General features: G+C 51.3%; 5 protein-coding genes across 10 annotated transcripts; 2 read left to right on the plus strand and 3 right to left on the minus strand.

Annotated features, from left to right (window-relative positions):
- Window positions 1-11,086: 11,086 nt before the first annotated feature.
- On the minus strand, window positions 11,087-42,884 carry LOC140913651 (uncharacterized). 2 transcript variants are annotated; one of them, XM_073350400.1, is made up of 6 exons: window positions 42,751-42,884; window positions 29,504-30,032; window positions 24,752-26,063; window positions 22,822-22,948; window positions 19,870-19,983; window positions 11,087-15,369 (listed from the first exon to the last, which is right to left on the minus strand). In XM_073350400.1, exons 3-6 carry the CDS (start codon window positions 25,808-25,810, stop codon window positions 13,967-13,969), a joined length of 2,703 nt encoding a protein of 900 aa, XP_073206501.1. In that variant the 5' UTR covers window positions 25,811-26,063; window positions 29,504-30,032; window positions 42,751-42,884; the 3' UTR covers window positions 11,087-13,966. The 2 variants fall into 2 exon arrangements, with proteins under 2 accessions (XP_073206501.1, XP_073206502.1); XM_073350401.1 differs by lacking the exon at window positions 42,751-42,884 and adding an exon at window positions 31,227-31,334.
- Window positions 42,885-42,983: 99 nt separating this feature from the next.
- On the plus strand, window positions 42,984-72,296 carry LOC140913643 (uncharacterized). The gene is made up of 5 exons (XM_073350383.1): window positions 42,984-43,099; window positions 47,611-48,922; window positions 51,719-51,845; window positions 68,005-68,118; window positions 69,300-72,296. Exons 2-5 carry the CDS (start codon window positions 47,864-47,866, stop codon window positions 71,678-71,680), a joined length of 3,681 nt encoding a protein of 1,226 aa, XP_073206484.1. The 5' UTR covers window positions 42,984-43,099; window positions 47,611-47,863; the 3' UTR covers window positions 71,681-72,296.
- A 16,054-nt stretch (window positions 72,297-88,350) lies between these two features.
- Window positions 88,351-99,928, plus strand: NUDT8 (nudix hydrolase 8). 3 transcript variants are annotated; one of them, XM_073346658.1, is made up of 5 exons: window positions 88,351-88,452; window positions 93,092-93,360; window positions 94,552-94,684; window positions 95,600-95,677; window positions 99,393-99,928. In XM_073346658.1, the coding sequence occupies exons 1-5, from the start codon at window positions 88,369-88,371 to the stop codon at window positions 99,612-99,614; spliced, it is 786 nt and encodes a 261-aa protein (XP_073202759.1). In that variant the 5' UTR covers window positions 88,351-88,368; the 3' UTR covers window positions 99,615-99,928. The 3 variants fall into 3 exon arrangements, with proteins under 3 accessions (XP_073202759.1, XP_073202760.1, XP_073202761.1); XM_073346659.1 differs by having other exon boundaries at window positions 99,435-99,928; XM_073346660.1 differs by lacking the exon at window positions 88,351-88,452 and adding an exon at window positions 92,831-93,004.
- Window positions 99,929-100,756: 828 nt separating this feature from the next.
- Window positions 100,757-105,427, minus strand: NDUFV1 (NADH:ubiquinone oxidoreductase core subunit V1). 3 transcript variants are annotated; one of them, XM_073346663.1, is made up of 10 exons: window positions 105,230-105,427; window positions 104,769-104,851; window positions 104,048-104,218; window positions 103,455-103,638; window positions 103,011-103,200; window positions 102,592-102,804; window positions 102,034-102,200; window positions 101,863-101,944; window positions 101,372-101,517; window positions 100,757-101,133 (listed from the first exon to the last, which is right to left on the minus strand). In XM_073346663.1, exons 1-10 carry the CDS (start codon window positions 105,290-105,292, stop codon window positions 101,050-101,052), a joined length of 1,383 nt encoding a protein of 460 aa, XP_073202764.1. In that variant the 5' UTR covers window positions 105,293-105,427; the 3' UTR covers window positions 100,757-101,049. The 3 variants fall into 3 exon arrangements, with proteins under 3 accessions (XP_073202764.1, XP_073202763.1, XP_073202762.1); XM_073346662.1 differs by lacking the exon at window positions 101,372-101,517 and having other exon boundaries at window positions 105,230-105,426; XM_073346661.1 differs by lacking the exon at window positions 105,230-105,427 and having other exon boundaries at window positions 104,769-105,109.
- Window positions 105,428-122,447: 17,020 nt separating this feature from the next.
- On the minus strand, window positions 122,448-125,035 carry GSTP1 (glutathione S-transferase pi 1). Its single transcript, XM_073346665.1, has 7 exons — window positions 124,930-125,035; window positions 124,795-124,833; window positions 124,193-124,299; window positions 123,648-123,735; window positions 123,356-123,459; window positions 122,877-122,984; window positions 122,448-122,694 (listed from the first exon to the last, which is right to left on the minus strand). Coding segments are annotated over exons 1-7 (636 nt in total). The 5' UTR covers window positions 124,931-125,035; the 3' UTR covers window positions 122,448-122,505.
- Window positions 125,036-140,368: the final 15,333 nt, after the last annotated feature.

The following is a 140,368-nucleotide window of genomic DNA, read 5'->3' on the forward strand; positions in this document are numbered from 1 at the left end:
AATCCAGAGTCCAGCGAGAGACTGCTGAATTGGAATTCATTTGCAAATTGGATACAATTAACTTAGGCTTGAATAGAGACTGGGAGTAGCTAAGTCATTATGCAAGGTAACCTATTTCCCCTTGTTTTTTCCTACCCCCCCCCCGCCCCCGACGTTCTTGTTAAACCCTGGATTTGTGCTGGAAATGGCCCACCTTGATTATCATACATATTGTAAGGAGAGTGATCACTTTAGATAAGCTATTACCAACAGGAGAGTGGGTTTGTGGGGGTGGATAGGAGGGGGGAGAAAACCTGGATTTGTGCTGGAAATGGCCCACTTTGATTATCATACACATTGTAAAGAGGGTGATCACTTTACATAAGCTATTACCAGCAGGAGAGTGGGGTGGGGGGAGAGAAAACCTTTTGTAGTGATAATCACCCATTTTTTCATGGTTTGTGTGTATAAAAACATCTTCTGTATTTTCCACAGTATGCATCTGATGAAGTGAGCTGTAGCTCACGAAAGCTTATGCTCAAATAAATTGGTTAGTCTCTAAGGTGCCACAGGTACTCCTTTTCTTTATACTTTTCTAACATGTCTCTAAAGGTCGAATCTGGGTCATTTAGCCTGTGAGCTCCTTAACCCTTTCTGGCCATGTGTCCACACGGGGGAGAGACCTCACAAATGCAATGAGTGTGAGAGACGTTTCAGTCTCAGCTCTGACTTCAGAGACTTCACATGAGAGGGAACCCCTACAAATGCAGTGAGCGTAGGGAAAGCTACAATCTCCACACACACCTTATTGAGTACCCAGGAATCGACAAGGAAGAGAGATTCCACAAGTGCCCCGAATGTGAGGAAAGCAGCAGCAGCTCATACATTCTCAGATATGAGAGAATCCACATGAGAGAGAGAGAGAGAGAGACCCTATAACGGTCCAGGGTTTGGGGAAAGCTTCCACAAGAACAGGTTTCAGAGTAGCAGCCGTGTTGGTCTGTATTCGCAAAAAGAAAAGGAGTACTTGCGGCACCTTAGAGACTAACCAATTTATTTGAGCATAAGCTTTCGTGAGCTACAGCTCACTTCATCGGATGCATGACTTCCACAAGAAGTCACACCTTACTGAACACCAGAGAATCCACACAAGAGAGACCCTGCAAATCTCCTGAGTATGGCAAATGCCTCAGTCATTTCTCAGTTTGTATTAGGCATCAGAAAATCCACCCAAGACAGAAATCCCATAAGTGACCTGACTAGAGATGAGCCAAGTGAACAGCACCATGGCTGATTTGCACCAAACTCACAGGCAGGGCCGTCCCTTGGGTATGGCGAAGCAGGGTGACAGCCTCGCACTTTGGGGGGCCCCCCACGGGTGGGGAGGTGAGGCGGGAGGTGTGTGGGTGAGTGGGGTGAGGAGGCGAACAGGAGGTGAGCGGCAGGCAGGCAGGTGGGGGGGAGCGAGGAGGAGCCCCCCTACCAGAACCTCCCCCTCCCCCCAGTGCCTCCTGCCCAACGGCGGGCCCCACTGATCAGCGCCTCCCCCTTCCTCCCAGCGTCTGCCGCCTGCCGCGGATCAGCTGTCAGGAGGCGCTGGGAGCAAGGGCCTAGCGTGCTTAGGGGATGGGGCAGAACTGGGCAGGAAAGAGGAGGGGCAGAGGTGGGGCTTTGGGGGAAGAGGTGGAGTGGGGGTGAGGCCTGGGGGGAGCCGGTGGGAGCACCCCCCCGGCAGATAGGCGCCAAGTTTCTAAAGTCCCTAATGTCTGCTCACAGGGTTTGGCAAGGCTGGAGAGGCCACGTAACAAGGGCATGTAGTAGTTATGTGAGCAGAGAACAAAATCACCATCCTGGACTAGAATCGTGTAGAGCCTCTGTGTGAGCCATGGCAAATGGGGAGCCTTGAAGTGTTCCTGGGGGAGCCAGCCACGAGTGTTGGGGGAAATTGTTTAATAGATATGCCCCTGTTTTTAACCTCCTAAGAGGCTACCAAACTAGGTTGAAAAATCATCTGGGTTTTATCTATGGGCCTGCGTCTTACATTGCTGCTGCTGCAGCTGCTGAAAGCCTCTCCACTCCTGCCACTGTGCCCCGGCTCTCAGACGTCTGAAGATTGTCATATGTGGCTCGAAGGGTCAGTAAGTTTGGTCACCCCTGCTATAGTCCCTCCCCATATCTATATTCAGGTGGGACATGGAAGCAGAATTGATCCCTGGCTCCATCTCCCATTGGAAAGGGACTGGGGTTCAGTGCCTGATATCGCAATTTCCACAGCAATCATTTGGGTCTGATGCTTTGACACTTCCTGGGGGCACTCTGGGTTGTGAGGCAGCTTGCTCCACCCGCCCTTAGCGTGAGGAAGCTTTGTCTGTGCCTGCCAGGGGCCAGCTCCCCAACTCTATCAGCCCCAGGTAACACAAGCACTCCCTTCTTGGCTTCACAGGCCCCACTATCACTCTGCAGATTAGCAATAGGCAGACAGACCCGCAATGTCCTCCGAGAGTCCCCCGAGTCCACTGGAAATGCACAGTGTTCACTGATCTGTTGCTTCCAAAGAAGCAGTATACTTCATCTTACCAGTTTCACCTCAGGTCACTGCTCTGCTTAAATCACAGCACTCAGATTTGTTTAGAGTGAAATCAAGCATGAGTTTATTTAACAAAGCACAGAGATCCAACTAGTAGCAAGTAAAAGTGTTGGGACCAAATGGGTACATATAAAATAAAACCATAACTCACAATCTAGAGCCTAGATTTAATTAAAAAGATATTCTCATGTCTAATAAAGTTATTGCTCACCCAAAATCCCTGCAGTGCTTTCCAGCCAGGCTGGCTGTGACCCTCCTTTTGTGAGACAATCACACTGTCGGTTTGCCCCCTAGGTGAGTGTTTCAGTGTCTTTTTGCACTCTAGGGTATACCAGACCAACTCTTTGTCTTTATTCAAGAACAGGACACCCCTCTGCAGTTTGTTTCTTCCTGTAGATTTCTTCCCCTGTAGATTTTGCAGTCACTCAATTCACACTTGGCTCAGTATGCAACTAGGCCTACAATACATAAATGGCCAGACAGGGAGATAAGTGTCAGTTCACCTCCTGCCTGAAAGGAACATCTCTGAAGTATGTCACCTCCTGGTGACCTATCTTATCTCTAAGACCTTAAGACCATAATTCTCAGTATAGATACATAACTCCTTAAATATTATCCATATATACATTTTGCAATGATTATGAAAACCAGTGGGCTACTGGCTCTCGTTAGAAACCTCAACATGCCACCTTTTGGTGAACTATTATGCATATATCCAACCAAGAAGATCCCTGATAAAACCCTGTGCACTCTTTTTCTTTGCCAGCTGGCACCAATGCATCCCCGGGTCACAGATCCTGTCTTTCCCATTCCCCTCTCTGAGGTTTACTTTCGCCCGGCACAGGGAAAGAATGAATCGTGTCCAGATTCTCTCTCGCTGTCCCAGCACCAGGTTGGGCAGTGAGTGAGAACAAGGAGAAGAATCCTCATCAGAAAGGCACTGAGCAAGTGGAACTGCATGGGATGATATTGGGAAGAGCCAAGGGGAACATTTCCCACAGTCCTAAGCAGGGAGAAGCCCATGAGAGTCAACACAGGGTAGAGAGGCACGCAGGGAAACCAGCCAGGAAAGAGAGGGAATAAATCCACTCACAGGAGCAGAGTGGTCAAGAAAATGAAAGGAACGACTCAGAGAATCCCCACTGGAGGGAGACCCAACACATGCAGTGACTGTGGGAAAAGCTACACCATGCACACCTTATTGAACACCAGTGAATCCACATGGAAGAGAAAGACCCCCACCAGTTCCCCCAGTGTGGGAAAAGCATCAGCAGCAGCTCATGCATTCTCAGACATGAAAGAATCCACACAGGAGAGAGACCCTATAACTGCCCAGAGTGTGGGTAAAGCTTCAGTATGAGCTGGAGCCTTACTTCTCATCAGAGAAGCTACATGAGAGAGATGCTCTACATGTGCCCTGAATGTGGGAAGAGCATCCACCAGAGGGCACCCCTTACTGAACACCAGAGAATCCACACGGGAGAGCGATCCTGCCAATGCCTGACCGTGGGAATATCTTTGGCTGCACACTGGAGAAAGACCCTACAAATATTCTGAGTGTGGGAAAAGCTCTCGTCCCCTAATGCCCCTACTCTACTTGTGCTACATTGATGACATCTTCATCATCTGGATCCATGGAAAAGAAGCCCTTGAGGAATTCCACTATGATTTCAACAATTTCCATCCCACCATCAACCTCAGCCTGGACCAGTCCACACAAGAGATCCACTTCCTGGACACTATGGTGCTAATAAGCAATGGTCATATAAACACCACCCTATACCGGAAACCTATTGACTGCTATTCCTACCTTCATGTGCCAGCTTTCATCCAGACCACACCACACGATCCATTGTCTACAGCCAAACTCTAAGATACAACCACATTTGCTCCAATCCCTCAGACAGAGACAAACACCTACAAGATCTCTATCAAGCATTCTTACAACTACAATACCCACCTGCAGAAGTGAAGAAACAGATTGACAGAGCCAGAAGAGTACCCAGAAGTCACCTACTACAGGACAGGCCTAACAAAGAAAATAACAGAACGCCACTAGCCGTCACCTTCAGCCCCCAACTAAAACCTTTCCAGCGCATCATCAAGGATCTACAACCTATCCTGAAGAACGACCCATCACTCTCACAGATCTTGGGAGACAGGCCAGTCCTTGCTTACAGACAGCCCCCCAACCTGAAGCAAATACTCACCAGCAACCACACACCACACAACAAAAACACTAACCCAGGAACCTATCCTTGCAACAAAGCCCATTGCCAACTGTGTCCACATATCTATTCAGGGGACACTATCATAGGGCCTAATCACATCAGTCACACTATCAGAGGCTCGTTCACCTGCACATCCACCAATGTGATATATGCCATCATGTGCCAGCAATGCCCCTCTGCCATGTACATTGGTCAAACTGGACAGTCTCTACGTAAAAGAATAAATGGACACAAATCAGATGTTAAGAATTATAACATTCAAAAACCAGTTGGAGAACACTTCAATCTCTTTGGTCACTCGATTACAGACCTAAAAGTTACAATTCTTCAACAAAAAAAACTTCAGAAACAGACTCCAGCGAGAGACTGCTGAATTGGAATTAATTTGCAAACTGGATACAATTAACTTAGACTTGAATAGAGACTGGGAGTGGATGGGTCATTACACAAAGTAAAACTATTTCCGCATGTTTATTCCCCACACACACACACACACACTGTTCCTCAGACATTCTTGTCAACTGCGGGAAATGGCCCATCTTGATTATCACTACAAAAGGTCCCCCCGTCCCCCCTTCCCCCCCCCAGCCCCGCTCTCCTGCTGGTAATAGCTCACCTTAAGTGATCACTCTGGTTACAGTGTGTATGGTAACACCCATTGTTTCATGTTCTCTATGTATATAAATCTCCCCACTGTATTTTCCACTGAATGCATCTGATGAAGTGAGCTGTAGTGCACGAAAGCTTATGCTCAAATAAATTTGATAGTCTCTAAGGTGCCACAAGTCCTCCTTTTCTTTTTGGAAAAGCTTCAGTCAGTTCTCAGCCTGCATTGGCCATCAGAAAATCCATGCATGACAGAGACCCTATAAGTGACGTTGACTAGGGAAGGGCCAAGTGAATAACATCTTGGCCTATTATTCCCATCATGCTCAGGGGGTTGGGCATGGCTGCAGTGGCCATGTAACAAGGATGTGCAACTGTTGTTATGTAAGCAGAGATTGAAATCACCATCCTGGAATGTGTCCCAAACTGTGAGCCATGGGCTTCTTTGGGGAGCCAGTTCTTGGGAGAGCCAGCCACAAACGTTTGGGGGAAATTTTTTGATAGGCCCTTTTTTATTAATTATTATTATTATTATGACATTATTATACAAGGCTTAAAAATTACCTGCATCTTATCTTTGGATCTGCGACTTTTGCTGCTGCAAGGGCTGAGTGGGAACCTCTCTGTGGCCTCTGCTCCTGCAGGGGGCTTTCAGCAGAGAGATTCCATGTGGATAGAAGCATTCAGCAGGAAGTCTCTTGCCTAAAAACCCCCTGCTGGAGCAAAGGGCAAAGAGAGGGTTCCAGCACTGTCATCATTAGCAGAAGCACAAGTACAAGCAGACAGGAGAAAGGGGCTGAGAGAAGAGAATCATGCATCTTTTCTTATCTAGCCCTGGTGCGAGTACTGCTGGAATAGCGTGTCCAGTTCTGGTGTCCACAGTTCAAGAAGGATGTGGATAAATTGGAGAGGTTTCAGAGAAGAGCCACAAGAACGCTTAAGGGATTAGAAAACCTGCCTTAGGGGTTGTATACACTTGAAATGCAACAGCTGCACAACTGAAGCACAGCAGCTGCAGCACCGTAGCACTTCAGTGTCAATATTATCTACGCCAACTGAAGGGGTTCTCCCATGGATGTAGGTAATCTACTTCTCTGAAAGGCAGTATCTAGCTTGACAGAAAAACTCCACCATCAACCTAGCACTGTCTACATAGGGACTTAGGTCAGCTCAACTATGCCGCTCAGAATGAGTGTTTTTCACACCCCTGAAAAACATAGTTATGTTGACCTAATTTTCTACTGTTGACCAGGCCTTAGAGTGATAAGCTAATGTGACAAAGTTTCCTGCTCTACCTTGGTGGGTCTTGTGCTTATTGGCAGATTGGCTCGCCTTGGAGCTTCATGGCAGCCCTCAGCTTGGCCGTTTTTCTGAATTCACAGTCCAGGTCAACTCCTCCTGTGTCTGACCAGGAGTTGGGAGGATTTGGGGGGAACCTGGGCCCGCCCTCTACTCCGGGTTCCAGCCCAGGGCCCTGTCGAATGCAGCTGTCTAGAGTGCCTCCTGGAACAGCTGTGTGACAGCAACAACTCCCTGGGCTACTTCCCCATGGCCTCCTCCCAACACCTTCTTTAGCCTCACCATAGGACCTTTCTCCTGATGTCTGATAATGCTTGTACACCTCAGTCTGCATTCTCACTCTCAGCTCCTAGTGCCTCTTGCTCCCAGCTCCTCACACGCACACCACAAACTGAATGAGCTCCTTTTTAAAACCCAGGTGCCCTGATTAGCCTGCCTTAATTGATTCTAGCAGCTTCTTGATCGGCTGCAGGTGTTCTAATCAGCCTGCCTTAATTGTCTCCAGAAGGTTCCTGATTGTTCTGAAACCTTCCGTTATTTTACCCAGGGAAAAGGGACCTACTTAGCCTGGGGCTACTATATCTGCCTTCTGTTACTCTCCTATAGCCATCTGGCCCGACCCTGTCACACTAAATAGATTGAGCTCCTTGAGTCTAACAAAGAGGAGGTAAAGGGGTGACTTGGTTACAGTCTGTGGCAATGTGCGTGCACCCTGTCCCCCTGTGGGGTGGATTGTGGATGTGGTGGCACTGTGGTTACAGTCTGCCAGACTAGGGTCCTGAGACTCAAGGCAGTGCAGCTCAAGGGTCAGAGTCAAAGTGGCTGCCCTTGGGTTCAAGGCTATGCAGCCTAGTAAATGGAGTCAATATAGTGGCCCTCAAGCGCAGGGCTGTGCGGCCTAGTGGCTGGATCCGGGGACCACCATCCAATGGGGGTGGCAGCTAGCATAGAGAGTCCCGGGGTAGTGGGCCCACCTGACTCCACTGGGGTCCCAGCCCAGGACCCTGTCGGCAGTGAGTGCATTCACCACCCATTCAGTGTGGCTCCTACTGCAACATGCTGACCTTACACAGGTAGGAGATACCACTCACTCCACCTCCCTGGGCCACTTCCTGCCATGCTTCTTGAAGCTGTGATCCATGTGACATCGGGGTCTCCGGGCTCCTTGGCGCAGGTAACTCCCTGGGACACTGACTCCAGCTGGCTAGTTGTTAGGCAACAGGTCTCTGTTCTGGGTCTCAGGATCTTCAGCTCCTGCAGGCAAGAGCTGTAGCGGCTCCTGGGCTGGAGCCTCCACCAAACATCCTTCCTCCTTGGCAGCCAGCCCAGAGTGAGCTGGGCTGCTCTCCTGTATACTAGCACAGCAGTTGGAGCATGCCCAGCATGGTCTGGGGGGTGGGACTTCCTCCCCCCATAGTGTGGGATTAACCCTTTCTTGCCTAGTGTGGGTTATGCATACCCTGTCACACAGTCTATAAGTATCTACATGGAGAACAAATATTTAATAATGAGCTCTTCAATATAGCAGAGAAAGGTATAACAATGGCTGGAAGTTGAAGGTAGACAAATTCAGACTGGAAATAAGGTGTAATTTTTAAAGTGAACATAATTAACCAATTTACCAAGGGTTGTTCATGGTGGATTCCCCATCGCTGACAATTTTTTAAATCAAGATTGGATGTTTTCTATGAGATATTCTCTCGGAAATATTTTGGGGAAGTTCCATGGCCTGTGTTACACAGGAGGTCAGACTAGATTATCATAATGATCCCTTCTGGCCTTGGAATCTGTGACTTTACAAAGGAATGATTTTTACCAAGTGCTAAGGCTACACACAACAAACATTCGACTGAAGATGATAATGAACAGAACAGGAAGGAGAGTTGTGATTTTTTTCCCCTTCAGAAATAAGAAGAATTAAAGTGGAAGGTGGGTGGGTAGGGTGAGTCTAAAGAAGCAACTGCCTTTCAAAGAGCCTTAGAAGATTCTTACATTGTGGGCATGTGTCATAAATATAAAGGAAAGGGTAAACACCTTTAAAATCCCTCCCGGCCAGAGGAAAAACCCTTTCTCCTGTAAATGGTTAAGAAGCTAGGATAACCTTGCTGGCACCTGACCAAAATGACCAATGAGGAGACAAGATATTTTCAAAAGCTGGGGAGAGGGAGAAACAAAGCATCTCTCTCTGTCTGTGTGATGCTTTTGCCAGGGACAGAACAGGAATGGAGTCTTAGAACTTAATAAGTAATCTAGCTAGATATGCGTTAGATTGTGATTCCTTTAAATGGCTGAGAAAATAAGCTGTGCTGAATGGAATGTAGATTCCTATTTTTGTGTCTCTTTGTAACTTAAGGTTTTGCCTAGAGGGATTCTCTATGTTTTGAATCTAATTACCCTGTAAGGTATTTTTTAGATTTTATTGAAGTGATTCTTTTTACTTTCTCTTCTATTAAAATTCTCCTTTTAAGAATCTGATTGCTTTTTCATTGTTCTTAAGATCCAAGGGTTTGGGTCTGTGTTCACCTGTACAAATTGGTGAGGATTTTTATCAAGCCTTCCCCAGAAAAGGGGGTATAAGGGTTGGGAGGATTTTGGGGGGAAAGACGTTTCCAAACGGACTCTTTCCCAGTAATATATTGGTTAGACGTTTGGTGGTGGCAGCAATAAAGTCCAAGGGCAAAAGGTAAAATAGTTTGTACCTTGGGGAAGTTTTAACCTAAGCTGGTAAAAGTAAACTTAGGAGGTTTTCACGCAGGTCCCCACATCTGTACCCTAGAGTTCAGAGTGGGGAAGGAACCTTGACAGTATGTGAATTGCAGAATACAAACAAGCACACACCATTGGCGAGACCCTTGTACTCCCAGCAGCAATAGATGTGTCGAATTAAGATTGGGGAACAAGCAGCCATGGCACTGAAAACCATTCCTATTTCAAGTGATATTATCTGTCAATGCATTGATGGCTTTGCAGAAAATGTCAGGACCAGTCAATAGAGCAAGTTAAGAAGAATAAATATTTTGCACTGCCGCTTGATGAATCCACATCCACAGACAACATGGCTCAGCTTCTGTCATATATGAGATTTGTCACAGCAAGTACAATAGCTGAATAACTTTTGTTTTGCAAAGAAATCCCAACCTGAACAACCAATGAGGAAATAGTCAAGATCCTTGATAAATTCATAGTGGATAGACTCATAGACTTTAATGTCAGAAGGGACCATCATGATCATCTAGCCTGACCTCCTGCACTTTGCAGGCCACAGAACCTCACCCACCCACTTCTGTAATAGACCCCTAACCTCTGGCTGAGTTACTGAAGGCCTCAAATCATGATTTAAAGACTTCAAGTTACAGAGAATCCATCATTTACACTAGTTTAAACCTGCAAGTGACCTGTGCCCCATGCTGCAGAGGAAGGAAAAAAAAAACCCAACCCAGAGCCTCCGCCAATCTGACCGGGGGAAAATCCCTTCCTGACCCCAAATATGATGATCAGTTAGACCCTGAGCATGTGGGCAAGATCCAGCAGCCTGACACCTGGGAAAGAATTCTCTGTAAGTAACTCAGAGCCCTCCCACTCTAACGTCCTATCACTGGCCATTGGAGATATTTTCTACTAGCAGTCGCACATCAGCTACATGCCATTGTAGGCAGTTTCATCATACCATGCCCTCCATAAACTGATCAGGCTCAGTTGTGAAGCCAGTTAGGGTTTTTTGCCCCCACTGCTCCCCTTGGAAGGCTGTTCCAGAACTTCACTCCTCAGCTGGTTAGAAATCTTCACCTAATTTCAAGCCTAAACTTGTTGATGGCCCGTTTATATCCATTTGCTCTTGTGTCCACACTGGTGCTTAACTTAAATAACTCCTCTCCCTCCCTGGCATTTATACCTCTGATGTATTTATAGAGAGCAATCATATCTCCCTAGTATGCTGTGTGGAGATGGGTTCTGACCCCTCTTTGCTTCTGTTTCACAGTGGAGTTGTCACATGGGAAAGTGTTACAATGCATCTTCACATCTTGCAGGTATGTGTGTAATATGGATTTCTTGACTATGATCACTTACCTGGTGGACGTATTTGGCAAATTGAATGCGCAGAACCGAACACTTCAAGGGAGGAATACAAATATACTCAATATGAAAGAGCAAGTCAGGAGACTCAGGAAGAAGCCACACTGAAAAGGAAATTACTGAAATAGTTCCGTTGTTTCCAGTCCAGCTTTTTAAAGAGTGAAAGTGATCAAAATGCTACTAAAGACCAAATATCAACTCATTTCTATGGATTGTATTTCCATTTTGATTAATATATTCCTGGAGTTGAACATGAATCTCCAGATACCAAATGGATTCTAAACTGGTTCTTGGGAACAGCTGACTCCATTCCAACTTTAAGCATCTCAGCTCAAGAAAATCTCTTAAATTGTCAAGTGATCACATGCTACCAAACCAGGATTTCAGTTAAAGGAGAGTATGAAGAACTCAATAATAAAGCTGTGAACGTGTTGCTTGCATTTGCTTTATTTCTGTGAGCCTGAGTTTTCGTGAAAACTAAACATAGAAATCGTTGAAACTTGGAAAATGACTTGGCCCTGGTGCGACTGCTGCTGAAATGCTGCGTCCAGTTCTGGTGCCCACAATTCAAGAAGGATGTTGATAAATTGATAAACCAATAAGCAGAGAATCCCCCAGAGTGGGAAAGACCCCATCAACATCCTGGCTGTGGGGTGAGCATTAGTTGGAACTCAGGCTCCATCAGCCTTCAGAGCTTCCCCAAGGAGGGAAAGACTTCATCAATGTCCTGGCTGTTAGGTAAGCATCTGTGCAGGCTCTGATTTAGGCTCCATCCTCTCTTGAAGTGGAGATATGTGGATTGTCATAGAGGTTAAGACCAGAAGAGACCATTAGATCCTCCAGTCTGACCTCCCGTATGTCACAGGCCATAGAATTCCACTTAGTTACCCCTATATTGAGCCCCTGTGTTTGGCTAATGCCTCTTCCAGAAAGGCACCCAGTCTGGATTTAAAGACATGAAAATTCCATGCAGAATCCATCTTTTCCCTTGGGAGTTTATCCCACTGGCTAATCCTTCTCACTGTTAAAGTGGTGATTTATTTCAAATTCAAATGTATCTGGCTTCCTCTTCCAGTCATTGCTTCTTTTTTGTTCTGCCATTCTCCACCAGATTAAACAGCCCTTTACTACCCAGTATGTTCTCCTGTGAAGGTATACTGTAATCAAGTTAACAGATTGAGCTCTTTAATTTTCTCATTGTAAGGCAGTTTCTCCAGCTCTCAAATAATTTTTTGTGGTTCTTCTCTGCACCATTTCCAATTTTGTTAATAGCTTCATAGATTCCAAGGCCAGAAGGGGACCATTGTGATCATATAATCTGAGCTCCTATATAACACTGGCCATAAAACACCCAGAATAATTCTTTTTGAACTAGAACATATCTTTTAAAAAAAGAAATCCAGTCCCCACAGCTCAGGGACTGGCCTACATCTGGGTTCTTTCCATGCCAGCAGGGCACCAGGGCCCTGTGCAAGGGTGGATGGGGGAGAGGGACTCTGGAGCAGGATGGGGAACTACTTGGGAGGTTCTCAGGATAGTACAAAGGGGAGACAGCAATTGAGACCACAGAGCAACAGGAGATCCTGCCAAGTCTGCTGCAGGGAGCCTTAGGGAGAAGACTGGTTTCCTAGAGGGCTACAGAGAGATCAGCACCTGGGGAAGGGCAGGTGCTAGCAGGGACCAGGGGAGCTAGGGAGAGCTCCTGATGGGCTGCCAGGACTTATAGGCTCGAGGCCCTGGGAAGAGGGCAAAGGAGCTGGAGCCATGCAGGAGCAGAAGGAACTGAGGCTGTGGGGAAGTGGCCCTGGGACTAGAGACAATGGGTTGGAAGGACAAGTCAGCAGGAAGCTGCTGTTTGCAGGGTCCCTGGGCTGGGGCCCGGAGCAGTGGGTGGGCCTAGGCCCCCCTCCCCCACTAGCTGCAGAGGGAGCGCCCCGGCTGTGGACTGCCAAGCCACTGGGAGGAGTGGCTGAACTCTTGTTGGAGGAGTTCCCCGGAATGGGGGAACCGGATGGTGACACAGCCGGAGAGCTGTGCCACGAAGTAGAGCTTAACGGGTCATAAGGGGCCTGCAGGTGGAGACGAGGGCAGGAGACCCACCACCACCCAAGGGCGCACCCACTGGGACTGAGCTAATTCCCAAAACGCCCAGCAGGAGGCTCCAGTGTGGTGAGTGACGCCATGACAGTCCCTTTTGCCACCTCTGTAACATTGTCCCCACTCATCCTGGAGGCCTCTACAATTGTGCTCTGGGGGACTCGGGGAGGGGACATCCACTCACTGCACTACAGAGCTACTTTCCGTCGGAAAACCAAACATCTGATAGCAGACCATTTTTGGCAAGAACCTGAACATATTTCTGTGGTTGCATGTTAAGTGCCAGCCATTCACACCACCAGCTCCGGGTCCAGCGGAGCTTCTCGGTGGTGCCCGAAGTGCCTTCGTGCTGCCTGTCCTCTCCGAGCTGTGAGTGCATCCCATGCCAGGCCAGCTTCTCCGTCGCTGCTTAAGTGTGAGCCTATGGCATTGGCATTACTTCCCTCCTGCACATTGATGGGGTTTCACACCTGATCTGAGAACCCCCAGCTTAATGCATGTTCCTATGAGCCATCCCCAACCCTACTGCTCAGTGACAGGGCTCCCCACAGTCTCTGCCCCCCATGAATCATTCCTCTCCATACCATGCAGTGACATGAGAAGGCTCCACTGAAGTCTGGGCTCTTGTGTACCTGGAGCACGTTTCAAGGAGGCTCTCCCCTTCCCCGTGGCCAGTGCAGGTTTGGGGGTGGATCTCCCCTTCCCCGTGGCCAGCATCTCTCTTGAGGCCTCTCTCTTCTCCCCCTCTGTTGAAGCATCTTTTGTTGCTGCTTCGTTCTTCGCCGCCCTCAGTGCATCTTCCAAGGCAGCTCTCTCCTCATCCACAGCTGGTGCCTCTTTTGTTGTAGCTTTTTGGGGTATTGTCTGGTGTGGCTCTGTTCTCCCCCGTGCCCAGCCCATTTTGAGGGGCAGGTCTCCTCTCATTGGCCCGAGGTTTGGGGGTCAACCTTTCCTTCCCTGTGGCCAACATGATTTTTTGTCGCTGCTTTCTCCATACCTATGCCCGGTGTGTGACTGGAGGTAGCTGTGTCCTTCCTTGTGGCTGATGTCTCTTTTGAGGCCTCTCTCTCCTTCTCCCTTGCCAAAACATCTTTCAGAGACTGCACATCTTTCCATGCTGTTTTTCCTGCCCTGTGCCCAGCCCATGCCTGGGAGTGTCTCTCTCCTCCCTGGTGCCAGGGCCATTTTGGGGAGTGGCTCTCTCATCCCCCATTCTCAGCCCATGTCTGGGAGGATCTCTGTCCTCGGCTGGCCAGTCTCTGGGGGCGGCTCTTTCCACCCCACGGTCTGGTCTGTGTCTAGGAGCATCTCTCTTCTCCCCTGTGCCAGGCCTGTTTTGGGGGACAGCTGTGTCCCTGGCCAGCACGGTGCAGGGGCCCGCGTGGGTGCGTCGGTGTTTGACCAGGTGTGAGGCCTGGCTGAAGCACTTGCCGCACTCGGAGCAGGCGTAGGGGCGCTCACCAGTGTGGACGCGCCGGTGCTGCACCAGGGTGGAGCGATCGCTGAAGCGCTTGGTGCAGACGCTGCACTCGTAGGGCCGCTCGCCGGTGTGGGTGCGCTGGTGGAGGATGAGGTTGGAGCTGTGGTGGAAGCTCTTGCCGCACACAGAGCAAACATAGGGTTTCTGGCCCAGATGGATCTTGCTGTGGGTCCGGAGGCTGGAGCTCTGCGAGAAGGCCCGGCCGCACTCCCCGCACTGGTAGGGCCGCTCCCCGGTGTGCGTGCGGTGGTGTACGATCAGGTTGGACTGCAGCCGGAAGCTCTTCTCACACACTGGGCAGTGGAAAGGCTTTTCTCCCGTGTGGACACGCCGGTGCCGCTGCAGGTCTGAGCTCTGCCTGAAGCCCCGGCCACACTCAGGGCACTGGTTGCACCTCTCAGACTGGGGCAGGCTCTTACTAGTGGGGGAGCCTCCCATGAACAGGGTCCTGCGGCAGGAATTAATGGGCAATGACAGAGGGGGCTGCTGTGCCTGCCTGAGAGTGGGGTGTGGCTGTGTCCTGTGCAGGGCAGGAAGCAGCTGTTCAATGCACAGAGGAGACAGTGGCTGTTCCTTGTGCATAGGAGGGGATGGATGTTCCCTGCCAGGAGTGGAGGGCAGCTGTTCCCTGCTCAGGGGAGGGACAGGCTGTTCCCTGCCAAGAGTGGAGGGCTGCTGTTCCCTGCGCACGGGAGGGACAGGCTGTTCCCGGCGCAGGGGTGGGGGTGGCTGTTTCCTGCGTACAGGACGGAAAGGCTTTTGCATGCGCACAGAAGGAAGCGGCTGTTGCATGGACATGGGACAGGTGGGGAGCTGCTGTTTCCCACCCTCAGAGGGGGCTTCTGGCTCTTCTCCTTCCAGAGAGGGTTTCTTTCTCTTCCGGCCTGGGCTCTGGGGCGCTTTCCTCTTGGGCCATCTTGGTGAAGCCTTGGGTGTTGGAGCTGCTTTGACAGGTGCCTCCACCTCCCCGTGGTGCGGCACAGCCAGCTCCTCAGCATCCAGCCCCCTCCCGGTGTCTGCGGGGACCAAGGGAGAAGTGGTGCGTGAGCCGGACCCCAGGTGCAGGGGGAAGCCAGCAGAGGGATCTAAACTAACACTGGCTGGAACGTGGAATTCAAAGTTCACAAAAATATTTGAGTTTTTGGAAAAAAGTTTGTCCTGAATTGGCACAAAAAACAAAAACTGGAAATTTCCCCCACAACTTGGACCCCGCAATACTTCCTTTGGGACACTGAGCTGCAGGAATGTTTGTGTGTGTGAAATGAAATGTGCTCCCTGGGATTCCCGACTGCCCGTCCAGGCAGGTGCCGTGGAGTCAGGAAGTGCCTAAAGAAAAGGAGGACTTGTGGCACCTTAGAGACTAACCAATTTATTTGAGCATAAGCTTTCGTGAGCTACAGCTCACTTCATCGGATGCACAGTATCCCTCCCACCACAGGATGCATCCGATGAAGTGAGCTGTAGCTCACGAAAGCTCATGCTCAGATAAATTGGTTAGTCTCTAAGGTGCCACAAGTCCTCCTTTTCTTTTTGCGAATACAGACTAACACGGCTGTTACTCTGAAACCTGTCAGGAAGTGCCTAGGAGCCCCCGCTCCGGGGCAGCCACCAGGCCAGCTGCTGATGGCCCTGGGAGCTTGGGAGCCGGGTATCCCAGTGTTTCCAGATTCCTGGCGCCTCTGTAGTTCAGAAACCCCAGGCCAGGGGCAGCCCTCCTGGGGAGCTGCTGAAGCGCTGGGGAGGGGCTAGCTGGCAAGACACCAGGCAGGTTTCTGTCAGTCCCCAGCCTGCTTTCAGCCCAAATTCTGTCAGAACTGAGATGTCTCTATGGAACATTTCAAATTCGGCAAATCGTCACTTTGTTATGGAAAAAATCTCCAGCCAGCTCCAAAGTAACCCCGTTATCTAAACCAGGGCAAACTGCCACCTGGAGGTGCCTACTTTGGCTTACCCTTAACCTATTTCCACTTGCATGGAACTGAACCAAAACAAACTTGGTTAAAACCAGAACAACGATGTCCACACGGCCCAGTGCAGCTGTTTAACAGACACAGGTTATATTATAGTATACACAAATGCAAGAAGCCTGGGAAACGAGCAGGGAGAACTGAAAGTCCTGGCACAGTCAAGCAATTATGATGTGATTGGAATAACAGAGACTTGGTGGGATAACTCACATGACTGGAGTACTATCATGGGTGGATAGAAACTGTTCAGGAAGGACAGGCAGGGCAGAAAAGGTGGGGGAGTTGCACTGTATGTAAGAGAGCAGCATGACTGCTCAGAGCTCCGGTATGAAGCTGTGCCGGGGGGTGCTCACTGCTCAACCCCTGGCTCTGCCACAGGCCCTGCCCCCACTCCACCCCTTCCCACCCCCTCCTCTGAGCCTGCCATGCCCTCGCTCCTCCCCCCTTCCCCTCCAGAGCCTCCTGCACACCATGAAACAGCTGATTGGGTGGTGCGGGGAGGGAGGGAGAGGCGCTGATTAGTGGGGCTGCCGGTGGGTGGGAGGTGCTGGAGCTGATGGGGGGCTGCTGACTTATTACTGTGGCTCTTTGGCAATGTACATTGGTAAATTCTAGCTCCTTCTCGGGCTCAGGTTGGCCACCCCTGGTCTGGAGGAACCAGCTGGGGCAGAGCTCTTCTTGACCTGCTGCTCGCAAACCAGAAGAATTAGTAGGGGAAGCAAAAATGGATGGTAACCTGGGAGGCAGTGACCATGAGATGGTCGAGTTCAGGATCCTCACACAAGGAAGAAAGGAGAGCAACAGAATACGGACCCTGGACTTCAGAAAAGCAGACTTTGACTCCCTCAGGGAACTGATGGGCAGGATCCCCTGGGAGAATAACATGAAGGAGAAAGGAGTCTAGGAGAGCTGACTGTATTTTAAAGAATCCTTATTGAGGTTGGAGGAACAAACCATCCTGATGTGTAGAAAGAATAGCAAATACTGCAGGCAACCAGCTTGGCTTAACAGTGAAATCCTTGCTGAACTTAAACACAAAAAAGAAGCTTACAAGAAGTGGAAGACTGGACAAATGACCAGGGAGGAGTATAAAAATATTGCTCAGGCATGCAGGAGAGAAATCAGGAAGGCCAAATCACAACTGGAGTTGCAGCTAGCAAGGGATGTTAAGAGTAACAAGAAGGATTTCTTCAGCTATGTTAGCAACAAGAAGGTGATCAAGGAAAGTGTGGGCCCCTTACTGAATGGGGGAGGCAACCTAGTGACAGAGGACATGGAAAAAGCTAATGTACTCAATGCTTTTTTTTTTCACCTCTGCCTTCACAAACAAAGTCAGCTCCCAGACTACTGCACTGGGCAGCACAGTATGGGGAGGAGATGATCAGCCCTCTGTGGAGAAAGAAGTGGTTCAAGACTATTTAGAAAAGCTGGATGAGCACAAGTCCATGGGGCCAGATGCGCTGTATCTGAGAGTGCTAACGGAGTTGGCGGATGTGATTGCAGAGCCATTGGCTATTATCTTTGAAAACTCATGGCAATCGGGGGAAGTCCCGGATGACTGGAAAAAGGCTAATGTAGTGCCCATCTTTAAAAAAGGGAAGAAGAAGGATCCGGGGAACTACAGGCCAGTTAGCCTCACCTCGGTCCCTGGAAAAATCGTGGAGCAGGTCCTCAAGGAATCAATTTTGAAGCACTTAGAGGAGAGGAAAGTGATCAGGAACAGTCAGCATGGATTCACCAAGGACAAGTCATGCCCTGACTAACCTAATTGCCTTCTTTGCTGAGATAACTGGCTCTGTGGATGAGGGGAAAGCAGCGGATGTGTTAATCCTTGACTTTAGCAAAGTTTTTTGATATGGTCTCCTGCAGTATTCTAGCCAGCAAGTTAAAGAAGTATAGGCTGGGTGAATGGACTATAAGGTTGATAGAAATCTGGCTAGATCATGGGGCTCAACGGGTAGTGACCAATGGCTCCATGTCTAGTTGGCAGCCAGTATCAAGCGGAGTGCCCCAAGGGTCGGTCCTGGGGCCGGTTTTGTTCAATATCTTCATAAATGATCTGGAGGATGGTGTGGATTGCACCCTCAGCAAGTTTGCAGATGACACTAAACTGGGAGGAGTGGTGGATACGCTGGAGGGTAGGGATAGGATACAAACGGCCCTAGACAAATTAGAGGATTGGGCCAAAAGAAATCTGATGAGTTTTAACAAGGATAAGTGCAGAGTCCTGCACTTAGGATGGAAGAATCCCATGCGTTGCTACAAACTAGGGACCGAATAGTTAGGCAGCAGTTCTGCAGAAAAGGAGCTAGGGGTTACAGTGGACAAGAAGCTGGATATGAGTCAACAGTGTGCCCTTGTTGCCAAGAAGGCTAAGAGCATTTTGGACTGTATATGTAGGGGCATTGCCAGCAGATCGAGGGATGTGATCATTCCCCTCTATTCAGCATTGGTGAGGAGTACTGTGTCCAGTTTTGGGCCCCACACTACAAGAAGGGTGTGGAAAAATTGGAAAGAGTCCAGTGGAGGGTAACAAAAATGATTAGGGGACTGGAACACATGACTTATGAGGAGAGGCTGAGGGAACTGGGATTGTTTAATCTGAAGAAGAGAAGAATGAGGGGGGATTTGATAGCTGCTTTCAACTACCTGAAAGGGGGTTCCAAAGAGGATGGATCTAGACTGTTCTCAGTGGTGGCAGATGACAGAACGAGGAGCAATGTCTCAAGTTGCAGTGGGGGAGGTCTAGGTTGGATATTCGGAAAAACTTTTTCACTAGGAGGGTGGTGAAGCACTGGAATGGGTTACCTAGGGAGGTGGTGGAATCTTTATCCTTTGAGGTTTTTAAGGGCAGGCTTGACAAAGCCCTCTCTGGGATGATTTAGTTGGGGATTGGTCCTGCTTTGAGCAGGGGGTTAGACTAGATGACCTCCTGAGGTCTCTTCCAATCCTAAGATTCTAAATGTCTATCTGTCTCTGGTATTGACAGGCCCCAGCACCATAGTATGTAGGCACCTCACAATCCTTAATGTGTTTATCCACATGCATTCCTGGGAGGCAGAGCAAGGCTGTTATCCCCAGTGTACAGATGGGAACTGACACACACAGGGACTAAATGACTTGCCCAATGTCACAGGGGGAGTCTGTGTCAGAGGTCAAACAGAAGTTAGGTCTTCAGCATCCAAGGCCAGCAATTAAGCACCAGGCCACACTTCCCGATCATGCAGCTATCTGCACTGCTGAATCTCTGTGCACAGCCAAGCCTGGTGGATGTCAGAGTAACAGTAGCGTGGAAGTGGTGACGGTGAGTGTCTCACACCTGGATTCACCGTGGTGAGGAGTGGAAAGGAAAGGCAGAGCATGTCTTGATTCTGCCTTCCTCCAAGGCTCAGTGGATCTGGCTGTGGGGCAGGGCTGCAGGAGCTCCTGGCTCTGTGGCTAAGCTCTGCCTTTTCTGGCTCAGCAGACATAGTCAGGAGGCACTGCCATGGGAACTTGTGGCTGGGATCCCAGGATTTTGCTTTCTGAGCTGGCTGATTCATCCCTCACCTGTTGGGACGTCCCTCTGGGTCTCCTGCTTCTCAGGGGCTGGGGGATCTGGGATGCATGGCTCCTCCCCTCGCTCCAACTGAGAGATCAGGGTGGGTTTGCGAACCGGACAACCTGCCAATGGGGAAAAGAAAAGAAGCAATGAGGGCGCAATCAGCGAGCCCCAGGGCTTGGTACAAAAGTCCCTCTCTGCTGGGGAGGGGACGATGTGGAAGTGGGACAACCAGTGGGAGGAGGGGCAGGCACAACCCAACGGTGACAACTCTGAACCCCCAGAGCCAGACCAGAGCGCTCTCCGCTGGAGCAGGAACCCCAAGCTCACACACGCAGAAAATACAGACCATGCATGCGGATGTACTCGGACAGGGACTAGGCCCTTTTAGGAACTCTGGGGTGGAGTCACAGGTTCGAACCCCAGCTCAGGCAGGCAGGGAGTACAGGCAGCGAGTGTGTGTGGGCATGCGTGTACTCAGATAGAGAACCCCAGGACGGCATCACAGGTTCAAAGGCCAGCAAGGCCCATTCTATCCAGACAGTTTGGCCTCCTGCACTGAGCCGGTTGGGTAAAATTCTACAAAAAAATGTTTCCTTTGGACAATGCCATTTCAACTAAAGGAAATTTTTCACACAAGCAAATAATTTTCAAAATGAACATTCTTTGGAAAATATAAAAATGCAAATACTGCAAAATAAATGTCGTTTTGAATATTTTCTAAATTACATTGTTTACATTATGAGCAGTGCATCACAGAACATAGTTCAAAGTGTCTCCGGTTTGTGCTGCGGTTTCTTATTTATTTGTTATTTGTGTTATGGTGGAGACCCAGTCGTGGAGCAGGACCCTATTGCGCCAGGCGCTGTACAAACACACAACAAATAAACAGTGTGTACCCGAAAGAGCTCATAGTCTAGTACATGACAAGAGACAACAGATCTATACAGACAGACGGAGGAATACAAGGAAACAATGTGGTAACATTATCTAAATAGACAAAACATAGGGTGGGGGAAGGGGTAGAACAGAGAGAACGTCATGATAGCTCCAAGATTTACATCATGTTAATTCCACAGGTATCAAACTGTTTCCCTGCAACATAAATAGACATTTTGATCTAGAAAATAAGTCAAGATGTTTTAATCTGTACTAAGCAGTCACAGCCCTTAGTGCAGTGGTCCCCAACCTTCCTGTGGGAATAGCACGTTCCTATTCCCAAAAGACTGTGGTGGGCGCCAAACACCCCACTGCCGAAATGCCTCCGAGAAGCGGCAGCGGAAAGAATCCTCGCCTCCGAAATGCCGCCGAGAAGTAGCAACACTTCTCGGCAGCATTTCAGCGGGTGGTTCTCCTGAGGCCGCGCTCGGCGGCGGCATTTCGGCGGCGCACACAACTGCCCCAGGGGGCACCATTGTGCCCACAGGCAGAGCATTGGAGACCCCTGCCTTAGTCTATTAAATAAATAAATATTTTGACTATTATGTCATGAGATTACAAATCATGACATGAGAGGGCACGTCCTAATGTGCACCGTATGTCATGAAATAATGTACAAATAATATAAAAATGAAAATAAAACACATTTTAAAACAATAATTTTTAGAATTTCTGTTTCATGGGAAATTACAAGAATATTTGGTTTTGTTCTGATTCAGGGTGAAAACAAATTTTTAAATGTCAAAACGAAACAGAAATTTGGAGTTTTGACCAGACTTGCTCCTGCATAACCCAGGCCACCCAGCGATTCTTGCTTCTAGCCCATCACAGAGGTGCTCATGAAATTACTTTTAAAAAAAATTTTGATTAAAAGGGGGGGGGGTGTCTTTTTTTTTTTTTAACCTTTTCAGGCTTTTGATGAATACACACACATTGGGGGTTTTCAGCAGTGGACACACAACATATTTGATGGAAAGTTTTTGTGAAAATGTCAGTTTTGTTGAAAAATCCAATTTCCATAGAAAATAATTTTGATGGGAAAGTTTGGAGCAGACCTATGCTTTATGTACTGTGTTTCTCAGTCTCCTTGAAAACAAGGGGTGCAAAGGTTAGCCTGGGATTCTCACGTCACCTCCCACCAGGACCCCAAGAGACCAGGGAATAGCCTGCAACTAGAGATGTGTGAAAAATTTTCCAACACAACAGTTTCAGTGAAAATCATGAAGCTGCAAGATTGGCTGGCTTCCTGAGAGATGTTTATAAATTCAATTTTGGTTCTTCTGACACAGAATTTTTCAAATATTTCAGTTCCATGGGAAATTTCTAATTTCTGACTTTGTTGTCTGAATTTTAGAAAAGCGAACTGTCTCACAAGCCAAAAATTCTGGTTCCTCACTGTGCTACCAGGAGCCCGCCAGACCTGGGCATAGCAGAGAACTCACCAAGGGAACTGCTCAAAGACTAGCCATCCAAACTTTATTTTCAACTAAAACTGGGACATTGAACAAAAAAAATGAGTGGAAATTTTCTGCTTTGCTCAACATTTTTTGTTTTTTTCACTGAAAATTTATACAAAACCCAAAACAAAAATTAGTTTCCACTGAAACTTTCCATGGGAAAAAAATCTCCATTTTCTGTCCAGCTCTACCCACAGCCAGAGCTAGTCAACATTTTTTTGTTTGACAAAATTTTTGGATGAAAAACAGACTTTATTTCCATGTAAAAAAGATCTACTTTTCAACAAAAGAGTTTCCAGTTTTTGTTTTTTCCTCTCTCATTTTTCCTTTATTCCCCCAGTACCAAAACAGTAAAAATCATGTGAGAGAGAAAGGAAAAAATGGGGGAAAAAAAAACAGAGACAGACAATTTGGTTCTTGTTGGAAAACTTGAAATATTTGTGAAAAAAATATTTTTAGTTTCTTTCAAAACAATTTTTCGGTGGAAAAGATTTACGATTTTCCAGTCAGCTCTGCCCAGAGCTTCCACATGAGGCGAGAAGTTTGGATAATCACCCAACTAACCCAGTGAGCTAATGCTCCGGTAAGTCTCCTGCATGACAGTCCCATACAGCTGCCTCTGCTCCTCATCCAACAGCAACCACTCTGCCTCAGCCAGAGTCACAGCCACATCCTTGAACTGCACTGGCATCTGCAACCACAAAAACATCCACCTCAGCACTGACCACTCCCGGCATAACTCCCTGCTGCTAGCTAGCTGTGCCAGGGACAACTCCTCCCCCGCACTACGCTCGTGCCAGTCCTCCCCTGCCCCGCTCAGGGCCAGCTGCTCTGGGGCCTATCCCTGGAATTAGGAGATCATGCACGAAAGCAGGGTAGGGTGCGACGTAGTGGGGATTTCCCCTTGTTAGGTTGTATGTGAGCCTTTGTGAGTCTTATTGCATGAATGCGGTGTGTGCCTCAGTTTCCCTGTGTATTGCACCAATGTCTAGGTGGTGGGAATAAGGGTGTGTGACTTTTGCGGGGGCTGCTCCAGCTGGAAGCGAGTCAGTCTCAGCTGGCTTGGGGCGCAGGGGAGAGGACCAGAGCCCTGGCTCTGGGCTCTCCTCCCCACAAGATAGACTTGGCTGAAAGTCACTGATTTCTGTACTAACAAGTTCTGCCCTATGCTGTGTTCCTGTCAACTAAAAAACCTTCTGTTTTACTGGCTGGCTGAGAGTCACGTCTGACTGCGGAGTTGGGGTGCAGGACCCTCTGGCTTCCCCAGGAGCCCCGCCCGGGCGGACTCGCTGCGGGAAGAGTACAGTGTGGAAGGGGATGCTGAATGCTCTGAGGTCAGACCCAGAAGGTCAAAGCTGTGTAAGCTTCTTGCCCTGGAGACAATATGCTCAGAGAGAGGAGGATCCCCCAGAGTCCTGGCTCACTTCATAGGGAGTAGTTCCAGAGCATCGTCCCGGTGACTCCACGACACAGGGCCAATGTCAAAGGAAACAAGATGCACAGAAATGGGGTGTGCATGGTGGGGATTAGTGTGGGGAGTGGTGTTCACAGCCACATCAAACAATAACCACATTGTACCCTGGACAGTATCTCTGGTGAGGAGGTGGCCTGCCTGTCAGCGTGCAGTGCTCCAATTTGGAGAGCACGTTCCCTGCAAAAAAAATACTCTCACACAGCGAATCTGGGGACCAGGCTGGCACGACAGCATGAGGCCCTCCTCCATTCTGGGAAGCACGTTCCCTTCAAAATGGCCACCCTCACAGAGTGACTCTCAGACTCTCACGGAGACTCAACACTGGGCCTTTTCAGCTCAAACCAAACCTGTTCAGATCCAAAGCTGGGCTGCGTACTTGGGAACTCAAGGAACTGCGGGAGAGAGTGCTGAGATGTCACTGCTTTAAGGGAGACTTTAAATGAGAGCAGACCGTCTCCCACTCTCCCCAGTGGTATATTTTCCGGCCTCTCGGAACGTCTTAGCACAGGTGACGCCACGTGTGGCAGATTCACTCCCTCAAAATCCCCTGATTAGCAGCACTGGCCGCCTCGCTAGCCGAGATCTCTCCCATTGTCCCTTCTGTCATAAATATACAGGAGGGATTTTATAGCACTGTATACAGAAAGGTGGTTACCCTTCCCTTTATATTTATGACACCTTCTAAGTTATTGGGGCCACATGAGCCCACAAGTGCTCCGATGCCCACGAGTGGCCGCTAACTTGGGGCATGACAGTTTTTAGTTACCCAGCTGGGAGACGGGTGGGGCCAGCTTTCCAGGGGGATGTGCTAAAGATAACACAACTTTAGCTGCGCAGCATCTGACCCATCAGGCCCCAGTTGACTCATGTTGGGAACCCAAACTCTAAAGCACCCACATGCTATGGAGACTCTTGAGCAAGGCTTTACGGAGACAAATACAGGAACCCTGGCTCCCCTATGGCTTCCACAGTCTGTCTCCCCTTCCCACCCTGGTCCCTCACTGAGATGATCACTCTCACCTGTAGCCCCTGCCACTTGACCTCTGGCTGCCCCACCTGGAACCCCTCTGCCAGGGCCACTGCCTGGGCACCGGTCTCAGGGCCACATTCCCAGATCCAGCTCTGCATTTCCTCCGGCAGGATGGTCAGGAACTGCTCCAGGATCAGCATCTCCAGGATCTGCTCCTTGGTGCGGCTCTGCGGCTCCAGCCAGCGATGGCAGAGCTCCCGGAGGTGGCTGTAAACCTCCTGGGGCCCCTTGGCCTCCTGGTAACAGAATTCCCTGAAGCGCCTGCGCTGTGTCTCTGGGCTGATGCCATAGCGACGCAGGATGGTCACCTTCACCTTCCCATAGTCACTTGTCTCTGTGATGTCTAGGCTACCAAAGGCCAGCTGGGCTTTCCCGGTGAGGTACGGCTCCAGTCGGGTTGTCCACTCCCCTCTCGGCCACTGGCAGGCATCAGCCACCTGCTCAAAGGTGGCCAGATAGGCCTCGATATCGTCCTCTGGCGCCAGCTGTGGCAGCTGCAGGGTTCCCCATGTAGGTGCTGGAGTTGGATTAACCTCGGCAGGGGTCTGCGGGGCTGACAGCTGCTCCTCTCGGCACGGTGCCGTCTCCTCCTTCGGCTCGGTCCCAGCCTGCTCCAGACCCCTGGGTGACTCTCTGCCCTCCTGGGAGGTGGGGTTTTCACACCCACGTGCACAAGTCGGTGCTGGCACAACTCTGGGAGGGGGCGGCAGTTCTGGCTCTCCGTGCCTGAGGATGCAGGCCGGAGCCGGCCCCACCTCCGGAAGGATGCGCAGGGCCTGCAGCACCTCCTGCCAGACGTCCTCCCAGTGCTGCAGCATCTCCTTCTGCGACGCATACCGGGCCTGTTGCGGTGCCACCCATCTCAGCAGCTCCCCAATGGTGCCGGACTGCACCACAATAGGCAGCCCGCCCGCCCGCTCCAATCCCGCATCTGGTTCGGGCCCAGCTGAGGCCTGCTGCTCCGTCAGCCCAGCGGGGCACACCGACTGCTCCACCTGGATCTGAAACTGCAGGTCCAGGGCCCCCTCTGCCCCCTGCCCTGCAGCCATGGCTGCTCCCTGGGGTGTCCTTATCCCAGCAGGGGATGAGCCCAGACCCCAGGCCTTTCTGGCTCATTCATGCCCCTGGCAGAAAGCATCCAGCCTCCGGCTTCCTACCCCAGTGTCCCGCTTTTGACACCAGGTGATCCGGATGGGGGAACAGGTGCGAGGGCCCAGAAGCACAAACTGTCTTGCGAAACCAGAGCGACCTCCTGGAGCCGGCAATGCTGCTATCTGGAAAGAGGGGCTTCTCCCGCAGCTCCTGAGAGGGCAAGGGAAACACAGACAGTGAGGGGGCAATTCCATGGTACCGAGGGATTTGAGCGCTTAGCTCACCCTGCTAACTCCTGGTAAAAATGACAATGGCTGAGTCGTCCCTGGGATTGTGCCTCGTGTTTGCTAACACTCCTGTCCTCCTAGTGTGGAGGCAGCCTTCCCTGCCAGAAAAGCTGTGTGTTCTTACAGCCAGCTAGTGACCACCTCTCCTTGTTAGAGAATCATCCCAGAGGGGGGATAGGGCAATGAGGGGCACAAGCCAGGGACCTGGGAAAGCCGAGTTCAGTTCCCTGCTCTGTCAGACTCTGTGTGTGGCCCTAGGACAGTCACATGCAGAGCTTCCAGAGAAAAAATCATAACAGAAAGACCCCTGCTCACCTCTCCCACTCCTACCCACAGCTTCCTGCCCCCACCCAGCACAGACAGGTCCCTTTCCAACCCTCCTTGTCCATCCCTCCACATGTACCTCCAGGGCCCTGCCCCCCCCCCCCCCCCGCACAGCCAGCCCCCTCCTTGCCCCATGTAGGGTGATATGGGGTTGCAGCTGCGTTATTAGGGTTTGTCTACATAGGGAAATTGGCTGGAAATAACTATGGGTTAGTTGGGCTGAATCTGCCGCCCACCCAGCATGGGGCCCACGCTGGCTCTGACAAATGTCCAGCTTGCCTGACCCCAGAGGAGGCGAATGGGATGCTGGGTGGGTCGGTTCCCCCCTCAGCTCACACACTTTGTAATCCTTCACCTCCTCTTACACAAACACCCCAACTCCTTCTGTTAGCATCACTCTCCACATGCCCATGGCCCCCACGTGCATCCTCCCCCTGCACTTGGCCCCAACCCTCCCCACCGGCAAGTGCTGGGGTTTTGTTCAGCCTCGCTGGCAAGCCCCTGCTGTCTGTGTGCAGTGAGAAAGCTGCAGGCTGATCAAACCCGCTGTTGTTCTCTCCAGTTCCGCCTTTGGGCTGGGCTTCCCTACAGCGTCTAACTCCTCCCTACTTGTGCCCTGCATTTTAACCCCACATTAGCCTGCTCCGTTTCCGCTGTGCTTAGAGCTTCCACAGCGTTTGGACAGAGAACTCCTCCTCCCTCCTGCCAGTTGGACAGAAGCCTCCCGGATCACGGGGGAAAGGTTTTATGGGCAGGATTTCCCAATGATTACGTTTGCAGATGACACAAAGCTGGACGGGGGGGAGGGGGGGGGTTACCAACACTTTGGAAGATAGAGCTAAAATTCAAAGGGATCTTGATAAATTGGAGAACTGGGCTACAGCCAAAAAAAAAAAAAAAAATGAAATTCAACATAGACAAGTGTGAGGTGCTGCACTTAGGGAAGAAAACCAAATGCACCGATACAGAATGGGGGGAAACTGTCCTGGCAGCAGCACTGCTGAGAAGGATCTGGGAGTGGTGGTGGATCACAACCACAGCATGAGCCAGCACTGCGATGCTGTTGCAAAAAAAGCAAATGCAAGTGTAGGTTGCATTAACAGAGGCAGAATCTGCAAGTCACGGGAGGTGATAGTACCCGTCTCCTCGGCACTGGTTAGGCCTCAGCTGGAGTAGTGTGTCCAATTATGGTCACCAATGTATAGAAAGGATGTAGAGAGAAACTAGAAAGGACCCAGAAGTGAACAACAAAGATGACCAAAGGGATGGAATGCAAGTCAGAAGAGCAAAGGCTGAAGAAACTGGGTATGTTTAGTTTGGAAAAGAGGAGATTAAAGGGGGATGTGATAGCGGTCTTCAAATACTTGAAAAAAGATGGAGAAAAAAGGCAAGAGGCAATGGGTTCAAACTACAGCTCAGAAGATTTATGTCTATATTGGCAATTGAGCGACAAAACTTTTGTCGTTCAGGGGTGTGAACAAAACAAAAGTTTTGCCATGGCAAGTGTCATTGTGAACAGTGTGTTGTCGACAGGAATGCTCTGTTCATTGGGGGTGCAAGTATTTTGTCGGCAAGAGTGCCGAAAAAACCGCGACGACACTGCCCATCTTTTAGCGACACGTCTGTGTCAACACGGCCATGTCGCTAAAAGCTGTGTAGTATGGTCAAAACCTAAGAGTAAATCTCTGAAAAAACTTCCTAACGGTAAGAACAGGAGGACAATGGAACAGACCTGCCTAGGGCGGTCAAGGAAGCTCCTTCACTGGAGGTTTTCAAAAGGAGGCTGGAGCCATCTGTCTTGGATGGGTTAGTGTGACGCATGGCTAGAAAGGGTTAAACATCCTGGAAAATAAATAACCCTCAAAAGACATGTGGGGAGATAATGTTTGTGTTTTTGTGTATTTATATATGTATGAGTAGGGTCCACAATGTAATCAACAGTCCCTGTCTATGCTGTATTCTGATATAATTTAAATTAGTTGTAATGTATTGTGAATGGTGGAGGAACAAGCAAATGGCCTTATGTTAATTCGTATAGCTAAGTACTGGTGATGGACCTCCTTCAAAGTCATCCTAATTACCTTTTGTTCCCTGTGGAACTCCAACTTGTCAAAAGACATGAAATTGTATAAAAGATCCTTGGGTCCTGATTCTGTCATCTCAGATCTGCTTAGGCTTCCTCAGGGGAAGTTTGAGTCGCAAGACTGAGGTCCCAGTTATGCTGGTAAGCCCTGAATATGGGATTTGGACATTGGACTATAAACTATGAACTATTTCTGAAAGAACTCTTTGCAGCTACAAAACTCACCATCTCTGGTATGAATCTGAACCTCAATGAATCGATCTCATGTCTGTATGTATATTGATCTTTTAACCATACTCTCTCTCTTTCGTTTTTTAATAAAGTTTAGTTTAGTTCATAAGAATTGGCTGTAGTGTGTATTTGGGTAAGATCTGAAATATTCAATAACCTGGGAGGTAATGTGTCCGATCCTTTGGGATTGGCAGAACCTTTTCTTTTATATGATGAAATAAGATTTACAGAAATTTTCATATTTGACGTGGGTACCTGGATGAGGGCCTGAGGCTGGATCTCTTTCAGGGAACTGTGTTGTTTGGACTTCTGAATAACCAGTAAGGTAATAAAGAAGCTGTTTTATGCTGGCTTGGTGAATCTAAGTATTAGAATATCCACCAGCTTTATGGGGATTGTCTGCCCTATTCTTTGCAGTTCACCCTAATTGAGTGACCACAGCTAGGACCCCAGTCACAGTTAGACACAACAAATCCTGCATCTTGCAGGGGGTTAGACTAGATCAGTGGTTCTCAACCTTTTGCAGACTACTGTACCCCTTTCAGGAGTCTGATTTGTTTTGCGTGTCCCCAAGTTTCACCTCACTTAAAAACTACTTGCTTACAAAATCAGACATAAAAATACAAAAGTGTCACAGCACACTAGCACTGACAAATTTGCTTGTTTTCTCATTTTTGCCATATAATTATACAATTAATCAATTGGAATATAAATATTGTTCTTACTTTTCAGTGTGATACTTGAGTCCGTTTTTCACTTGTGAGCCTTGTTTGAAGCCGGAGCCACAGGCAGTGGGGCTGAAGTCCAAGCCCTACCACATAGAGCTGAAGTATGTAGCTTAGCTTCACAGGGGTACCTGTCTATAACTGCCTTTAACCTGTCCCATGACCACTGATCTAGATGAGTTGATGTACCCCCTGAAAGACCTCTGCATACCGCCAGGGGTGCGCATGCCCCTGGTTGAGACCCACAGGACTAGATGGCCCCTGTGGTCCCTTCTAGCCCTGTGGTTCTATGACCCAGAGAGGCAGAACTGTCAGCTGAGCGATGCTCAGTGATGCACTGTGTGGTTTGCAGACCGAATGGCTGACAGACATTCCCATTAGAGTTCTTGTTGCCAAAAGCTGTTAGCTTTCACCTCCAGGATGGCTTCCATTGATCATGAGGCACTTCACCTGTGAGTTATGTACATGCAACTGCTTTTCCCTTGTCACTGCACAGATAGCAGCTCTGTGCTAGGAGAGAGAGAGCACCCTGTGAATGAAATGAGAAAGCAGCTCAGATTAACGTACTGCTCAGCACCAGGATATATCCCACCAGAAACCCACTCCAGTACACAGCTAGCGCAGTAATATTAGGGTGCAGTTACATGGGTCTGGCATGGGTAGTGCTTAGTAGCGGGGGTTTCCATGCCCAGGCTAGCTCTGCAGTGAAGAAAGACCCTTAGTGTGGTGCTGGGATTCCAGGCTGTGACACTGACCTGGGGAGAGGATGGCTGAGAGCAGAGGGACCTTTAACCACCAGACAAAGGCAGAGCACGATCCACTGGCTGGGAGTAGAAGGGAGATAAATTCAGACTGGAAATAAGGGGCCCGTGTTTATCAGGGAGGGGAATGAACCATTGGGAGAGCTCCCCTCAGGATGGGATGGATTCTCCATCCCTGGGAGTCTGTCAATGGAGATGAGGCGTCTCTCTCTCAAAGCTCTGCTCTAGCTCAGCCAGGAGTTACTGGGCCGGGGGGCAGGAATAGCTGCGGGAGATGATGGGTTAACTAGCTGGGTTCTGCAGGAGGCTGGGCTGGATGGCGATAAAATGAGATCCCAGTGGGTAGGGAAAGGGCTCTGAGTGCTCCATTGGAGAGAGATGTCTGTGTACATGGAAATTTGCCAATTTCCACCCAACACAGCTCCCTGCCCCCGCTCAGCACAGACAGGCCCTGCCCTGACCCTCCCTGGCCCATCTCTCTGGACCCATAATCCCAGCTCCCTCCCCCACTCAGCACTGGATGAGGTGCCAGAAGAAGGTGCCCGAGGATACACAGCTTTGTCCCTGAGATCTGTGGAGCTATCAGTCTTCTTGTGGCTGCACACCACCCATGGCTTCCTCCGCCAGCCCTGTACAGAGCTTCTAGCAATGGGGAGCCTGGCCTTCCCACAGTGATCGCCACTGCAAAGCCTGTGCCAGGCTGAGCCACCACAGCTGAGCTCTCTCCCTGCTTGGGGACGGGGAGTTACCGTATCCCAGACCCTGACACAGCCCCTTTAGCGAGCCAGGTCCCTGTGGGTGCTCTTCCCAAGACACTCCCTCCTGACAGACCCATACAGGCAGACAGACATGGGTTCAAGGCCCAGCTCTGCCAGGGATTCCCTGCATGACCTTGGGCAAGTGACTGAATCTCTGGGGGCCTCAGTTTCCCCATCTATAAAGTGGAGATAATGCTCTCTTACCTCACAGGGCTGTGTCAGGATAAAATCCATTAACCACTGAAGTATTGCCAAACCCTGTTGCTCAGGAGCCAGGTCCCCAAAATCTTGAGATTATCTTAAATATCTTATCATTTCTATATATATAAAAAAACAATTTTAGAGCCTGTTTACTCTCCTGCTGGTGTGGGAGCCATTAGGTGTCATGTTTATCAGCTTTTCTCCTCAGCCACAGGGGCTGGAATCTTACAGACCAGGGCCCCATTGCACTAGGGCTCGCACACGATGGGACAAGGGACTGATAAATACCTACAGCAGAGGTGGGCAAACTATGGCCTGGGGGCCACATCCAGCCCACAGGACTGTCCTGCCCGGCCCCTGAGCTCCTGGCCTGGGAGACTGTCCCCCTCCCCCGCAGCCACGCTGCCGCATGGCGCAATGCTCTGGTCGGTGGGGCTGCAGAGCCCAGCCTGACCCGGTGCTCTGTGCTGTGCGGCACGGTTCCTGTCCTGGTACAGCTGCGCTGCCAGCCACCGGTGCTCCAGACAGTGCGGTAAGGGGGCAGGGAGTGGAGGGGGGTGGATAGAGGGCAGGGGAGTTTGGGGGGGTGATCAGGGGCATGGATAGGGGTCAGGGCAGTCAGAAGGCAGGGAAGAGGGGTTGAATGGGGGCAGGTGTCCTGGGGGGGCAGTCAGGAAGGAGAGGAGGGGTTGGATGGGGTGGTGGGGGGCAGTTAGGGGCGAGGGGTCCGGGGGCGGTCAGGGAGAAGGGGTGGTTGGATGGGGCAGGGATCCCAGGGGGGCAGTGAGGAAGGAGAGGGGGGGTTGGATGGGGCGGTGGGGGGCAGTTAGGGGCGGGGTTCCGAGGGTGGTCAGGGGACCGAGAGCAGGTGGGGTGGATGGGGCAGGAGTCCCAGGGGGACGGTCAGGGGGCGAGAAGCGGGGAGGTCGGATGGGGGCGGGGCCGGGCCATGCCTGGCTGTTTGGGGAGGCACAGCCTCCCCTAACCAGCCCTCCATACAATTTCAGAAACCTGATGCAGCCCTTAGGCCAAAAAGTTTGCCCACCCCTGACCTAGAGAGAGACCTCTAGGGATGGTCATACAGGAAATGTACAGGCATAACAAATTATTGCTCTCCATTATTAAACTCTCCATGTAGATACTCTTCTAGCAAACTAAGAGGGCTTGTTTCCCAGTTCAGTTTACAACCAGATTAGCTGTATGCGAATGTCCCTGTGTAGCGTTTGTTGGTTTTTCTCAGTGGAATGGGATGGAGTTTCCTTTCTGATTAAATAAATAGACATCACCTCCAAAAGCAACTTGTTTTAATGTCTCCCATTGATCTGATCCACCTCTGGGGTTGGAGGCAGCAGGGGGCTGATGATACAGGAATCTCTCACCGAGCACAGAGTTTTTACTAGGTCAGAAGAGGAGATGTAGATCTGAATTACTGACGCTGGCGTGGAATGAACTCAGAGGAAACAATTTCACGTGCTGCCTCTTGTGAGACTGGAAAATATTTAGACTGCGGCAGAGCTGGTGAATTTTCATCCTTCATCAAAGTGCGGGAGGGGTTTTGAAAGGAAACAGCTTTTCATCAAAATGGACATTTTTGCAAATACGTTTTAATTTTTTTGTCAAATTCCTTGATTTCACTGGAAAAAACTCCAAATCCCAAAACCCAACAAATGTTGTTTTCAGTAATCGAAGCCCAACAGAGTTTCAGCCTTAAAAACAAAACCATTTTGGTTTCAGAAAAGTAAAGAACTTTCAGTTTTTCAAGGGAAACCAAAATGTTATGACAAAAATGGAAAATATTTTAAAGGAGGGAGGAATACTCTGCTTCCCCATCCACTGACTCCTCTGTGTCCTGTACTTTGTGCTAAGGGCAGGGCTATACCCAGCCTCGGGCACTGCTCAGTACAAAGACTACACAACAAAGGATGCCCTCTGTTTGGATTATGAGGGAAGAAATTGCTCTCCCACTCCCCAGGACCCCAATCCTGCTGTCAATGGGCAGAAGCATATTGAGATCTGGATGAACGTTTTTGCCAACGGCAATTTAAGGCTCCTGGAGCCTCTGTGCACCCCAGTCCCACAAAAGTGTGGCTCTAGGGCTGGGGGATGGCTCCCCACTCATGCCCCAGTCAGAGTGTTGGGGTCCCTCCTGCTTCACTTTGGTGGCGAGCTAGGGGGAGTGGAGAGGTACACCCCAGACCCAGCTCCTCCCCTGAGCACGCCACGTTCCCGCTCCTCCCTCCCGGAACTTGCTACAGCTGTTTGGTGGCAGCAAGCGCTGGGAGGGAGGGAGGAGCGGGGATGTGACCACTCAGGGGAGGAGGAGGAGAAGGTGAGGCAGGGCAGGGAGCTTGGCTGCAGAGCACCCACTAATTTTTCCCCATGGGTACTCCAGCCCTGGAGCACCCACAAAGTCGGTGCCTTTGCTCTCTAGCGGCACTGAGACCACTTAGAGATTAAAGAGTCTGCTACAGCCTTAGCTAAGAGCCATGTAGCTTTTCACTCATGTGGTAGAGGGTTATGCATTTAGCTCCAGAGGTCCCAGGTTTGATCCTGCCTGCTGCTGATGAGGGGGGGCCTGTCAGCATTACATACCCACTCAACTGGGGGGTAAGTGGGGGCTCCATCCAGAGCAGAGGGCAGGCATGTTTGAGAAGGATTGTTCCCATCTTTCAGCACAGGGCGCTGCTCTCCTGCCCATCCCCTGCCCAGCATTTCCCGGTGCTGAGATTCAGCTGACTCTGAAGCGGGGCTTGGAGCCTGTTTATACAGGTGTCCTTCACCTGACAATGAGCTACAGCTGACTTTGGGGGCAGGCCTGGGGGCATGTGCCCTCTCTGCTGGGATCCCCCAGGCTGGGTGTCACTGTTGCATTGACTCCAGCACCCACAGCTTGTGTCCATATTGGGAGTGTCTGACTAGGAGGCATCTCCACTCCCCTGCCACAGTGAATAGCCAGCACCCAACTGTCCCCAGCAGGTGAGATGTGGTGGGGGACCAGGACTCCCTGGGAAGTAGAGGCTGGAGAGCTGCTGGCTGCCCCCAATCATTGTGTTTAGGAATAAAACCATCCCGACAATTAACAGCAGCTGGGCAGAGCTGGGACTGAGCCATCCCAAACGCAGGGCCTGGCTCTGATGGGACTAGAGGGTCAGGCCCTCATAGGTGCAGGGGCTGCCCGTGACACCCCATCTTGCCCATCAGCATCCTGCAGGGACAGGATAGTGCTAGGTTCCCAGAGCTGATCCCTGGCTCTCTGGTGTCACAACTCAACAGCCATCGCTGGCTCTGGAGCTCTTCCCACATTGATGGGGTCTCTCCACCACCACAAAGGGGGGCTTTTGGGGACTGAGTGAACTGCCCCACTAGTGGGACATTGATAGGGTCTCTGCCCCGCAGGCTGGCTCTGTGCTCTGTACACTGTCCCCTGTACATGGGGTCTCGGTGCCACTAGAAGGCATAGGCACCGACTCTGTGGGTGCTCCAGGGCTGGAGCACCCATGGGGAAAAATTAGTGGGTGCTCTGCACCCACTGGCAGCCAAGCTCCCTGCCCTGCTCACCTCCTCCTCCGCCTCCTCCGCCTCCTCCCCGCTCCTCCCTCCCTCCCAGCACTTGCCACCGCCAAACAGCTGTAGCAAGCTCTGGGAGGGAGCAGGGAGGAGCGGTAGGGTGACCAGAGGGCAAGTGTGAAAAATCAGGACAGAGGGTGGGGGGTAATAGGAGCCTATATAACAAAAATCCCCCAAAATCGGGACTGTCCCTATAAAATCAGGACATCTGGTCACCCTAAGGAGCGGGAACGTGGCGCACTCAGGGGAGGAGGCAGGGCTGGGGCGGGGATTTGGGGAAGGAGTCGGATCGGGGCAGTGAGGGGGCGGAGTTGGGGCGGGGACTTTGGGGAAAGGGGTTGGAATGGGGGCGAGCGGGGCCGGGACAGGAGTGGAGTCAGGGCAGGGCTGGGGGCAGAGGGGCGTTGAGCACCCACCGGCGCCATTAGAAATCGGCGCCTATGCTAGATGGGACAGAGCACCCCACCCGGGGGGGTGAGTTACAGGGGCACGTGTAGCAGTGTATCTCCCCAGTGTGGGCAAGGGGGTCCCTGGTGGGTGGCAGCTGAGAGTTGAGCTGAGAGAAAAATGGCCCCCATGCTCCAGGGACCGACGGATTCTCTGCTCCACATGAGAGAGAGTGTGTGCCATGGGCCAATTTCTGAGGCAAACAGCCCCTAGTGTAACCAGTGTAGCAACACCTGCCTGCATCTGCAGGGTGCCTGAGAGGGAGCTGTCCTGGGTAGGACCAATGCAGATACACTAGAAAACTAACACAAAGAACCCAAGGTGTATTTTTAGTCTCCTAGTCGGTGATCACTTTGGGTTGGCGATGGTGTCTCAGTGGGAACTTCCCACTGACTGCTGTGGAGCAAGGGTCACACAGAGACCTGAATATAACCCTGTCCCATGGACAATGGAATCAGCTGTCTCTGGTGACTGAGTATTCAAAGGCTGGAAGAATTAAAGCCCGGAGGGACCATTAGATCATTAGTCTGACCCCTGTATAGCACAGACCACTAAATTCCATCCAGTTCCCACTGTATCAAGCCCAGTAACTTATGTTCAGCTAAACCATCATCCAGGAAGGCCCCCAGTCAGGATCTGAAGACATCAGGAGATGAAGAATCCACCACTTCCCTTGGGAGTTTGTTCCAGTGGGTAATGACCCTCACAGTGGCAAACATGTGCCTCATCTCTCATTTAACTTTGCCTGGCTTCAGCTCCCAGCCATTGGTTCTTGTTCTGCTTTTCTCTGCTAGATTAAAGAGCCCTTTAGCGCCCAATATCCCCCCCCCACCCAGGAAGACACTTTGACTTCCTGGTGCGGGTAGCAACAGACAGGGACACAGTAACATAGGCATTGTCAGACTAGGTCAGAGCCAAGTTCCATCCAGTCCAGTGTCCCATCTCCAACACAAGACGCTGCAGAAGAAGATATAAGAACCCAGCAGAAGCAGATGGGGGATAATCTGCTCCCCGAGCCCTTAAGCAGGAGGGGTTGCCAGGCATTTTTTGCATTAACTACTCTAGTTCTGGATGTTCCCTCTTTGAATCTTGCTAATTTCTTGCTTTCAGTGGAATCCTGGGGCAGTTAGTTCCAGAGGATAATTATGTGCTGTGTGGAAAAGTATTTACTTTGATCAGTTTTGAATTTCCCAACTTTTAGTTTCATAGTGTGTCCCCTTGCTCTTGTGTTATAGGATAGGGAGAACAGACACGCCTTTCTCCCAGATCTCCTTTCTCTAGACTAGTTAATATTTTATAGACATTGATCATGTCCCTTCTTGTTCACCCCCTAACAAAGGTTACAATTCCAGCTATGTCTCTCTCTCTCCAGGAGGAAGCTCTGTCCCTTCATAGGTTTTTAATAAACCAAGATTTATATAACTGTGCGATAAAGACCTAATAACTCAAGTTGTCTTTGTTATAATATAACATGCTTTTATTTTATGGGGCGGTTTACTGTGAACACAGCAGAATAGTCAGCAGGTGATCTATCCACATTTTTTGTTATATTGGGTGGAACAGAAATATGTGTGCTGCCAGGGTTGCCAACATGTGAATTCTGGGTGATCCCTGGCCCAGGAATTTGCAGAAGTTTTTGGGAGAGCAAGGAGTGCACTGCGACACAGGGGTTGCTGACTACAGGCAGATTTGGGTGGACAGAGGTAGCCTGTGTTCCCAGCATGTTTTGCCCACTCTGCAGCATCTAAGGCCTTGACTACACTACAAAGTTTTGTTGGCAAAAGTTATGCTGCTTTAATTAAAACGGCTGTTGCATGTCCACACTAGCTCCTTGTGTCGGCAGAGCGCATCCACACTAACAGCCCTTGCCTCGACTCAGAGAGCCGGGCACTGTGGGTAGCTATCTCACTAAGCAACTGGCCACAGGGTGCTTTGGGAAGGGTTTGCTGCTTGCAATGGCTCATGGGGCAGGTACAGAGTCACATGATGCAGGTTTCGGTCAGTCTCTTTTTCAGTGTGTGAGGAGGAGAGGTGAGTGGCGTGTCTGGGGCAGGGGAGACAGCAGGCTGACTGGCCTATCCTGAGGCAGAGGGACGGGGATAACCCCCTACATCAGCTCCCGGCTCTGCTCAGCACAGCAGTCTCTCCCAAAGCAGCCTGCTCTGCCTGCAAGTTTGTGATTCCCTCCGAGTTCTCCCTCAGCGGCATCCAGAGCAGCTCTGTGAGCTCTCCATGCTGAGGAATGTCACAGCAGTCGTGTCCCCCGCTCAGCAGCAGTCTGCCTGCCGCTGTGTGCCTGGTGCCAGGCGCGCTAATGATTTGCTCTTTGTGCCCCAAAGGGAGCAGCCCACTCAGCTGTCAGCTACTTCCCGGAGCTCTGAAAGGGGAGGGGCGCATGATGCCTGCCGGGCAGCAGAGATCAAAACAGTGAGCAGAGCGGTCACGGCAGGCATTGTGGGATACTGGCGGATTCTGGAAGCCGGTTCTGTTGACAAAACAAACAGCAGTGTCTACACTGAGGCTTTGTCACTTTAACTTGGCTGCAAAAAGTTTTTATGCTCTCGTTGAGGTGGTTTTATCTTGTCGGCAAAACAGCAGAGTTTTGCTGCCAAAAGCAGCTTTGCAGCGTGTACACCTCCCCTGTTTTGTCGGCAAAAAACAGCTTTTGCCGACAAAACTTTGCAGTGTAGAGAAGGCCTAACTAATGTTTTGTAATCTACCGGACTTTGTCGTGATTCACTCAGGCAGAAATGATCTGGGCCCCCTTCAATGGAGGACAGCAGATTTGGTCTGCATCACAGATTTGTGTCCAGGACCTCCGATAGTCTGGCTAAGGCTTCGCCTACACTACCAATTTATGCTGGTATAACTATATCGCTCAGCAGTGTGGAAACCTAACCCCCAGTGTAGAAAGCGCTTCTCCTGTTGACATAGCTAATGCCTCTCGGGGACGCGGAGAACCTACGCTGATAGGAGAAGCTCTCCCATTGGCATAGGTAGCATCCACACTAAGCGCTACAGCCGCACAGCTGCACCCGTGCAGCTGGGCCAGTAAGTGTAGAGAAGCCCTGATTGTCTGCATAATTCCTGCAGTGACAATATGGCAGCCATTACTAAGGGTTGGAAGAACATTAATCGGGAAATGAGAAGGTTCCTGGCTGACTGGACAAAGTGTAGTGTTTATCACAGAAACATTACGAGCTCTGACCCTGCAGTGTTTCTCAAAGATGGAGTCCATCTATTGAGCAGGGGACAGAGGCTCTCTCTCTCAACCATAAAACTGTCAATATTTTGGAACAGAAACCCCGTCTGGGATTTCTCTCACTGGCCCTGCTATAAACTCCACCCTTCAACCACTCTGAAGCACAACCACGAACACCACTGCACTGTAACACAGCTGTCCTTCATTCCAGGCACTGCATGTGAGTTGGGTTATCAGAGGGGATAAGTAATGCCAGTAGAAACATTTTATATCAGGGAATGAGGAGTTCAGGGAGATGCATTTCCTCCTTGCAAGGGGCGGGGGGGAGAGGAGAGCCTGGAAACAGTAGTGGGAAGGAAGCTAGGTTGGAGTGGGGAAAACAGTGGGTCAGAGGTATAGAGGAGCCCAGCTGATGTGTAGCAAGGGGCTGGCTGGCTCAGGATGCAAATTGCAGGACATGATATGTACAACTGCCTAAATGACTACTAACTCCTACCAAAACAATATATTTTACAGTTCAAAAAACTAGGAAATTCAATGACAGAAAATGACATTAACACAGAGTTATGGTTGCTTGGTGGTATATCGGACCCTTGCAGAATGCTGAATTGAGCAAAACTCAAACTTCTGAAAACCAGGAAATGCAATTTGTGCTGATGCCACGCCCCAGGTGAACACCTGCCACTAATTATTGTAGTCCAAACCTTTGTACACCTATGCAATAAAGATTTAACAACTCAAGTTGTCTGTGAAAATATATGTTTTTATTTTATGGGGAGGGTTACTGTGCACGCAGTAGAATAGTCATCAGACAGCCCTGTCCTCTTTTAGCAATGCCTCAATATACCATGTTAACAGGTATACCTTTTTACTTGGCCAAACCCACAATTGCTGAAATGTAAAAGCTCCTTTTACAGCTCATTCACAGGATTCCATCTGACGCTATTAAAGGACAAAAAGGAAAAAACAAAGTTGCCCAACTGAAAAAGGGCAGAATTAAGATTGTACGGGCAACCTTAACTTTTCATTTCCTGGTTTTCAGAAGTCTGAATTTTGCTCAACTCAGCATTCTGAAAGGGCAAACAACCAAACTAGCTTAACTCAGCCTGAATGTAGTTCTTTTGCCATTGAAATCTTGATTACACTTGTTGAAGAGATATCTTTGGTGTGTGACATTGTTCGTGTTGGTTAAAAGTGCTTTTGGAGTGCTTGTAGGATTTTACGTGGGTCAACCTGGTCTGCTGCTGACATAATCCGGATGCTGTTGGAGCATGCGGCAGCCCTTGATCATTACAGCTAATAGTGTGGCTGCTTTTTATTTTTTCCTTTTTATCCAGCCCCTTTGTAATTTTGTAGTTTTCCTGTTGTGATCTAAAGAATGTCCAGTGGCTGAACACATCTCCTTTTGTGTCTGCTTGTTCAGGGAAAGGGATTTGACATGTCACCAGGATTTTTGTTAGGCTTCGGAGGATGAGATTTTTAATTGGTAAATGTCAGTAAACGTCAATTTCTCCCAAGGCACACAAACCAATGAAAAATTATTGCCACTGGTTATAACTGAAATTTACAGATAGGCAAAATAAGAAAAATGCTGCTGGAGAACCCCTCAGAATTCAATATAAGGATATTTACTTTGTATATTTTGACCAGTCCTATTCAACATATTTATAAATGATCTGGGAAAAGGAGTAAACAGTGAGGTGGCAAAATTTGCAAATGATACAAAATTACTAAAGATAGTTAAGACCCAGGCAGACTGCAAAGAGCTACAAAAGGATCTCTCAAAACTGGATGACTGGGCAACAAAATGGCAGATGAAATTTAATGTCGATAAATGCAAAGAAATGCACACTGGAAAGCATAATCCCAACTATACATATAACATGGTGGTGTCTAAATTAGCTGGTACCACTCAAGAAAGAGATCTTGGAGTCATTGTGGATAGTTCTCTGAAAACATCCACTCAATGTGCAGCAGCAGTCAAAAAAGCAAACAGAATGTTAGGAACAATTAAGAAAGGGACAGATAATAGGAGAGAAAATATCATGTTGCCTCTATATAAATCCATTGTACACCCACATCTTGAATACTGTGTGCAGATGTGGTCGCCCCATATCAGAAAAGATATATTGGAATTGGAAAAGGTTCAGAAAAGGGCAAGAAAAATTATTAGGGGTATGGAACAGCTTCCGTATGAGGAGAGATTATTAAGACTGGGACTTTTCAGCTTGGAAAAGAGACAGTTAAATGGAAATATGACTGAGGTCTATAAAATCATGACTGGTGTAGAGAAAGGAGATAAGTGTTGTTTACTACTTCTCATAACACAAGAACTAGGGGTCACCAAATGAAATTAATAGGCAGCAGGTTTAAAACAAATAAGAGGAAGTATTTCTTCACACAATGCACAGTCAACCTGTGGAACTCCTTGCCAGAGGATGTTGTGAAGGCCAAGACTATAACAGGGTTCAAAAAAGACCTGGATAAGTTCATGGAGGATAGGTCCATCAATGGCTATTAGCCAGGATGGGCAGGAATGCTGTCCCTATCCTCTGTTTGACAGAAGCTGGGAATGAGTGACAGGGGATGGATCACTTGATAATTACCCGTTCTGTTCATTCCCTCTGGGGCACCTGGCACTGGCCACTGTCAGAAGACAGGATACTGGGCTAGATGGACCTTTGATCTGACCCAGTAGGGCCATTCTTATGTAACACAGACAATTTGTGTTTTAATGGTTATAAAACTTTAATTTTTTGCATTTCAGCATCTGTCATTAAATAAGTATTGTCTGAAACACATGCAATTTCCTGCAATTGCAAAAATGTAAATTGATAAAAATAGAAAAAAAAAGTTTAAAACCCACACATTTGTGCAATTGTGGAAACGTAAATGGACAAAAATCTAAAAAGCTTTAAAATAAACATAGATATTACCCAGTGAAGTTAGAAAAAAGAAAATTCAGTCCTGACAAGTCTAATTATTGTTTCCTCTTTGAGTTTTGTTTTTCTGCAATATTCTTAGTTTTGAATCTCAGGTACCTGCAGGAGCAGACTAACTCCTGACACCATGCTCAGTGTTCTAGCATAAGAGAAAGAGCCAAGGTAGTGCGACAGTCTGGTTTTATTCCTTCCGCCACATCTACAGTCCTCTCTCATCAAGCAACTACTGACCGTAGAGTTCTCTGCATTCCTAAGCATTACCCTATATGAGGATCCTATCATACAATTGTAATGGCCCCCTGTGCTGGGGAGAGACCCCGCTAATGTGCTGGCAGTAGGGCAGAGCCAGCCTACGGGGGCAGAAACCCTATCAATGTCTGCGTGGAGGAGGGGGCATGAGGGCAGATCACTTAGCCCCCAGTAGCTCCCCTCTGCGATGGTGGAGAGACCCCATCAATGTGAGGAGAGCTCCAGAGCCAGCGACAGCCACTGAGCCATGGTGTTGGGGAGCCAGGGATCTGAACTGGGCACCTGGTGCTGCCCTGGGTCTGCAATCAGCCATTGGGGGAGGGGCGGGGTGGCAGAGGCAGCCCCTGCACTCATGGGGCTCTGACCCCCTCCCCCAACCTAGTCTGTGCTAGTCCCTGAGGATGGGATGACTCAGTCGCAGCACAGTCCAGCTGCTATTAATTGTGGGGATGGTTTTATTCCCAACCACAGTGGCTGGGAGCAGTTGGCATCACTCCAGCCTTTAGCCCTCAGGGAGACCTGGTCGCAACTCATCTGCCAGTTTAGAGCTGGCTATTCACCCTGGGGGGTGAGTGGAGGTGCCTCCTGGTCATATACTGCCAACACAAACACAAACGCTGGAGTCAGTGCAACGGTGCACTGGGCTGCCCCCAGGCCTGCCCCAGCATCCCAGAGTGTCTGTATCTTAGCCCAGGCCTAAACAGCCCCCACATCCCACCCCAGAATCAGCTGCAACTCTGCACCATACAAGGCATTCCTGTATAAACAGCTGCCATGCCCCACCCCAGAGATGGCTGCAACTCAACAGTGGACAAAAGATCCCCGGTTAAACAGCCCCTGCAGCCCACCCTGGAGGCAGCTGCATCTCATTATGGGATGAGGGACCCTGTGCAAACATCCTTAACGCCCCACCCCAGAATCAGCTGCATCTCAATGCCCGACAAGGGATCCCTGGCTAAAGGGCCCCCAGCACCCCAGAATAAGCTGCGTCACAAAACTGGGCAAGGGATCCTTGTATAAACAGACCCCACCCTCCATCCCAGAACTAGCAACATCTCAGCTTTGGCTGAAGGACCCCCGTATAAACAGCCCCTGCACCCCACCCCAGGGGTATCTTTACCTTAGGATGGACTGAAAGAACCTGTGTAAAGAGCCACCAGAGACAGCTGCACCTCAGCTCCCGGCACACCCTCCATGCTGACCCGACCCCACCCCATAAAAGCTGAGCAAGGGACGCCTCTGGGCAGCAGGTCCTGGGAGCAAGCTGGGGGGTGAGCGAGCGGGGGAGGAGTGGCACCACCCTGCAGTTGCATGGTGGGAAAAAGTCTCCTCCCCCCAACCCCACCTCCACCCTCCGCATCCGGTCCAATAACTTCGGGCTGAGCTGGAGCGTAGCCTGGGGAAAGAGACGGACGGACAGACACCCCCAGCCCTAGGGGCGCGGTTCCCAGCGTGACTCCCCAGCCCAGGTAACCACGGGCCCCCGAGTCCCAGCCTGGGCGGGTCTCCCACCCGCTCTCAGCCTGTGGTTCTGGCTCTGCCTTTGTCTGGGAGCTGAAAGCGACCTCTGCTCCCAGCCCCCCGCGGCAGCGCTCCGGCAGGGCAGGGAGGCAGCCCGGGGGGGCCCGGCCGGGGCGGGGTGAATGCGGACGGGGCGCACAGGCAGGCAGGGAGAGGGACGGGTGGAGGCTGGGAGCAGCGCTGGCGGCCGGACGAAGCAGAGGCGTTCACAGGGGGCTCCGTGGGAGCCGGGGGGGGGGGGGATCTGGTTTGTGGCAATAAAGCCAATAGTACTTTGAGGGGGAAATGGGGGCCCAAAATAGTCCTGGTGGCACAGGGCCGGTAGGAGGGGTAGGAGAGCCCCCACCTGTGAGAAAGAGACCGGGCGCCTGTGACAGAGAGAGCGTGTGTGAGAGAGAGACAGGGAGAGAGAGTGTGTGTGTGTGTGTGTGTGAGAGGGAGAGAGCGTGTGTGTGTGCCAGGTGACAGCCAGAGAGCATATGTCCTTGTGTGATGGGCAGAATGTGTGTGTACACACGTAACAGGGAAAGAACGTGTGTGTGTGTGACTGGTAGAGAGCATGTGCGTGCATGTGACAGGGAGTTGCCTGTGTGCGTGTCAGGCAGTGTGTGGCCGTGTGATGTGCAGAGAGCATATGTGTGCTCATGGGATCAGGAGAGAGAGCACATGTGTGTGCACACCAGGCGACTTGTGTGTGTTTGTGCAATGGGCAGAAGAGCGCGTGTGCACGTGCATCGCCTGCGACAGGGAGAGAACATGTGCCAGGCAATGTGTGTGTTAGAGAGACAGCCAGCAGAGACTGTATGTGTTACATTAATTTATTGGAATATATGGACTTAAAGACTCACAGATGTCCAATAGTAAACATTTTAAAACAAAGTTCAGGGTTTTGGTAGTAATAGTATTTAGTACCCTGGCAAATACCCCATTAAACATTCTTTTAATCCTTTAATAAAGATACAAAAAAGGAAGGGACAATATAGTTAAAGGTTTGACATGTAAAGTACCAAATAAGGCTTTTATTTTAACACTGTTTTTTCTTTTTTTAAAAGAAGCAGGAGGGAGTTTCTAAAAAGGAATGTTCCCTCCCCCATCATTTGACAGATCTTTAGATGGTATTAAAGATAGTAATAACTGTCAAAAAGTTAAGAGAAATGGGCTGTAGTTATTGTTAGTGAGGCTTGATTTTTTTTTTTTTATTAAAGGCAAAAGCAAGACATGCACACATCAGGGGACAGAAAAGGACAGCAGAGATAGAATGTGCAGTTTCTGTCTTTGTCATTGTTGACTTTGACTTGCAGTTTCACTGTTGGGGAAAAAACACATGTTGCAAGTCACACTAAGACTTGGCAAACTTGTACCAGTATTGAGCTGTTTAGGGCATTGCTTTTAGCTGCCTCTTTGGTCAGAAGTTTACAGCCATATTGCAAAATATACGGCCTTGGTTGACTAAGCCAGACTCTTATTAAACAGAAGGCAAAAGAAGAGGGATAGGAAAGAGAAGAAATAAGATGGGGAGGGAAAAGAACACCTAGGGGTGGGGGGACAAAGTCTTACATCCCAGGGGAGGTGATCATCTGAGTCCCTTTTTTTGCCTGAGTCTGGTCAGAAAAATCTCTTAGGATCAGGATGACAAAGGCCCAACAGTGTCATGGAGGAGCCTGGTCATCCAGGAGACAATGCGGTCAGGCAGTCATGATAAAGCTTGATCCTTCCTGATCTTCTCTCTTGCAGTCTGCCTGCATCCCCCTTTGCCAATTTTCCTCCAAAAACCTCTCTCCTTTTTTTTAAAAGGACCTTGTTGCAGTGTATGCACACCCAATCCCCCTTTTGGGTCAGATCTTGGGTGAGGGGCACTGCAGTTACAGTGCACCAGACTGTCCTCATGCTTAAGACAGCATGGCTCTAACCTGTCAGCCAATGTGGCTGCCCTCAGGTGCAAGGCTGTACAGCCTAATGGCCAGAGTCAGGGGCCACTCGGGAGGGGAGGTTGACAGCTGGGGTAAGAGGCCCAGGCCCTCCCTGCTCCACCAGGTCCTGGCCAGGGTCCTGTCCACACTCATTGCTGACAACACCTAGTCAGCAGAGATTCTACTGCAACACGCTGACCTTCCTCAGGTGGGAGATACCATTCACTCCAGCCCCCCGGGCCACTTTCTACTGTGTCTTCTGAAACCGGGATCTGTACATCTCAGGGTCTCAGGGCTCCTGGCACGGGTCACTCCCTGGGATTCTGACTCCAGTCAGCCCACCGTCAACAACAGGTCTCTGATCTGGTCCTCAGGATCCCACAGTTTGCTGCTGAAGCAGGTTCTGGACTGGAGCCTCCACCAAGCATCCATCCCCCTCAGCAGTCAGCCTAGAATGAGCTGGGCTGCTCCCTTTTATACTAAAGTGGCAGTCAGAGCATGCCTAGAAAGGTCTGAGGGGTGGGACTTCCTTCGCCCACAGTTTGGGATTAACCCTTTCTTGCCTAGTGCAGGGTATGCACACCCTGTCACACTCCCCAAAAGGGGAGTGGTGGATGGAATAGCCCATCCCCTCATTATTTTGTCCACCAATAGGCCCAATATCTGACACACCGATTTTGGTTCATTGACTTCTGGTCCCAGGCATGCCTGTAACACAGATTTGAATTATATCAGTAGGCCTTTTGGTTTAGATTAATTCAGACTTTCTGTCCCCCTTTTGCACCTTTTCCCACCATCATATATTGTTAGAGGTTATGGTAACATGTTTGTAAAACTTTTGTTTACTTTTTCAGTTAGGCTCACAATAATTGCAAGGCCCCAATTGTTCCAACAGTGTGTGTGTTTGAGACAGGGTGATCAGATGTCCCAATTTTATAGGGACAGTGCCAATATTTGGGTCTTTGTCTTATATGGGCCCCTGTTACCCCCTGCCCTCTGTCCCAATTTTTCACAATTGCTATCTGGTCACCCTAGTGCCAGATGGGCAGAGTGTGTGTGTGTGAGAGAGAGAGAGAGAAATGGGAAGAGAGCAGGTGACTACAAAGACAATATTTTAGTCGGGAGAGGGTCTGTGAGGCGCAGGAGCATGTGTGGAGGACATGCCAGAGAGGTGAAGGCAAAGAACACGTGGGGGTGACACTAAAACAAGGTGCATATGAGAAGCGTGTTTGGGTGAGGGGTGGCCACGTGGGTGAGGGAACGTGTGTATGTCAGAAGGGATACAGTGAGAGGCGGGCTCATATGTGAGGAGGCAAAGGCTCATGAGGGGATGTGCGTGAGTACAGTAGGGAAGTGGGGGAGGGAGGCACGGATGCTGGGATCCCGTTCTCCTCACCTGCGGGTTCAGATCTGTTGAATGCTGTTAGAGCTGGTGCATACCCCTCCGCTGGGTCCTTGTACAAAAGGAGGGGTTGTTGACATTCCCACCAGCCAGTTTCCCCATGGAGATACACCCTAATAACCTAGATATAACCCCATGTCACCCAGCACTGGGCATGGAGGAGCCTGTCTGTGCTGGGTGGGGCAGGGAGCTGAGGGAATGGGAGGTGGATGGGGAGGTTAGACAGGGGCCTGTCTGTGCCAGATCAGGGCAGAGAGCAGGGGGTATGAGTGGGGGAGATAGGCACGGGTCTTTCAGTTATGACTTTTTCTCTGGAAGCTCTGCATATGTGGTATGAACCATGCAAATTCTGCCAGTATTGGGAACTTTCACTCACTCCCTTGCTCAAAGATAAGTGAGGAGGAAATATGCTCCCTGTTAACATAGTGTGTGAGCATCCCACAGGCCTTCATGTATTTATCCTCACATACGCTTGTGAACCAGGCCAGTCCAACTGTCCCCATGATACAGATGGGGAAATTGAGGCACAGAGAGACCAAGGTCTGGTCTACCCTTCAAAGCTTTACTAGCACAGCTTGGGAGGGGGATGGAGGGTGTGATACTATTACTGACAGAGCTATACCAGTAAATGCCCTAGTGTAGATGCAGTTACACTGGTAGAGTTTAGACCACACACCAAACCAGCATAAACTATATCAGTGTAAGCACTTTTATACCAACTTAACTGCATCCCCACGACAGGGTATTGGTGGTGTAGCTATGCTGATGTAATCATACCACAAACCCTACCTCATGTAGACGAAGCTAGAGTGGCTGTCCCAGGGTCCGAGTCTGACAGAGCAGGGAACTGAACTCTGCTTTCCCAGGTCCCTGGCTTGTGCCCCTCATTGCCCTATCCCCCCTCTGGGATGATTCTCTAACAAGGAGAGGTGGTCACTAGCTGGCTGTAAGAACACACAGCTTTTCTGGCAGGGAAGGCTGCCTCCACACTAGGAGGACAGGAGTGTTAGCAAACACGAGGCACAATCCCAGGGACGACTCAGCCATTGTCATTTTTACCAGGAGTTAGCAGGGTGAGCTAAGCGCTCAAATCCCTTGGCACTATGGAATTGCCCCCTCACTGTCTGTGTTTCCCTTGCCCTCTCAGGAGCTGCGGGAGAAGCCCCTCTTTCCAGACAGCAGCATTGCTGGCTCCAGGAGGTCGCTCTGATTTCGCAAGACAGTTTGTGCTTCTGGGCCCTCGCACCTGATCCCCCATCCGGATCACCTGGTGTCAAAAACGGGACACTGGGGTAGGAAGCCGGAGGCTGGATGCTTCCTGCCAGGGGCATGAATGAGCCAGAAAGGCCTGGGGTCTGGGCTCATCCCCTGCTGGGATAAGGACACCCCAGGGAGCAGCCATGGCTGCAGGGCAGGGGGCAGAGGGGGCCCTGGACCTGCAGTTTCAGATCCAGGTGGAGCAGTCGGTGTGCCCCGCTGGGCTGACGGAGCAGCAGGCCTCAGCTGAGCCCGAACCAGATGCGGGATTGGAGCGGGCGGGCGGGCTGCCTATTGTGGTGCAGTCCGGCACCATTGGGGAGCTGCTGAGATGGGTGGCACCGCAACAGGCCCGGTATGCGTCGCAGAAGGAGATGCTGCAGCACTGGGAGGACGTCTGGCAGGAGGTGCTGCAGGCCCTGCGCATCCTTCCGGAGGTGGGGCCGGCTCCGGCCTGCATCCTCAGGCACGGAGAGCCAGAACTGCCGCCCCCTCCCAGAGTTGTGCCAGCACCGACTTGTGCACGTGGGTGTGAAAACCCCACCTCCCAGGAGGGCAGAGAGTCACCCAGGGGTCTGGAGCAGGCTGGGACCGAGCCGAAGGAGGAGACGGCACCGTGCCGAGAGGAGCAGCTGTCAGCCCCGCAGACCCCTGCCGAGGTTAATCCAACTCCAGCACCTACATGGGGAACCCTGCAGCTGCCACAGCTGGCGCCAGAGGACGATATCGAGGCCTATCTGGCCACCTTTGAGCAGGTGGCTGATGCCTGCCAGTGGCCGAGAGGGGAGTGGACAACCCGACTGGAGCCGTACCTCACCGGGAAAGCCCAGCTGGCCTTTGGTAGCCTAGACATCACAGAGACAAGTGACTATGGGAAGGTGAAGGCGACCATCCTGCGTCGCTATGGCATCAGCCCAGAGACACAGCGTAGGCGCTTCAGGGAATTCTGTTACCAGGAGGCCAAGGGGCCCCAGGAGGTTTACAGCCACCTCCAGGAGCTCTGCCATCGCTGGCTGGAGCCGCAGAGCCACACCAAGGAGCAGATCCTGGAGATGCTGATCCTGGAGCAGTTCCTGACTGTCCTGCCGGAGGAAATGCAGAGCTGGATCTGGGAAAGTGGTCCCGAGACCGGCGCCCAAGCAGTGGCCCTGGCAGAGGGGTTCCAGGTGGGGCAGCCAGAGATCGAATGGCCGGGGCTACAGGTGAGAGTTTAACTCCAGTTATCTCAGTGAGGGACCAGGGTGGGAAGGGGAGATAAACCGTGGAAGCCACAGGGGAGCCAGGGTTCCTGTATTTGTCCCTGTAAAGTCTTTGTCCAACATGTTCAGGAGTGTTCATGTCCAATATGTTCATGGAGAGTGGGTGCTTCAGAATTTGGGTGCCCAACATGAGTCAACCGCCCCAGCTACAGTTGTGTTATCTTTAGCACATCGCCCCTGGAAACCAGGCCCCACCTGTCTCCCAGCTGGACAACTAAAAACTGTCATGCCCCAAGTTAGTGGCCACTCATGGACATCTGAGTGCTTGGAGACTCATGTGGCCCTGACAACTTTAGAAGCGTCAAGGGGAGAGACCTTGACTAGCGAGAGCTACCAGTGCTGCTAGTCAGGAAATTCTGAAGGAATGAATTCCCCACACATGGGGCATCTTAACACAGGTGTGTCTGAGATGCCCTGAGGGAGAGTTGGAGACGGTCTGCTCTCATTTAAAGTCTCCCTTATAATAGTGATATCTCAGGGTTCTCTCCTGCAGTATCGTGACTGGTTTGAGTTAAACCCCACCCGATGTTGATTTTCTATGCAAGTTTGTGATTCACTCTGTAAGGGCGGCTATCTTGTAGTGAAGGTGCTCTACAAAATTATGGGCCTCATGGAAACAAGCCAGCCTGCTCTTTAAATTCATTGTGTAAGGGTGGCTGTCTCCCAGAGAATGTGCCCTCCAAATTGGAGGGCCTCAAGCTAACATGCAAGTCACCTCCTCACCAGAGTTACTTTGTAGAGCACAGAAAACAACATGGTAATTTGATGTGGCTACAAACACCATCTCCCCACACTAAGATTCATAAATTCCAAGACCAGAAGGGACTATTGTGATCATCTAGTCTGACCTCCTGTCTAACAGGCCAGAGAACATCCCTGAAATAATTCCTAGAGCAGAACTTGTAGGAAAAACATCCAGTCTTGATTTAAAATTTGTCAGTGATGGAGAATCCACTCCTCACGCTTGGTAAATTATTCCAATGGTTAATTACCCTCACTATTAAACATTTGCACTGTATTTCCAATCTGAATTAGTCTAGCTTCAACTTCCAGCCATTGGATCATGTTAGACCTTTCTCTGCTAGACTGAAAAGTCCATTATTAAATATTTCTTCCTTATGTCAATACTTATAGACTGTGGTCAAGTCACCTCTTCTTTTTGTTAAGCTAAGTAGATTGAGCTCCTTGAATCTATCACTATAAGGAACGTTTTTTTTATCCTTTAATCATGTTCACGGATCTTCTCTGAATCCTCTCCAAACATCCTTCATGATCTGTGGGCACCAGAACTGAACAGAGTATTGCAGCAATGGTCGCACCAGTGCCAAATACAGAGGTAAAATAACCTCTCTACTCCTACTCGAGATTCCTGTTTATGCATCTCAGGATCACATTAGCTCTTTTCGCCACAGCGTGACACTTGGAGCTCGTGTTCAGCTGAATACCCATCACGACTCCAAAATCTTTCTCAGTCACTGCTTCTGAGGATACAGTCCCCACTCCTATAAATATGGCCTCCATTTTTTGTTCCTAGTTGTATATATTTACATTTATCTGTATTAAAATGCATATTGTTTGCCTGAACCCAGTTTACCAAGTGATCTAGATTGCTCTGTATCAGTGACCTGTCCTCTTCATCATTTACCGCTCCCCCAATTTTTGCGTCATCTGCAAATTTTATTAGTGATGATTTTTTGTTTTCTTCCAGGTCATTGGTAAAAATGTTAAATAACGTAGGGCCAGGAACCGATCCTTGTGGGCCCCACTGAAAACACAACCGCTTGATCATGATTCTCCATTTACAGTTACATTTTGAGACCTAGCAGTTAGACAGTTTTTAATTCATTTAATGTATGCCATGTAAATTTTATACCATTCTAGTTCTTTAATCAAAATGTTGTGTGGTACCAAGTCAAATGCCTTACAAAAGTCTAAGTATATTATGTCAACACTATTACCTTTGTCATCCAAACCTGAACTCTCATAAAACAAAAAACAAGATAATTTGACCGGACCTATTTTCCATAAACCCATGTTGATTGGCATGAATTACATTATCCTGTTTTAATTATTTATTATCCTATATCAGCCCCTCTATTATCTTGCCCAGGACTGATGTCAGGCTGACATGCCTATAATTATTCAGGTCATCCCATTTACCTGTTCTATAAATTGGCACATTAGCTGTCTTCCAGTCTTCTGGAACTTCCCCAATGCTTCAAGACTTATGGAATATCAACACTAACGGTCCAGTGAGCTCCTCGGCCACTTCTTTTAAAACTCGTGGATGCAAATTATCTGGGCCTGCTGATTTACAAATGTCTTACAAATAGCTTCTGTTTAACATCCTCCAGGGATACTAATGGAAAGAGTGTTATCGTATGATGAGACTAAATCATCTGTTTTTCTTTTCCCAATAAAGCACAGAAATATTGAACACTTCTGCCTTTTCTACATTATTATTGATAATTCTACCATTTCCATCTAGTAATGGACTAGTACTATTGTCAGGATTCAAACCCCACCATGCACACCCAAATTCTGTGGGTCCTGTTTCCTCGGCACTTGGCCCTGACCTGCTTTTATGCTTGATCCCCTGATTTCAGGGATTGGCGCTAAGTGGGATGCAGGAGGATGGCAGAGGTTGGGAGGGAAGGGCTAGTGTCTGGCACAAGCATTAGTGAGCAAGGGGTAGCCTTGGAGTGGCCTGTGCTAAGGTGGATGATTTTGTGGTTGCAGGAGCCAGTACAGTTTGAGGATGTGGCTGTGAGTCTGAGTGAGGCAGAGTGGTTGTTGCTGGATGAGGAGAAGCAGCAGCTCTACAGGGACATCATGTACGAGAATTACCAGAGCATCCGCTCGCTGGGTGAGTTGCATTATTATCCAAACTTCCTGCCCACTGTGGAAGCTCTGGGCAGAGCTGTCCAGAAAATCATAAATCTTTTCCACTGAATTTTATTTTTTAAAGAAACTGAAAATATTTAAAAAAAATTCTTTTTGCAAAAGTATTCCAAATTGTCCAACAAAACCCAAACTGAAAATCTAAATCTTTGCCTTTTCTTTTGCCCCCTCCTCGCTCTGCTTTTTCCCATCCTCTCCTCTCTCCTCCTGCTCCTGTTTTCCCCCATTTACTATTTTGCTACTGGGGAAAAAAGGAAAAACCGGAGAGTAACAAAAACTGGAAACTTCTTTTATTGGGAAAAAATAGTCTGTTTTTCATCCAAAGATGTTGCGGAACAAAAAATTTTGACCACCTCTGGGCTGGCTTTGAGCAGAGCTGGACAGAAAATGGCAATTTTTTTCAATAGAAAATTTCAGTGGAAACTAATATTTGTTCTAGTTTTTGTTGAAGTTTTCAGTGGAAAATTTATACTTTTCAATGTAACCCCAACACTTTTGGTTCAAAAACTGCCCCAAAAAAAAATAAAAATCAATAGAATTTAAAAAATAGCCAAAATCTGGGTTTTGGCTGAAAATTTTAAATTTGGGGGACTTTGATGTTAAAAAAAAAAAACAATTGACTAAAGCACACACTCTGCTAAAATTTTTGTTCCATCAAACCCCCAATTTTCTGTCACAGAAAGAGTCTGGATAGTTTTTGAGCAACTCTCACTCTGAAGTCTCTGCTACCCCCAAACCTGGCAGGCTGCAGGGAGCTTCATGATCAACTAGAATTTTTTTTACCTGTGAGAAATTTCTGACTTTTGTTCAAATTTCAGAAACATGAAATTAGAAATTTCCCATGGAACCAAAATGTTTGGAAAATTCTGTTTATGAAAGAACTGAAATGGAATTTTATAAACATTTCTGGCTGGAAATAGGATTTTTATTTTTAATTTTCACAAAACCTTTTCACTAAATATTTTTGTCATTGAAAACCCTCAGACATGTGTGGGGTTTTTTTTTTCCTCAACAAAAACCTGAAAGTTCTAAACACCACCACCCCCCCCTTAAAAAAAATTTTACAGTGGGGAAAGAAAAATTCATAGATTCATAGATATTTAGGCCAGAAGGGACCATTATGATCATCTAGTCTGACCTCCTGCACAATGCAGGCCACAGAATTTCACCCACCACTCCTAAAGTTAAATTAAAAAAATTAATTTCCTGAGCCAGAGACGCCGACTTTCTGATTTTCCTGGGGGTGCTTGACCCCCACTCTGCCTCAGGTCCCGCCCCCACTCCACTTTTTCCACCAAGGCCCCACCTCTTTCACCCACTCCCCCAAGTGCACCCCACTCCTTCTCCTCCTCCATCCAGGGCCTCCTGCCTCCAGCTTCTCCCAGCAAATAACCCAGCGGGTTTCAGCTACAGAGGGAGCAGCTCTTGTAGTTGCTGCTGTGCTAGTGAAATTCACCCCTCGGGAAGCATGACCGTCTTCCAGGTGCTGGTGTCAGCTCGGAGGGCCAGGGTCAGTTCTCCAGTGGGGTGGTTCAGAAGTTACTGGCTGGGACACCCACCAAAATTCCAGCTTGGCCCAGGTGCTTTGCCAGGCAAAACTGCCCCAGGCCCAGCGTGTGGGGCTTGGAGACGCAGAGAGCTTTGTGCCTGGGGGTGGGGGCCCGGCCCAGGCTGGGAACAACCAGCACTGGATCAGCCAGCCCCAGCTAGTGAGTCCAGCTGCCTTGGCCGTAGCCTGGCCCTCTGCCCCTTCAGTGCGCTGAGCTGTTTCCGGAGTGCCGCCCCAGCACTGGAGCACCCATGGAATCAGTGCCTATGTCCTGAGCAGCTCTGTGATGGGCTGGATGCAGGAATCAGGGGGTGAGACTCTCTGGCCTGGGTTATGCAGGAGCAGGTCCAGTCAAAACACTGAATTTCCATTTCACTTGACATTTCAAAATTTGTTTTCATTCTGCATTGGAACAAAACCAAATGTTCTTGAAATGAAACACAAATTCTTAAATTGTTTAGGCATTTATTTTATTTCTTTTTTTCTGTTGTATGATTTGGATTATTTTTACCTTATTTCATGACATGCAGTGCCCACTATGGCATGTCCTCTTGTGAGAGACAAAGTGGGTGAGGGAATTTCTTTTATTGGAACAACTTCTGTTGGAGAGAGAGACAAGCTTTTGAGCTTACACAGAGCTCTTCTTCAGGACTGAAGGTTACAACACCACTGCATACAACATGGCCTCTCATGTCAAGTCATATAATATGGCATATTATGCCATAACATTCAAAATATTTTAATTTTATTTTGAAAAATATTAAGGGCAGTAGCTGCTTAATACAGATTGAAACATCTTATTTTCTAGATCAAAGTGTCTCCTGTTTATGGTGTAGTGAAAACATTTAACTCCTGTGGAACTAACATGACATGAATCATAGAAGATTAGGGTTGGAAGAGCTCTCAGGAGGCCATCTAGATCAACCCCCTGCTCAAAGCAGGACCAACCCCAACTAAATCATCCCAGCCAAGGCTTTGTCAAGCTGGGCCTTAAAAACCTCTAAGGATGGAGATTCCACTACCTCCCTAGGTAACCCATTCCAGTGCTTCACCATCCTCCTAGTGAAATTGTTTTTCCTAATATCCAACCTAGACCTTCCCCACTGCAACTTGAGACCATTGCTCCTCGTTCTGTCATCTGCCACCACTGAGAACAGCCGAGCTCCATCCTCTTTGGAACCCCCTTCAGGTAGTTGAAGACTGCTATCAAATCTCCCCTCACTTTTCTCTTCTGCAGACTAAACAAGCCCAGTTCCCTCAGCCTCTCCTCGTAAGTCATGTGCCCCAGCCCCCTAATTATTTTCATTGCCCTCCACTGGACTCTCCAATTCATCCACACCCTTTCTGTAGTGGGGGGGGGCTCAAACTGGAGGCGGTACTCCAGCTGTGGCCTCACCAGTGCCAAATAGAGGGGAATAATCACTTCCCTAGATCTGCTGGCAATGCTCCTACCAATGTAGCCTTGTCACGGAGTCCCCAGACGATGCTCTGGAACTGCTCCCTACGAAGCCAGTCAGGACTCTGGGGAAGTCTCCTTTCTGTGAGCAGCCTGTCTCCAGGACACACAGCTCACACCACTTCCACCTTCCTGGGTCTGACCTTGGAGCATTCAGCATCCTCTGCCCCTCCATGCGTTTCCCACAGCGAGTCTGCCCAGGCAGGCTCCTGGGGAAGCCAGAGGGTCCTACCCCCCAACTTCGCAGTCAGACATGACTCTCAGCTAGCCAGTAAAACAGAGGTTTATTAGACGACGGGAACATGGCCTAAAACAGAGCTTGTAGGTGCAGAGAACAGGACCCCTCAGCTGGGTCCATTTTGGGGGGCAGTGAGCCAGACAACCACTTCTGCACTTCACTTCATGTCCCAGCCAGCCCCAAACTGAAACTCCCTCCAGCCCCTCCTCCTCTGGGCTTTGTCCCTTTCCAGGGCCAGGAGATCACCTGATTCCTATGTTGTCCAACCCTTTAGCTCTCACCTTGCAGGGGGGAAGGGCCAGGCCATCAGTTACCAGGAAACAGGGTGTTGGCCATTCTCTGTGTCCAGACCCCTGCACACACCTGCCCTTTAGGGCTCTGCAATGATCTTACACCCTTATCCCACCACCTAGATGCTTAAGAACTGCATAGGGGAAACTGAGGCACCCCCACAATATTCAGAGGAAACATTAAGAACAGTCCCGCTTCGTCATAAGCCTTTTATTTAAAGTGAATTTTGTAATGTGGTGTTACACCACCATGGGTTCGGCTCTGGCAGCTACAGTTTCAAGCTTATCAGAGTGAAAGTTACCTCTGCTCCTTGCTTCAGAGTTAGTCTCTAGGAACACATAAAGACCAAGGGTGGTGACCACACATACATTCAGTACAAAGTCTAGTCTATTTTACAGGTTTTATTAAAGTTACTAAAGTTATGATTACCCAAGCATATAGAAATTCTATACAGAGTTATGCACAAGTTACAAATACAGTTATACTCGCATCCTTAACAGTAGTGTTAGGGCATGGCTACACTTGCAGATGTAGAGCGCTGTGAGTTAAACCCACCTTCGGAGAGCGCAGCAGGGAAAGCACTGCAGTCTGTCCACACTGACAGGAACAAGTGCACTGGCGTGGCCACATTTGTGGCACTCGCAGCAGCATTGGGAGCGGTGCATTATGGGCAGCTATCCCACAGAGCACCTCTTCTCATTCTGGAGCTGTGGCTTGTGGGAAGGGAGCAGGGGGGCATTCTGGGTCCTGTCCCAAACCCCCGTGATGCATCGCTTTGCATCCCAGCAATCCCTGTGTTTCTGTTCACATTTGGCGCCATCTTTCAAAGTTTTTTGTACTGCATGCTTTGTCTTCCCTTTCGGTCTGCGGGAATGGAGCCCGAACTGCTGAGAAGTATGCTGACGAGTCTCGCCAGCATCTCACATTTGGCAGTCGAGTTATTCCTTATGATCCAAAATGACAGTGAGGGCTCAGACGATGATATTGACTCAAGTAACGCATATGACATGAGTTTGCTTGTGGCATTCATAGACATGCTCACCACAGTGGAACACCACTTTTGGGCTCGGGAAACAAGCACTGAGTGGTGGGATCACATAGTCATGCAAGTCTGGGATGAGAACCCAGTGGCTGCAGAACTTTTGGATGAGAAACGCCACTTTCATGGGACTGTGGGAGAAGCTCACCCTCACCCTGCAGCGCAAGGACACAAGATTGAGAGCTGTCCTGATGATGGAGAAGCGGGTGACTATTGCAATCTGTAAGCTGGCAACTCCAGACAGCTACCGATTGGTCGCTAACCAGTTTGGAGTGGGGAAGTTGACTGTTGGAATCATGTTGATGCAAGTTTGCAGGGCCATTAATCGCATCCTGCTCAGAAGAACCGTGACTCCAGGTAATGTGCATGACATTGTGGCTGGCTTTGCACAAATGGGTTTCCCTAACTGCGGAGGGGCGATAGATGGCACACATATTCCAATTCTGGCACCAGCCCACCTAGCCTCAGAGTATGTTAATTGGAAGGGCTATTTCTCTATGGTTCTCCAGGCACTTGTGGATCACCGTGGGCGTTTCATTGACATTAAGGCAGACTGGCCTGGAAAGGTGCATCTTTCGGAACACTGGCCTGTTCAGTAAGCTGCAAGCTGGGACTTTTTTCCCAGACCATAAGATCACCGTAGCGGAAGTTGAAATGCCCATTGTGATCCTTGGAGACCCCGCTTACCCTTTAATACCATGGCTCATAAAACCCTACACAGGGAGCCTTGACAGCAGCAAGGAGCGGTTCAACAACAGGCTGAGCTGGTGAAGAATGACTGTGGAGTATGCCTTTGGCTGTTTAAAGGGCCACTGGCGCTCTCTGTATGGGAAGCTGGACCTGGCTGATGACAGCATCCCCACGGTTATATCCGCATGCTGTACCCTCCATAATATTTGTGAAGGGAAGGGTGAGTGATTCACTCAGGCATGGAACTACCCGGAGGCTGAATTTGAACAGCCAGAGAGCAGGGCTATTAGAGGGGCCCAGCGCAGGGCTGCAGGGATTAGGGATGTTTTGAGGGAGCAATTTGAGGCTGAAAGCCACCAGTAATGTCTGGTGCCCTTCACGGGAGTGAAGTGCAGTGGTCCCAGTATTAGTAGGAATCTGTGTTTGCTATGCTGACTTGCAGTGCCTGTTTCTTTCCTGGGCTAAGGTATCTTTTACTTTATGCAATAATAAAGAATGTTTCCAAAGCCAAAAAATCAATTTATTCATTTATTGAAAAGAAACACAACTGCTTGGGAAACGGAAAGGGCAAGGGGGTGGGGTGGGGAATGGTACAATCACAGATTTGTGTAGGTCCTGTAATCATTCTCAGCCTTCCTGTCTGGAGTGCTGTGCGATGAGTGCTGCACTTCTGGCTGGCTATACCGCATGGTGATGGGGGTTGAGTGCAGAAGGAAAGGGTCTTAGTTTTCAGGGCTGGGTGGTCAAGCTACAGGTGTTGGAGGCAGCTGATGGTGGTAAGAACCCAGATGTTGGGGAAAGTGGGTTAGAGGTGACATGGGGGCACAAGGGAAAGGGTTTGGGACAAGGGCTGCAGGCGGGGTTGGGCACGATAGTGCTCCGCCTGCATGACTACGAGCGCCTGGATCGAGTCTGCTTGGCGTTCCATGATGCTTATCAGCTGATCCGTGCTTTGCTGCCGGAGCACCATGCTTTTGTGCCGGCGTTCCTCATTCTGCTGGCGGATCCTCCTTTCACTGTCCCACCACTCCTGCACTTTTCGATTTTCATTACTTGAATGCTGCATTACTTCATGCAACACGTCTTCCTTGCATCTACATGGTGTGAGAAAGTTCCTGCTCTACCTTGGTGGGTCTTGTGCTTATTGGCAGATTGGCTCGCCTTGGAGCTTCATGGCAGCCCTCAGCTTGACCGTTTTTCTGAGCCCACAGTCCAGGTCAACTCCTCCTGTGTCTGACCAGAAGTTGGGAGGATTGGGGGGAACCCAGGCCCGCCCTCTACTCCGGGTTCCAGTCCAGGGCCCTGTGGAATGCAGCTGTCTAGAGTGCCTCCTGGAACAGCTGTGCGACAGCTACAACTCCCTGGGCTACTTCCCCATGGCCTCCTCCCAACACCTTCTTTATCCTCCCCATAGGACCTTCCTCCTGGTGTCTGATAATGCTTATACTCCTCAGTCCTCCAACAGTCCGCGTTCTCACTCTCAGCTCCTAGTGCCCCTTGCTCCCAGCTCCTCACATGCACACCACAAACTGAAGTGAGCTCCTTTTTAAAACCCAGGTGCCCTGATTAGCCTGCCTTAATTGATTCTAGCAGCTTCTTGATTGGCTGCAGGTGTTCTAATCAGCCTGTCTTAATTGTCTCGAGAAGGTTCCTGATTGTTCTGAAACCTTCCCTGTTACCTAACCCAGGGAAAAGGGACCTACTTAGCCTAGGGCTAATATATCTGCCTTCTGTTACTCTCCTACAGCCATCTGGATCGACCCTGTCACAATGGCCTCTTTCTGATTCTTTGGAGTCTTTCAGCCAGTGATAACACGGATAGCTGAGATCTCAAGGTTGCATCTGTAAAGGCAAAATGCAACACTTAACAGAGGCAGCATTGTTCACACCAGACAGAGCAATGATTCCCCCATACTTAAGGGCAAGTACAGTCTACACAATAGCATAATTTGCCCATCCCAAAACGAGCGCACATAACCCACAGGAGCCCCAAAATGGTGAGTAAGCACAGGGTCAAGCGTGACTGATTGTTTCACGGCTGAACTGTCCTCTGGGTTTCTGTGCCTTGGGGAGAGCCAACAGTGGCAGGGGCCCCCTATACTGAACACTGTCCCCACATTTTCCACAGAGTTCATCCTGGAAGATATCTCGCTGCTGAGGGTGACTTGGGAAGCAAGGGAGGGTCTTCTACTGCAATGCAGATTCCGCCCTGGCCCATATGCAGCTTGCCTGTGTGCAGCAATGGTCCCTCCGCTCCTCACGGCACAGTGGCACGGACAAGTTAGCCTTACTGGGACAAGGAACACAGTGGCTCTCCCAAGAAACCTGTGCAAGAGCATTGCCCAGGTTCTGGCTGAGACCTTTGAAGAGATCACTGAGGCCCATTACCACGATGTGAGAGAGCACATCAACGCCCTATTCCGCATCTAGGCATGCATGCAGCCGAAACCCTCCTCTCCGCAAGAGCCTGCACCGAATAACTTCCTTCCCAAAATAAAAGCCGCTTACCGGGAACCTCCTCTGGTGTTGTCCTTCCCCAAGCACTGGCTGCCGCAACTGGCTACCTTCCTCCTGGCTTGAGAACAGCTCCTGGCTGCATGCATCTAGGGATGCTGGGGTGTCTTCCTCCGCTGGAACACCCTCGCTCCCGCTTTGCTGCTCCTCCTCCCGCCTTGTTGAACTGGGCTCTGAAGTGTCCATGGTGGTACTCAGAGAGGAGGTGAGGTCGCCCCCAAGTATCGCGTCCAGCTCTTTGTAGAAATGGCAGGTCGCAGGGGCAGCACCGGAGCGGCTGTTTGCTTCACAGGCTTTGCAGTAGGCATTCCACAGCTCCTTCACTTTAACTCTGCACTGCAGTGCGTCCCGGTCACGGCCCCTTTCCATCAGGGCCCTTGATATCTGCCCAAAGGTACCATAATTCCTGTGGCTGGAGCGCAGCTGGGACTGGACAGCTTCCTCCCCTCAAACACTGATGAGGTCCAGCACCTCACCATTGCTCCATATTGGGGACTGCCTGGCTCGTGGAGGCATAGTCACCTGGAAAGATTCGCTGAGAGCACTCCACACCTGGCTGAGCAAACAGGAAGGGGATTTTCAAAATGCCCTAAAGAATTTAAAGGGCAGGTCTGATGGTTGGTCATCTGAGGGCAGGGCAGTAGAGTTCAAAGTGATGACCAGAGTGGCCAGAACAGGCATTGTGGGACACTTCTGGAGGCTGATCAGAGCGCACTATAGGACCAGGGCGTCCACCCTGGTGCCGCGGCACTCCAGCGGGGGCGCAGCAAACATTATTCCACTCGCCGAGGCGGAGTACCACCTCAGCAGCGCTGTTGCCGCGGAGTCAGAGCGCTCTACGTGCCCCGCCAGGGTGGCTAGGTAGTGAGCTAGTGCACCCGGGGCTCCTTTATTGCGCTGTAACTCGCAAGTTTAGCCAAGCCCGCAGGGTCTGATGGGTCTCTCATGGCTTAGTCATCAGTAGAGGGATGGTTCCTGCTGGAGCCTCCCAGAGGGAGCTTAATTTTCCCGTTCGGGGCATCCCCTTTTTATAATGTGATTCTGTCTATACCTACATTCTGCACATGTCCATAAAAGTGTCAACGCTCTTTTCTCTTATTGGTCTGTGTCCCCTGGAAACTTAAGGGACCCCAATTTTCTATAGGCTGGGTATCATAGAATCATAGAATCATAGAATATCAGGGTTGGAAGGGACCCCAGAAGGTCATCTAGTCCAACCCCCTGCTCAAAGCAGGACCAATTCCCAGTTAAATCATCCCAGCCAGGGCTTTGTCAAGCCTGACCTTAAAAACCTCTAAGGAAGGAGATTCTACCACCTCCCTAGGTAACGCATTCCAGTGTTTCACCACCCTCTTAGTGAAAAAGTTTTTCCTAATATCCAATCTAAACCTCCCCCACTGCAACTTGAGACCATTACTCCTCGTTCTGTCATCTGCTACCATTGAGAACAGTCTAGAGCCATCCTCTTTGGAACCCCCTTTCAGGTAGTTGAAAGCAGCTATCAAATCCCCCCTCATTCTTCTCTTCTGCAGGCTAAACAATCCCAGCTCCCTCAGCCTCTCCTCATAACTCATGTGTTCCAGTCCCCTAATCATTTTTGTTGCCCTTCGCTGGACTCTCTCCAATTTATCCACATCCTTCTTGAAGTGTGGGGCCCAAAACTGGACACAGTACTCCAGATGAGGCCTCACCAATGTCGAATAGAGGGGAACGATCACGTCCCTCGATCTGCTCGCTATGCCCCTACTTATACATCCCAAAATGCCATTGGCCTTCTTGGCAACAAGGGCACACTGCTGACTCATATCCAGCTTCTCGTCCACTGTCACCCCTAGGTCCTTTTCCGCAGAACTGCTGCCTAGCCATTCGGTCCCTAGTCTGTAGCTGTGCATTGGGTTCTTCCGTCCTAAGTGCAGGACCCTGCACTTATCCTTATTGAACCTCATCAGATTCCTTTTGGCCCAATCTTCCAATTGGTCTAGGTCCTTCTGTATCCTATCCCTCCCCTCCAGCGTATCTACCACTCCTCCCAGTTTAGTATCATCCGCAAATTTGCTGAGAGTGCAATCCACACCATCCTCCAGATCATTTATGAAGATATTGAATAAAACCGGCCCCAGGACCGACCCTTGGGGCACTCCACTTGATACCGGCTGCCAACTAGACATGGAGCCATTGATCACTACCCGTTGAGCCCGACAATCTAGCCAGCTTTCTACCCACCTTATAGTGCATTCATCCAGCCCATACTTCCTTAACTTGCTGACAAGAATACTATGGGAGACCGTGTCAAAAGCTTTGCTAAAGTCAAGAAACAATACATCCACTGCTTTCCCTTCATCCACAGAACCAGTAATCTCATCATAAAAGGCGATTAGATTAGTCAGGCATGACCTTCCCTTGGTGAATCCATGCTGGCTGTTCCTGATCACTTTCCTCTCATGCAAGTGCTTCAGGATTGATTCTTTGAGGACCTGCTCCATGATTTTTCCAGGGACTGAGGTGAGGCTGACTGGCCTGTAGTTCCCAGGATCTTCCTTCTTCCCTTTTTTAAAGATTGGCACTACATTAGCCTTTTTCCAGTCATTCGGGACTTCCCCGGTTCGCCACGAGTTTTCAAAGATAATGGCCAGTGGCTCTGCAATCACAGCCGCCAATTCCTTCAGCACTCTCGGATGCAACTCGTCCGGCCCCATGGACTTGTGCACGTCCAGCTTTTCTAAATAGTCCCTAACCGCCTCTATCTCCACAGAGGGCTGGCCATCTCTTCCGCATTTTGTGATGCCCAGCGCAGCAGTCTGGGAGCTGACCTTGTTAGTGAAAACAGAGGCAAAAAAAGCATTGAGTACATTAGCTTTTTCCACATCCTCTGTCACTAGGTTGCCTCCCTCATTCAGTAAGGGGCCCATACATTCCTTGGCTTTCTTCTTGTTGCCAACATACCTGAAGAAACCCTTCTTGTTACTCTTGACATCTCTGGCTAGCTGCAGCTCCAGGTGCGATTTGGCCCTCCTGATAACATTCCTACATGCCCGAGCAATATTTTTATACTCTTCCCTGGTCATATGTCCAACCTTCCACTTCCTGTAAGCTTCTTTTTTATGTTTAAGATCCGCTAGGATTTCACCATTAAGCCAAGCTGGTCACCTGCCATATTTACTATTCTTTCGACTCATCGGGTAGGTTCCCTTTGTTCTCATTAGCATCGACTCACAACCTGAATCCCATGGTTAAGACACACGTCTGAGACAGATGCGCCTTTACAGTATTTTTATGATCTAATATTAACCTTCTGGGTAATTTTGCACAATGTTACCACTTGGTGCCCCTTTTCCCATAACCTTAGGGCATTAGGTTATTTCTCGGTCATTGGCTTGAGTCATCATTTCTTGTCTCCAAGACCCAAAATGTCTAAGCTAAAGTCTTGCAGGCCTCAACCTACAGGTTCTTGTGTTTCAGTTTGTCTGTCTTACTTACTTACTTACTTGGTTCCTCTAAATACTGATTGATTTTATACTTTTATAATCCTACAAATTAATTTCCAATGAATATATGTAATATAACATTGATTAAGCATAACATCACACAATAAATGGATAAACTAAAATCATTGGCTACATTTCTCCCCCCCACCCCCCGACAGGGTGAGTGTTATCTCATTATAATTGATGATTGGACAATAAGAGTCCTGTCACATATATATTACATGACAGTATCCAGCCATGATTAATACCATAGTACACATAGTAAGAATACTATAGACAATAATCCTTTTTTTCCATCCAATTTTCATCTCTCTTGATACAATGAATACCTTATGAGCTGCTACTGTCAAAAATTTCAGACAGTGCTTGGTTTGTCTTATTTATGTTATTCCTAATTTTAATTGCACATTTTTTTTCTTTAACGATTGTTTTAGTTGTAAAGTTTAATGGTTTATATGCATGAAGCACTGGAGTGCTCCGTTCAATGAGATCCCGGTGATCTGGGTTGCTAAGAATAACCGTTTCATTTTCGAAAACATTGGAGATATTGTCATGTGCCCAATAACTGTGGGTACTTGTTGCTTAACACAAAAATTTGGATGTGTTACCATACATCCAAGATGACCATAATAGAATTTCTTGTGACTAGTTACTACACAATATTATTCCTTTTTGCTATAGGCCACATATTTCGTAAAAGATTTCTATTTGGTTAGTTGCACTGCACATGATACCCGTGTGCATTGCGTTGGTACCTTTCCAGCTGGTGACACAGTGGAGTTGTTACATCAAACGCATTATACCTACAGATCCATTGATGCACCTTTTGAGAGCAGGAAGCAATCCATGGGACTTTCCATGTCTGGGCATTTTGGTGATACACCACCAGTGCAGGTATTTGCATTTGTTTCTTATAGATATCATCTTCTAGGTGGCCTACGGAATGGAAAGCCAATTGATCACATACGTCCTTATCTGGATCGAATACGACCAATGATACTGTGAACGAGGCATATGGATCATAAAATGTCACAGGTTTCATTTAAATAATGTGTCATCATTTGGATGTGGTTTCACAGATCCCAAGTTTCTATTTGAACCAAAAGATTTTTTTTTTTTAAATATATTTGGTTTGGCATTCGACTTTCTCTTCTCCATGTTTTGAATACAGTGTGGACAATACCAATTCAAAATTTGTTGATCTCTGATTAATTTGGGTACTTTTCTTAGTTCCAAGAATTAATAGGTATTATTAATAGTGTCTATTACATATTCACTATATAATGAACAAATAATTTCTTTTCCAAGTTAATGATTTTTCCCTGATCATTATTATATTTTATCAATTGATCAATCTTATTTTGAGTTTCATTAAACAATTTGGTTATTTCCTGCATATTATACACCTTAAATAATTTTTTTATTTTGCTAAACCTTTAATTCCTTTAACATGGGGTTAATTACTTTTTTAGCTTCTTTTTTTAATCACATAATTGATATGCCTTATGATTCTTTTAACATTAACCTTATTTCAAATTAGCACCTCTGAACTAATAAACCTGTGATACTGCTCAAAACTAACCTTATCAATGAGAAGTACTGAAAAGAAAGTTGCAACCTTAATATCTGTACAATAACTAAATTCACTTATTTACCCATTTAGGTAAATTTCATACAACAGGGATATGAATAAACTGAACTTGATTAATTAATACCCCTGGTATAGACGTAGCTGTGAGACCACTAACAGGGTCTTCTTGCGAACTGAACACTTCACAAGGTTCTGTGAATAATGGTCTTTTCCATTACTGTGGCTTGTACCTTTACTTTAAAATATTTATTAATAACTTTTACAATACCCAAAGACTTAATTTGGATACAAGCTTCATATTCTCCTTTTATATTTATAATTTAGGTTATATATATATGTATCTGGTCGATGCTTCAGTTTTTACTGAGCTTTGACATTTGGTTTTGTTTTTCCATAATCCATATGGGATTCCATCACTTACTGATGAATTTATCTACCTTTTTTTGGTTCTCATTCTTTATACAGAGGAAACGGAGTCCATTTATAATATAATGTGGCCCAGTTCACTGATTACATAAATTGTGTTCTGATACAGCATATTACCACCTGATCTCCAATTTCCCAAGCATTCTCTCTTTCTCCTTTATTAAAATAAACCTTTGCCTTCTGTTTGGATTTTCCCAATTTGATAGCTACCTGCAAGAGAACCTGATTTAAATGTTTTTTAATGCTTGCACATAGGTTTTCAGTTTGACTTCCTCTAGCTGTGTGCCACTGGTATGCCACAAAAGATGCTTTGGCATTCACGTGGTTTGCCCAGTCATCACCTCAAAGGGTGTATGATCTGTGGAAGCAGTGGGAGTTGCCCTGAGTGCCGTTAAAATGAGTGGAATCAGGGTATTCCAACTGCATCCATTGGCATCTACCAGTTTCCGCAGCATTCATTTGATGGTGCAACTTGTTCTCGTTAGCATCCCTGATGATTGAGGTCTATGTGAAATGTGCAATTTTGTGGCACTCCCAACAACTGTAAACATCTTTGGAACACTTGCCCAGTAAAATGTGTTCCTCTGCCGGACTCTACCCTAGCGGGGAGTTTCCAATGAGAGAAGACTTGTTTCACCACGTCTTGTTGTTGTGGCTAAAGCAGCATTTGCCTCAAGGGGAAATGCTTTCACCCATTTGGAGAGTGGATCAATAACAAGAAGATATTGGTTTCTTCTGATCATAATAAGTTTCTGTGATTTTTATTTTGGGAGGTATTGATGTGAAAATCTGGGTTCAGATTTTCCCTGGATTAACATCTGGGCACACATGAGGGTTCCCAGAATACAACAGGGCATCCAGCAGGGGAGACAGAGTCCATGCTGAAGTTATTTTTATACCTCTGTCATGCAATAGCAAAGTCCAGTGTGCTAGGTGAGCATTAGACATCTGTCCATCCTTGATTCGATTAGAAAGCAAGAACTGGAGAGGGGTGTGTGTGTGAAATGTAGAGCTATTGGGTTTAAACCAATTAAAAATGCAAAATGCTTGGTTGTCCAGCTGGTGACCAATAAATATTTTTCACAAGTGGAATATTTAAGTTCCACTAGGCTCATTCTTTTGGAGCATAGGCTATTGGCCTAAATTTTTCCATGACTCTTTAGAAGCTACTGTTGCAAGTGCAATTGCACTCAGAGACCTTTTAAGTGATGTGGTTTGCTGGGATCTGGAGTGATCAGCACAGATGCTTGAATTACTGCTCGCTTCAATTTTACAAATTGAACTGATCTGATCTGTCCTGGCCCAAGCAATCCCTTTTCTTTCAGAAGTTATACAGTGGACTTGCAATGAAAGCAAAGTTAGGAATGAAGTCTTGATGGTGTCATACCAACCCTAGAAAAGATCATAAAGAAGTTATGTCAGTAGGCGTCGATAATTCTCAAATTGCATCTGCCTTGTGTTGGGCTGATGTTTGACCTCCTTAAAACAAAGTAATACCTAAAAAAGAAAGACGAGGAGATGGTTTGTTCCTGCGCCCTCAAACAGGCATCTTTAAAATACAGCCAGCTCTCCTGGACTCCTTTCCCTCCCATATTAGCTTCCCAGGGGATACTGCCCATCAGTTCCCTAAGGCAGTCTAAGTCTGCTTTTCTGAAGTCCAGGGTCTGTATTCTGCTGCTCTCCTTTCTTCCTTTTGTCAGGATCCTGAACTCAACCATCTCATGATCACTGCTGCCCAGGTTGCCACCCACTTCTACTTCCCCTACCAATTCTTCCCTGTTTGTGAGCAGCAGGTCAAGAGGAGCATGGCCCCTAGTCGGTTCCTCCAGCACTTGCACCAGGAAGCTGTCCTCAACACTCTCCAAAAACTTCCTGGATTGTCTGTGCACTGCTGTATTGCTCTCAGCAGACGTCAGGGTGATTGAATTCCCCGCATTGAAACCAGGGCCTGTGATGAATCTATCATAGAACTATCATGACATTGCCTGCCATCACATTGTTCTCTCAGTTTTACCCCTTCCCCAACCTTGTGTCTTGTCTATTTAGATAATGTTGCCTCCTTGTTTCCTTGTATTCCTCTGTCTATCTGCATAGATCTGTTGTCTCTTGTCATGTACTAGACTGCGAGCTTTTTCAGGTACAAATTGTCTATTTGTTGTGTGGTGTTCAGTGCTTGGCGCAATAGGGTCCTGCTCCATGACTGGGGCTCCTAGGGCACTACAGTAATAGAAAAAAATAAATAAATAAACAACCACAGCACAAACAGAAGAGACTCTGATCTATGTCCTATGAGGCACCTCGCCGAGTGACCTGTCATGAAATAATGTGAAAAGAATGTAAAAATGAAAATAAAACAAATTTCTGTTTTGAATTTTCCTAAATTACATTTTCCAAAAAGTTTTCATTTTGAAAATTATTTGTTTTTGTGAAAAATTTCCTTAATTTGAAATGACATTTTCCAAAGGAAACTTTTCTTTGTAGAATTTTTCCCAACCAGCTCAGTGCAGGAGGCCAAACTGTCTGGTCAGAGTGGGCCCTGTTGGCCTTCGAACCTGTGACTCCACCCCTAAAGTTCCTAAAAGGGCCTAGTCCCTGTCCGAGTACATCCGCATGCATGGTCTGTATTTTCTGCGTGAGTGAGCTTGGGGTTCCTGCTCCAGCGGAGAGCGCTCTGGTCTGTCTCTGGGGGTTCAGAGTTGTCACCATTGGGGTTGTGCCTGCCCCTCCTCCCACTAGCCGTACAACTTCCCCATCGTCCCCTCCCCAGCAGAGAGGGACCTTTGTACCAAGCCCTGGGGCTCGCTGACTGTGCCCTGATGGCTTCTTTTCTCTTCCCTATGGGCAGGTTTTCCAGTTCGCAAACCCGCCCTGATCTCTCAGCTGGAGCGAGAGGAGGTGCTGTGCGTCCCAGATCCCTCAGCCCCTGAGCAGCAGGAGACCCAGAGGGACGTCTCAACAGGTGAGGGATGAATCAGCCAGCTCAGAAAGCAAAATCCTGGGATCCCAGCCACAAGCTCCCAGGACAATGCCCCCTGGCTGCGTCTGCTGAGCCATGGCAGAGCTGAGCCAGGAGCTCCCACAGTGCCCACGGTCAGATCCACTGAACCATGGGGGAGGCAGAGCCATGAATTCCTGGTTCCCCAAGCCACACTGTCCAATTTGGGTGCTGCCACAGACTCCTGCGTGACCTTGGGCAAGTCACTTAGATCCTGTGTGTGTCGGTTCCCATCTGTACACTGGGGAGAACAGCCCTGCCCTGCCTCCCAGGCATGCATGTGGATAAACACATTCAGGATTGTGAGGCACTTTTATACTATGGTGCTGGGTGGGGCCTGTCAATACCAGAGATAGACAGACACTTTAATATAACCCGTGTCTGTTAAACAGCTGCACTGGGCTGTGTGGACGTCCTTGATCTGGTTTTAACCAGGCTTGTTTTGGTTCAGTTCCATGCACATGGTAACAGGTTAAGGGTAAACCAAAGTAGGCACCTCCAGGTGGCAGTTTGCCCTGGTTTAGATAACGGGGTTACTTTGGAGCTGGCTGGAGATTTTTTCCACCACAAAATGACGATTTGCCGAATTTGAAACATCTCAGTTCTGACAGAATTTGGGCTGAAAGCAGGCCGGTGATTGACAGAAACCTGCCTGGTGTCTCGCCAACTCGCCCCTCCCCAGCGCTTCAGCATGTCACCAGGAGGGCTGCCCCTGGCCTGGGGTTTCTGAACTACAGAGGCACCAGGAGCCTGGAAGCACTGGGATACCCGGCTCCCAAGCTCCCGGGGCCATCAGCAGCTGGCCTGGTGGCTGCCCTGGAGCCGGGGCTCCCAAGCACTCCTGATTCCACGGCACCTGCCTGGACGGGCAGTCGGGAATCCCAGGGAGCACATTTCATTTCACACACCCAAACGTTCCTGCAGCTCAGTGTCCCAAAGGAAGTATTGCGGGGTCCAAGTTGTGAGGAAAATTTCCAGTTTTTGGTTTTTTGTCCCAATTCGGGACAAACTTTTTTCCAAAAACTCGAATATTTTTGTGAACTTTGAATTCCACGTTCCAGCCAGTGTTAGTTTAGATCCCTCTGCTGGCTTCCCCCTGCACCTGGGGTCCGGCTCACGCACCACTTCTCCCTTGGTCCCCGCAGACACCGGGAGGGGGCTGGATGCTGAGGAGCTGGCTGTGCCGCACCACGGGGAGGTGGAGGCACCTGTCAAAGCAGCTCCAACACCCAAGGCCTCACCAAGATGGCCCAAGAGGAAAGCGCCCCAGAGCCCAGGCCGGAAGAGAAAGAAACCCTCTCTGGAAGGAGAAGAGCCAGAAGCCCCCTCTGAGGGTGGGAAACAGCAGCTCCCCACCTGTCCCATGTCCATGCAACAGCCGCTTCCTTCTGTGCGCATGCAAAAGCCTTTCCGTCCTGTACGCAGGAAACAGCCACCCCCACCCCTGCGCCGGGAACAGCCTGTCCCTCCCGTGCATAGGGAACAGCTGCCCCCTCCCCTAAGCAGAGAACAGCCTGTCTCCCCCATGCACAGGGAACAGCTTGTCCCTCCCATGCAAAGGGAACAGCTGCCCCCTCCCCGGAGCAGAGAACAGCTTGTCTCCCCCATGCACAGGGAACAGCCACCCCCTCCTGTACGCAGGGAACAGACACCCCCTATCCAGCTGCCCCATCTGCCATCCCTGGCTAAGTCCTGCAGCAAGGAGCCAGCAGAGCAAGATTCCCCTCCCAGCAAGAGCCCGCCCCCCTCTGAGAAGTCCTACCAGTGCCCCTTGTGTAGTCAGAACTTCAGGCAGAGCTCGGACCTGCAGCGGCACCGGCGTGTCCACACGGGAGAAAAGCCTTTCCACTGCCTGGTGTGTGAGAAGAGCTTCCGGCTGCAGTCCAACCTGATCGTGCACCAGCGCACCCACACCGGGGAGCGGCCCTACCAGTGCGGGGAGTGCGGCCGGGCCTTCTCGCAGAGCTCCAACCTCCTGACCCACAGCAAGATCCACCTGGGCCAGAAGCCCTACGCCTGCTTCGAGTGCGGCAAGAGCTTCCACCACAGCTCCAACCTCATCATCCACCAGCGCACCCACACCGGCGAGCGGCCCTACGAGTGCAGCGTCTGCACCAAGCGCTTCAGCGATCGCTCCACCCTGGTGCAGCACCGGCGCGTCCACACTGGTGAGCGCCCCTACGCCTGCTCCGAGTGCGGCAAGTGCTTCAGCCAGGCCTCACACCTGGTCAAACACCGACGCACCCACGCGGGCCCCTGCACCAAGAATAGAGCTGCCCCCAGAAAAACACCAGTCACAGTAGTGGAGAGAACCAGCCCCAAAAGTGGGGCAGCCAGGGGGGAGGAGAGAGCTGCCCCTACTCCTGGGCTGAGTGAGAGGATTGCCACGCCTCAAAATGGAGCAGCTCCAGGGGAGGAAAGAGCAGCCCGGAAAGATGCACCCACAGTGGGGAAGGACAGAGCCACCCAGGAAGTGGTTTCAGAGGGGGAGAAGGACAAAGCAGCTCAGAAAGTTGCTTTGGCCAGGGAAAAGATAGCTGCCCCCAAACACATGCTGGCAACAAAGGACACGCTGGCCGCAGGGAAGGAAAGGGTAACCCCCACACTTGGGCTGGGTGAGTTGAGAGCTGCCCTCATAAACAGGCTGAGCACAGGAAAGGACAGAGATGTGCCAGCTGTGGGGGAGAAGAGAGCACCGACTCCAGCTGCACCAGCCGTGCATGAGGAGCGAGTCACTCTGAAAGATGCACTGAGGGCAGGGAAGGACAAAGTAGCAACAAACCACACATCAGCTGTGGAGAAGGGGAGCACCGCCCCCAAACGCACGCTGGCCACGGGTAAGGGAAGAGCCAACCCTGAACACGCACTGGCCACGGGTAAGGGGAGAGCCAACCCTGAACATGCACTGGCCACGGGAAAAGGGAGAGCCGGCCCCAAACACGCACTTGCTCCAGGGAAGGGGGGAGCCGGCCCCAAACACGCACTTGCTCCAGGGAAGGGGGGAGCCAGCCCCAAACACGCACTTGCTCCAGGGAAGGGGGGAGCCGGCCCCAAACACGCACTTGCCCCAGGGAAGGGGGGAGCCGGCCCCAAACACGCACTTGCCCCGGGGAAGGGGGGAGCCGGCCCCAAACACGCACTTGCCCCAGGGAAGGGGGGAGCCGACCCCAAACACGCACTTGCCCCAGGGAAGGGGGGAGCTGGCCCCAAACACACACTTGCCACGGGGAAGGGGGGAGATGCCCCCAAACACGCACTGGCCACGGGGAAGGGGAGAGCCGGCCCCAAACACGCGCTGGCCACGGGGAAGGGGAGAGCCGGCCCCAAACACGCGCTGGCCACGGGGAAGGGGAGAGCCGGCCCCAAACACGCGCTGGCCACGGGGAAGGGGAGAGCCGGCCCCAATCATGTACCAGGCACACAGGAGCGCAGACAGCAGGGGAATCCTCTCATGTCACTGCGTGACAGGGGCAGGGATGGCTCACGGGGGGAACAGACTGTGAGGAGCCCCATCACTGCACGGTAGGGTCCGGGCTGGCTTCTCTGAACATGCATTCAGCTGGTTTTCCACTGACTGGGTGTGAAACCCCATCAATGTGCAGGAGGGAAGTAATGCCAAGGCCATAGGCTTGCACTTAGGCAGCAGTGGAGAAGCTGGCCTGGCGTGGGATGCATGAACAGCACAGAGAGGACAGGCAGCACGAAGGCACTTCTGGCACCGCGGGACCGGAGCTGGCAGAGCAAGTGGCTGGCGTGTAAAATGCAAGCACAGACCTCTCTCTCTCTCGGGGCCGGGGGAGAGAGGAGGCTGAAATCTTGGCAGGCACCAGGAAGGGAGAGTTGGGTGAATTTTAAACTCTCAGACTGGGCCCTGAGCTGAGGGAGTGTAAAAGAAGCTCTAGAAATCTCCCTCTGTGTGGAATTAAAATGAGAAAAAAGGTTCTGGTGTGACCAACTCGTGATCTGTGGTCTTGTCTCTTAAAGCCCCAGCTCTGCTTTTATATATAAAAAGAAAATCTGGGTCTAGTCCAATGACCGGAGAGAAAAATCAAGGAAACTCAAACCCTATTGGCTACAACGCCAGAGGGCAAATCACTCTGTCTTAATTTATTTTATTTTATTAAATCTAATGAGTTTTTAAACCGATTTTGTGATATTTTGCATCTGACTCCACATTTCTTTGAAGGCCTGGGGCTTTGGGGGGAGGAGGGGCTGGTAAAGCCACAGGAGGCAGTTTTAGAAGCACAGTGAATGTATCCTCCACGTCCATTGCCACCCCCATGCTGCATCCCAGGCGAGCCCTAATGGGGAAATGGTCGAGAAGTGGCAGCCCCATTCTCAAGGGGTAGATGTATTGTGCACTCTTACACCTGCAGAACGCTGTTGGGATTGTTCTTAGCAAATTCTTGTGGCCACAGCCCATTGGAAGAAGTTTAAAAAAAAAACTGTCGGCCCCATTTTTAAATGGACGGTGCCCCTTTCATAGCGTTTTAGGTCAGAACATTGTAACGGTGTAGTCTGATCTCCTACGTACCACCGTCCGTAGGCCTTCCATTAATTAAATGTTGCTTCAAGCCCAATAGCTGGGACCCTACCAAATTCACGGTCCATTTTCATAACTTGCACAATCATCGCATTTTAAAAAATCTTGAATATCACGGTATTTAAAGGTATTTCAGGTATTTAAATCTTAAATTCCATGGTGTTGTAACAAACATGAATATGTATTTAAAAACAGCAAAATATAAACATGCAAAGCCCTTAAGATTCAGCGTTTCTCAAACTGGAGGTCCCTACCTAAAGGGGGTCACAAGGCTATTGTAGAGGGTGGCCACAGAGCAGCAGGTGCTGGCTATGCACCCAGCTCTGAAAGCAGGGCTGCCGCCAGCCAGAGCACAGCCGTAACGGTGACAACACCGTGACCCCCCCTACAATAGCCTTGCAACCCCCTTTTGGGTTGCGGCCCCCAGCTGCGGAAAAGCTGTGTACTTCTGTATAGGGTACTTTTATAATATAGGTAAAAGTACACAAAAGACCAGATTTCACAGTCCATGATACGTTTTTGACAGCTGTGAATGTGGTAGGGCCCTATTTATAAGCTATATTAGCTGACTATATTGTGCTCCTTGGCCCTTTCACTGCCCCTTTCTCTGAGCCAGTCTTAAAACAACTCCGTTCAGCAATAAAAGTGCTTCGCTGGGCTACCCCAGGGACGTAACCAACAGACAAAATCTTTATGACATAGGCTACGCTCCAGGGGATGAATACATGTCATTCCCATTTCGTTCCCAGTCTCACAGGGATGCTGTGAGGGTCTTGTGACTAAAGAGCAGGCTAGGAATTTCCTGAGTTGTTTTTTTAAGAAAACATTTTTAAAAAACACGTGTGACAATGGGCTGTAGATGATTTTATCTCCCTCAAGAGCGAGATTACCAGCTGGAGCCAGCTTCTGAATCCAGTGAGTAGCTACTGAAGGTCGCTGGAAAAATTTTGCAGAGCTTTGGACAGACCTGTGGTCTCAGTGTGTGCAATGAGACGACTCCCATGCGTGAGGCTTTGCAGGCCTGGCTCCTACCTTTGGCCGCAGCTCTAGATGTCGTGACACGCTGGAACACTTTGGTCAAGGGGTGCATCTTCACGGTGGGGTGAGCCCCAAGGTCTGAGCCCTTGGGGTTAGCCTAGCCCCGGTGTTAGCCACCACAATGCAAATCCTGACTTGAGTTACTGTGTCCTGAAGGGTGCCGCCCTCCCCCACAAGCGTTAGGACTACAGGAGACATATGCCATTGGTGCTTTGTGCTGCAGCAAACTGAGCTGCTCTAGGATTTTTTCCCCCCAGTGCACTGAGAGAGAATTTTTCTGACCTTCTGGGCCCATAGGGGCATTGTGGAAAGGCACTGGAGGACTATCAGCACTGCAGTGTGTTAACCTGCGTCCTCACTGCAAAGGGGCCAGGTTAGCAGCCTGAATGAAAGCAGCACCAGGACTTTAACCCGCCTGGGTTTAAAACCCCTACAGAGCTCAGGAGAGAGGATTTTGTGCGTATGGACAGGGGGTACAACATGTGGGTAAGAGCAGTGAAGACAGACCCTCTGAAACACAAGACAACATACTAGTCGAATCAGCAGAGTCTGTAACCTGCCTGTCCCAGCAGAGCGTGGCTGATGCGCTTACAGTAACCATGGCACAGACCTCTCCCAAGAGCACATCCCAGCACAGACACACTGCTGCTGGGTGAACTAAGGCCAACACCTAGAACTGTTCCCACACCTCTTGCCACACACACAAAAGTTTTCATCCAACTAAACCTTCCACACGCACAAAAAATAGTTTGACAATTTTATTTTTTAATTCTAAACTCACACTTTCAGGGGGAGTCCTGTGGCACTTTAAAGACTAACATATTTATTTGGGCATAAGCTTTTGTGGGTAAAAAATCCTGGTTTTTTACCCCTGAAAGCTTATGCCCAAATAAATTTGTTAGTCTTTAAGGTGCCACCAGACTCCTCGTTGTTTTTGTGAATACAGACTAACACGGCTACCCCTCTGATACTTTTAGGGGGGAAAGCAATATTTTCAGTATTTAAAAAAAATTTCCTTTCAAAATAGTCAGAAAATGCACACTTTGTTTTTAAATTCCCCATCATTAACTGGCCCATTTTCTCTAGATTTTATTTTTAAACTTAAAGTGAGAGAATGTTTAAAAAGTGAAAGAATGAAAGTTTTAAAGTACCACTTCCATTTTAATTCTCTTTAAATGACCTCAAATAGCAAAGTAGCAATTTTTTTTTAATTGGAAAAAACAGAAAAGTGAGAAAGTTTAGACTCCCCATTTAGTCAACAAAATTCCCTCCTCCTGGTGGAAAGATAAAACATTTTAAAAGACACTGGGATTTTTCCCGATCAAAATAAAGGAAAAATTGCACTTTTCCATCAAAAAAAATATGTCAGAGTTCAAAGCAGTTTGAACAAAACCAACAATCTTGTCATTGGAAATTTTCTATGGGGGTGGGAGGGGGAGACCCATTTTGAGCAGCTCTGCCTGGAGCTCCAAAACTAGCCTTTCTCCCTGCACCCCGCCCACTCCCTCAAAAAATATATATATTTTGAAAGGTCCCATTCCCAGAAGTGAATAACTCCAAATAAGCTGGCCCTGGAGTTGATGCATCGAGTCATTTTTGGAGGCACGTTTTACAACATCACTAAGATTATCTGAGTGGGGAAAACATTTCCTGTTTCAGCTCCTCACCGCCACAGCGCGCCATGCGAGCCCACTGACCTCAGACTTCACCAAGGCAAGCCGGTGGGCAGGAAAGCACACATGGGACGTTCCCAATGGAAATTGTCTGTGTTTTATAGGAAAAGCATTTCACTGGAAGTGAAGGGAGCACAGCTGAAGGTCTGCTTGGGATGGAAAATGAAAGGTGACTGGAAAGGGAAAATTGGCTGTTTGTTTATGATGCTTGATTTTTTTCATTTTTTCCATTATAAATATTGATTCCTGACTTCCAGTTTTGCTAGGGGGTCCCATGGGGAGGCGGAGAATTTAGCAGGATTATATCACAGGAAAGCACAGACTGGGACTTCTACACTTTGGCCTCAGATTTCAATCACATGCCGAGGCACCTGTCTCTATCCGCAATGCCAAAGGGGCTGCCGAGCTGATTCTCATTGCAGGCTGGTGGCATCAATAGCCTATTTTGTTCAAAGCTCTAACTCAGACTTGGCAGAAGAGCTGTCTGTGTAAGAGATTCATCACCCACTCCAGTTTTCTCCTAGCAGTCTGCCAAAAATCTGAGAAGGCAAGGATTGATCGCCAAGGCTCAGATTTTCCAACTAGCACCCAACTGGTCAGATTAAAAGAACAAGCAGAGAAAAGCTCTATCTCAACAAAAGGGGAAGCCCTCTAACATCTTCTTCCCACATCTGAAGGAGCAGGAAGAAAAAAGCCCATGGCGTCATTTCTCTCTTCACAGGTAACCCAGGATGGTGCCCTTTCAGAGATGCTGTCCTTCTCTCGCAGGCACACAGTGAAGTCGGGGGGAACCTTCCTCCACTTTCATTTGGTTTGTTTTAAAATTAGGATTCCAGGCTTAAAACATCAAAATGATCTATTCATAGTAATGATGTACATTGCCCTTACTGCTCTGTTGATACAATATTGCCATATTGCCACACAGGCTGTAACGCAATAAAACAAAGTGACTTTGGGTTCTTTTGACTCATCATTGTACTTAGCTGGGACCTGATTTTTTATATTTGCATTCATTTGATTCTGTTTAACAATTTATAACACAGATAACCAACCGATACACATGGTGACATTGTAAAACACTGTCACTATCAATACTACATTAATGTTGACGTAGTTTGCTTTTAATGATCTTACACATTCTAGCCTGGGTTCTGCCACATTATTTAACAAGTCCCACATCAACATTAGAAACAAACATAGGCAGCATGTGAACCGCTGGCTGGGGGAGGCTATCCCCCCCCCAGCCCTGCCCCTTCCACCAAAGGGCCCGTCCCTTCCATGCACCCCAGAACCCAGAGCCCCCCCAAGGCCACTGGCCCCTGCCCCAGGATGGCTAGTGCCCGCAGCCCCCCCCCAGCCCCAGGAAGGTGGGCAGCGTGGCCAACCCCCTGGAGCCCAGTGGTACCACCAAAGCAGGGCCCTGGGGGCAGAGTGTGGGCAGGTCTACGCCTGGCTGTTTGGGGAGACACAGCGTCCCCCAGCTTCCCCTACCTGCCGCCCATGGAAACAAAGTTATAATTACATTATTTACTGAGGCAAATAGACCTGTATTTATTACTAGCATTTACAAAGGAACTGAACTACCATTAGTGCATTATAATAATCCACCAATGGTGGTTACAACCTAATTAGAATACTGAAACAGAGTGGTACCACAAAAAATGTTTTCAATATTTTTCTTTCATAGTTTTGCACACAAAAATGTTTGCTGCAACACAAACCCCACAATTTAAAAAAAAAACAAACCCAACAGTCACATGACATAAACATATAACCAAGGAACGAATTATTCCAACATTATTATACATAAACAAAATATATTAGAAAACAAAGAGTTAAAAACACAAAACAAACCATAATCAATGGATTAAACATTGCTGTTTAGGGCGGGCACAGAATGTATTCTGGGAATGTGTGAGGAAAAAATTACTGAGCACATTCAGAGCTGGGTGGCTGGAGAGCAGCAGCTGCTGGCCGGGCACCCAGCTCAGCAGGCAGAAGGCAGCAGTGAGGGTGGCATGGTATTGCTACCCTGACTTCTGTACTGCTGCTGCTGGCAGCGCTGCCTTCAGAGCTGGACAGCCAGAGAGTGGCTGCTGCTGGCCGGGCACCTGGCGGGGGAGAGAGAGAGAGAGCGAGCGTGTGTAAAAATGACTACAGACACAAAGAGGGGCACAAGCAAACAAGTTTGAGAACTCCTGGTTTAGGACACAGCCAATAAACCTCAGGCTTAAAATTGTTAATTACCCTTGACTTAGTTCACAGCAGCATTGATCAATAAGGCAAACAGGCACTGGAAATTTGTCCATTTTTAAACAGAATGATATGAAGAAAAACCTACTTGAGTTAACAACCTCCTTTTAGCTAGATTGCACCTTAATTTACCTATAAAAATTAAATAGTTTAGTTAAGAGCCAAAAGGTGTCTTCCCTGACTATTCATATCCTATATAAAAATTATTTTAAAAGGGATATTAACACATGCTTTATTCACTTAGGAGCCCTAAAAGAAAAATTGCAAGGAATAAGTCTGGATATTTCTATTTTGATGAATGACTGTTATATTGTGGGTAGCAGGGGCTACTTACTACCTTTTATTTTTACATTTTTTTTTTGGTTTTTGCTAGAGGCTTCAGTGAGCCTTCAATACTTCCTTAAAAGAATGATCCCTGTGTAAAACAGAAAAGTTCTACATTGTTCATTTCCTTTATCACGACCACAGGGGGTGTGTCCTGAACTACAACTGACTGGATACCTATCTCTGGGATAATGATACACAATAACCAATTAGTAAAATCAAGGATATGTTTATTAACAACCAAAAATTTGAACCCAGCTAGTTCTGTAGCTAACAGTCCAGCCAATTCAGATGTTCAAGCAACAGAACAATATAAATACTTAATATTTTAATTGTACCTAAGGTTTTCCTTTTGTTCCTTTTTTCTGCCTTTTCCCCTTCCTCCACCATATTTTGCAGTTTAGAAGATTAGTGGGGGCGGGTTTGCTTTACCCTTTATATCTGGCATAGCCTCATTTAAAGAAGATGCTGAACCTTACAACTTACTAATATTTTTAAAGGATACTAAATTAGATGCTCCTATAGGACTAAAACACTTTCAACTGACTCTGTTCAAAATACATTATTAAAATAAGGGAATTACCACTGGTTTATGGGCAATACATTTGTAATGTCATTAAGCCAAATTTAGGTTAAAAGCAAATCGCTTCGCCTGTTTCCCCTTTTCACACACACAGGCTAGGGAAGTCACTTCCCCTTTGTGACTGCAGCAACACGTTGGCTACTGGCCAAGAAGTGTTAACTTTTGACTGGTTTCTGTCAACTTTGACTAAAGAACAGACACAGGCATTACAGCTTAAAGGCACAGTGGACAGTTAATGCCTTAATATCCTTGACTTTAAATTATTTTCCATTATTATTATTAAGACGACAGACATTTATGAATCCTTTTAAAAGAGCATTTATGTCACACACATTTTACATAAATATTTCTATCTCCGTGACTACTTGCCGTTCCTCCTACTGCTCCACCTCCCCTGACTTCCCCCCCTTTCTTACCTCCTCCCTGCATCCTTAATATACTTCAACACAAAAACTTGTTAGGCCATTTGTTTGCCTGGTCATACTCTGCTGGCTCCATTTCTTCTTTATTTATCTATGGCTGTAGTATAAATAACAACTGATTTTAAGCCTTTTACACATCACTCGGTGGAATCCTTCCCACAATTTTCTTAACTTTATTCTTAAATTTCTTAATTGGTTTCAACATACTTCATGTCCTTAAAATTCTTTAACACACTCGATTGTGCTTAAAATTCCTGGAGAGGGCTGAGGTCATTCTCTCCCTCCCTGGGCTACTCATAGCTAAAGCTATGTTTTAGTCACGGGTACTTTTAGTAAAAGTCATGGACAAGTCACAGGCAGTAAACAAAAATTCATGGCCTGTGACCTGTCCATGACTTTTACTATATACCCCTGACTAAATCTTGGGGGGAGGCAGCCCAGAGGGCACTCCGGGTGCTCGGGGAGGGGGTGTTAATCGGGCTGGCAGGCTCCCTACCTGGTTCCAGGCCTTCCGGGAAGTGGCGACATCCCTCCACTCCTAGGCGGAGGCGTGGCCAGGCAGGTTCTAGGCCTGACGCTATTCAGCATTTTCAGTAATGATCTGGAAGTAAATACAAAATCATGGCGATAACATTTGCGGATGACAACGAGACTGGTGGAGTGGTAAATAATGATGAGGTCAGGGCTGTCACACAGCAGGATCTGGATGGCTTGGTAAGCTGGGCCCATTCAAACCAGATGCCTTTCAATACAGCCAAATGCATCAACATCCATCTAGGAATAAGGAATGCAGACCAAACCTACAAGATGGGCTGCAACCTGGAAAGCAGTGACTCTGAAAAGGCTCTAAGGGTTGTGGTGGACAGACAACTTGAACACAAGCACCTACTGTGATGTGGCAAAAGGGCTGAAGCAGTTGTGGGTGTATAAACAGGGGAGTAGCGAATAGAAGAACCAAAGACTGGAAGCTGAAGCCGGACAAATTCAAATCAGAAATGAAGCACACATTTCTAACAGCGAGGGTGACTGACCATTGGAACACTGCCCGGGCACCCAGCCACCGAGACCAGTGCCCCGGCGTGCTGGACACTGCCTAGGCACCCAGTGAAAAACACTCTCTGCCCCTAGGATCTCTCACAATCTAAACAGGCATTAAAGAGGTGTAGTGTCCCCTTTCCACCCCGTTACTTTTTAATGCCAATCTGCTTAAAGGGTTTGATGGACAGGTCTGGGTTCTTCTGGATTCTGCCACCCACTTAGCAGGCTGTATCTTCTTTACTTTTTCCTATGAATTTATTTGGCGGTGCCTTCACCCCCCTCTCTTCTTCCTGGGCAGCTTGGGAGGAAAATTCTAACCACAGGGTAACTCCCACTTACTTGCCAGATAGTCTGAGACTCCCAAGAAATAACACAAATACATACAATATATTTAACACAGTAATTGTATTAAACAGGAGACAAAGATAACATAACAGGGTAAAACACTATTCTTAGGGTCACCGGTGCCCACACTGATAACACCCGTGACTTTTCCCAGTCACGTGACCTGACGTAGCAAATGTAAGATCAGTGTCCCGTTGGTACACGTACTTTGGTGGAGCCCTTGATGACCTATGACCACAATATCTTCTCTGCCATGGTTTAGCAGGGTGGCTGACTGTGTTCACTACAGCCCAAAGAACTCACAAGTGGGAGGAGGTGGTAAGTCCCTCCACAATTTTAATACGCAGCAGGTTATAAAATCCCCAAACCCTTACTCCCTGGCTTGAGGACACAGCTCAGGGAGTAGGGGGTCCCCAAAACAATTTCCCTGACTAACTAAATGATGGTGCACTCACAAACTCCATGATCGATCCTTAGGTTCAAAAATGACTCTGGACTCCTCCGTCACTACAGAGGGGCTGATCTCTTCAGGCAGGAGTCAGACTGCTTCTGGTCCCAGGATTTCCCCTCCCCACAAAGTGGTGCAGGGGTCAAGGTGCAGATTACACAAGTACACTAAAATCCAAACGGTCATCTCCTAGCCCAGCGTCCAGACACTCACAGCGGGCAGCAGCCCTGGACCAGCAGCCAGAGCAGAGCTGACCATGTGGTGACTGGTCTCACCTATGGAGCTGGAGGGGGAACTCAGCCTGGCTGGGGAAGCTTCCCAGCAAAACTCTACAAACTGGGAGTCATCAGTGGAGAGGGAAAAGCCCAGCTGCGGGCTCTGGCTGTCAGGTCCCCAGAGGCCAGTTCTCAGGGGGAACCCTGCATGCAGGCCTGGGACTCACCAGCTCCCCACACAGCCAGTCCTGCCCTTGCTAGCTGGCTCCAGACTGCCTCAAAAAATGGCTTCTCTGCTTTCCTGAGCTCCCTGGGAAGGGCATCGCACTCCCTAGTGGTTGCCAGGCAGACTCTGAGTCTGCCTTAGCTCCCCCTCCCTACCAGGGACAGTGTGCCTCTCCCTGAGCTGCCAGCAGACAGAGCCCCAGGAATCTAGGTCATCTCCTTGCGGGTTACAGAGACAAGGGATTATTTCCCCTGTTTTGCAGGGGTGGAGCCAATAACAGAACCCAGGGGTCCTGAGTCCCAGTCCCACACGCCAGACACCACTCCCACTGGACAGCAGCCCCTGTGGATAGGGCACCAGCTCTGCCTCCCCATCTCACAGCATGATCAGCAAATCCTGGGGGACCTCCCTTGCTTTAACCCATTCCTCACCTGCATGGGCACCCATCAGGGTCCCCCAGGCCTCCACGCCGAGCAGCTCAAGGATCCAGCTGTCATCCCCCTCAACCAACTTCCAGGCAGCGGGATGGGAGCGAGAACACAGCACAGTGCCAGATACAGGCTCTTACCACCAGCTGGAGCTGTGGGCACGTGGAGGGAGAGAGGGGCAGCAGGCGATCAGGAGTGCAGGGAGGGAAAAGGGTTTCGCGCAAGTGGCTACATTACACCTGGGGGGGGCACAGAGAGAGGTGAGGGGGCTCTGAGCAGGGGCTGACGGTCTATGGGGAGCAGCCCAGGGAGACTAGTAAATGGGAGGAAACTGGGGGGTCTGAACCACTGCATCTCAGCAACTCTGGGGCATAGCTGGGGGCATCCTCCAAGTCTTCCCTGGTCATGGGCCCGGGCCCGGGCCCAGCACCTCCACTAGATTATAAATTCACCTGCACCTGGGATTGTTTGGATCAAGCCGTGCCACTGCTGGAAGGGCCATTTATGTATAGGGCGAGCCCCGCCCATGGGCGGGTTATGTCAATAAGGGGGTGGAGCCAAGGCCCATATACACACCCCTAACCAGGCAGGATGCTAAGTGGAGCAGTACACAGAGGCAGTATCTGGAGCTGTCCGTCAGGTCGTGTTGCAGATTTCAGGTTCAAGCTTCTAGCGTACAAGTTTCAGGAATGGCACGGACTGGCTCGCAGAGCCCAAGCAGTGAGAAATGGAGTTTTGCAGGGAACCTAAGAAACATTCCCTCCTCTGCCCCTTTGGGCAGTTTCTTCAGTGGCTTGTCTCACATGTCTTTTCCAGAGCCCCTTTCGGAGAAATTGAAACTGCTCTGGAATCTGCACTTGGCAACTTTCCCCCAAATCAGGGATACACAGCCAGCATCACACACACATTGAAAAATCCTGTGCCTGTCCTTCTCCACAGACGCACATACACACACACACGAAAAAATAATCCATGCTGGGTTGTGGTTACCTTGGAGCATGTGATTACTCTGGAGAGGCGATTTCAATAAAACACTACGCCACCACATGCAATAAGGCATAAATTGACCGCCCTTATAGCCCAGTAGCCACTTCCCTGAACTAACACCAATGAGTCTAGCTGTTCAGATTTTACCTCTTTTAGCTGCTGTTTATATCTCCCAGTCCACTTTGCAAACATTGTGGAGCATGCAGCAGGCTAGTATGACCACAGGAATATTTTCTTCATTTAGGTCTAACCTGTCATAAAGGCAGCACTAGTGTGCTTTTAATGTGCCAAAGGCACATTCTACAGTCAGTCTGGACCTGCTCAACGTATTGTTGAAGCTATCCTTGCTGCTGTCCAGGTTTCCCATGTAAGGCTTCATGAAGCATGGGAGCAAGGGATACACTGGGTCTCCCAGGATCACTATGGGCATTTCAATATTCCCCGCTGGACTCTTCTGGTCTGGAAAGAAAGGCCCTGCTTCTCCTCAAGTTGCAGTGGGGGAGGTTTAGATTGGATATTAGGAAAAACTTTTTCACTAGGAGGGTGGTGAAACACTGGAATGCGTTACCTAGGGAGGTGGTAGAATCTCCTTCCTTAGAGGTTTTTAAGGCCTGGCTTGACAAAGCCCTGGCTGGGATGATCTAACTGGGAATTGGTCCTGCTTCGAGCAGGGGGTTGGACTAGATGACCTTCTGGGGTCCCTTCCAACCCTGATATTCTAGGATTCTAGGATTCTATGCTTGGAGCTTTCGGTACAGGCCAGTGTTCCTGAAGATGTGTGTATCATGCACCTTCCCAAACCACACTGCACTGATGTCCGTGAAATGCTCGCAGTGAGCTACAAGTGCCTGCAATACCATAGAGAAGTACCCCTTTCTGTTGATGTACTCCATCGCAAGATGGTCTGTGGGCCAAAACTGAATTTGCCTGCCACCTATCACCCCGCCATAGTTAGGGAATCCCATTTCATAAAATCATAGAATAATAGGCCTGGAAGCGAACTCAAGAGGTGATCTAGTCCCGTCCCCTGCACTCATGGCAGGACTAAATATTATCTAGGTTTCAGAGTAGCAGCCGTGTTCGTCTGTATTCGCAAAAAGAAAAGGAGGACGTGTGGCACCTTAGAGACTAATAAATTGGTTAGTCTCTAAGGTGCCACATGTCCTCCTTTTCTTTTTGCAAATATTACCTAGACCTTCTGCAAAGCCATCCAATATTTCATGCACATTGCCAAGAGTCACAGTCCTTCGTAGCAGGATGTAATTAATGGCCCTACACACTTGTAATACCGCAGCCCAGGTGGTCAATTTCCCAACTCTAAACTGATTCGTGACCAACCGGTAGCAGTCTGGAGTTGCCAGCTTCCACACAGCGATCACCATGTGCTTCTCCACCGAAAGGGCAGCTGGCATAGCCCAGAGGGGAGGGCTTGAGTGCCTGAAAGGCTGGTGGTGTTAGGGGGCTAACACCCACCTACCACAGGCAAGACTCCCTCTCAGCCGGGGGGTGGGGGGTAACAGTATGACTCAGACTCCTGGATACCCCAAGAACTGCTACAGCAGGGTTCTTGGGGGAGTGTCAGGGCCCATCATATCAGCAGCCTGACCTAGGGGCTGGAGCCCAGAGTAGAGTCAGGGTCATAGTCAGGAGTCATGCCAAAAGTCCCAGACTGTCAGTAACTGGAGTTAGGGTGAGGAAGCAGGGACAAGGAGCAGGAACCAGTCCAGAAGGCAGGAACTTGTTCTCAGGGGTCTGCTGAGCCCAGCAGCAGCTGGTCAGAGGAGGGATTTGGCAGGAGCAGGATGCCATATGCCCAGAGGGTTTGTGGCTAGTCAGCTGCACCTGCTGAGTCAGTGGGAGCAGGCCCTGTCTGTGGGGGATCAGCTACCATTTCCATGCTGGGCCTTGCAGTGGCTGGCACAGGCTTGAGAGCTGCAGGGCCTGATCAGGAAGGGGTGGGGTTTCTACAAGGTGGGGCTCCTGAAAGAACAGTTCACAGGGGGACTCCCAGGATGGGATTCCCAGAGGGCAGGCAGCAGGGTTCTGGGGGGAGGTGAGGGGGGGGGGGATTGGGATTCCCAGAGGCCAAGCGGTAGGGATGGGGGGTGAGGGGGCTCTGGAGGGTTTGTGGGGAGGGATTTCCAGAGGCCAGGCAGCAGGGCTGGGGGGAAGTGAGAGGGCTCTGGGGAGGGGTTTGGAGATGGGATTCCCAGAGGCCAAGCAGCAGGGTTGGGGGAGTGAGGGGGCTCTGAGGGGGTTGTGGGGAGAGGTTTGGGGGTGGGATTCCCAGAGGGCAGGCAGCAGGGCTGGGGGTTGTGGGGAGGGGTTTGGGGGTGGGATTCCCAGAGGGCAGGCAGCAGGGCTGGGGGCTCTGGGGGGGTTGTGAGGAGGGGTTTGGGGGTAGGATTCCCAGAGGGCAGGCGGGGGGGTGAGGGGGCTCTGGGGGGGTTGTGGGGAGAGGTTTGGGGGTGGGATTCCCAGAGGGCAGGCAGCAGGGCTGGGGGTTGTGGGGAGGGGTTTGGGGGTGGGATTCCCAGAGGGCAGGCAGCAGAGCTGGGGGCTCTGGGGGGGTTGTGGGGAGAGGTTTGGGGGTGGGAGTCCCAGAGGGCAGGCTGGGGGCTGAGGGGGCTCTGGGGGGTTGTGGGGAGAGGTTTGGGGTGGGATTCCCAGAGGGCAGGCTGGGGGGGGGGGTGAGGAGGCTCTGGGGGGTGGTGGGGAGGGGTTTGGGGGTGGGATTCCCAGAGGGCAGGCTGGGGGGTGAGGGGGCTCTGGGGGGGTTGTGGGGAGAGGTTTGGGGTGGGATTCCCAGAGGGCAGGCTGGGGGGGTGAGGAGGCTCTGGGGGGTTGTGGAGAGGAGTTTGGGGGTGGGATTCCCAGAGGGCAGGCTGGGGGGTGAGGGGAGAGGTTTGGGGTGGGATTCCCAGAGGGCAGGCAGCTGGGCTGGCGGCTCTGGGGGGGTTGTGGGGAGGGGTTTGGGGGTGGGAGTCCCAGAGGGCAGGCTGGGGGCTGAGGGGGCTCTGGGGGGTTGTGGGGAGAGGTTTGGGGTGGGATTCCCAGAGGGCAGGCAGCTGGGCTGGCGGCTCTGGGGGGGTTGTGGGGAGGGGTTTGGGGGTGGGAGTCCCAGAGGGCAGGCTGGGGGCTGAGGGGGCTCTGGGGGGTGGTGGGGAGGGGTTTGGGGGTGGGATTCCCAGAGGGCAGGCTGGGGGGTGAGGGAGCTCTGGGGGGGTTGTGGGGAGAGGTTTGGGGTGGGATTCCCAGAGGGCAGGCTGGGGGGGTGAGGAGGCTCTGGGGGGTTGTGGAGAGGAGTTTGGGGGTGGGATTCCCAGAGGGCAGGCTGGGGGGTGAGGGGAGAGGTTTGGGGTGGGATTCCCAGAGGGCAGGCAGCTGGGCTGGCGGCTCTGGGGGGGTTGTGGGGAGGGGTTTGCGGGTGGGAGTCCCAGAGGACAGGCAGCAGGGCTGGGGGCTCTGGGGGGGTTGTGAGGAGGGGGTTGGGGGTAGGATTCCCAGAGGGCAGGCGGGGGGGTGAGGGGGCTCTGGGGGGGTTGTGGGGAGAGGTTTGGGGGTGGGATTCCCAGAGGGCAGGCAGCAGGGCTGGGGGTTGTGGGGAGGGGTTTGGGGGTGGGATTCCCAGAGGGCAGGCAGCAGAGCTGGGGGCTCTGGGGGGGTTGTGGGGAGAGGTTTGGGGTGGGATTCCCAGACGGCAGGCTGGGGGGGGGTGAGGAGGCTCTGGGGTGTTGTGGGGAGAGGTTTGGGGTGGGATTCCCAGACGGCAGGCTGGGGGGAGGGAGTGAGGAGGCTCTGGGGGGTGGTGGGGAGAGATTTGGGGGTGTGATTCCCAGAGGGCAGGCAGCAGGGCTGGGGGCTCTGGGGGGGTTGTGGGGAGGGGTTTGGGGGTGGGATTCCCAGAGGGCAGGCAGCAGGACTGGGGACTCTGGGGGGGGTTGTGGAGAGGGGTTTGGGGGTGGGATTCCCAGAGGGCAGGCAGCAGGGCTGGCGGCTCTGGGGGGGTTGTGGGGAGGGGTTTGGGGGTGGGATTCCCAGAGGGCAGGCAGCAGGACTGGGGACTCTGGGGGGGGTTGTGGAGAGGGGTTTGGGGGTGGGATTCCCAGAGGGCAGGCAGCAGGGCTGGCGGCTCTGGGGGGGTTGTGGGGAGGGGTTTGGGGGTGGGATTCCCAGAGGGCAGGCAGCAGGGCTGGGGGCTCTGGGGGGGTTGTGAGGAGGGGGTTGGGGGTAGGATTCCCAGAGGGCAGGCGGGGGGGTGAGGGGGCTCTGGGGGGGTTGTGGGGAGAGGTTTGGGGGTGGGATTCCCAGAGGGCAGGCAGCAGGGCTGGGGGTTGTGGGGAGGGGTTTGGGGGTGGGATTCCCAGAGGGCAGGCAGCAGAGCTGGGGGCTCTGGGGGGGTTGTGGGGAGAGGTTTGGGGTGGGATTCCCAGACGGCAGGCTGGGGGGGGGTGAGGAGGCTCTGGGGTGTTGTGGGGAGAGGTTTGGGGTGGGATTCCCAGACGGCAGGCTGGGGGGGGGGAGTGAGGAGGCTCTGGGGGGTGGTGGGGAGAGATTTGGGGGTGTGATTCCCAGAGGGCAGGCAGCAGGGCTGGGGGCTCTGGGGGGGTTGTGGGGAGGGGTTTGGGGGTGGGATTCCCAGAGGGCAGGCAGCAGGACTGGGGACTCTGGGGGGGGTTGTGGAGAGGGGTTTGGGGGTGGGATTCCCAGAGGGCAGGCAGCAGGGCTGGCGGCTCTGGGGGGGTTGTGGGGAGGGGTTTGGGGGTGGGATTCCCAGAGGGCAGGCAGCAGGACTGGGGACTCTGGGGGGGGTTGTGGAGAGGGGTTTGGGGGTGGGATTCCCAGAGGGCAGGCAGCAGGGCTGGCGGCTCTGGGGGGGTTGTGGGGAGGGGTTTGGGGGTGGGATTCCCAGAGGGCAGGCAGCAGGACTGGGGACTCTGGGGGGGGGTTGTGGAGAGGGGTTTGGGGGTGGGATTCCCAGAGGGCAGGCAGCAGGGCTGGCGGCTCTGGGGGGGTTGTGGGGAGGGGTTTGGGGGTGGGATTCCCAGAGGGCAGGCAGCAGGACTGGGGACTCTGGGGGGGGTTGTGGAGAGGGGTTTGGGGGTGGGATTCCCAGAGGGCAGGCAGCAGGGCTGGCGGCTCTGGGGGGGTTGTGGGGAGGGGTTTGGGGTGGGATTCCCAGACGGCAGGCTGGGGGGGGGGGGAGTGAAGAGGCTCTGGGGGGTGGTGGGGAGAGATTTGGGGGTGTGATTCCCAGAGGGCAGGCAGCAGAGCTGGGGGTTGTGGGGAGGGGTTTGGGGGTGGGATTCCCAGAGGGCAGGCAGCAGGGCTGGGGGCTCTGGGGGGGTTGTGGGGAGGGGTTTGGGGGTAGGATTCTTAGAGGGCAGGCAGCAGGGCTGGGGACTCTGGGGGGGGTTGTGGAGAGGGGTTTGGGGGTGGGATTCCCAGAGGCTGGTGGGCGGGGGGTCCCCTCTGGAAAGGGGCGGGGCTCTAAGTAGTCAGGTGCTTCAGGGCTCGGTCACTGCCCCCAAGCTCCCTCCCCACATCCAAGCCCAGAGGGCGGGGCCAGAAAGGGGGCGTGTCTTCTCCGCAGCTCGCCCTCCCGTCATCTGATTGGCTGTTAGCGGCGGGAGGCGGGGGCTTCTGCCGCCATGTTTTTCTGGGGCGGAAGTCGCCGGGGGAGGTCTGTTAATGGTCGGAGAAGCTGGCTCAGGGGCCATCTTTGTTGAGGGCAACGCGGGCGCTTTGACCCCGCGGTGTCCGAGGAGCTGCCTGGTGAGACTCGGCCCTGCGGCCAGGGACACCCCAGAGCACGTGGGGCCAGACACGGCCGCGCGAGCCCCTGGGAGTTGGGGCCGGGGGTGCAGGGGGTTACGGGGGTGCAGAGAGATGGAGGGGGATGCATGGGGTGGGGGGTGCAGGGGGTGCATGGGGAGGGGGTGCAGAGAGGTGGAGGGGGATGCATGGGGCGGGGGGTGCAGAGAGATGGAGCGGGATGCATGGGGCGGGGGGTGCAGAGAGGTGGAGCGGGATGCATGGGGCGGGGGGTGCATGGGCTGTATACACTGTTGCCTTGGCTCCCTCCAACAGAAAGGGACCTGGGCCTGTCCTACCCTGCTGGGTGTGGAGAATTCCCTATGTGCCTTCTGCAAATTCATCACAGGACTCGCAGCTGCGGAAGCCTGTTGGCTCCTGTTGGTCGGGAGCTGCCCACCCCGGGCCTCTGTCCCTTGGCCAGGGTGGCTGGAGCGAGGCCGCTGGACTCAGCGCGCACGGTGACTCCAAGTCCAAATATTTCAGCATGAGCGAAAGGTGGAAAAACCACTCGACCCAAGTCATGGCTATTGTGAGAGAGTTTGCGGAGGTGGCGAAGAGAGGCAGTGCTACAGAAATTGCAAAGAACAAGCGAGTGGTACGACTGAGATCTCAGGCGGTGAACCTTTTCGCTGAATGCAGTGAGAGAAGGAGACTCCCAGAACCGACTGACTTTGGCTAAACATCTGTGAGCGTTAGACTCAGACTCTGAGGGTGAAGGTACTGATATTACTGCATTGCCATTGCCAAGTACTTCAGAAGGAAGCTGGATCCAGGTCAGCCAAAGACAACGAGCAGGAAGTGTCATGTTGTTTTCAATTACAAAAACAAACTCCAGAACTGAAACAAAAGAGAGACTGGAAAATTGCTAATTTTTTTTGTAGCAGTAATATTCCCTTTTCTGTTATTGAGCATCCAACTTTTCAAGCAATGATCAGCTGCCTACGGCCAGGCTACCGAGCACCCAGTCAAAAGCAGGTACCAGGTGAACAGTGAAATGCAGTTACTGATGGCTTGAGGGGTGGAAGCATGCAACAAATTACATGGAAAAACAGTTACGGCTGGCATAACTGTGTGGATTGCTCACTGTGTGCAAATAGGGAAGACTGCTTCATGCGTCAGTGGTTGATATGGTATGTAATAAGAAGCCTGGACAGTACTATGCTACACTGGCAAGAGAAGCCAAGGCATTAGCAAATGAATTGTACAGTTGCATTGTGAAGAGCAACATGATAGAAAATAAGAAAAAGATGGAAAGTATGATTGATTTGGAAGACGATGGATGTGCATCATATTGACTCAATCTTCTTGGACAAGAACGTACACTAAGTGCTTTGATGAAACGTAGATTGCCAGAATATTTTTGTAAATCGCTGTCAGCCTGGAGCTTGGTTCAAAGAATGCCGAATCCCCAGTGACACAATGGAACAATCAAATAACATGCCTGGAAACATAAGTTAAAAATCGGCCACATTATCTCAGGATTGTGAGAACTCATGAGGCAGAATTTGAAGATAGAGCGATCAGTATAATTAATACTCAAGGAATTTACCAAGAAGCAAAGAACTTGATCACTCAATTGAAACCAGTTGCGGTGGCACTTGACACACTCCAAAGGGACACACATCAACAGTTGCTGTTACATGTGAAGTATGGTTGGATCTGCAGATAAATGAAGATCTTGCACCACATAAAGCAAAAGTACAAAAGAGACATCCTGAGGCAATTACTCCTGTACACATGTTGATCAACCTCCTTCTCAGGAAAACACTCAGGAAGGAAACCGTCAGCTGAACAAGAATATATTGCAAAGCAGTGGGTGCTTGGCAAAAATCTGAATGTTGCGCAATATTTACTTGCATTTAAAGCAGAAAGAAATCTTTTTTCATCCACTGTGAAGAAAAAGGATGGGAAAATCTGAAGGATGCTGATAGTCCATCTAACTTCATAGAACTGGTGATGCAATTGCATCAGTGCCCAGCAAGTGCAGCAAGCAAAGAACGAATCTTTTAAACTTTGGATACATCCATTCATAACTGAGGAATAGGCTCGGTCTATCCGCTGCATCAAAGTTGGTCTACTGCTGCAGAATGCTGCATGGCCAGATGGACCCAGGCTGGTCGCCTGCAACGCTGCATGCTTCTGATTGCGTAATGCATCAAGCTTGCACCTCTGCATTGCTGTCATTTTCATATCCTCAGATGGTTTTGATATTTGTATAATATTGAAAATGAGTCATGACCCGTATGATTTCCTTGAGGAAAATACCAAACCAAATTGGACACAGGCATTCCGACGTTCCTAATTACATATATTCGTATTATGCCCTGTGCAGTTTTACTTTTTATTTGTACAACTCTAAATTAATCACTGAATCTACTGCCTTATGGAACCGCATTTTCAATATGTAACTAAAGTGGTGTGCATTACTGAAACCGTTTTTAAAATGCCTTAAATTGGGACTAACTAGTTTTTCCCAGGGTAGTAAAAACCATGATTTTACCTGGTAAAAAACCCACCTCTGGTAAATACCATGCCATCCCTGCAGGAATCATAGAATCATAGAATATCAGGGTTGGAAAGGACCCCAGAAGGTCATCTAGTCCAACCCCCTGCTCGAAGCAGGACCAATTCCCAGTTAAATCATCCCAGCCAGGGCTTTGTCAAGCCTGACCTTAAAAACCTCTAAGGAAGGAGATTCTACCACCTCCCTAGGTAACGCATTCCAGTGTTTCACCACCCTCTTAGTGAAAAAGTTTTTCCTAATATCCAATCTAAACCTCCCCCACTGCAACTTGAGACCATTACTCCTCGTTCTGTCATCTGCTACCATTGAGAACAGTCTAGAGCCATCCTCTTTGGAACCCCCTTTCAGGTAGTTGAAAGCAGCTATCAAATCCCCCCTCATTCTTCTCTTCTGCAGGCTAAACAATCCCAGCTCCCTCAGCCTCTCCTCATAACTCATGTGTTCCAGTCCCCTAATCATTTTTGTTGCCCTTCGCTGGACTCTCTCCAATTTATCCACATCCTTCTTGAAGTGTGGGGCCCAAAACTGGACACAGTACTCCAGATGAGCCCCTCTATTTGACATTGGTGAGGCAACGATCACGTCCCTCGATCTGCTCGCTATGCCCCTACTTATACATCCCAAAATGCCATTGGCCTTCTTGGCAACAAGGGCACACTGCTGACTCATATCCAGCTTCTCGTCCACTGTCACCCCTAGGTCCTTTTCCGCAGAACTGCTGCCTAGCCATTCGGTCCCTAGTCTGTAGCTGTGCATTGGGTTCTTCCGTCCTAAGTGCAGGACCCTGCACTTATCCTTATTGAACCTCATCAGATTTCTTTTGGCCCAATCCTCCAATTTGTCTAGGTCCTTCTGTATCCTATCCCTCCCCTCCAACGTATCTACCACTCCTCCCAGTTTAGTATCATCCGCAAATTTGCTGAGAGTGCAATCCACACCATCCTCCAGATCATTTATGAAGATATTGAACAAAACCGGCCCCAGGACCGACCCTTGGGGCATTCCACTTGATACCGGCTGCCAACTAGACATGGAGCCATTGATCACTACCCGTTGAGCCTGACAATCTAGCCAGCTTTCTACCCACCTTATAGTGCTTTCATCCAGCCCATACTTCCTTAACTTGCTGACAAGAATACTGTGGGAGACCGTGTCAAAAGCTTTGCTAAAGTCAAGAAACAATACATCCACTGCTTTCCCTTCATCCACAGAACCAGTAATCTCATCATAAAAGGGAAGGAAGGGATGGGTGACTGCACATAGCAGTGATGGGAGGAGAGATGGGTGAGAGTGCATAGGGATGAGTGGGTGGAGGGGTGGGTGTTCGTAGGGGTGGCATAGTGTGGTGGTGGAGGGGATGGGTGAGTGGTGGATGGGTGTAGCAGTGGGGGGTGGCATGGCAGTGGGTGAGTGGAAGCATGGTGGGTGGGGATGAGGGTAGAGGTGCATGGTGGTGGAGGGGATGGGTGAGTGGTGGATGGGTATAGCAGTGGGGGGTGGCATGGCAGTGGGTGAGTGGAAGCATGGTGGGTGGGGATGAGGGTAGAGGTGCATGGTGGTGAAGGGGATGGGTGAGTGGGCATGGTGGTGGAAGGGTTCTGCTAGGGCTGCTGTGAGATGGAATCCAAGCCTTTGTGCTCTGGATCTCTGGGGTATTTCAAACACCTGGAGCCTGAACAGAGTCCAGCTACTGCCCAATCTCAGGGTCCCTAGGCACGCACCCAGAGCACAGACCTGCTATCTGGCACCCCCCTGTGAGTGTTGGAACCCACTGTCCAGCCACCTACCCACTCCAGGCTCCACAGTACTTGAACTCATTTGCCACAGATCCACAGGATCGGTGCTAGGCCCCAGTTTTTAAACAGTGCTTGGAACCCTTCAGTGCACCAGGCCTCCAGGGAGTCCCACTCTTCCTTCAGGGCAGGCCACCCAGCCTCACTGCCACCGAGATGGAGCCTCTGGCCTCCAGCCCCCTTGCTCCACCCAGTGAGTTCTGCCCTGCGAGCTGACATGGCCGTGGCTCGGTGAAGGGCAGCTGGCCTCAGTTGTGCTGTCCTCTCGCTCTCTCCGCAGGGTGTGATGTTCCCTGCCCTGCACCACCTCCGCCTGGGCGCCCACCCCACACTTGGTGCCAGGAGGGCAGGCGGCTCTGCAGGGGAGTACCTGTCCCAGGAGAATGAGCAGCGGTGCCGAGGGCTGCTGGAGGCCTCCACCAGACGCTACCGGCAGGAGGCGGTGGCAGCGGCTGTACTGGTGACGCTGTGTTCTGTGGGCGGGTACCCGGCACTGCTGTACACGCTGCGCTCCAGCACGCTGACGGGCCAGCACAAGGGAGATGTCAGGTACCACGGCCCTCGACGCACTGAGTGCCCTGCAGCCCTGCTCCCCAAGCCTACCTTCCCTGCGCCCACAGCTCTGCCGGTGCCCCTCAATCCCAGCCTGCACCCCCTGCTATCCCAGCTTTGGGCTACCCCCCTCCCACAGCTCTGCCGGTGCCCCTCAATCCCAGCCTGCACCCCCTGCTATCCCACCTTTGGGCTACCCCCCTCCCACAGCTCTGCCGGTGCCCCTCAATCCCAGCCTGCACCCCCTGCTATCCCACCTTTGGGCTACCCCCCTCCCACAGCTCTGCCGGTGCCCCTCAATCCCAGCCTGCACCCCCTGCTATCCCACCTTTGGACTACCCCCCTCCCACAGCTCTGCCGGTGCCCCTCAATCCCAGCCTGCACCCCCTGCTATCCCACCTTTGGACTACCCCCCTCCCACAGCTCTGCCGGTGCCCCTCAATCCCAGCCTGCACCCCCTGCTATCCCACCTTTGGACTACCCCCCTCCCACAGCTCTGCTGGTGCACCTCAATCCCAGCCTGCACCCCCTGCTATCCCAGCTTTGGGCTACCCCCCTCCCACAGCTCTGCCGGTGCCCCTCAATCCCAGCCTGCACCCCCTGCTATCCCAGCTTTGGGCTACCCCCCTCCCACAGCTCTGCTGGTGCCCCTCAATCCCAACCCACAGCCCCGGCTATCCCAGCCCTGGGCTCCCCGCACCCCTCCACAGCTCTGCCGGTGCCCCTCAATCCCAGCCTGCACCTCCTGCTATCACAGCCTTGGGCTCCCTCCCACCCCCCTCTACAACCCTACCGGTGCCCCTGAATCCCAGCCTACACCCCCCTGTTATCTCAGCCCAGAGCTACCCCCACACAGCTCTGCCGGTGCCCCTCAATCCTGACCCACAGCCCCATTATCTCAGCCCAGGGCTCCCCACCTCCCAGTGCAACTCAGTCCCACCTCACAGTCCCCTGCTATCCCAGCCCTGGGCTCTCCTCACGCACAGCTCTGCTGCTGCCCCTCCACCCCTCTGTTGTTTCAATAGTTAATGGAAGCTCTTCTCTGTGGTCCTGTATTAAGTCTATGCCCCTTTGGCCAGTTCCTGAGCATCTGGTGCCAGGGTGGAAGATGCCCCTTCTGCCTGCCACAGCGCCTGAGGCAATGGGTCTTGCCTCCCCTCTAAGGAGACTCTGGTTTTCTTGTTGCAGTTTCCCGGGCGGCAAACGCGACAGCTCCGACCAGGATGTGATTGCCACAGCGCTGAGGGAGACTCAGGAAGAGCTGGGCCTGCACTTGGGGGCTGAGAGCGTCTGGGGGGTCATGAGACCCCTACCCACTGGGGTAACACCATTCCACTCCCCTAGCAGTGTTAGGGAATCTCTGGGGCAGGGCAGTGTGAGAGAAGGGCGGGAGGATCTCTCTGGGGTAGGGTAGTGTGAGGGAAGGGTGGGGGGTCTCTCTGGGGCAGAGTCCTGGGGTGGGGGGGATCACTTTGGGGCAGGGCGGATTTTTCTGGGGTGGGATCATGTGGGAGGAGCAGCATGAAGGGTGGGGTGTTGCTCTGGAGCAGGGTCCCATGGGGGGCAGCCATGTGAGTTGGGATCCTCTTGAGGCTGGGGTCCACTGCGCGTGGCAATGTGAGGGGAGGTGCTGTGAGGCAGGAGGGTCCTGTTGAAGGGGTCTTTTGGGGTGTGTGTACTGTGTGACAGGGAAGGGTCCTATGTGGGGGCGGTGCACTGTAAGGTGGGGATGTCCCATTGGGGGTCTCTCTCTCTGAGGCGGGATGTGTCCTGGGGTGGGGGCGCTGTGAGGTAGTGGGCCATGGGGGGGTCTCAGAGGAGGGAGATCCTAAGGTGGAAGGCTGGCAGGGAGGATCCCTCTGAGGCAGGGTGTGTCCCATGGTGTGGGGGTGGTGAGGCAGAGAGGCTATCGGAGGGGGCCCTCTCTGAGGAGAGGGAGATTCTGGGGGACAGTGCTGTCAGGAGGAGGGTCCATGGGGGGGGTCTCTCTGAGGAGGAGGGTGGCACTGCAACGTGGAGGGTCCATGGGGGCTCTCCCAATAGGGGTGGGTTCTGTTGCAGCAGTGTTGTGAGGCCAAGGGGCCTCTTAGGGAGGATTGCGGGGGGGCGGTGCTACAAGGTGGAGGTGGGTCCTGTGGGCAGGGGATACCTCTGTGAGGCAAAGGTGGGTCCTGGGATGGGGAGAGGTTCCTAGGGAAGCCAGTGTCAGTGAGGTCTCACTCTGGTTTCCTTCCAGAGGGGACTGACTGTAGCTCCCGTCCTGGCACATCTGGGCCCCTTGGAGTGTGTGCGTCTGAGCCCCAACCCACAAGAGGTGAGCCCCACGCATTCCCCACCCCGCCATGGCTGTGCTGTTTGCGGCTGCCCTTAGCATGTGCAGGGCCCCCCACATCCTTTGGGTCCCTGGCCAGAGGGTGGCACCCCAGCCTGGTTAGCGTGCTGGCCTCCTGCAGGGAGGGAGATCAGCAGAGCCCCTGGCCTATGGGCAGCTGGGACCAGTGTCACCATGGACCTGGCTGCCCGCATCAGGCTCCCCCTACCTGGAGTGACTCATGGTCTGGCCAGAGTGGACCTTCCCAATCACCCTGGCTGAGTTTCTGCCCCAATCCAGTAACCCAAGACCACCCCAGTGCCCCTTGCTGGGGGATCCCTCCCCTGCCCTGCTCAGCAGCTCCCCTCCTGCAGCAACTGGAGCCCCCCACCTAGCAACCCACTCGGGCAGTAATGTCCTGGCTTGGGGAAGAGCCCATCTCCTGCAAAGAGACCCTGAGGCCTGCTGGTCTACACTTAAATGTTAGGGTGAGCCAGCTACGGCTCTCTGGGGTGTGAAGAATTCTCCACCCGCCCCGAGCACTATAGCTGCACCAGCCTAGCCCCTGGAGCGGAGAGGGCTAGGTCGACAGAAGAACGCTTCGGAGGACCTAGCTGCTGCTTCTCAGAGAGGTGCAGTTCCTGCAGCGATGGAAAAATCCCTTCCATCCTTGTAGGAAGCGTCTTTGCTTCAAGCACCCTTAGCGTAGACGTGGCCTGAGAGTTCAAGGAAGAATGATAGGGAATCCGCTCTGCCTGGGCACCTTGTTCCAAGCATTATTTTCTCTCCCTATTAGCCATTTGTGCCTTATTTCCAGTCTGATCCCAGCCCTGTGTCTGAAGTTAGAGTCACCTGCTCTCAGAAATGCTCTCCTTTGGCGATCCTTATGCACCAGACTCAGTCACCTCTTCGTCTTCTGTGACTGTGGGATTTGTTTGTAGTAGGTCTATGAATGCTATGTGTGCCTCAGTTCCTCCCCCACATACTTTGCAGTGCCACCCAGTGGTGGAAAATTTTAAATGGGAAATTGCATTGAGAAGGTGCATTTCCAGCGAGGTCCCAGGGGAATTGGTCCTTGGCCCTGCACTATTTAACATTTTTGTCAGTGACCTGGAAGAAAACACAGAATCATCACTGATAAAGTTTGAAGATGACACAAAAGTCAGGGAGTGGTAAATAATGAAGAGGACAGGAGCACAGATATCACGTGATCTGGAACACTGGGGAAACTGGGCACAAGCAAACTATGTATTTGAATATGGGTAAATGTATACATCTAGGGACAAAAAAGGTAGGTCGTATTTACAGGGTGAGTGACTGTATCCTCAGAAGCAGTGACTCTGAAAAAGATTTTGGGAGTCATGGGTAGTTAGCTGAACATGAGCTCCCAGTGTGACGGTGAGGCCAAAAGAGCTAATGTGATGCTGACTAATCTTGAGTAGAGAAAGGGAGGTTACATTACCCCTGTAGTTGCTGCTGGTGTGACCACTGCTGTGTCGAGTCCTGGAGCCCACAGTTCAAGAAAGATTTGGATACATTGGAGAGGGTTCAGGGAAGATCTATGAAAATGATTACCTGCCCTATAGTGAGAGACTCAAGGTGCTCAGTCTGTTTATCTTAAAGAGAAGATTAAGGGGCAACTCAATCGGAGTCCATAAGTACGTACATGGGAAACAAATAGTTAATAATGGGCTCTTCAGTCTAGCAGAGAAAGGTCTAACAGGATCCCATGGCTGGAAGTTGAAGTTAGACAAACTCAGACTGGAAATAAGGTGTAAATGTTTGAGAGCGAGAGTAATTAACCATTGGACCAATTTACCAAGGGTCAGGGTGGATTCTCCATCCCTGGCAATGTTTAAATCAAGACTGGATGTTCTGCTAAAAGCTCTGCTCTACGGATTGTTTTGGGGCAGTTCCCTGGCTTGGGTTAGACAGGAGGTCACACCAGATGGCGGCAATGGCCCTTTCTGGCCTTGGAAGCTATGAAAGAAGAGTTACGTTTGCTCCTGGGGCAGCACAGGGGACGTGAGGTGTGGGTGGCGTTTTGTTGTGCGGGGTGCAGCGAACAAGGAACTAGCTAGAACCTGCTGAAACCGAGCCATAGCGATGCCTAAGCCAAAAAAGATGATAGGAAGCCACCGTGACGAGAACACGCACACATAGCAACCAGGAGACATGAGGAAGGAGGTTCCCCCCACCTCACGGCAGGGAAGCAGAGCCTAGGCCAGCTTGAGAACCGATGACAGAGAGGCCAGAAAGGGATAGGAGAGGGCATTTGAGAGAGACAGCATGCTCATCTGAGACTGAGAATGGGACAGACGGAGCCTGAAATGGAGGCCAAGCAGCTTGGCTGGTAGATGGCACTGGCTTGGCCAGATGGACAGTGTCTTAACCTTTATTTCTCTCTGCTGTCCTAAGACCCTCCCCAGACTGGTTCCAGCTGACTAATAAACCCTGCTGTGTGTGGGAAAGGCTGCCTGGTGTCACTGCAAACACTGGCTGGGGTGCATTAGTCCCCGAAGAGTGTACAAGTCTCTGAGCAGGGGCCTGGCTCAGTGGGATACACTGGGCAGAGCTCATGGGGTGGAGCAGGAGGGATGGAACCTAGTGGCTCACTCTCAGAGGCCTGAGAGGAAGAGTGGGACCCCTTGGGGGGTTGGCACACTGAAGGGCTCCTCTAAGCAACTCTCAAAGTTGGGGTGCAGCACCGATCCCATGGATGCATGACACCTCCTGGACAGAGCCGTGAGATGGTGTTCTCTGGTCAAGGCCAATCCCCGCACTGGATGCGGTAACCCGTGGTGGGCCCTCCCCCTCCCCTGCTCGCTGTCTCCACTTGTACACCAAGGACTGCATTCACCTCTCAGCCACCAGGACCCCTGGGGGCTACTCAGGGTCCCAGCTTGCCAAGGACAGCCCTACCCTTCAGCCTGACCTGCAGGCTCCATTCTCAGCCACAGGAGCCGGCACTAGGCAGGACGGAAGGGGCCAGGTTTACCCAGGGGCCAGGTCTGATGCATCCCTGCCACCTTTGGGGATGTCTACGCTGCGTTTTAAAACTTGCAGCCGGTAGCGAGCCCGGCTCTACAGCCCTGGGCTTGTGCTGGAGCTCTGAAAACAGCCGTGGAGGCGTGTGGGTTCGAGGCCTGAAGCCGGGGCAGGGGGGTGGGCTCTGAAGCTCCAGCCCAAGCCACGTCTATATGGCTCTGAGGCTCGCTACCGCGGGGTTTTAAGAGGGTAGAGGTCGCCTTTGTGCCGCCTGCCTGCTTTGCCACCAGCCATCCCTCATAAAGCTGAGCAGCAGAGGGCTGAGCACAGTTCCTAGAGGTCACCCTGAAAAGGCCTCCATCAGCTCCAGAGGGGAATGGCCCAGTGGGGAGCTCCCAGGGGGACAGGGGATGAGCCCCGCCCAGCCTGCAGCTCCTGTGGGGAGGGAGGAACAGCAAGATGCTGTCATGCTGCAGGAGTATCTGTGCTCGAGAATACACTCCCCTAGTGGGGAGGGAGGCTTGGCAAGGAGGGAGCAGCCATGGTCCCAGCTGCTCCTCTCCCGGGCCCTACTCTACTGTAGGAGGTGCTGTGTGCTGGGGCCATGGAAGGGCACTCGGGTGTGCTGCTTCCCTAGCCCAGCCCGGGGGCCGAGGGCCAGGCACGGGGGTAAGGGGACCCTGCCGGGCAGCGCAACACCAACATGCTGTTTGTGTCTCTCCGCCCCCAGGTCGAGGATGTTTTCACCATCCCTCTGTCTCATCTGCTGCAGGCCCAGAACCACGGTTACACCCACTTCCGCCACCAGGGTCGTTACAGCCACACGCTGCCCATCTTCCTCAACAGCCGCTACCGGGTGTGGGGGCTGACAGCCATCATCACGGACCTCACGCTGGAGCTGCTGGCGCCCAGCGCCTACCGCCGGAGAACACGCCCACCCAGCCCCCGCTGAGCCCCCAGCCCACCTGCGCTATGGACTGCCCCACCCCGCCGCATGGAGAGAGCCAGCTGGCTGGTCTGGGTGAGGTGTCCCCTCACCTCAAGGGCAGAAAGAACAAGAGGAGCAGGCTGGGCATGCCTGCCCCAGAAGCGTGGGACAGCGCTGAGGGGGTGACCCCAGGAGGGAATCCCCAGCCCCTGATAATGCTGCGGGGGAGAAGAGTTACATGGTGTCAGGAGGGGGGATACTGGTGAGACCTGCGTGAGCCGTGATGCTGGAGCCTGCTGTATTTCATGTGGGGCCTACGCATAAACAAACCTCCCTGAGTTCAGTGTGCCACCTCAGTGCTGGGGTGGGGGGGGCAGTGGCCCAGGGCCAAGTGCTGCCCCCTGCTGGGCCTCAGCTCCTGCCCCTGTGGGAAACACCAACAGGAACTCATGAACAGCCCCCCCCCTTTACCCCCCCCCTGCCAGCAACGGGGACTGGAGGAACCCCTGGTGCCCCAGCGTGGCCCCCTCCCACAGGGCCACTCTTCCACCCACATGTGGGCCCTGGCCAGGCTCTCTGAGGCCAGTCCTCGCCGCCCACTGCCCATGTTCTCCCCCACTCCCACAGCACTGCTCCGCAACCCCCCCCCCCCCCCCCGCAACCTGTTCAATAGGGGCCAGTTTGGGTGAAGTGAGGTCAGAAAACAGCCCAACCCCGTGGGCTCCAGTCCGATCTGACCACCTGCTGCCCTTGGGGTTGGCACAGCAGCAGCCACCTGCTAGTCTCTTGCCAGTCACTGCTGCCCAGCCACACGGCCTGTGCTGCAGAGTGAGCATGCCAACGAGTCGCGGCACCTCCAAGTTCCCAGGCAAGAGGCGGCCCAGACAGATCGCAGGGGCCTGAGGGCAGGAAGCCCTGAGGACGCGGAGGCAGCAGCAGCACTGGCTCAGGCTCGGGGAAGTGTCAGGTCAGGCTTTCAAATTAGACCCAAGCAGAGCTCAACTGGTACCAGATCACCTCCCAAAATAAGCCAGATCGCCACAGCTGTAATGGAACCCAACCCGCCCCTCTTCTGGAAGAGAGGGGGGCCCCTGCGAGGGACAGCAGCCTGGGGCTCCATGCCCAGCTGCTCCCTAGCGTTACACAGATACGCATTCACACAGGAAGGAGATACCAGCTGCCACCACAGCACATTTATTGAGGAGCTCACCCAGTGGGCAGGTGAGGAGACAGCACAGCCAGGGGGTCTCCCCCTCATGCAAGAGGAACCCCAATATACACACAGGTAAGTCACCCGCCCCGCACATGCCAGAGAAACCTATCAACACCCAGAGGCACCGAGGGCTGCCCCCATGCGGATCAAGTGCTCAGCCCCTCCCACCTGCTGTCATGGGGGAGGGGCGCTGACCACACACAGAGAGGCGGGATCCAGCCCCCTCCATCACCGGGCACCCAGCCCTCATGCGGACGCTTGCCGAGCCTGGGTCTCCTCATGACGCCGCATCCGCTGCTCCAGCTCTGGGCGAAAGTGACGGATCAGCCCCTGCAAGCAAGGAATGAGTGTGCAGGGCTGACAAGGTAGCACCTCTCCCCATCCTGCATCTGCCATCCACCCCTCACCACACGCAGAGTAGCCCCCAGATGTACCCCCCCCCATCTGCAGGAGCCTCTCTCTCACACACACACACAGCCCTTGTGTCAGGCTAGTTTATGCACACACCCACCACCTACCCACACCCCCTCCCTCTGCCAGGCCACCCTGGTGCCCAGCCGCCCGCTACCTGCACAGGCCAGGCGGCCCCATCGCCCAGGGCGCATATGGTATGGCCCTCAATCTGCTTGCTGATCTCCCAGAGCGCGTCGATCTCAGCTACCTGCGCATTGCCTTGCACGAACCGCCACATCACCTTGTTCATCCAATCCACACCTGGGGTGGGGGGGCGAGGCTGCATCAGCAGAACTGCCCTCCCCCGATCCCACCCATAGGCCCTGACAGTTGGGCATCCCCACCCCCACCCCCAACACCCACAGATCCAGCCAGTCCAGCATCCTCACCCCAATTCCACCCATGGTCCCAGCTAGTCAGACATCCTCCCAGCCCCATCCTAACCCCAGTGACCCCAGCCAGCCCAGCATCCTCCCCACCACACCCAGTGACCCCAGCTCTCCCAGCATCCTCTCCCACCACCAACTCCGATCCCACCAATGGGCAGTCTGGCATATCTCCCGCAGTCATACCCAGATCAGCAGCAGCCCAGCTCCCAGCACTCACCCTCCCTGCAGGGGGTGCACTGCCCACAGCTTTCATGCTTGTAGAACTCAATGAGGCGGGCGATGGCTCGGACAATGTCTGTCTGGGGAAGGAAGAGAGGGTGAGTGCCACACTGCGGGGGAGGGGGGGCGGGGGGGAAGAGAGCGTGCCACCGGCAGGCTAAGGCCTTACCGATTTGTCCATGACGATGACGGCAGCTGTGCCAAGCCCAGTCTGCGCCTGCACCAGCCCGTCGAAGTCCATGGGCACCGTCTCACACACTGACTTGGGGATGAGGGGGGTGGAGGAGCCTCCTGGGATCACCGCCAAGAGGTTGTCCCAGCCGCCACGCACACCTCCTGTGCACAGAGGGGGCAGGGTTAGGCCTAGCACTTCCCCTCCCCATGGCAAACCAGATCCATGATGCCCAGTGCTGTCCCCTTCCTTCCGCCCAAGCCTCCTCCTAGTGCCACCTGCTACTCCAGGCTCTGGGTGGAAGCAACAGATCAGCCCCTGCGCACAGGCCACAAGCAGGGTTAGCAGGCCAGCACTTGTCTCGTCTCCCCCATCACTCCCCCCCCACACCTGCCTACTTCTGTAGGGTGAGCTACCCACAGCCGCCACAGCTGGAGCTAGACCTGTGGGGCAGCCCTGAGACAAAGTGGCCTAAGAGGGGAAAGGGGGACGGGCGGGTGTCCAGCCCTGTTGCTCACCCACCAGTCAGGGGAGGACTGGGGTTTGGCATCTCACCTGCATGCTTCTCGATCAGCTCCTTGAGCGGCACCGACATCTCCTCCTCCACGGTGCAGGGCGTGTTCACGTGCCCAGAGATGTTGAAGAGCTTGGTGCCCGAGTTGCGCTCGCGCCCGAAGCTGGCAAACCAGGCCCCCCCACGCCGGCAGATGGTGGGCGCCACAGCCACCGTCTCCACATTGGCCACGGTAGTGGGACAGCCGAACACGCCTGGGGAAGGAGAGAGCAGTGACATGGACGCAGAGCAGGCTGGGGGTCCCAGTGCTCCAACGTGACCCCCCGCCCCACAAGCAGGAGGACAGCGGGACCCAGCTAGAACACCCCACAATCCCTCAGTACCCTAAAGAGGGCAAGCGAACCCCCACTAAGGCACCCCCCATCTCCCCCCAACAGCACAGTTCCCCGGTGGGTCGTACCAACGTCAGCCGGGAAGGGTGGTTTGAGGCGTGGCTTGCCCTGCTTGCCCTCAATGGATTCAATCAGCGCTGTCTCCTCCCCACAGATGTAGGCCCCAGCGCCTCTCACCACAAACACATCGAAGTCGTAGCCTGAGTTGCAGGCATCTTTGCCCAGCAGGCCGGCCTCATAGGCCTCACGGATCGCCACCTGCAGGGAGACAGGTCAGCACAGCTGCTCCCCCGGCCCTGCTGCTCCACACCCGCCTGGCCTGGCTCCCTGGCTTGCCTTGCCCTCTGTGCCCTGTAGAGAGACCAGTCAGTACAGCTGCTCCTGCCGTGACACCCGCAGCCCTGCTCTGTGCCACATGGGCAAATGGGTCAAAGTGGTGGCTGCTGCCGCACCCCACAACTCCCCAGGCTCTAGGGGTTAGTGCACCTGCTCCCCATATAGCTCCTGCTTACCTGCAGGTTGGAGGCTTCGTTGTAGAACTCCCCACGGATGTAGATGTAGGCAGCCCGGGCCCCCATGGAGCGCCCTGCCACCAGGCAGCCCTCCACCAGCTTGTGTGGGTCATGGCGCATGATCTCGCGGTCCTTACAGGTGCCTGGCTCCCCTTCATCTGCATTCACCACCAGGTACTTGGGCCTGGAACACAGACCCCGTCGAACCGACCGCAGCAGCCCCCCCTGCGTGAGCTACCATCCCACCGCAGACCCGGCTCCACCACCTTGCTGCCAGCGAGCAAAGCCCGTTTGGTCAGTACTGCCAGCTGTCCCCACCCTAGGGAGCCAACGGGGCCCAGACACACTGCAGCTCAGCAGCCCCATGCCCTGCAATGGGACTGCCCCCGGGGTGGAGGTACTCCAGGAACGCTTGTTAGTGCGGGGAGCTTGCAGCCAGGATGTCCAGGTTCTATGCAGGCCCAAGCACTGCCCACCCCACAAGCCCTGCCCCACAGCGATGTTTCAGACTAGGAGAAGGAGCTGTATCGCTCTGGGCCATTGTCCATCCCATGCTGCAGCGGGCTCAACAGTAGCAGCCCTGCCCCACCCACCTGCCATCTGAAGGCTTGTTCATGAAGCTCCATTTGAGGCCTGTGGGGAAGCCAGCCCCGCCCCGACCTCGCAGGCCCGAGGTCTTGATCTCATTCAAGATCCAGTCGATCCCCTTCAGTAGGATCTCCTTCGTTTTGTACCAGTCACCCCGGCTCAGAGCCCCCTTCAGCCTGGACAAAAGAGAAGGCAAAGTAGCTGGCTACATTATGGGGATCAGTAGTACCAAACCTAGAGCACAAACCAAACAGATGCAGGCTCTTTTACCTCCATGGGGCACCAGCTCCAACCCAGCCCCAGGACAGGGAAGGGGGACTGGCAGGCTCAGGGTTGGGGAATGGAATGCAGGACCTTTCCCATCCAGGGGGCGTTGACTGTAATCTGATCCCAGGGCGGGGGAATTGGTGGGGAACGTGTAGGGTCTTTCACCTCTAGGAGGTGCCAGCTCCAATTCACCTCCAGGGAGGAGGAGGGGGCCCAGCAGGCTCAGGAGGCTGGAGAATGGGACATGGGGCTTTTCCTCTCTGAAGGGTGCCAGCACCCATCCAGCCATACGGCTAGGAGTAGGGGGTGACTAGAACATAGGATCTCTTCCCACCCACCACAGGGCTCCCAGTGCCCACTGGTCCACACTCCAGCTGTAATCAGAGTAGAAGTAGAGGGCAGTATCGCACGGTCCAGGAGTGAGGAGTCATACTGTAGGCTGTGCAGCTTGGCTCTCACCTCCAGTCATGGCGTCCGTACAGATTCGTGAAGATCCGGTCCTCGTCCTTCAAAGAGCCAAACTGGGTTTTCTTAGGAGCTGTCTGCAGAAAGCACATGGCCAAGGTGACTTGGTACCAGCCCCACAGCAAGCAGCACCTCTCCCTCATGGCCAGGCATTAACCTGGGACCACCCACCCCCCAGCACTACCCCAGTCCTACCCAGCGCTGCCCTGGCCCCCAGCGGGGAGGCCCTGCGCGGGGGCAGAGGAGGGACAATGCGGGGTAGGGGGGGCAGGCTCGGGCCCAGAGGGAAGGCTGAGGCCAAGCCGATGCCCAGCTGCGGCCCCGGCCCGGCCCTGGGGCGGGGGGGGAGGGGTGTCCCGGGGGGAGGGGCGGAGCCGGCGTCACTCGGCTCCAGAGTCATCGCCGGGGGCAGGAGGGCGGGGAGAAGAAGGCCCCAGGCCCCGCCCCCCACTCACCGCGGCGGAGAAGCGGCGCAAGGCAGCAGCTCCGCGAGGGCTCAGCAGCTGCCGCGCGGCCATGGCGGGCGAGGCCGGGGATCGGGTCCGTCTGGGCCGCGCGCTCCGCCCCGTCACCTTCACCCAGCCGTCGGAGGGGCGGCGTCGCGCGCAAACGACGTCATGTCGCCGGGACCCACTTCCGGCGCGTCGGGCCGGGCGTCACGTCCTCGGGAGTGAGGCGGAGCCTGCTGGGAGCCGTAATCCGGGGGCGGGGCTGCGGGGAGTCCAGTAAACCGCGCCCAGCGCACGGACACACGCTGGGCGCGCGCGCTCTCGCCTCTCTCCTCCGGCCGCTCATTGGCCAGGGCGCGCCGTACCCTGCAGCCGGCCGCGCTGGGGTTGGTTAGTTTCAGCCGCGCCTCCCTTTCTTGGCAGCGAATGGGAGAGTCCCGAGAGCAGGGTCCGCCCCACCATGCGGCGCCAGGGGCCAGTGGCGCGAGTGGCAGTTTGTCGGGACAGCCGGGGGCGGGGGCGGGGGCGGGGCGTTACGTCAGTCAGCCCAGCCCCGCCCCCATTCTGTGAGCAATTACCATAGACCTCAAAAAGAAAAGGAGTACTTGTGGCACCTTAGAGACTAACCAATTTATTTGAGCAAGAGCTTCCGTGAGCTACTGAGGAAGTGAGCTGTAGCTCACGAAAGCTCATGCTCAAATAAATTGGTTAGTCTCTAAGGTGCCACAAGTACTCCTTTTCTTTTTGCGAATACAGACTAACACGGCTGTTCCTCTGAAACCTGTCATAGACCTCAAAGTGTGTCACCGCGGGCCGTGTGGGGACGCGGGGCTGAGCCCTGCGGGGCAAGAGGCGTTCACCCGACCCGAGCTCGGCGCTGCAGGGAGCCAAGAGAGTAGATTTGAAGCCAAAAATCCACCAGCCGGACCCCCTTCCCCCCGCTTCCAGGGTTTGATTTCTGAAAACAGCCGGGCAGCTAACCCCTGGCCAAGCCAGGGGAAGGAGTAAAGGGGAACTGAAATCAAGCTCGCTCCACCTTTGATCCTGTAGTAAGGGCTTCATTCCCGGAGGCAGGGTGCCCCCCATCCCACTGGGGCCGGTGGCCCTGTCTCCTCCCACCCCGCCATCCACCCCTGCGGCTTGCCTCGCTGGCTTAACTGGCTCCCCAAGCCTGCCCACTTCATGAGCCATCTTTCCCTGCATTACAGGGGGCGCTACCTACTATGGAGTGGCGAGAAAGAACACATGGGTAAAAACAAGGCCTGGCTAATGGGCTGCTCACTCCAAAGTGCGCCTGGCTGTAGCAAACTGTTTAATTAGCCTCCACAAACTTGTTTTCCTCGCCTGCAAATTATAGTGATCTCAGCCCAAGAAGTCCTGGAATGGGATTCCTTCCAAGGACGTGCTCAATTGAGACGTAATGACATTGACTTCCTGTGCAGCAGAATGGAGCATGGAATGGATTTTATTAACACTATTGAGCTGCTTGTGAATGATTTTGTCACTTTAGATATTGGTGACTTCTTTCTCTGAATGTCACTGTAGTTGGCAGTGAAAGTCACTAGATTTGTCACTGGTGACTTTGACACTTATTTTCTCGCTAAGGAAACCAAAAAGTCACTAAGTCTAAATTGGCAACACTGCTTGCAAGGGAATTTCTGCCTTTGAGACAGAGCATCTACAGACAGGATGATGAAAGAAGAACAGGAGTACTTGTGGCACCTTAGAGACTAACACATTTATTAGAACATAAACTTTTGTGGGCTACAGCCACTTCATCAGGTGCATAGAATGGAACATATAGTAAGAAGATATAGATATAGATATACATACAGAGAAGGTGGAAGTTGCCATACAAACTGTAAGAAGCTAATTAATTAAGATGCACTATTATCAGCAGGAGAAAAAAAAATTGTAGTGATAATCAAGATGGCCCATTTAGACAGTTGACAAGAAGGTGTGAGGATACTTAACATGGGGAAATAGATTCAATATGTGGAATGATCCAGCCACTCCCAGTATCTGTTCAAACCCAAGTTAATGGTATCTAGTTTGCATATTAATTCAAGCTCAGCAGTTTCTCGCTGGAGTCTGTTTTTGAAGCTTTTCTGTTGCAAAATTGCCACCCCTTAAGTCTGTTCCTGAGTGGCCAGAGAGGTTGAAGTGTTCTCCTACCGGTTTTTCCTATCACATTGGTAGATGTGCAGGTGAACGAGCCCCTGATGGCATGGCTGATGTGATTAGGGATGATGATGATCCTTGTGCTGCCCTAGTGTTGGTTGGTGTCAGGGATGCAAAGGATTGGTGCTATGCCCCAGCTTTTAAATGGTTCCTTGGAGAAGCCCGTTCAGTGCGCCAGCCCCTCAGCTGATCCCACTCTCAGAGGTGCAATTTAGGGAGGGCACCTGCACCCCCCTGCATGGACAGAGATTGGGGTTGTGCACAACTGGCTATATCACAGAGGTGATGCATGGGAGGGGGGTGTCACCCAGATTTCTGCCTTCCATTTGGCCCTGCTCCCTCCCTGAGCCCTGCTGTGCAGGGCTGGCCCTGAGCCCTGCTAGGGGGCTCGGGACGGCACAGAGAAACATTGGGCACAAGGCGAACGGTGATGCCAGGCACCTCTGTATGTCCCAATCAGTTTCCCCACGTGGACTGGGTAACGGCTGCTGTGATCTACAGGCTAAGGTAGGCGTAGTTCTCAGTGCCCATGAACCACTGGGGCCGGTGGCCAAGGTAACCACGTAGGACGGCGTGGCCCGGGCTGGTGTGCACATGACCACATGGAGCAGAGCTGCCCCACTGTGCCAACTAGGGACTGAGCACCTGGCCCTGCAGCCACAGCCCCTCCCTGCCTCCTGAGTTACCCCTCTCCTGGCACACAGCCCCTAGCTACCCCCTCACTGCACCCTGAGCAGTTTTTAAACTTTTTGAGCTGAGTCCCCCCTTTGAGTTATAATTTGTGGTTGTGCTCCCCCACCCCTATTATCTGCCAAAAACCTAGCATTTTCAGGTGTCTAAGTAGCCCCTGGAATCATGGTTAAAGTTGCCCCATGCACACCAAAATCTGAAATGGTGCCCCTGCCCACTCTTCCTGCAGGGCCAGCCATGTGATCTCACTGCCTCTGAGATGGAGCCTCTGGACTCCAGCCCTCCTGCTTCACCCCATGAGCTCTGCTCAGTGTTTCCCACTGAGCCAGACTCCAGGGAGAGACCTGGCTGCTCTTTGGGGGCTCCGACACCCCAGCAGGTGTTTGCAGTGACACCCGGCAGTGTTTCAAATCAGACGGCTTTATCAGTCACCTAGCACACAGCATTGGAAATCCTTATGGGAGCAGAGAGAAGTGAAGGTAGATACAGTCTGTCTGGCCAGGCCACGGCTTCACCCAGCCAAGCTGAAACGGACTCCCCAACTCAAGCTCTGTCACCGTCTCTGCCCTTTGTCAGTCCCAGGTGAGAGCAGCCCAGCATCTCCCCAAAGCCCACGCTTGTCACGCCTAGGGCTTGTACACACTACCACTTCTGTCAGTATAACTTATGTCTCTCAGGGGTGTGAGTAAGCCACCCTCCCAAGCGACGTAAGTCACGCCGACCTAAACGCCCATGTGCACAGCGCTATGTCACTGGGAGAGCTTCTCCCGCCGCCATAACTACCACCCTCACAGAGCTGGAGTTGTGATGCTGATGGAAGAGCATCTTCCCCAGACACACTACAGCAGGGCAGCTGCATTGTGCAGCTGTGCCCATGTTGTGCTTCTAGCGTAGACTGGCCCATAGGCGCCGACTCTGTGGGTGCTCCGGGGCTGGAGCACCCACGGGGAAAAATTAGTGGGTGCTCTGCACCCACCGGCAGCCAAGCTCCTCACCCTGCCTCGCCCTGCCTCACCTCCGCCTCCTCCCCTGAGCTCGCCGCATCCCTGCTCCTCCGCCTCCCTCCCAGTGCTTGCCATTGCCAAACAGCTGTAGCAAGCTCCGGGAGGGAGCAGAGAGGAGCGGGAATGTGGCACACTCAGGGGAGGAGGCAGGGAAGAGGCAGGGCCGGGGCAGGGACTTTGGGGAAGGAGTCGAATAGGGGCAAGGAGGAGGCGGAGTTGGGGCAGGGACTTTGGGGAAGGGGTTAGAATGGGGGCAGGAGGGGGCAGGGCCAGTGTGGAGTCGAAGCGAGGCTGGGGGCAGAGAGGGGTCGAGCACCTACCGGCGCCATTAGAAGTGGGCATCTATGGACTCGCCCTCTGACCTCTGTTCTCCAGCTGGTCTCTGCTCAGTGTGTCAATGTTCTGGTCACTGGGGCTTCCCATTGTCTCCTTCAGATTCTTCTTTAAATGGGTCGGCTTCAGCCAGTTCCTTAATGACCCTGTTCATTGGGGCGCAGACACACACACCTCATGTCTCCTGCACTGCCCCAGGAGCTCCCTTTTGCCTCCACCGGGTAGCAATGCAAAGTATGGAGGGAAACCGAGACTTTTGTGGGATTTATCAAAATATTTCAGGAAATTTCCACATGGTCACATTTCTTCCCCCTTTGAGACTGAAGTGAGCAGGGTCACTTTAACCAGTGACCTGTGGAAGTTCAAACCCACAACTGTTATGCAGAGCTGCTACTACACATTTCCCATCCCCTTTGTAGCTGTCCTACCAGGCTCTTTTTAGATTCTTACAGCAGTTTCTAATCAGTCAAACTTACAGTTTCCAATACACAGCTCAGAGCAGTCTTACATCCCCTCCCTTAGGGCAGGTCTGTTCGATGACGCTGGCAGGGGGCAGTGGGGAATTTTCATGCAGCTCTGTGCTCTCCTGCCACCGCAAAACCTTTGGGTTAGAAACTGAGATAGGATCCTGCCATGACTCCACGTTCCTCCATGTGTTGGCCATCTTGGCTGCAGCCTGGGGTGTCCTGCCCCCTAGGCTGGGATAGGGAGTGACCCCTTGAGCATTTGGGGGGTCAGTGTAGGTTTGTCCCCCTGCAAGGCTGGTCTTAACCCACCCATGTCTCTGGTGTCCGAGGGTCTGGTGAGGCAAGGGTCTCCCGCACACTGGCAGGCCCCCTCTGGAGTTTGTAGTAGAGAGAGAGCTTAGAGCAGTGGGCCTGGTGCCAAATCTGAGGCCTGAACCAGAGGCTGTGAACCCAAGTCAGGCCACGTATTAAAGCAGATGCTCACAAGTTCACTGTCCAGTACATGAACTTGGCAAAGTTGTTGCTGGTGTACTAGGCACTAGATAGTTACATAAATATATCCTAGATTGTACGGATACATCCCAATCTAGTATGAGATAAGATGGTTTGACAAAATAATGAGTAAGAGTGTTCTGTCCAAGATATGAGGAACAAGGGGAGGTAACAAACACGTAAGGTGGTACGTAAGGTGTTTATTCCGGTTGTTTGTCTCAGTCTATCATTTTTGGGGTCCCTGACCTTAACCCTTTGTGTAGCCATGGGGACAACAGAGATTCCCGCTGATGACTGAGCTATTCCTTGCCACGGGGCACTCATGTGTGAGTGTACCTGTAACCATGGAGCCAGGGCACTAAAACTGTGTCTTGAGGGCAATAAACCTGGATGGGTGCCTTTGTCACCGACCTGTGCCGGTGGTCTTTCTTCATGAGTAACATTGAGATCTGCTGAACGAGCAGGGTGCCTGATCCCCTGCTTGTACGATAACATCGGAGCTCCAAGGACAGATGCACTGGGCAGTCTGAACTGCATTCCTAAGGCAACAACATTCCAGCTTTCAACACTTTACTACAGAGCTGTGTCCCAATCCCAGGGCTGTGTGTATTCCAGTAACCCAATTTCCCTTTTGGGTCTAACCTGTTGCCGTTGCCCCCAGGACAGAGACCCCTCTTGCCCTGCCCTCCCACCTGCTGGTGGGTTGTAATTTGAGGCCTCTTGGTTAAGAGAGCCCACCATGGCCATGGCCACCCACTGACAAAATGTCTGTATTAATAGCAGCAGCCGTCCGGCTGCTTTACCTTTCTCTGAGACTTCTCTCCCCACTGGAGAAGGCAAACCTGCCTGGTGTCCTCCTGTCCTGCCCATGTCGGCCCACACTCAGCTGGGGTCTCAGCTCCCACTGGGCTCAGCTCTGACTCTGTTTCCCCAGGGAGAGCAGGCTGTGAGCTGGCTCCCTTCGCCACAGCCTCAGGGAAGTTCTGCCGGAGCCCGTGTGACTCACATGTCCCTTGTGGAGATGGGGAACGTTCCTCTGCCCCACTCACATAAAGGGGCCTGCTGACAGACAGACAGGTATCCTGAGCTTAACAGCCTTTCCTTAGTGTTACAGGCAAGGGGGGAAATGCCCTGCTCCCTGCCAACTGAGCTATTTGCCTTTTCACTGACACCTCCAGTCTGAGCTTTCTGGTTCTCTTGGTTCAAACTCTTGGTTGTTACAGAAAAAGACTGGATTTTGTCTTAAAAGTGATACAGTCATTCCCAAGGACGTGGCCAAAGCTGATGTCCTGGAGAACCCCAGGTACGAGCCATCCCAATTCTTCCTGTGTCTGCACTGAGATCTGAGTCATAGGCAGGGCACACAGCTTCACATGTGGAACCAGGTTGTCCTTCCTTTCAGCATTTGTGCCTCAATTTCCTTGCAATCCCTTGGCAGGGGTCTAATGGAGCTGGCTGCTCCCCCTACTTTGGCTTTAATTAATCCCCTTTCCCAGGACTCATGCTTCGGCCAGTCTCCTTTGGGTCTCTTTTCATACCCAGACCTACTGCCTTAAATACATCTGCCCCCCACCTCTATGCAGCTCTCTAGGCTTTCTGTTCACTAGCCACGTTTTAAGCTCATGGGGAGATATCTCAGAGAGTTGTTCCAACCCACCCAGGTTATACAAATCCCCCAGCGCGGTGATGCCTGCACCTTCACTCCAGCTGTGGAGATAGAATTCCCCCAGCAGGCTTCCATTTAGGTCACATCCTGGGTCTTTTGTACACCCCAAAAACTTTTCCTATAAGCCTCAGGTGTCAGGTCAAACTTAAGCAGTGGAGCCTTTTTGAACAGTTCCCAGCCCCCAGTATTAACGCTGTCCATCTGGCTGTACGGCTCTATGGCCTTGGGGGACCGAGCATTGGGGGTGAGACAGCAGAACCGGTGTGCAGGGTCAACCAGGTTCAAATTCCAACCCTTCTCAAAGGCAGTGAGGTCAGCATCTATATCCTCCCCCCCAAACTGGGGCAACACTTTGGTATCTAGGCTCCCTGTGGAATAGGTAACCCATGGTCCCTCACCATTTACCCCATGTAGGTTCACTTGCCCCTCTGTTTCTTCATCTCCAGCTCATGCTTTCACTGCTTTTCCTGGTTTTTCCATTGTTCTTCCTCATGATTTCACGGCCTCTCACGGTCATCTAGGCCAGGTCTTAGGACATCAGGTTGGTTTAACTGCGTCGCTCAGGGGTGTGGATTTTTCAGCATGGACAGCGTACGCCCAGTATAGACAGCACTACATCGATAGGAGAATTCTCCCATTGACCTGGCTCTTGGGGTGGTGGATTACCTTGGCTGGCAGGAGGGGTCCTTCTCCTGTTGGGGTAGGTAGCGTCTACACTGAAGTGCTACAGCAGCAGAGCTGCAGCGATTTAAATGTAGGCCTGCCCCTAATCTCTGTCTCTCTAACTGAAGCTCCTTCACTCTCAGGTCCAGCTCCCACTGCTTCAGCCCTAGCGAAGGGGAACCGGGTCACGAGCACACTGTGCTGCAAGGAGAACAGGCCTCGCCAGCGTGCCTTGCTGCTGCTGCGGCTGCAACTTCTGTTGTTCTCAGACTCTTTAGGAACCCTGCCCGGGTCTGGACCCTGCTTCTTGGTTCAATCAAGCTTCTCCGGCCTGCAATCAGTTGCGTCTCGTTGAACTTTCCAACACTTATCCCTCTCTTCCTGACCAGTTCTGTGCTTCTGCTCTAAGGGAGCTGGTTATACGCCATTTTCCTTTGACTAACCTTGTTTTCCTGCTGCAAGTCACTTATTGCAAAATACCACCAGTGCATGCAGTAACCCACCTCTAACACAGATCCACAAACTCTGTGCTAGGCCCCAGCTTTTCAACAGTATCTTGAAGGAACCCTTCAGTGTGCCAGACCTCCAAGGGGTCCCACTCTTCCTTCATGCAGCCTCTGTGCCTCCGAGACTGAGCACCTGGGCTCCAGCATGCCTCCTTCACACTATGAGCTGTGCCCAGCAAGTCCAACAGAGATAGACTCCTAGAGTATGTTTACACTGCAAACTAAAACCCAGGGCACTGGGAGCCTGGATCAGTGTGGGGCAAAAAATAACAGGGTAGATTTTTGGGCTCAGGCTGGAGCCTGGGCTCTGAGACTCAAAGAAAGCCACCAGGAAACTTATCTGGAAATCATGCAAGAAACCCAACACAACTGTCACAAAACCTGATGATCCATTCACCACAAAAACAAAAAGTGGAGCCAACTCCGCAACCCATGGGACACCACCTCCGGGAGAAACCATGGCACCCAGCCCCACCACATGGACACTGCACGACACCCCAACAGCATCACAGACCTGAAGAAGAGTTCGGTGTAGCTTGAAAGCTTGTCTCCCTCACCAGCAAAAGTTGGTCCAATAAAATATATTACCTCCCCGACCTTGTGTCTCTAATGTCACCTCTCAGTCCTTTGTTCTCCAGCTGGTGTCTGATCAGCTTCCCTGCTGGGGGCACCTAGGGTGACCAGATGTGCCGATTTTATAGGGACAGTCCCGATTTTTGGGTCTTTTTCTTATATAGGCTCCTACTACCCCCCCCCCAACCCCTGTGCCAATTTTTCACATTTGCTATCTGGTCACCCTAGGGGCACTTCTTTCCTCTTGATCATTGATTGTTGGGTGTGAATGTTCCAGTGGGGGAGGGGGGGCTTCCCATTGTCAATTTCAGATTCTGGGATTCTGCGTTGATACGGGGTGGCTTTCAGCAGGTTCTAGCTAGTTACTTAATGACCTATTCACTGTTGCCCAGAGAGCAAGGCGTGATACACCCTCACATCTCCTGCGCTGCCCCAAGAGCAGGCTTAACCCTTTCCCCCCTCCCCCCACTGGGCAGCAATACACAGTACAGAGGGAAACTGAGGCACACCTAGGATTGATCAACATATTACAGAAAATCCCCACTTCAGCACAGCTGGCCAGGGGAGCATTTGGGTACGTTCAGTGGAGCAGCCCCAGTATTCACTGGCAGGGGATAGCTTGCTGTCGTGGTGGCACAAGGGCTGCCCATGGCCCTCACATGGATCTTACACAGGGCTGTAGGATATACGGCAGAGCAGCCGGACTGTGTGCGACTCACCGCAGAGAGGGGGACAGAGATCTGGAATGGACAGCGCCTCCCCAGGCAGGGTTAGGGTTAGGGTTAACTTTCGCTACGAAACAATGAATTGTTGGGGTTTTTCTTTTGCCGTACTATAAAAATACAATGTATTATGCATATGATATGTGGTTTATAAGTCTATATAAGAATTCTTTACATAGCATACTACCTATCATAAAATATTATCTTGTGTGCTCCAAACCCACCAAGCAGAAAATCCCAGTCTCTTTTTCTAGGCAGACATCTCTCTTCAAATTCACTTCTCTATCCTCTGTCTCCCCCAGGACCACTAATTAATCTCGAGTAAACACCTTGGACACACAGAGTGTCAACAAGCACGAAAGAGAAAGAAAGAATTTACCAGAAAAAAGACTGATAATCTCTAGACAGGCATTGAGAAAGTGAGAAAAACTAGCCTATATTCAAGCAAATTTAATGAATATTTAATAGCCTATAAATCATATTTGCATGTAGTTTGAAATAACTTACTCACCAAATACTCAGAATATTTCTATATATACGTATATCTTCCTTCACTTCTCTCAAAACCCTCTATTTATCCTTTCGTCAGCACTCTCTGATATTTACTGTGAAGGTTCCCAAAACTGACGGCAGGAAGCCAACACAAATTCATCCTCCTCAAGATCCACTTGACCCAAGCCCATAAGATGATCATCTGCACACTCAATCATGTGAAGCATGGGTAGCGAATGAAACAGAAAGTGGCGTGTGCACTAAAATATACAATTGTCCGTATGTACAGATCCAAAGAAGAAAGAACCCACAAACACTTGGGAAAACGAAGGACAATAGGAGCAAAGGCACTGTACGACTTTGCGTGCTGGACCGTAAACAAAAGATGGCAGCCTTCCAGCTCTGACCTGCCAAGGGGGAGGCTATGCCTGACGTCACTCCTCGGACGAGTCCCCTACGAGTAGGAGCGTGGCAGGGCGGCTTCACGACGTGGCCGTCTCCCACCTCACATCGTTCCCGAATTTATCGGCAGTGAGATTATTTATTTATTTATTTAAATACGTGATGAAGGCACGGTCAGAATTTTACCAGTAGCAGCTGGCCAACAAAATGCTGCCTCAGGAGACTGATAGCAGACGTACTCGTAGAAATAGTAATTTTATGAGTGCAATTATGGTTCTTTTCTCAGCCCTGGCCTCCCGCCTGAACAATTAGTGAAGGGTAAAGGTAGGTAAGGGTATGTGTGTAGCCAGATGTGTATATTTTTGTCAGATTTGAACGAAAATGCCTATATTTAGAGAGAATCTTCTTTTTCTCATATCTCCTTTATTTAGCAACCAATTTTGATAAAATTTGAAATGGAGTCAGTATTTTCTTTTTTAGAGGCCCCTCATATTGCGAGGCCCTAAACAGTCATCTAGTTATTTTATGCGTTAATCCGGCACTGGCCGGCACTGGCCACAGCTGGAGAGCGCTGGGAGATGGAGTGGGATGGCACCTGTGAAGATGCGGGGCTGGGAGTGCTGATTGCCACTCCTGTTTCATAGGCTGACTCTGCATGGTGATGGGGACCGGGGTGGGCATTGGCATGTATGGGGCCAGCCTGGTGCTGGGGCAGAACTCATAAATAACAATCCAGGGCTCTGGGAACATCTCCTGATGAGATATCCCTGCCCACCTCCTGGCCAGGCTGTGCTAATCCCCTTCCATCTCCCTCCGCCAGCCCGGCCACGCTAATCTCCTCCCATCCCTCCTAATCCTCCCCCTCTCTTTTGCTTCTCTGCTCCAGAGCCTTGCTTTCCTCTAGCTCCAGATTAACTAATTAGCACTATCTGGCCACGCTAAACCCCCGTTAAATGGATTAAGAAGTGGCTAATCCTGGGAACTACAGGCCAGTCAGCCTCACCTCAGTCCCCAGAAAAATCATGGAGCAGGTCCTCAAAGAATCAATCCTGAAGCACTTACATGAGAGGAAAGTGATCAGGAACAGTCAGCATGGATTCACCAAGGGAAGGTCATGCCTGACTAATCTAATCGCCTTCTATGATGAGATTACTGGTTCTGTGGATGAAGGGAAAGCAGTGGATGTATTGTTTCTTGACTTTAGCAAAGCTTTTGACACGGTCTCTCACAGTATTCTTGTCAGCAAGTTAAAGAAGTATGGGCTGGATGAATGCACTATAAGGTGGGTAGAAAGTTGGCTAGATTGTCGGGCTCAATGGGTAGTGATCAATGGCTCCATGTCTAGTTGGCAGCCGGTGTCAAGTGGAGTGCCCCAGGGGTCAGTCCTGGAGCCGGTTTTGTTCAATATCTTCATAAATGATCTGGAGGATGGTGTGGATTGCACTCTCAGCAAATTTGCGGATGATACTAAACTGGGAGGAGTGGTAGATACACTGGAGGGCAGGGATAGGATACAGAGGGACCTAGACAAATTGGAGGATTGGGCCAAAAGAAATCTGAGAGGTTCAGTAAGGATAAGTGCAGGGTCCTGCACTTAGGACGGAAGAACCCAATGAACAGCTACAGACTAGGGACCAAATGGCTAGGCAGCAGTTCTGCGGAAAAGGACCTAGGGGTGACAGTGGACGAGAAGCTGGATATGAGTCAGCAGTGTGCCCTTGTTGCCAAGAAGGCCAATGGCATTTTGGGATGTATAAGTAGGGGCATAGCGAGCAGATCGAGGGACGTGATCGTTTCCCTCTATTCGACACTGGTGAGGCCTCATCTGGAGTACTGTGTCCAGTTTTGGGCCCCACACTACAAGAAGGATGTGGAAAAATTGGAAAACGTCCAGCGGAGGGCAACAAAAATTATTAGGGGACTGGAGCACATGACTTATGAGGAGAGATTCTATGTGAATGAGAGGCTGAGGGAACTGGGATTGTTTAGTCTGCGGAAGAGAAAAATGAGGGGGGATTTGATAGCTGCTTTCAACTACCTGAAGGGGGGTTCCAAAGAGGATGGATCTAGACTGTTCTCAGTGGTAGCTGACGACAGAACAAGCAGTAATGGTCTCAAGTTGCAGTGGGGGAGGTTTAGGTTGAATATTAGGAAAAACTTTTTCACTAGGAGGATGGTGAAGCACTGGAATGGGTTACCTAGGGAGGTGGTGGAATCTCCATCCTTCGCGGTTTTTAAGGTCAGGCTTGACAAAGCCCTGGCTGGGATGATTTAATTGGGGTTGGTCCTGCTTTGAGCAGGGGGTTGGACTAGATGACCTCCTGAGGTCTCTTCCAACCCTGATATTCTATGATTCTAGGATTATCAGGACAGGAATGTATTCCTAACAGCCCACTAGCACCTTATTTCAATGTGACTAGTTTGGCATCTGAGGATGTGACCGGTCGCTTACCAGCTTATTGCTGCCTCTGCTGCTTAGCCAGAGACCTTAGCCTAAGAACAGACTGTCACAGTGAGAGAAGGCCTTATACAGGCAGACAGTGATTTTGATTCTTTCTTTCTTTTATATCTCTATAACTAGCTAAATGATAAACATATACCTAAATTCTTAAAGTACAGGCCTTTGCAGACAGGCCTGAATATCTATATCCTAACACCCCACCCCTCCCAACGCTTGCTGCACGAAACAGCTGGTTTGTGGCGGCAAGCGCTGGGAGGGATGGGGGAGAAGCAGGACGCGGCGTGCTCAGGGGAGGAGGCAAGGCGGAGGTGAGCTGGGGCGGGGAGCTCCAGCCCTGGAGCATCCACGGAGTCAGCACCTATGGTGCAGGAGGGGTTTCCAACCTGGGGCAGGGAGTTTGGGGTGTGGGCTCTGGCCGGGCAACACTTATCTCAGGCAGCTCCCATTCAGCAGCGCTGAAGGGCTAAGGCAGGCTTCCTGCTGGCCCTGGTCTCACGCTGCTCCCACAAGTGGCCAGCATGTCCGGCTCTGGCCCCACACTGCCCATGCCTATAGGCATCACCCCCACAGCTCCCATTGGCTGTGGTTCCCGGCCAATGGGAGCTGTAGGGGTGGCTTCTCAGGGTGGGGGCAGCACGCAGAGCTTCCCTGATCACCCCTGTGCCTAGGGGCCAGACATACTGTCAGCTTCCGAGAGCTGCGCTGGAGCCAGGGCAGGCAGGGAGCCTGCCTTAGCCCTGCTGTGGCATTGACCAGACTTTTTACAGCCCAGTCAGTGGTGCCAGCTGGAGCTGCCAGGGTCCCTTTTCGACTGGGCGTTCCGGTTGAAAATCGGATGCCTGGCAACCCTACTCTCCTAGCACTCCACGAAAGGGGTGAGCCGGCTAGCTTCCTGGTTAGCTCTCTCCAGAGGCTTGCAGTATGTGAAACAGAGAAACATGCAGCCCCTTTGAGTCTCCCCCATGGCTGCCTTTTAATAGCACAATAGTCAGACCCATGCAAGGCAACAAGCTTGCCGAGCATTTCCCTGCCTCAGCATCCTCCCCACCCGGGCACATTCCTGGGCTGGGGTCAAAGTCCTCTGGGCCAGCCATGCCCTTGTGCTGCGGAGCAGAGTTTGTCTGCTGCCATCTGGAGCTTTCTCCCCCAGCTCAGCTCCCCTCGCGTGGCTGTCTGCACCCTCTGTCCTGCCCAAACTTCCTGTGTCTCGCCCAAGCTCCCCGGGGGACTGTTTAATGTACCCCACACCAACACTTGGGTCTTTTCAGTCATTTCCCACTGCCCCCAGCCCAGCCCAGCCAGGGAGGGAGGAAGTGTCTTTGTCCAGCAATCCCATTAGTCAGTCCTGTTATGATCTGAGCATTCCCCATTGTCCTGGGCTGGAACGCCGTTCTGCTAGCCGGTGGGGCACAGACAGGAGGGTATTTTTGCTTTCCATAGCAACAGCTTCCCACCATCACCTGTCCATCAACTGTCCAGACAAGGCCCCAGAATGATCACAGGGCCAAACGACTTGTCGTCCACTCCCGGTGCCCTGCTGTGGCAAAAAGGGCTGGTGCGACCCAGGGCTATATAAACAGGGGAGTGGTGAGCAGGAGCAGGGAGTAGGATTTACCTCTGCCTCCGGCACTGGGGAGACCCATACTGGAATGCTGCAACCAGTTCTGGGGGGCAGGTTTTACAACAAATGTTGAAATAATTGGAGCTGGTGCAGAGAAGAGCCACCTAAATGATTCGGGGGCTGGAGAAAATGCCTGACAGAGCTCCATCTGTCTAGCTTCTCCAACCCACACCTGAGAGGTGACTTGATAACCGGGTTGAAGTACCTTCCAGGAGAGATAACACCAGGTACAAAAGGACTCTTAGGTCTAGCAGAGAAAGGTGGGGCAAGACCCAGTGGCTGGGAAATGGAGCCAGGCACATTCCAGTTAGAAGGAGGCACAACCGTCTAACAGTGCAGTTGAGGAACCCCTGGAGCAAACTCCTGAGGGCCAGGGTGGAGGCACCATCACTGCTGTCTTCAGAGCCAGACTGGAGCCTTTCCGGACGTTGGTCAAACACCAGTGACAGGGCTCAGTACAGGGGAAGCGGGTGAGAGTCTCTGCCCTGTGGCCTACGGGAGGTCAGACTGGGTGAGCCAATGGGCCCATCTGGCCTCTCCATCTCTCAGTCCCCTAGCCCTGTCCCCAGGGCTGGTGTGGTCCCTGTGCGTGTCCCGCAGCAGCTCCTCCTACCACCTTTTCCCCTTGGAGTGAAGATCCCCTGGCCTTGGGGTCCCCATGGGGAGTCTCCAGGGTGGCTGCATCCCCTTCCGCCATGGCAGGTTCCTGCAGCTGTTCCATGGCTGTGGCAACCCCCTTCCATATGGATGGGAAAAAGAAACAACACCACGCCTCTCCTTCCCTCTGGGCTGACTGTGGATCATAGGGAAAGGGCGGTGGGGGGGAGAGGGTCTGTGCCCTGTGCGGTGAGATGGAGCAGTGGGAACGGATGCAGGGGGAGGGGGATCCCAGCACCACAACACATCCACAATAACAATTCCCTCACCACACTGGGCGACACGGCGCAGCAGGGCTGATGGGACCCCTGGATGGGAGGTGCCAGTCCTGCTATGGAAATTCCCCCCCCTAAACCAGACCTGCTCATAGGGCAGTACTGACCATGTGCTGGAGAGCCTGTCCCAGCAATAGGCCCGATCCCAATGCAGCTACAGTGCTGGGGTCACGTGTCTGTGCCCAGGTTACAGAGGGCATCAGCTCCCCCACTGCCTATGCTTCAAAAACAACCCCTCCCCGAGCTCCCACCCAGCCCCTCCCCTTAGCAGCCAGCCTGGATCTGACATGCCCAGGGGCAGCAGTGGGTGAAAGCAGGGAGACATGCTCTGACAAAGGGGGAATTCTTTGTAATATTTTTTTATGAATCCTGTGTGTGCTTCAGTTTCCCCTGCAGTTTGCTCTCAAGGCAGGCTAAGAGACACGTGGGGGAGAGTCACCTAGCTGTCTGAGTGGATCATTAAAGAAGGACCGGTAAGGCCGACCCATATCAGCAGAGAATGTGAGGAGACAATGGGAAATCCAGTCACCAGGCCACGGACCCCTAGCACCCAGGGCCCCAGTAGGAGGATTTTGCCACCTCTCAGCAGGGAGGCTGAAGGACAGACTGTGCTGGGAGGTGGGGGAGAAAGGTTGGCTGCTGAAGGAAACTGGGGCTCTCTTCTGGGAACTGAGGAAAGAAGGAAGTCAAAGACACAGTCTGAACATGGAGTTTGGGCTAGGTCGGGGTCAGATTCGGGAGGTGGGGGACAGCTTTAGGGGCAGGGTTGGACTTGGCTGGTGAATTGTGGCTCAACCAGAATGGATGATGCTTTAACCCTCAGTTTCTCCTGCTGACATAGGGCCTTGCTGGGCTGTGGAACGGGTTTGAAAAGGCTGCCCACTGTCACTGCAAACATGGGCTGGGGTGTCGGAGGCCCCGAAGAGCAGCCAGGTCTCTCCCTGGAGTCTGGTTCAGTGGGACATGCTAGGCAGGGCTCGCAGGGTGAAGGAGGGCTGGAGCCCAGAGGCTCTGGTGCTGAGGCCAGTGGCTGACCCTGGAGGAAGAGTAGGGGCCCCTGGCGGACTGATGCACTGAAGGGCTCCTCCAGGGGACAGTGTAAATGCTAGGGCCTAGCACTGATCCTGGGGATCTGTGACGGAGGTGCTGCCAACCCCTCAAGGGGCCAGGCCAAGAGTGGGTCCCATGAAGGAATCACACACCCATGCTGGGGATGCCTGGATTCAATCCCCAGCCCGGGGATGCCTGGATTCAATCCCCAGCCCTCAAAGGGTGGGTGAGGTCCAGTGGGTTAAGATAGGGGGCAAGGACCCCGGACAGCTAGGTTCCAGCCCTTCCCTCTACATTGCAGATTGCCATGCTAGCACCAGGGGGCTGGGAGAGGAAGACAACGGCCTTTTCATTTAGGCTGGAAGAGAATTGGATTTTATGGGCTGAGGACCTGGTGAAGCAGCCCCAGCACAGGGTGAACTGCCGTAGGGCGTGCTTAGCCCCAGCCCCTCAAGGATCCCTGAGGAGGTGAGTTTGCCATGCCTCATGCTGAGCCCTCAGGGGTGGTGGCTCTGTGCTTGTGGGTATGCACCTGGCAACACAGCCTGCCCCCGGCAGAGCCTGGCCTGATGGAACAGAGCAGGATAAATGCAGCGCATATTGTGGGCACCACTCTGGGTCAGGGCACTGCCCCCTGTAGCTCCTGCCTATCCCACCCCAGAGGTGGCTGTATCTCCCCCCTGGGCAGTGCCCCATCTTGGGTACAGCCACCAAATTGAGTAGCACTGGGGCCCTGTGAGGAGGTAGCCCATGTGCCTGGCTAACACTGCCCAACTCCTGCCCCCCAGCTGCAGAAAACAGCAGCCCCACAGGACCCAGCTCCTGGCACAGTCCTTGAGTTCTGGGCAGCGGGCACCTGCTGGAGCTGTGTGGGGGGCTCCTTCTGGGACTGGAAAGGGGTTTCCTCTCTCATGCGTTAAGCACCAACTTCCCCTGTCCACCGTGCACCATAACAACAACACAAAGGGGCCTGGTCTGGTAGCTGTTTATTGTGCCACGGGGGTGCCCCTTATGTCCGTCCATGGGGTCACTGCTTGCCGTTGCCGTTGATGGGCCGGTCGCGGTGGGCAGCCGACTGCAGGTAGGTGTGCAGGCGGGGCCGGGCACTCACCCGCTCCACATAAGCGGCCAGCAGAGGGCAGGAGGCCAGGCAGCCGGGTGCTAGCACCAGGTGGTTCCGCACCAGTTCCACCAGGTTATAGTCTGCAAAAGAGATCTGGGGAGAGGGGGCGGAGTCAGCCCATGGCCATGCCCCCGAGCAGCTGATGAGACCCATCTGTTTTGGGGCCAGGGACAGTGAGACTCTGGTCACCTGAGGAGGAGACTGATGGACAGATGCCCCCCTAAAGTGGCTGGGGTAAGAGTGGGGAGACAGCCCCCCCACCCCAACACACTCACCTTATCTCCAACAATGAAGGCCTGGCCAGCGCGGTTCTGGGACAGTAGGGTCTCAAAGGGGCGCAGATGCCCTGGCAGTGCCTCCACATAGGCCACCTTCCCGTTCTCCTGTGGGAGACAGGAGTCAGGGCCCAGCCGCCTCCCCAGGAGCCCACTCCCACCACAACCTGTCCTACTGCTGTACCCATCCCCAACATGACAAGGTCCACCCCCAGCTAAACCCACCCCTCACCCTGACTTGTCCTAGCACCGGACCCACCCGCACCACAATGGGGCCTGTCCCCAGCGATGGGCCCACCCCCTTGCTCCCCATCCTAGCACCAAAGTCAATCCTGCTCTCACTGCACTGGGGCCCACTCCTGCCTCCAAGTGCTGGAGCCACACCCAACCCACCCCGACCAGACCCCTCTCTCAGTGCTGGAGCTCCCCCCCCCCCCGCGCCCCCACCTCCCCCGACACAGACTCTGCCCTTGGCTCACGTAGTTCTGGTAGATGAGCTGGGCGTATTTGAGGCGCAGATCTTCCACTCCGTCATTCACCATGTCCAGCAACCCTGCCTCCCGCTGGTCCTTTCCGTATAGCCCTGCCAGAGTGAAAGCTGCCATCAGCAGGGAGAGACCTTCCCCCCACCCTACACCCAGCCCAGCCTCCCCAAGCTCCTTCCCACATAGCACTGCCAGAGGAGAGCCGTGGTCAGCACAGGGAGCCCCCCCTACACCCAGCCCCCCCTTGCCCCCACAGCTGCCCAGCCCCTCCCTCCCCCAGCCGTACCATAGGTCCTGGCCAGGTGCCGCAGGATGGCGTTGGACTGGTACAGGGTTAAGTCTCCATCCTGAAACTTGGGCAGCTGCCCAAACAGCTGCAAGGAGCACAAAGTGAGGAGTCACAAGCCCCAGATTGGGCCAACAGGGTGAGGCCATGGGACACACACACGGGGACATGGGGCACAGCAGCCACCTCAGTGGGGCAACAGCAAGGTGGGCCAGAAAGCCATTGGGGGAGGGCACTCTGAACCAGTGCCCAATCCCCCTCTTCAACCCACCCCAGGTCATGCCCCCCCATGGGTTCCCCCACACCCACCCTCTCCCCACCCCCATGGGGTCATGTCCCCAATCTCCCCTGAGATGCCCCCCACCCCTCATGCCCCCCACCTCCCTTGGATTCCTCCCACCCCACAGGGTCACTCCCCCCCACTCCCCTGGGAGGGGATCCCCTCTCCCCCGCAGGGTCACTCCCCCCACCTCACCCACTCCGCTCAGGGACCCCCCGCCGCTCAGTGCCAGCCCCCCCCCCCCCAGCCCAGGGGTTTCACTCACACAGGATTTCTTGAGCTCTCCCTTCTGCCACAGATCAATGGTCACCACGTCCTCCTGCCACTCCTGCCCCTGGTCGGCCAGCAGCATCCGCATGGCCTCGCAGCGCCCTGCGCCACGGGACGGGCAGACCCTCACTCGCTGCCCCCGGGCACGGGCACGCCCTCGCCCCCCCTCCCGCAGCCCCCCCGGGCACGGGCACGCCCCCCGCCCCGCCGGCCCCCCTCCCGCAGCCCCCCCCGGGCACGGGCACGCCCCCGCCCCGCCGGCCCCCCTCCCGCAGCCCCCCCCGGGCACGGGCATGCCCTCGCCCCCCCTCCCGCAGCCCCCCCCGGGCACGGGCATGCCCTCGCCCCCCCTCTCGCAGCCCCCCCCCGGGCACGCCCCCGCCCCGCCGGCCCCCCTCCCGCAGCCCCCCCCGGGCACGGGCACTCCTGCCCCACGCCCCCCTCGCTGCCCAGCCCCCGCAGGGCACAGGCCGGGCAGAACAGACACCCCCTGAGGGGACGGGGGAGCCCAGGGCCGGGCTAGCGGGGGCTGGGGGTCGGGAGTGCGGGGCACCGGCGGGGGCTGCAGGTCAGGATCCGGGGGCCCCCGTCACTCACCGCGCACGGGGAAGTAGGTGATGGTGAAGGGCCCGGGCACTGCGGAGAGAACAGAGAAGGGAGCGGAGTTAGCGGGGTCTGGGACGGGGGAGGGGAGGGGAGGGGGGCGCACCAGGGCCCCTCGCCCGGACTCACTCTTGGGCTCGCTCGCTCTCTGCAACTGCGGAGCCGGACGCGTCCTGCTCTGGTTACACGGAGCCTGGAAAGTGCTGAGTCACCCGCCCCCGGTGCCTTAAAAGCAGAGGGACAGGCCCCGCCCCCAGCCAGCGGGGCGGAATTTGCTGCTGGGGTGGGAGCGCGGAGCTCCCAACCCGCTTCCCGGGGCTCGGTTCTTAAAGGCACCTGCCTGGCCAGTGCATTGAGCTGCTCAAGGAGACTTGAGACAGTGACATAGTGTGCGCCCCCCGCTCCAAAAAAAATACCCTTGTCAGACATTTAAACCTCCCCACTCAGTTTTCGGGTCTGCAGAACCTCAGCGCAGGTCTGTCCTAGCCGCGGCTCTGACTGTGACCCCGTCCCTGCGGCTTCACGCCGATCCAGAGAACGTGCTTTTTACTGCCCTGAGCCCCTCATCCTGCTCCTGCGGCCCCCCTGTGCCGCGGGAGTCCTGCCGAGCAGTGCCCCATGCAATCACGGTGTTTCTAGTGCAGCGCTTCCGGCTTGCCTTGCATCATTCCTGTCTCCTTCTACATTTTTGTTCCTTTTTTTCTTCCTCTTTTTTTAATACCTGGGGTTATTCTTGGGGATCATATGCCATCCAGGCTGAGTGATTTCCTAGCCTGGTGTCCAAACTTTTTCCGTTTCCTTTGAGCTACCAATGGGGATTGCCTTTGTCAACTGTTGCCTCCCTATCGAGCACTCTCCTGCTTTTTCACCTCACCATTTGTGTGCAGAAGTCGGTTCCCAAATATTCAACACAGGCCAGATGTGTAAAGGTTGAAAGCACCTTGATACTTTGGGATAGCTCAGTGGTTGGAGCATTAATCTGCTAAATCAAGGGTTGTGAGTTCAATCCTCAAGGGGGCCATTTGTGGCAAAAGTTGGGGCTTGGTCCTGCTTTGAGTAGGGGGTTGGACTAGATGATTTCCTGAGGTCCCTTCCAACCCTGGTATTCTATGAATACTTTTGAAAATCCCACTAGGTGCCTTTATTTAGGCACTATACTAGCTTGTATGAAATCCTTCTCAAAGGCAAATTTCTACTGTAATTTTTACCAAATATAGGTGTACAGCCCCAAGATAGATTGACAGCCACAAGCTATAAAAAATAATGAGTTCTACACCCCAAAAGACATGAGATTTAAATAAACAAATTCATTCTGGGTTCTTTTAATTTGCATTTTTCTTTTTGAGCCTTTAGGGTGTGCTAGGTTGGTACTTTTGCAGTTACCTCTCCCCAAGAATCCATATCCCTAAAACAGCTGCACATTCCTATAAATCCTGTACTGTTTTGGACTTCCAGTAATATGTGATTCGTCCTCCCCACACACTTTGTAATTGAAAACTTATTTAAAATTCCCTTTGTGTAGATAATCCCCACCCTGCAAACGCTGAAGTGCAGACTTCACTGTTCTGTGACTTCATTTGTTGCATACCTAGATGTGGATTTTCTACTGAATTACTTCTAATTGCATATTTTCATAGCCTTTTTTTATGCTACATGTTTTATTTTGATACATTTCAACATGATACATGGTGCCCTTCATTCTGACAAGTTTACTCTTTTGTACTGCCAAAATTAAGGATTTTAAAAAAAAATTAATTATCCTGTCACTCCTTTGCATTGGTCGGGCAGCGGGCATAAATGGTGACTGTGACAGTGCACCCCATATTCTTCACAGTGATATTATTATTATATGATTAAGGTATAATTATGATGCATTTTATACAAGATAAGTCATGTGAGGTGTCATTGGAAAAGTTATGATTTGCCAAATATGATTATCCTATTTGTGCGCATGTATCAATTTTGTATCTGAAGTTATGAATAGTGACTATGTATCTGTTTTTCAGATGTAGTTACACCTAGGTAACGGCCACTAGACAAGATGCTTTCAGTCTAGATAGCTGGATGAGAAGGGCCCATTCCTGGTAATGGGCCATTAGGGAAAATGAGAGGTCTTAGGAGATGTTTATCCACCACCTGAGCCTCTCTGAGGACACGCCAGACAACCTGTGAGTAATGGCTGCGATGACTCAGCAAGGTATGCAAGGGCCTGTGACCAGGTCACATGATTCCAGACTCCACTTTGGGATGTCAGTGTTTTTCCACAAACTGAATTTGGAACAAAGGGTTTCCACCAGATGCTAAAGCTATATAAGGCAGGGAGTGACATCATCTGTGATTCTGCTGTCCCCACCTAAGAAGACTCCTGGAAACACCTGAGGAACAAAGACTGAACTGGGGGAAGTGCTGGACCCAGGCTAAAGGGATTTCTAGCCTGTGAATGAAACACCTGGGGATTCCAAGCTAAAGAAAGGGCAGCTTGCTCCTTAAGAATCTGCAGCCTGCTTGTACCATCAGTTAGTGTGAGAATCTGCTATTCATATCCAATCTATTTCGTATACTAAGCTTAGTTTGTATTTTTTGTTTATCTGCTAGGTAATCTGTTTTGATCTGTTTGCTATCCTTTATAATCACTTAAAATCTATCTTTTGTAGTTGATAAACTTGTTTTTGCTTTATCTAAACCAGTGAGTTGGAGTGAAGTGTATGAGAATCTTATCTCAAGGGGCAAAGGCTGTTGCATATCCCTCTCCACATTGAGGGAGGGGATGAACTTTATGAGCTTACACTGTGCAGTTCCCTGTGCAGCACAAGATGATATTAATTTGGGTTTTGACTCCTGGGGGGGTGCATGCCTGGAGAGCTGGGAGTTGCCTTAGCTGTAGCCTTTCTGTTGTTGGTTCATTGCAGGGCCTGGATAGAGAGCCTGCATGTTCTGAAGCTAGTGAAAGTGCAGTCTGAAGGGCTTTGCAGCTTTTCACAGCAGCATAGTGAGAGAGGGAGCCCAGGATGGTGGGTCAGAGGGCTCAGTGGTACCTCCGTTACAGGTGGCACCCCTGTGGGAACCCATCACAATGGCATGGTCGAGCAGGGTTATATGCACAGCTTGTTGCTCTGAGTGAGATTTGCACTTCATAGGCTGGTGGTGATTTTAAGTGTAGTGGCTTGAGATCAGTCAAAGAGGTTACCAGTTTGTTATTTTCTGTTTGCTTATTTCAGGCAAGGGAGTTAGGGACAGAAAAGCAGCAAGATGAGTGAAAATAGTGAAACCATTGTGAATTTGGAACTGTGCAGAGTGCAGGCAGAAGAAAAAGAGAACCCCAAAGACTGTTGGAGATAAAAGAATTGCAAAAATAAAAGTAACTGAAGCCCAGAAGCAAGTCATGAAAGCAGAGAATGCAAGGAAGAAACTGCACACCAGAGAGTTTTGCAACTGAAACAGATAGAGGAAGATAAAGAAATTAAGATCCAGAAATTAGCCATGGAGGGGAAAGAAAAAGAGAGAAAGCACCAACTAAACTTGCGAAAGAATCAGAACCAGATAAAAGATTTATTGGAAAAAAAGGATCGTAAGTTTAAAAAAAAAAATTTAACCCTGTTGAGTATTAAGCTGAAACTCCAGAGGAAAACGATAAGGTCTCAGGTACTGCTGGAGTAAGGGGAGAGTGTCTCTTTAATTCCTCTGCAGCAGTGGGAAACGGTATGCTTCCAGGGGTGTGTGGTTGAGACCAGCTCTTGCCCAGTAGCTGAAAGCAGCATTTCCCCCAGAAAGGGTGGGGGCGGGGGGTGTTGCCCGCCAGTGAGAAAACTGTCCAGGTTGCTGGCTGCCAGCAGGTTGCAGATAAGCAAGTGACAGACCTCACGTACATAGGGAGATGTGTCCTAGAGGGAAGTCCAGAGGAGCGTGATAGTCCAGAGAGTAGAGACCACTGAGGTGCGTGAGGGTTCCATTGACTCTGTAGTTGGAGACAAACCCAACTCCGAGAGGGAGGAGTGTGTAGTGCCTGCCAGGGAAAGAACTGTTCAGGCTGTTAGCTATGAGCTCATCACAGCTGGACAGGGGACAGATTCCACTCTAGCTGTGTGTCTTAGAGCGGGGTCAGAGGAGGAAACTGAAAAGGAATTAGTGGGAGTACAGGGCTTGTCTTTACTGCAATATTTGCTTTAGGTATAACTTGCCCCTAATAAGACTCCTGATTCTTGTCAGCAAGTTAAAGAAGTATGGGCTGGATGAATGTACTATAAGGTGGGTAGAAAGTTGGCTAGATTGTCGGGCTCAACGGGTAGTGATCAATGGCTCCATGTCTAGTTAGCAGCCGGTGTCAAGTGGAGTGCCCCAAGGGTCAGTCCTGGGGCCGGTTTTGTTCAATATCTTCATAAATGATCTGGAGGATGGTGTGGATTGCACTCTCAGCAAATTTGCGGATGATACTAAACTGGGAGGAGTGGTAGATACGCTGGAAGGCAGGGATAGGATACAGAGGGACCTAGACAAATTGGAGGATTGGGCCAAAAGAAATCTGATGAGGTTCAATAAGGATAAGTGCAGGGTCCTGCACTTAGGACGGAAGAACCCAATGCACAGCTACAGACTAGGGACCGAATGGCTAGGCAGCAGTTCTGCGGAAAAGGACCTACGGGTGACAGTGGACGAGAAGCTGGATATGAGTCAGCAGTGTACCCTTGTTGCCAAGAAGGCCAATGGCATTTTGGGATGTATAAGTAGGGGCATAGCGAGCAGATCGAGGGACGTGATCGTCCCCCTCTATTCGACATTGGTGAGGCCTCATCTGGAGTACTGTGTCCAGTTTTGGGCCCCACACTACAAGAAGGATGTGGAGAAATTGGAGAGAGTCCAGCGAAGGGCAACAAAAATGATTAGGGGTCTGGAACACATGACTTATGAGGAAAGGCTGAGGGAACTGGGATTGTTTAGTCTGCGGAAGAGAAGAATGAGGGGGGATTTGATAGCTGCTTTCAACTACCTGAGAGGTGGTTCCAGAGAGGATGGTTCTAGACTATTCTCAGTGGTAGAAGAGGACAGGACAAGGAGTAATGGTCTCAAGTTGCAGTGGGGGAGGTTTAGGTTGGATATTAGGAAAAACTTTTTCACTAGGAGGGTGGTGAAACACTGGAATGCGTTGCCTAGGGAGGTGGTGGAATCTCCTTCCTTAGAAGTTTTTAAGGTCAGGCTTGACAAAGCCCTGGCTGGGATGATTTAGTTGAGGATGGGTCCTGCTTTTGAGCAGGGGGTTGGACTAGATGACCTCCTGAGGTCCCTTCCAATCCTGATATTCTATGATTCTATGATGTTTCCTCACTGATCACATGTGGGGAGGGGTTCACCCAGGACTGAAACGCTGGGTCAGTTTCTGTGCAGCCAGGCACCCAACCTGTAGCTCAGGTTTTAAGAGGGAACTGTGTAACTGACCTCCCAGAGGGGAGCAGTCACACAACTGACCTCTTTGGGATAGAGAGAGGGATGACAGAGGATCATAGAATCGTAGAATCATAGAAGATTAGGGTTGGAAGAGACCTCAGGAGGTTATCTAGTCCAACCCCCTGCTCAAAGCAGGACCAACACCAACTAAATCATCCCAGCCAGGGCTTTGTCAAGCCAGGCCTTAAAAACCTCTAAGGTTGGAGATTCCACCACCTCCCTAGGTAACCCATTCCAGTGCTTCACCACCCTCCTAGTGAAAAAGTTTTTCCTAATATCCAGCCTAGACCTCCCCCACTGCAACTTGAGACTATTGCGCCTCGTTCTGTCATCTGCCACTACTGGGAACAGTCTAGATCCATCCTCTTTGGAACCCCCTTTCAGGTAGTTGAAAGCAGCTATCAAATCCCCCCTCATTCTTCTCTTCCATAGACTAAACATCCCCAGTTCTCTCAGCATCTCCTCATAAGTCATGTGTTCCAGTCCCCTAATCATTTTTGTTACCCTCCACTGGACTCTTTCCAATTTCTCCACATCCTTTCTGTAGTGGGGGGACCAAAACTGGATGCAATACTCCAGGTGTGGCCTCACCAGTGCCAAATAGAGGGGAATAATCACTTCCCTCAATCTGCTGGCAATGCTCCTACTTATACAGCCCAATATGCCGTTAGCCTTCTTGGCAACAAGGGCACACTGCTGACTCATATCCGTCTTCTCGTCCACTGTCACCCCTAGGTCCTTTTCTGCAGAACTGCTGCTTAGCCAGTCGGTCGCCAGCCTGTAGCAGTGCATGGGATTCTTTCGTCCTAAGTGCAGTCCTCTGTATTTGTCCTTGTTGGACCTCATCAGATTTTTTTTTTTGGCCTAATCCTCCAATTTGTCTAGGTCACTCTGGACCCTATCCCTCTCCTCCAGCGTATCTACCTCTCCCCCCAGCTTAGTGTCATCTGTGAACTTGCTGAGGGTGCAATTCATCCCATTTCCCAGATCATTGATAAAGATGTTGAACAAAACCGGCCCCAGGACTGACCCTTGGGCCACTCTGCTTGATACCAGCTGCCAACTAGACATCGAGCCATTGATCTCTACCCGTTGAGCCCGACAATCTAGCCAGCTTTCTATCCACCTTATAGTCCATTCATCCAGCTCATACTTCTTTAACTTGCTGGCAAGAATACTGTGGGAGACCATATCAAAAGCTTTGCTAAAGTCAAGATATTTCACATCCGCTGCTTTCCCCATATCCACAGAGCCAGTTATCTCGTCATAGAAGGCAATCAGGTTGGTCAGTCATGACTTTGCCCTTGGTGAATCCATGCTGACAGTTCCTGATCACCTTCCTCTCCTCCAAGTGCTTCAAAATGGATTCCTTGAGGACCTGCTCCATGATTTTGCCGGGGACTTAAGTGAGGATACCCCAATCCAGGTCCCACTTTTGGAAAAATGCTGTTCGTAATGTACTTGTGGAAACGAACTCTGTCTCTTTAAGATGGGCTGAGAATCTGACTAAAGACTTAAATGTCGGTCAATATGCTAATGACTCACCTGAGAAAGGGGAGGAGGAAGCAATTTCCAGGGTGGATAAGATACAGCAAACAGCTAAGGAAAAGCTGCTGGAGGATCACAGCCCTCTATGAAAAAGGGGGTGGGGAAAGTCCCAGTGCCGGAAGGGTAAATCACAAAATCCTAGGAGCAGGGGGGTGGATTGGGAATGGGGAGGATTATTTGCATGGGCATAACCCTGGAGACCAAATGCAGCTCCACAGAGAGCCAGACACCATGCAAGGTCCCCTCACCTCCTTGCCTCACCAAAACCCCAAAGACCTACATAAACTGAGAACCCTTTGTGACATTCTGTATCTTGGGAGAGCATCCTGGAACCCCCATATTCATTTTTTTTATAATCATGATCTTACGTATAAAGCCTGCCTTGTACGGTATCCAGGGAAAGGTTATGATCTGCTGAAAGTCATTTCTCTCTATATATATGTGTATCATGAATGCATATGAAGTTATGAGAATTGTGTTGTAGGGTTATTTAAACATGTCATTAAAACATGCCGTAAATTGGGGAATCAGCCAGATATTAGCTCCCTAGAGGCAACAGCAAGGAAAGAAACCAATACCCTGGCGGGGTGTCAAACAATCCAACAACAGCCATTGACCAGCAAGGGAGCTACAATTCAATGACTCACCTGCAAGAGGCCACACCAGGGGCATTGCTTAACATTGCCTGGGGACTCAACAATGCCCCCCAGACGTGCCTGGACTTGTGCTCCCCAAGCACATAGGACTCAGAGTATAAAATCGAACACGGGGGGCCCATGCTTGGCCTTTCTTCCGCCCCCACCTATGCTGCAAGCAACAAGGACACTCTGAAGACTCCAACTGAGGGGACTGGTCCAGCTTTCAAGGGTGAAATCTGTGTACAGTACTATGCACCTATTTGCTATAACAACACTGAATTAGACTCTAAATACATTCTATGGGTGGCTTACCCGAGATCACTTATTCACTGACACTTTAAAAACTCCTGCATCCCAATCTGGGTCTATGCTGGTTATGTGCTATGTATGTATCTTGTGAACCTTGTTACCGATACTTGTGTAAGCAGAGTCAGGATGAGCTCCACCCTGACATCTGGTGGTGAGGTGTGGCAAGTTGTGGAAAAGAACTTCAGGGGCTGGTCTCATTTGCATAGGCACACCCACCATACCTAGAATGAGGCCATAGGTGCCCAAATGGTCACTTTGGCTGCTGTGGGATCCCCAGTGTCTCTGTTACTGGGGCAGGAAGAATAAATTGTTATTACCCTGATTATGGGAACTGTGCTTGGAACTGTACTGGGCCTTTTGTCATGATGGAGGGACTCGCCATCAACTAAGTAGCACTCGCTAGGCAAGGGACATGGCTTCCAAAACTCTGTGAATGGAAAGAGGCTGGGGATAGGTATTAATACCTGGTGGTATGGGTCTCACGTGCTAATTGTACTTCCTCCTCTCTCCACTGTGGACTATCAGAGCTAATGTTGAGTCTATCAGGAGTCTAGTTACAGGCTGCTGAGCTGAAGTTGCTTTGGGCTAATGGTGCACCAGCACTAAAGCTCCCCTGCTACCAGCTGACATCACAAAAGAGCTAAAAACTGACTAAGAGCTGAAATTACTGAGTGTTGTGTTAAGTAGTGGGGGAGCCTGAAGATATATTGTGGAGCAATTTGCAGGATGGCTGGAGCGGCTTGTGGACTGGCTGGTGGAGCAGTTTGTGGGACGCTGAGTAGAGCAGTTCGTGGGACGGTGGGAGCTGCTTGTGGGACTGCGAGCCGAGTGGAGCAGTTTATGGACCGGCTGGTGGAGCGGAGCAGAGTGAAGCCCTCTGGAGCTGTGGGGCGGTCAGCTTCAGATCATGTAAGGTGCCCCTTACCTCTTCCCTCCCCCCCCATCTCCACCCAGGTTGGGAGGTAAAACTCTGCAGATAAACTTTCGAACTCTAGGGCTGCCCTGACCAGGGACAGAGACTTTTGGGTTGTTGGACTTTTGGAACTTTGGGTGATTTGGGGTTGCTGGACTCAAGAACCAAAGGGAAAGGGGCACGCCCCAATTTGCTTGGGGTGGGTTTTTGCTCATGGGTTCTGTTATGAATCCTGTTTGTGATGTTCCCCCAACATAATGCCACATTGTTTCTCTCTGTTATTAAAAGGCTTTTTGCTACACTCAGACTCCGTGCTTGCGAGAGGGGAAGTATTGCCTCTTGGAGGCGCCCAGCGGGGGTGGTATATATTTGTCCCAGGTCACTGAGTGGGGGCTCGAGCCGGTTTTGCATTGTGTTATTGGAATGAAACCCCTAGATACTGAACCCGGCCCTTGTTGCTGCCAACTCTGAAGGGCAGAAGGGTTACACTTGTAACCTCCCATAGCTTAAGCCTGACCCCAGATGTACAGTACCTTCCTTCTTAACTTATGTACATTTGATTAAACATTCGCTTTAATAAAATTTTTAAATCTGAACTGCAATATCCCGTGGGTGAGGAAAACCTGCTGAATCTAGTTGTTGCCCAGTCTAATAGGGTTGAGAGTTCAGACTGCGTGGTTATATTTTATTTCTTTTGGTAACTAACGCTGACTTTTTGCCTATCACTTAAAACCACTTAAAATCTATATTTTGTAGTCAATAAATTTGTTTTACTGTTTATCTTTACCAGTGAGTTTGTAGGAAGTGTGTGGCAAATCTGCTCAGGTTTTGCAAAGGCTGGTGCATATCCACTTTCCATTGATGAAGCGGTGAACCAAATAATAAATTTGCACTGCTCATCTTGAGCAGTGCAAGACAGTATATTCCTGAGATACAGTGCTGGGAGCTGGGGGGATTTGGCTCTGGTGCCTTTCTCTGTGTGATTCATGAGTGGCTCTGGGAGCATTCATGCAATCTAGCTGGGTGTGAGTCTCCACTTGCTGTTGTGCTGAGTGATCACAGCATCTGGCGGGGCTGGCTGCTTGTCACTAGCAAAGCATTGTGAGAGACAGCCCAGGCTGGAGAGAGTTTAAGGGGGCACAGCAGTCCCACAGTCCCAGGATGCACCCCGGGGATCCCATCACACCCTTACTGAAGGGGACACTGGAAAAAAACACTAATGGGGAAGAAAGGCCAGTATCTGAACACCTGCTATGGCTCAGGGAGGAGTAGAAAAAAACAATGAATATTAAACAAACCGGACTGTCTAAACAAAAGGCGTGGCACTTGGAAACGCCTCCCTGTCATGAATTTGCTGGTACTGTTAAGTCTCATAATACACCGTTTGTTGGTTATATTGAAGGTGAACCCTTTGAAAAGGTGTAACATGCATGATTGTTGGGAAGAACTTTTGAACATGCTGGGAGTGGTATCAGGGAAGTCCTATAAGGATACTGCTTCTCAACTAATATCTGTAAACAGGATTTGAGCTTGGCACAGCAGAAAAAGCATAACAAACCCAGTCTGCTGTGTGGAAGGGGAAACTGAGGCACACCATCTCATGGCATTGGTGGCTAAATGCCAAGACACCGACACTCTAAAATAAATTGATATCTGCATTATGTTAACAATGCTACACACAAGAATGTTTTCAGGCAACCTGGGAAAAGAAACACAGAAAAGAAACTGGGTGACGGTAGAATGTTTGGTAACACTTGGGAGTCGTAGAACCAAAACCTAAAGCGGGCATTAAGCATCTGCCTCTGCACTAGTCAGTGACTAACCCTCTGGCAGTAATCTAAGGGGGGAGGTGTGACACCACGCCCCATAGTCTTCACAGTGATATTATTATTGTATGATTATGGCATAATTATGATGCATTTTATACAAGATAAGTCATGTGAGGTGCCACTGGAAAAGTTATGATTTGCCAAATATGATTATCCTATTTGTGCGCATGTATCAATTTTGTATCTGAAGTTATGAATAGTGACTATGTATCTGTATTTCAGATGTAGTTTTACCTGGGTAACAGCCACTAGACAAGATGCTTTCAATCTAGATAGCTGGATGGGAAGGGCCCATTCCTGGTAATGGGCCATTAGGGAAAACAAGAGGTCTTAGGAGATGTTTGTTCACCACCTGAGCCTCTCTGAGGACACTCCAGACAACCTGTGAGTAATGGCTGCGATGACTCAGCAAGGTATGCAACCAGGTCACATGATTCCAGACTCCACTTTGGGATGTCAGTGTTTTTCCACAAACTGAATTTGGAACAAAGGGTTTCCACCAGATGCTAAAGCTATATAAGGCAGGGAGTGACATAATTTGTGGTTCTGCTCTCCCCACCTAAGAAGACTCCTGGAAGCACCTGAGGAACAAAGACTGAACTGGGGGAAGAGGTTTCTAGCCTGTGCATGAAAGACCTGGGGCTTCCAGGCTGTAAAGAAAGGGCACCTTGCTCCTTAAGACTCTGCAGTCTGCTTGTACCATCAGTTAATGTGAGAATCTGCTATTCATATCCAATCTATTTCGTATACTAAGCTTAGTTTGCATTTTTTGTTTATCTGCTAGGTAATCTGCTTTGATCTGTTTGCTAGCCCTTATAATCTATCTTTTGTAGTTTATAAACTTGTTTTTTTGCTTTATCTAAACCAGTGAGTTGGAGTGAAGTGTATGTGAATCTTAGCTCAAGGGGCAAAGGCCGTGATATATTCCCCTCCACACTGAGGGAGGGGGTGAACTTTATGAAAACTCATATTTTCTGGTCAGTATTGTCCTGATAAAATAGGTGTGACAACATTGTATGGGAAATTATAAGATTTTCCTGTGTGCTGGTTTTAAGAGATGTTCCAAATCCCACAGACCTATCCAAACAAAAGTCAGCAAAGAGGTCTGTCCTAAACAAAGGAATGTATACTTGCCTTTATAACAGAGTCATGAAGCAGGAAGGGAAACAAAGGAAACTCAAACACCCTGAGACATCCTCCCTCTCCACCCACCTCATTCGCTGCACCTAAGAAGACAATTGAAATAGCCATTGGACACTAGGGGAGGGGCCCTGATATGAAAGTTTTGTCAGTAGTCTGCTGGAGCATGTGGTAAGAAAATTTGCTTTGCAATTGAGAGAGTTTCTTAAGCAGATACTAGTAAGTTTTTATTTCTATTTTTCTTTTAACCATTTCTGACTTTTATGCCTCATTACCTTAGGCACCGAGTTTCTAATCTGCTGCGGGGGTTGCTCCCCCCAGCTCTGCCCAGACGCTGCCCCCACTCCACCTCTTCCCATCCCATTCTGCCCCCTTCCCAGAGCGCGCTGCACCCTCGCCCTCCCCTCCAGTGCCTCCTGATGCCACGAAACAGCTGATCCATGGCAGGTGGGAGGCACGGATTGGTGGGGCCCCCTAGCGGGCAGGAGGCAGTGGGGGTGGGAGAGGCATTGATAGGCAGGCACCCACCAGCAGCACCCCCTAACTGCTTGCGTTGAAAAGTTATTCATAAGTATTTCAAATACTGTTTACAACACTTCCCGCTAGTTAGTGTTTGGCCTACATTAGAAATTGTATAGCCAGCGGCAAATAAACCTCTAATCTACTATGGAGAGGGACCAATAGAGGACAAAGCCCTTCAGTCAGAATTTTACGTAGATCAGTTTTGCACACTGCTTCTCCAGCTTACAGAAATACTGTTCTTTGTTTGTGTCCACATTTAAATGGGACATTTCACCACGGTAGCAAACGGGGTGAGCAGTGCCCCTAACCATCCCAACAGGCCACGCCCAGACCAGGAGATAGGGAAAGGGGAGAGGTAGCAGATGGTGACAGGGCCTCTAAGAGAGCTGCTAGGCGTCAGTCATAGCTGCCAGTAGCACATTGTGCTGGTAGCGGTTTCTAACATTACAGCCCCAGCCAGGACCTTGCCCTGTGGACTGGCTGATCCTTGGGTCTGTGACCAGCACCTGCCGAACCTCGCAACACGGCTTGCGCTGCACCCCCGGCCCTTCTGCCCCCACTGGCTCGGGCTGGGCTCAGTGCCCCTGCAGCTGGGTCAGACTGGGCTCGGGGCTCCCACCCACCCTTGCTCACCACAACTGGGTCAGACTGGGCTAGGGGCTCCCACTCGCCCTTGCCCCACTGTGGGTCACGCGGGGCTCTTTGGCCACACCCCTGCCCCTCCCCCCATGACGGGATGCTAGGCTCAGTGCCTCCCCCCACCCTGCCCCGGCTCCTTCCCACATCAGGTGATGCCCTGCTCACTGCCTTGTTTCCCCTCACACACACCCAACCCCATCACTCGCCCTTCTCTGGGTCACATTGGGCTCCATGCCCCTGGCCATTCCCCCTTCTCTGGGGTGCGGAGGGGCAAGGTACATTTGATTTATTTCCTGGTTTAGTCCCTGGATGGCATTTCTGCTGTGATCTTGCATAATTTCATACTTCACCCATGCACAGAACCAGCCCTCTGCCAATGCCCATCTGTCATGAAGAGGGATGGTTCTGTAATATTTTTATGATGACCAATGCGTGCCTTAGTTTCCCCCAATGCCTTGTATGGGTACCCAGTGGTGGTGGTGGGGGTTTCGATCTGCTCTCAGGTGGACAGGTGTCATCTCCCTGTCTGGGCCATTAAAGAAAAGCTGAACCCAACCCAAATTCACAGAGGAGCCAGCCAGCCAAAGAGGCCCCAACGCTGAGAAATCCACATCAAGGCCAGCTATTAGGTGGGAACCAGGGATTTCCCTACACCCCCTGTCATAAATATAAAGGGAAGGATAACCACCTTTCTGTATACAGAACTATAAAATTCCTCCTGGCCAGAGGCAAAACCCTTTCACTTGTAAAGGGTTAAGAAGCTAAGATAACCTCACTGGCACCTGACCAAAATGACCATTGAGGAGACAAGATACTTTCAAAGCTGGAGTGGGGGGGAACAAAGGGTCTGTCTGTGTGATGCTTTTGCCGGGACCAGAGCAGCAATGCAGGTCAGAACTCCTGTAAAGGGTTAATAAGCAATCTAATTAGATATACGTTAGATTCTGTTTTGTTTAAATGGCTGATAAAATAAGCTGTGCTGAATGGAATGTATATTCCTGTTTTTGTGTCTTTTTGTAATTTAAGATTTTTGCCTAGAGGGATTCTCTATGTTTTGAATCTGATTACCCTGTAAGGTATTTACCATCCTGATTTTACAGAGGTGATTCTTTTACTTTTTCTTCAATTAAAATTCTTCTTTTAAGAACCTGATTGCTTTTTCATTGTTCTTAAGATCCAAGGGGTTGGGTCTGTGTTCACCTATGCAAATTGGTGAGGATTTTTATCAAGCCTTCCCCAGGAAAGGGGGTGTAGGGTTTGGGGAGGATTTTTTGGGGAAAGACGTTTCCAAGTGGGCTCTTAGATGCTTGGTGGTGGCAGCAATAAGGTCCAAGGACAAAAGGTAAAATAGCTTGTACCTTGGGGAAGTTTTAACTTAAGCTGGTAAAAATAACCTTAGGGGGGTTTTCATGCTGGTCCCCATATCTGTACCCCAGAGTGGGGAAGGAACCTTGACACCCCCCTGTGGGGGTGTTTCCCCCCTGAATTTCCCCAACATCCTCCCCAATTTTGTGAACTAGTTACCTGCAGTGTTGTCAATTTAATGATTGTTTGGAAATTTGAATTGAAATTGAAATATTAATACACACTTTAAAAGCATATAAAGGGTATGATGCACATATTTTATCTGAAAAATTATAATAGATTTGAAAAGTAAGAACATAGACTAGCTTCCTTATAGAGCTGTTGTTTTTATGATCATGTCAGTGCATTCATTTTGGTGATGTTGGCCAACCTAATAATAAGTATTGGCTGGGTTTGGGTTACAAATTGCCTGAATGCGGGGGATGGGGTGTGTGTAAAGAAATGTTGTTGTTCTTATTGTATGAGTAAAGGGCAGTAGAACTGTACTTAGCCTGTGCTGATTGAGGGCATTGAGAGAGAGGGTGGGAGCAGGTGTTTTGCTTGATGGTCTGCCTGAGTCACAAGTACGATTTGACCTGCCCCTCTCCACTGTTTAAAGACAGAGCTGATTAGGCTCCATAGATAGTCTTTTGTTGTGTTAAGTGACCGCTACAGCTGAAATCCCTGATAATCAGGTCTAAGTGCTTAGAGCTGCTGTGGGACAGTGTTTCTGTGGAAGAGACGGCCCAGCCTGCACTAGCCGCAAGGTTCCCTCACTGAGAGCTCAGCTGAAATCACTGAGAGCTGGGTGGAACCTCAAGAGACCAAGTCGCAGAGGTCACAGTGGCAGGTGGCAGCAGAAGGTGAGGGCGCAGGGCCACTGGCAACAGAGCGATGGGGTGAACGGTGGCACAACGAACAACAGCAGCCAGAGCAAACAGTGAGCAGCTGGAGGAATGAGCAAGGTGCCTTCTTGCCCCCCACCTGGGAGGTGAACTCATGTGAAAGCACCTCTGAACTCTGAGTCTCCACTGACCAAGGACAACACCGGTGAGTGTTAATGAGGCTGTTACACAACACAGTTCATGCGAACAAACATGGCCGTGGCATCGTACTTTCTATTGAAGGAAGAGATACCACACACTGCAAACTGGAGGCCAATGTTCAGGGCATTGTCACTTGTTCATCCTGAAGTTGAACACTGGTTCCGAACAAGACCAGCAAATGCTCACTATCTTTCTGCAAGA

The sequence above is a fragment of the Lepidochelys kempii genome, chromosome 6, assembly GCF_965140265.1.
Source record: "Lepidochelys kempii isolate rLepKem1 chromosome 6, rLepKem1.hap2, whole genome shotgun sequence".
NCBI lineage: Eukaryota > Metazoa > Chordata > Testudines > Cheloniidae > Lepidochelys > Lepidochelys kempii.

Bases quoted from the DNA above. Each gene is read 5' to 3' on its own strand.
- NUDT8 (XM_073346658.1), top strand. From the start codon at position 88,369: ATGGTCGGAGAAGCTGGCTCAGGGGCCATCTTTGTTGAGGGCAACGCG. The intron at 88,453-93,091 runs GTGAGACTCGGC...CTCTCTCCGCAG, and splicing joins GGTGTCCGAGGAGCTGCCTG to GGTGTGATGTTCCCTGCCCT. The intron at 94,685-95,599 runs GTAACACCATTC...GTTTCCTTCCAG, and splicing joins TGAGACCCCTACCCACTGGG to AGGGGACTGACTGTAGCTCC.
- GSTP1 (XM_073346665.1), bottom strand. The intron at 124,300-124,794 runs GTGAGTGACGGG...CCCGTGGCGCAG, and splicing joins CACCTACTTCCCCGTGCGCG to GGCGCTGCGAGGCCATGCGG. The intron at 123,736-124,192 runs GTGAGTGAAACC...TGCTCCTTGCAG, and splicing joins GAGAGCTCAAGAAATCCTGT to CTGTTTGGGCAGCTGCCCAA.
- LOC140913651 (XM_073350400.1), bottom strand. From the start codon at position 25,810: ATGGCTGCAGGGCAGGGGGCAGAGGGGGCCCTGGACCTGCAGTTTCAG. The intron at 22,949-24,751 runs GTGAGAGTGATC...TTGTGGTTGCAG, and splicing joins TCAAGTGGCAGGGGCTACAG to ATGCCAGTGCAGTTCAAGGA. The intron at 15,370-19,869 runs GTGAGGGATGAA...TGGTCCCCGCAG, and splicing joins CCAGAGGGACGTCCCAACAG to ACACCGGGAGGGGGCTGGAT.
- NDUFV1 (XM_073346661.1), bottom strand. From the start codon at position 104,917: ATGAGGGAGAGGTGCTGCTTGCTGTGGGGCTGGTACCAAGTCACCTTG. The intron at 103,639-104,047 runs GTGGGTGGGGCA...TCTGTGTTCCAG, and splicing joins AACAAGCCTTCAGATGGCAG to GCCCAAGTACCTGGTGGTGA. The intron at 103,201-103,454 runs GTAAGCAGGAGC...GTCTCCCTGCAG, and splicing joins ACGAAGCCTCCAACCTGCAG to GTGGCGATCCGTGAGGCCTA.
- LOC140913643 (XM_073350383.1), top strand. From the start codon at position 47,864: ATGGCTGCAGGGCAGGGGGCAGAGGGGGCCCTGGACCTGCAGTTTCAG. The intron at 51,846-68,004 runs GTGAGTTGCATT...CCCTATGGGCAG, and splicing joins CCAGAGCATCCGCTCGCTGG to GTTTTCCAGTTCGCAAACCC. The intron at 68,119-69,299 runs GTGAGGGATGAA...TGGTCCCCGCAG, and splicing joins CCAGAGGGACGTCTCAACAG to ACACCGGGAGGGGGCTGGAT.